The sequence below is a fragment of the Lepidochelys kempii genome, chromosome 3, assembly GCF_965140265.1.
Source record: "Lepidochelys kempii isolate rLepKem1 chromosome 3, rLepKem1.hap2, whole genome shotgun sequence".
Classification (NCBI taxonomy): Eukaryota; Metazoa; Chordata; order Testudines; family Cheloniidae; genus Lepidochelys; species Lepidochelys kempii.
The window spans coordinates 142,536,207-142,652,531 of NC_133258.1; the positions used below are offsets into that span (position 1 = coordinate 142,536,207).

Consider the following 116,325-nt stretch of genomic DNA (forward strand, 5'->3'; position numbering starts at 1 on the left):
AAAGAAAAGGAGGACTTGTGGCACCTTAGAGACTAATAAATTTATTAGAGTATAAGCTTTGGTGAGTTACATCCGATGAAGTGAGCTGTAGCTCACGAAAGCTTATGCTCAAATAAATTTGTTAGTCTTTCTTAGAGACTAACCAATTTATTTGAGCATAAGCTTTCGTGAGCTACAGCTCACTTCAAATAAATTGGTTAGTCTCTAAGGTGCCAAAAGTACTCCTTTTCTTTTTGCAAATACAGACTAACACGGCTGTTACTCTGAAATTAGTCTCTAAGGTGCCACAAGTCCTCCTTTTCTTTTTGTTCTAGTACAGATGCCTTCCCTAGGGCTTAGAGCCCTGTGGCATTGGGTACCCTGCAAACACCACAGCCCGGGCCCAAGGGATTTACCCCTGGATTAACTAGCAATGTGCAACGGATGGGGAGAGAGAGATACTGGGGTTTTGCTTTGTAATCTCACACACACACACTTTTCCCATCTGCCCCCAGACTAGCTGTTAAACATAGGCTGATTTCTCGAGAGTGTGGCAGAAGGGGGGCTTACAGTAAGCCTTGCAAGCACACATCCACCAGTGCATGCTGTAGGCTTCCATTTACAAACACTGTATTTTCACGTGTGAATGTGTCACTGAGCTCTGAATTTGGCCCTTCAGTCAGCACTTAGTAGATAGTTATGTTAAGACGCTATATCAATTCCTCTTATTCGTGCTGGGTACCTCAGAAGACGTTGAACCCTTCCATGACCTCCACTTCTCTGTCTCTCACCATAGTTTTAAATGAATATTAGCTTATCACTACATACAGTGTATTGAGAGGTTTATTTTGTAATAAATATCTTGAAGAATCATATATATAATTACCCCCTATGCTGGCACACTGCAGTTATAGCTGTATCCCAAAATTCCCAAACCACATTCCATAGCTAGGTCAGTACTAGGAGTACCAACTTCTGAACTAATTAACCTCTCAACAGAACCAACTATGGGGATAAAGTTTTACTCAATGGTGAGGAACAATTATCATGCTGCTGTACAAACAAGAAAAGTCAGGTCAGACAGCAATTCAAAACTGTCATAAACTTCCAGCCCATAACCAGTAAAGCAAAATTTAGGAGGTTGTTAGTAGTTCAAAAAAGGTTAGGGGGATCTAAAGACTGTAACTTCTCCCAAAAAGTTTTGAAATATCCAGTGCCATTTTTCTACTATTTAAATTAAAAGATTTCCACACCTATTTTAAAAAAAATGAAAATCAATAAAGAAACCTTCCTAGAAGTCTTCAGGACTTCTTTGTAAAAATAGTTTACCAGTGTGGCACATTAAATAAGCATGCACGAATGCCAGAGATCCAAATGCCCTTGTATATTTCCAAACATGCAAAAACACCCTCTAAAAGCCAGAATCAATAGAGTAAAACAAAGCAGGTTATTTCCCTTCCTTAGACATTAGAACATTGCACTCCTATATCCATCTCACCACTGGCTTTCCCAGGAACATTCAGTCCACAAAATCATATAATCCCTGCTGTGGATGTAAAATGGTTGTCACATTTAGACACCAATTTTTTTGGGGTGGGGTGGGTTTAAGAGCGGTAAACCACACTTTCCCTTCTCTATTCTCTTTTATTTCCTTTCTGAACTCAAGGATTGCTTTCTCTCTGTCTGCTTGTCTTTTTTTCTTCAGTCTTTCCATTTTAATAGTCAATCGCCTAAGTGCTATTCCTCATGCCTCTTCTCTTTCCTCTCCCGCCCCTTCTATACAGGCCCCTTCTCTCCTACAGTCTTTCCTTTTCCCACCTATTTGGCTTTGTCTAAACTAGGAAAAATGGGCAATTTTAGGTCAGGTTTAGCTAACGTGCTAGCTAAACCCAGCACAAGAACACTTTTAGCTCTATTTTAGCAGGTCAAAGCTCTTAAGCAGCTTAGCTTGTATTAAAGGCAGTGCAACTTGTCCGTGCTAAACTTTCCCTCAACTCTTTCCAAGTGAGCTTCTCACCTCTCTTTGCCTTTCTCTCCTCACCCTAGGAATGTTTCACAATCCATTTTCCCTCTTTCCTTACCAATGGGGTCTCTCCCTCCTTTGCTTTTCTTTCTAGGAATTTTTCACTTTCAATTGCAGGGTGTATTTTACCACCTTATGCTTCTCTTCAGGGGGTCTCTGCCTTTACAAAGATTCAAACCCTTAGCTCTCTAGATAGTGTAAGCCGGGGCAGGTAACTGGTTCCCCCCACTAGTGTTTCAGTGAAATAAGACCTGGGGCAGAACCAAAGAAGCACGCAGTTGTTCTTCAGAGGAAGCACAATAACACAGGCCCACACAGTGCTGGGAATACAGAGGCACAGGATCATCTTGCCCTGTGCTGAGCACTTGGCCCAGTCATCCAAGAAGGCTGTGAAGCAAGCCCTACTGTCTCCCTGTAGCAACAGCCTTGATGTAACCCACCATGAACACAAAGAAAAATACAAAGAAAGACTTGTCCAGCCAGATGGATATCTGTCTTTTTTTTTTTTTTTTTTTTTTACAACCACACTCTCTGGTTCTACTGCTTTTTCCTTTACTTCCTCATATTTTTCTCAATTTTCTCTTCTCTGACACAGCTCTTCTCACATATTACCCTGTTTTCTGTCACCTTTTCATCACTGCCTGCTCCCAGTCTCTCCCCTCCCCAGGGAGCAGCTCACCGCTGTGGCTGTTGTCTCAGCTCTCTCTCTCTCCTTTGCAGCTGTCCATTTCAAACTGCCATTCACAGTCTACAGGGAATCTGCTGTTTCTAATAGTCTTCTGCTGTTAAAAGAAAGTCACCCACCACACCCACTCATTGCTGTCTAAATCAGAATATAGTGGAAAAGACTATAATTTCATATGTACCTTAGTAGTACAGAGGGATGGGGGGTCATAGAGGATGATGCCTGCAACACTTCAGCCTACACATGATTGGCAAAATAAACCCCAAACAGCCTGACTAGCTAAAGGCTTATTATAATCTTGTCTTTTAAGCACGTAGAAGCCTGACTGCTGCCAGTTATTAGGCTTGTTAACACTCCTCTCAAGAAACTTACTGGTTTATTAAGGCGAATTGCCAAGCAGACACAGGATGTCCTAGAATAGAGACAGGTTTCAGAATAGCAGCCGTGTTAGCCTGTATTCGCAAAAAGAAAAGGAGTACTTGTGGCACCTTAGAGACTAACCAATTTATTTGAGCATAAGCTTTTGTGAGCTAAGGTGCCACAAGTACTCCTTTTCTTTTTTCTAGAGAAGAGAGAAAATCCCAGCAGGAAAGGGGATGCAAGACACCCGCATAAGCATCAGGATAAATGGATTCCTTAACTCCTTAGCCACCGTTGATTCAGGACTGCTGGAAACTTGATTCTTCTGTTTATGGGACCCTGGGTACATTTGAACCCCAGTTAAAGGAAGCCTTAATTCTGCAGTGAAGATTAGCAGAGGCTCTGCTGACTTCCTCTCTCATTTCTGTAACCTGTTACTGCAGCAATTGACTTATCACACTGTCCTGTTGTATAGGACAGGCATTTCAAAGTGACTTCAGATTGTGTGAAATGCTGTAACAGGAGAACACACACAAACAAAGGCTTGGCTGAAAATAACTTGTTATATAATTAAATGCAATGATCAGAACAAAGACATAAGTATATTCTAACAAGCATAGCAGAGACCTACAGGGTGCATGTGTTTCTACTTTAGCCCACTGGTTTCAATTGCTCCATAGATTGCTGACATTTTTCCTTCTGGGCTGAAACTTTGCAGGCTTGGGCTCTGCCTGAAAGGGATTACTTTTCACTCACCTATTTACAGAGGCTGAAGTGGGTTTTCCTCAAAACATACCTGGAAAAAAAAGCATTTGCCTATTTTAAAAAATCTTGTAAATAACAGCTCAACAGTTAAAATGGCTGCAGATAGAAAGATTTTTGTATTAAAAATAGCCCTCAGTTGAGTATCTTGGTGAACACTATTTCTGATTTGACTAACATCAATTTGAAAATCAGGTGCTGAAGATTATATGGATTTTCTTGCCATATTACCAGAACAAGTAGCTAACAGAAGCTGTGCTACATGTGCATGGGTGGCTAACTGTATATTGAAAACTACAATAATGCGGAGCACTAGTTGAGCCAGAGCACTGCAGGAACTGGAAGTTCCAGTTCTGAAATATCAAGGCTTATGTACCACCCCTACCAAGACTTACACACATGCTTAGCTTTACAAGCTGTATGTAGTCTCGTTGCAGTCAAAGTTAAGTGTAGAAGTGTGGGCTTACTTGCTTAACGGGTGGGCTGCGTGAAGCTTACAAGATTTCAACTGTGAATGTTTAAAGGATTGGTCAGATATGCAAGGTTACAATACGCAGTCGTCAGTGAGTGAATCTACAGTATTTTAGAGAATAGTAGATCATGTGTTGCAGGCCTTACAAAATCATGTCTTGTTTTTTGGATGACAACCTTAGTAAAGGGCAGTGATACATAAGAAACTTAAAGAAGTTTGGCAAAGGTTACAAATGTTGGTGTTTAAAACCAAAAGTTTCCAGACTCACTATTTATTTGGGGCATAAAACACACAAGCAAAGACAATGCATACCATAAAAGAGAAAACATGAACCATAGAGAATGTCTATATGCAAAATAGTTTGGAGCTAGACTCACTGACCCTTTAAAATATTTATTCCAGTTGTATTAACAGTCTTTAACTGTCTGAAATGGAAAGGAAAAATATAATGTAGGTTTAACCTTGAAAGTCAAAGATAGTCTGTTGAAGAAGCAGCATGTTTGTTTCAAACTATTGGTACTCTTCCTACTATTGGCATACAATGGTGAGAGCTGATATCACATATTAGAAGCAGTAGAAGAAACTCCATAGTTACAATTGAAGCTAGCTTTCCACATTAAACCAATTTTAAACTGCTCCTAACCTCTCTCCTAAGAAACTAGTCTCCTTATCATTTCAGATGCTCCATCTCTTAATTAAAACAAAATACAGGGGAGGTGTGTGAAGTATGTATCTATAACATATGCCTTCATTTTCTGTGTGCTGCATCTTTACATTTCTAAGAACTCTGGTTACTGTGTCTGGACTAGAGCGGGATGCATTTTTTTCAGCAAATAGTAAATTTACCCCCAAAATGCAGTTTTTCAGTGCAAAGTTATTCATAACTACAGGTAGAATTTGGCAAGTAGTTTTAGGCAAACAAAAAAACCACACACACAAAAACAAGTGTCAAAAGTAACCAGTCTGTCAACATTCAAAATGTTTCACTAGATTAACAGTCTATGCATCCGATAAAGTGGGCTGTAGCCCATGAAAGCTTATGCGCAAATAAATTTGTTAGTCTCTATGGTGCCACAAGTACTCCTGTTCTTTTTGCGAATACAGATTAACATGGCTGCTACTCTGAAACCATTTTTTTTCTGTGAGAAAACAAAATTCCACTTGGGCTCAAAGCAAAAAATTGTTTTGGTTCGGTCGCTGAACAATAACAAAACCCTCACAATTATTCACTCAGCTCTGGACTATTCTTAAAGTGGCCCTGGTAGAGTTGATGTTAAGTGCAATCAAAGTAGAGGGGTGTGATATGGCTTTTAAGAATTGCTTTCGGTAGGAAATCCTTTCTTTCCACTGTCACTTTAGAAGCAAAAAAAGATAATGGTCTTCAGGGAAGCAAATACTGCTAAGTCCAGGCCCATCTCATGTACTACAGACCTCAAAGCACCATGCATTGCCTCCAATTCTTCCAGTGTTACTGGAAAGGCATACTGTAGCTGGGGTGGTTCACCTGCTTTGTTTGCCATATTGGTCTTAGGTTGGTCTTAGGTTAATCAAGCATTCTGATAAGACGGATTGGTCAAGAGTCAACAGAGAGATGTCTTCAGGCTATGTAGATCTGGGCTGAAATGCTTCTTCAGAAGTACTGCTTTTTAAAAATTTTTGACCTATCCTCTGGTTTCCCGCTGTTAATGATTTTTCTAACTTGTAGCTCCTTTGATTTTTTTCCCCAATTTTAATTAGTGTAGGTTTCCTGGAGTGGCATCTGTTTTTCACACTTATTTGTAAAATCCCTCGATTAAGATTTACTATACATTTAAAAAACAAAACAAATACACATTTCATTTTTACTGTATTTTCCACTGAATGCAACCAATGAAGTGAGCTGTAGCTCAGAAGAGCTTATGCTCAAATAAATTGGTTAGTCTCTAAGGTGCCACAAGTCCTCCTTTTCTTTTTGTGAATACAGACTAACACGGCTGCTACTCTGAAACATGACATTTCATTTTAGAGCCCTGACAAAACTAGCGTTTCCTAAGAAAAAATGTTAACATTGTTTTGGCTTAATTATAGGTTGGTACTGTAAAACATAGCTAGACTTCTCACTGATCACAGTTGGAGGAGTTTAAAGAGAAATCCTTTAAGAAATTGGACTATACCATTACTTCCTACCCCAGCACCCGAACTCTATTTTGGACACTGCATTCACTTGATATGAATATTAAAATAGTAACTAACTACTTTTTCTAACCCAGGCTGTCTGAGGAAGTGCTGCATGACTATCAAGTGACACAAAATTAACAAATAAAGGCTTAAAGGAATGCAGTTTTTAAATAAAAAGAAATGGGGTCCTTGTGGCACCTTAGAGACTAACCAATTTATTTGAGCATAAGCTTTCGTGAGCTACAGCTCACTTCATCAGATGTCTGATGAAACTGTCTGAAACCAGTTTTTAAATACATATCCAAGATATCAATTCTAAAAAGCCTTTTAAAAAAAAACTTATAAATTGTTTCATTGCTCTTAGGCTCAAGTTCTTAATTGTTCTCTTGTATAAAGCCTCCCTGAAGAGACCTTCCTAACAGTCATTCTTCAACAACATTCCCTTGCAAAGAATAACTTTTTGTTTCTCTCAATCTAGCCTAGATGGAAGCACAGTTAGCAGGTGACATTGACATCAGCATTTATGAGTACAGCTGAATGATAGGAATTCTGATGGCAAGTGACAGCTGAACTGGAGACTAGCATAGATGCTCTGAGCTTGGAAATTCCAGGCTGACCTAGCATAGCAAGCTAAACTCTTTACCAAAAGCTATTTTGGAGAGTGAAGGGAGAAGACATGAAAGTCATTTTACTTTGAACTTGCACAGAACCACACCTCTTGGAGGAAATTTGTTCTGTCCAATCAAGACTGAGATGAGGTCTTGCTTCACATAATTTTCTGTTGGAAACTTGTACTGTGTATTGAGATCACTGTGGAATTGTTGGTCTTTAGAAGTTCAAACACTTTAGATACTGCCACCCACAGCTGAACTCCTTGAATGTCACAGTACCTGTGAATAGCAGCATGTCCTTTTGCTCTGTTACTCCACTTCTCTTTAAGAAGCAACAAACACACTAGTTTCCACTGCTGCCCTTTTGTTTTTGCAGCTCCCTGTATTCCAGTTGCTGTCTCCCCTACCCCCTTCATTTTCCCACCTGATTGCACTGGTGAGGGTCGGGGGGAGGGGGAGAACAAAAACAGAATAGCAGTTAAGATGAATGAGCTAATTTGGCTCCTGTTGTTATTTGTATTCAGTGTTTCAACCAAATTAACTCACCCATTGTGAAGAGTTCTGTGATGCTATCTAAAGGGGAAGATGACCATCTACACTAATATGGTCACCACTTTTACAGACTTGTGGTAAATCTTGTATAAAGTATGCCTTGGGAGGTATCATTGGAATAGTTGTAATCTGAGTATTATCTTTTTATGATGTGTCTATCAACATTGTGTGTGGAATTATGAAATTTTGCTATATGTGTGTAACTCAAACATGTTGTGGATCTGCAAAATGCCCACAGGTTAATTCTTCTGGATTAACAAAGGAGCTGTCACCAAGAGCTTCTGCATGTCATCCCCAAAGACACCTCAACCAGCACATACGCAGAAGGTGCAGGCAAAGATTTGCAAGTCATATAAAGGACTGATGACAAAGCACAGCAAGGATTTTGCCAGCAAAAAGGGTCAAGACATAAAAGGGGAGAACAAAGGACATTGGCCACTTCTTTCCTACCCCAGCTCTGGATGGGTGAATTATGACAGGAAATTTTGAACAAAAGGAGTGAGGTACCTAAGAACTAGTTGGGCAATTCAGAGAGACTTATAGAAAACTAGGAGATTTAACATGACTTTCAAATATACTTTGATCCAACTGTAACGTATTTTATTTGCTTTAAGCTTTTAGTAACGCATTGCTTTTTCTTAGTTAATAAATCTTTAGTTAACTGAAGGATTGGCTACAGCATTGTCTTTGGTGTCAGGTCCTGAGCATCCATTGACCTGGGTAAGTGACTGACCCCCCGCCATCATCACAGAAGTTCAGTTTGTCTGGGTGGTAATATAGGCTGGAGCGTCTAAGGGGACTGTCTGTGGCTCCATGTTAAGCTAGTATAGTGACCCAGGAGCACACATTTGTTGCTGGTTTGGTTAAATCTAATTATAGAATATACCACCAGTGTGGCGGTGTCTGCCCAGTTTATTGACAGTCTGAACCACGATTGACCCTCTCAACTGTGATCCATACCAAACCAATAAAAGTACTTCAACACAAACCCTAGCAAAGAAATAACACTCAAAATCAACTGTATAATAAAGGGAGACTTTACTGGGAGCTGGGAAGATACAATCTGGGAAAGGAAAGGGTTGGGGTTTAACTAATAAGTATCTACTAAACATTAACAAATCAGTCAGTTCCCTGCCTCCCAACCCCAGCTCCCTCCTGGGCACCTTTCTAAGCAGCTGGCATGCTGAGGTTGAGTCCGGGGAGGAGTACTGCAGTGCTGTGAACATTGGCCGGCTTCAGCAAAGAACTCTTACTGCATCTTCAGCCCTGGGCAGAATCCCTTCAGTGTGTCAGACCCCCCAGGGGACTTGCTCTTCCTTCAGGATAGTCCACCTGGCCTCACAGCCTCCCAAGACTACAACTCTGGGGCTCCAACACTCCTGCTTCATACAGAGATCTCTGTTCAGTGAATTCAACTGACATGGACTCCTGATAGAAACTCATACACGCTCCAGGGATTAGTGCACCTCAGTCAGTATTTGCAGGGACACTCAAACAGCATTGTCAAAAGAACAGGATTCATTAGTCAACTGGACCACAGCATAGAAGCCCTTATGTTAGTGTAGAGAATGGAGGTTAAACCATAGTCCAAGTCCATCTGGTTAGCCCAGAGCCAATCAAGGTGTAGCAAACTCCACGTTCAGGCTCTGTTTCTCTCTGACTTCCTTAAACAGTTTCCTGGTAAGACCCCGGTCTCCCTCCAGCAACCAATTCTTGTCCCCCCATCTTACATTTCCCAGTCCTTTGTTCTCAAGCTAGGGGACTTTGCTCAGCTTCCCTGCCAAGAAGCAGAGAAATACATCTTCCACCACCTCCTTGGTTGCTAGGTGTCAACTTCCTGGTGATGAGGTTTTCCATTGTCTTCTCAGATTCTCCATTGCAGTGTTTTTCAACCTGCGGGTTCTGACCCCCAGGGGGTGGTCAGAGTGGGGATGGGGGAAGGGTCAAAAGCAGGGCCAGCATTAGGGGATAGAAAGCAGGGCAATTGCCAGGGGCACCATGCCACAGGGGGCTGCGCAAAGCTAAAATACATGTTTTATCCTCACGCTCTGAGCTGGCCTGAAGCCCCAGGCTTGAAGAAAGAGGGCTGCAATTTTTTCCTAAGGGGTAGTTTTTTAAGTCCAAAGGGGATCACCAGAATAAAAAAGTTGAGAAACACTACTCCATTGATATGAGCTCAGCCCTGGCAGGTCCTTTTTAATGATCCAGTCAGCCTCAGACAGCTAGGCAATATTCATACCTAGGTCTCTTAGCCTGCCCTAGGAGCAAACTGTCCTTTTCTCCTCACCACTGGGTAGCATGTGAAATGTAGGGGAAACTGGGGCACATAAAGGATTCATAAAAATATTACAGAAGATTCCACATATCATCATAGTAGGCTCCCAAGTCCCAGTTTTGGCTCCTTTGCAATACACAGCACTCCCACCGAACCCTGTAAATCCCTAAACTCACTAGCTGAGTAAGTTTTCAGGGTAAAAGTTCCCACCTCTGGGCATGCACACTGCTTCCTCCCTCTAGGCATCCAGACATCCATCTCTGGCCTAAGCCCAAAACAATTCACAAACTGGGAAATATAGGCACTCAGCTGCCTAATTCCTGTGTAGGGCCCAATCTGGTAGAGGTGCTCAGAGATCACCTACCAGATCAGGTCCTGTTCAACCTCTGGCTGGTGGAAGAGGGAAAGAGAGGAGTGTGTGTGTGAGAGTGAGAGAGATCCACTGTGGATAAATATTTAAATAATCGCTGGGCCAGAGAGAGAATGACTCTGTAGTCCAGCAGTTAGGATATCCACAGAGGTGAAAGTAAGCTGGTATGCCACGGTGTGCCGTACCGGGGTGGATCAGCTTCCCCAGGCAGCTGGAGCCCCTGGCCCTTTAAATTGCTGCCAGAGCCCCGCTGCCAGAGCCCTGGGGTAGCAGCGGTGGGGCTGGGGTGGCGATTTAAAGGGCCTGCGGCGGTAGCAGCGTCTGAGCCCTGGGCCCTTTAAATCATCCCCGGAGCCCAGCCACCGCTTCCCCGGGCTCCGGCAGGCTCTGGAGATGATTTAAAGGGCCCAGGGCGGTAGTGGCGGCCGGAGCCCTGTCCCCGGAGCCCTGTCCCCGGAGCCCTGGGGAAGCGGCGGCGGGACTCTGAGGACGATTTAAAGGGCCCAGAGCTCTGGCTGCCGCTACTGCCCAGGGCCCTATAAATCGCTGCCAGAGCCCCTGGCTGCTGCTGTTACCCCGTGGAGGGGGAAGGGTGCACTTGCCAATACAGGGTGGGCCAGGGCTGGCTCTGACCTCCCCCAGCCCTACCCCTTCCGGGGGCCAGAGCCAGCCCCAGCCCAGCTCCGTACCAGTAAGTCCCTAGACTTACAAGGTTGGAAATCCTGGGTCCAATCTCCTTGCTCCAATCACTCATTTATTTACAGTGGAAAGCTTCAACTGAAGAGACTGAGAAGCCCCACATCAGGCTATCCCCTAGCTCAATGGTTAGAGCACCCTCCTGAGAAATAGGAATTGAATCTGGGTTTCCCACACCCCAGGAGACTGTCACTGCTTTAACGACTGGGCTGAGAATTACAAGGAACGACCTCTGGCAGTCCGTGTGTATGGAGTGAGGCAGGCACCTAACTCATTCCCACAAGAAACAGCTTAGGTGGCCAAGGCACCTCCAGGAGACAGGTTCTGTTTGCGCATCACTAAGCAGAGATAGGCGCCGAAGTCAGAGCTACAGGATGCTGCTTATCTCCATGAGAGGGACAGAGCTTAGCATACTCCCTCTGGTTGGCACTTTCCCTCAGCTAGTTTCTGAAACTTGTCAGCTAGTTTAAGTGGCTCCCCACCTAGCATGCTTGCTTTTATGTCTCACTTCTGAGGTGCCTCTCTCTCCTCATTCACTGTATGGTGAGTCTAGGCACCCAGCTTGACTTTGTGGGGTATGGCACTGTTCCTGTAATTTTTTAGGTGCTTAAAATTTAGTCATCATCACGCTCAGCATTGCAAGTCTGAGCATTGCAACACCTAAGTCCTTTTGTAGATCCCACACCGGCTCCTACCAGGCTCCCTGATCTGGAGTCCTGTGAAGGCCTCAGCTGGCAGATCTCCGGCTGCCACTGTGGATATGGGTCTCCCTAGTGCTGGAACTGCCTGATCCATGCAACTTTCCCACAACAGTTCAAAGACTCCCTTTGTGGGGCGGGGGAGTTAATCAGACTTCCCCCTGAGCTGTTCTGTCTGTCTGTCTCGGTTGCCAAGACCAAAAGACAAAAAACTGAAAGCTTGTCTTGGTCTGAGTCAAGCTGTCCCCTCCCACTCAGGGGGCAGCACAGTCCTAGTTCACCATTAGCCCAGGAAATGGTTTGTCCATTTCCCCCCATGCAGAAGCCTCCCTATTGGCTTCAGCAGGAGTTTCTCTCCATTTGATCCCAACCCCTGACTCCAAACATGCTGGGAAATGGTGTCAGAGAATTATCAATAACTGCCCAACCCGCCCCCCACCAAAAAAGTGTGTGTGTGTGTGTGTGAAGAAATCACACCACACACTTTTCACAGATAATTTGCATACTGAAACAAAGGCTAAGTTCTTCAGATGCATTACCCTCAGTGAAAAATTCCACACTAATTTCTATTACCCTAATCCTGGCATCTGGCAGGATAGCAACTGCTACTCCTAGAATAAAAGTAGTGCTTCATTTCTAACAAATTATCTCTAAAACAGTGATACTGCTTAGTACTAAACGTCAAAGTGGCACAATTAAATTGTAAGCAGTTGGGGAAGGAAAGGGGCGGGGCACGTAGAACACATTAATTGCCTTTTAAGCATCAGAGATTTTGAAGGAAACAAGAAGAGCTTTTAGTGATACACAAAGGAGGGTCATTTTTCACCTGAAGTTAGATCAAGAAAGGGGAAGGGAGTGGGTGTAGATTTTTAACATCACCTTTTTCATAAGTCAAAACACTCCAGTTAAAATCCTTTAAATCCCCCCCCCCTCCGTTTTTGAAGAAGAATTATATTGTCATTAATCAGGACACCTGACGGAAGTTTAGAACTAACAGTCTCATTCTGTAACCCCTTGCATGTCCAATCCCTCAGACAGAGACAAACACCTACAAGATCTCTATCAAGCATTCTTACAACTACAGTACCTGCGAAAGTGAAAAAACAGATTGACAGAGCCAGAAGAGTACTCAGAAGTCACCTACTACAGGACAGGCCCAACAAAGAAAATAACAGAACGCCACTAGCCGTCACCTTCAGCCCCCAACTAAAACCTCTCCAGCGCATCATCGAAGATTTACAACCTATCCTGAAAAATGATCCCTCACTCTCACAGATCTTAGGAGACAGACCAGTCCTCGCTTACAGACAGCCCCCATACCTGGAGCAAATAATCTCCAGCAACCACACAACAAAAACACTAACCCAGGAACCTATCCTTGCAACAAAGACCAATGCCAACTCTGTCCACATATTTATTCAAGTGACACCATCATAGGACCTAATCACATTAGCCACGCCATCAGGGGCTCGTTCACCTGCACATCTACCAATGTGATATATGCCATCCTGTGCCAGCAATGCCCCTCTACCATGTACATTGGCCAAACCAGACAGTCTCTACGCAGAAGAATAAATGGACACAAATCTGACATCAGGAATCATAACATCCAAAACCCAGTAGGAGAACACTTCAACCTCTCTGGCCACTCAGTAAAAGACTTAAGGGTGGCAATTTTGCAACAGAAAAGCTTCAAAAACAGACTCCAATGAGAAACTGCTGAGCTTGAATTAATATGCAAACTAGATACTATTAACTTGGGTTTGAATAGAGACTGGGAGTGGCTGGGTCATTACACATATTGAATCTATTTCCCCATGTTAAGTATCCTCACACCTTCTTGTCAACTGTCTAAATGGGCCATCTTGATCATCACTACAGAAGTTTTTTTCTCCTGCTGATAATAGTGCATCTTAATTAATTAGCCTCTTACAGTTTGTATGGCAACTTCCACCTTCTCTGTATGTATATATTATCTTCTTACTATATGTTCCATTCTATGCATCCGATGAAGTGGGCTGTAGCCCACAAAAGCTTATGCTCTAATAAATTTGTTAGTCTCTAAGGTGCTACAAGTACTCCTGTTCTTTTTGCGGATACAGACTAACACAGCTGCTCCTCTGAAACCAGACTTAACACTGCTTTTCTTCATAAGTCACTCTGCCCTCTACTGCTATTACACATGGACTACTGGAATCAAAAGTTTCCTTCCAATTTTTCATGGTTTCCAATATACTATGAGAGGCTGTGTTGACAAAACCATAATATTAGAGCCTGCAGCCAAATCTCCTCCCTTTGAATTCTTGGGCAATACAGGAGTTTTCTTCTTCACTCTCAATATCGTCCCTCTTCTGACCACTCCTCTGCCAGCACTTTAGAGCCATTGGCGATGCAACCCACACTTTTACATTTTCATTGAAACACTAACTCCCTACAATGGCATCTGCCTTAGGGAAAGATGAACACTTGAGGGGAAAGGATCACTCTTATATATGTGTGGAAGGAATATCTGTAAATATTTGTATTTTAGCAGACAAAAAGGGAATATAGCCTGAAATCATACAAATGAATCTACTGATCCTCTCACTTCCTTGCTGGAGATCTGTGCTCAGGTACTCCAGGAAAATTTCAAATATGGCGTCATAAACATACAGCTAAGGGTAGCATAAAATCCCTCCTTTACCTGTAAAGGGTTAATCAGTTCCATTAACTAGTTGGCACCTGACCAGGAGCAATGGGCAAAGAAGATACTTTCAAATGGGGGGGAGGGGGAGGGAATTTTTGTTTGTGCTTTGTTGCCTATTTAGCTTTTTAAGAGTTAGACACAATTAGATGACAAGAAGGGAATTATCTGTTGAGGCCTTGACAACTTACTAGAATATTCTCATTAAATTGGAAATATGGAAAAAGTGAAAAATGGGAATATTAGGGAATCAAAGAATCAAATAACATTGTGAACATAGAAAATTTCTATTGGTGCTCTTACTTAAGAATTGATGACAGTCAAATCAAATTCTACCATTTCTGTTACTATTAACCAAGCTTTTAACCTTACGATTGCTAAGGAGTTGCCAGTCTGGATTCCAATATCCTACAGCAATAGTCATTGCCACATTCACTCATTCTTGCAAGTTTTGAAAAAAACAGAGAATTGGTATTTTTCAAGTGTTGCATCCACACAATTCCGTAGTTTGCTTGGGTTACCTGCAAGCCAGTGGGCTATATCACCAGTCCATACACTAAAGAATGCTCTCCAGCCACAGGATTTCAGTCTCTTTTCTTCACAGCTTTGGTTTTATTACTTTGAACAAAATTGTTAAACACAAGTTCAATATCTCAATCACATCCTCTCCCCTGAGCAAAGGTCTTTTGCAGGAGCTTATCTATTCCCTGCAGCCATCCTGCTTTTTCCTATCCTGCTCCCTGTAGAGCTACATTTACATCAGAGTTAAAGTAAGCTTCTCTGGTCCTGACAGGAATACACTCCATAGTTGGAGGTGAGTGCTGAACCCTGACTCCCTTAAAGTGCCATCCCACTCTCTGACATTACCTAGTTGAAAAGGAAGAAGTTTAGAGCCTGTTAAGTAAAATGTTTTGCATGCAGGCATGATGATCAAAATGCTATATATTCTGTTATGTAGTATTACATAACATTAAGTATTTATTCTGAGACAGATACCAAGAAAACATTGGATGAAAAAGTTCAATGCAAAGAAAATATGAGTAACAAACTAATCCTCAAAGAGTTATAAAAATGTCTTTCGTAATTATAAGGGTTTTTTTTTCTGATAATGCATCTTTAATTAAGGAATTGATACATAATTCTTCAATGGAAGTCTGTTACTCTCCATATACCTTTCCCTCTCTGTGATTCTAGCAAATTATGATTGCTGTGTGTAATTAATTATTGGTGTTAGTAGCTTACTAAACACCAAAATCAGCAATCATGAAAGAAGACTGCTTTGGTTAAAAAACCTTCCTGGTTAAGAAGGGAGTGAAAGAAGTTACTATAAACGGATGAAAAAAGGAGAGACTGAGAGCAGTGAGCACAAATCAGCAGTTAGGAAATGCAGCCAATTGACAAAGAAATCCATGAAAACTCTACAGCCAGTAGTGCTGAGCATACTGAGAAGGAATACTTCAAATACACCAGGAACGCATGAAATTCTAGCAATACCATAGGTCCACTTCTAGACAACCATGGTAAAACTATCAATCATAATGCAGAAAAGGCAAATGTATTCAATAAATGTCTTCTGTATTTGGTAAGAAGCAGGATGATGTATTCATATATTACAAAAGCAGCAAAGAGTCCTGTGGCAACTTATAGACTAACAGACGGACTGGAGCGTAAGCTTTCGTGGGTGAATACCCACTTCGTCGGATGCATGTAGTGGAAATTTCCAGACGCAGGTATAAATATGCAAGCAAGGGTATGTCTACACTACGGAATAAGGTCGAATTTATAGAAGTCGGTTTTTTAGAAATCGGTTTTATATATTCGAGTGTGTGTGTCCCCACAGAAAATGCTCTAAGTGCATTAACTCGGCGGAGTGCTTCCACAGTACCGAGGCTAGAGTCGACTTCCGGAGCATTGCACTGTGGATAGCTATCCCACAATTCCCGCAGTCTCCACTGCCCTTTGGAATTTTGGGTTGAGATCCCAATACCTGATGGGGCTAAAACATTGTCGCGGGTGGTTCTGGGTACATATCGTCAGGCCCCCGTTCCCTCCCTCCCTCCGTGAAAGCAAGGGCAGACAATCGTTTCGCGCCTTTTTTCCTGAGTTACCTGTGCAGGCGCCATACCACGGCAAGCATGGAGCCCGCTCAGGTAACCGTCACCCTATGTCTCCTGGGTGCTGGCAGACGCGGTACGGCTTTGCTGCACAGTAGCAGCAACCCCTTGCCTTCTGGCAGCAGACGGTGCAGTACGACTGGTAGCCGTCCTCGTTGTGTCCGAGGTGCTCCTGGCCACGTCGGCTGGGAGCGCCTGGACAGACATGGGCGCAGGGACTAAATTTGGAGTGACTTGACCAGGTCATTCTCTTTAGTCCTGCAGTCAGTCCTATTGAACCATCTTATGGTGAGCAGGCAGGCAATACAGATTGCTAGCAGTCGTACTGTACCATCTTCTGCCGGGCAGGCAAGAGATGAGGATGGCTAGCAGTCGTACTGTACCATCTTCTGCCGGGCAGGCAAGAGATGAGGATGGCTAGAATCATAGAATATCAGGGTTGGAAGGGACCCCAGAAGGTCATCTAGTCCAACCCCCTGCTCAAAGCAGGACCAATTCCCAGTTAAATCATCCCAGCCAGGGCTTTGTCAAGCCTGACCTTAAAAACCTCTAAGGAAGGAGATTCTACCACCTCCCTAGGTAACGCATTCCAGTGTTTCACCACCCTCTTAGTGAAAAAGTTTTTCCTAATATCCAATCTAAACCTTCCCCACTGCAACTTGAGACCATTACTCCTCGTTCTGTCATCTGCTACCATTGAGAACAGTCTAGAGCCATCCTCTTTGGAACCCCCTTTCAGGTAGTTGAAAGCAGCTATCAAATCCCCCCTCATTCTTCTCTTCTGCAGGCTAAACAATCCCAGCTCCCTCAGCCTCTCCTCATAACTCATGTGTTCCAGTCCCCTAATCATTTTTGTTGCCCTTCGCTGGACTCTCTCCAATTTATCCACATCCTTCTTGAAGTGTGGGGCCCAAAACTGGACACAGTACTCCAGATGAGGCCTCACCAATATTGAATAGAGGGGAACGATCACATCCCTCGATCTGCTCGCTATGCCCCTACTTATACATCCCAAAATGCCATTGGCCTTCTTGGCAACAAGGGCACACTGCTGACTCATATCCAGCTTCTCGTCCACTGTCACCCCTAGGTCCTTTTCTGCAGAACTGCTGCCTAGCCATTCAGTCCCTAGTCTGTAGCTGTGCATTGGGTTCTTCCGTCCTAAGTGCAGGACCCTGCACTTATCCTTATTGAACCTCATCAGATTTCTCTTGGCCCAATCCTCCAATTTGTCTAGGTCTTTCTGTATCCTATCCCTCCCCTCCAGCGTATCCACCACTCCTCCCAGTTTAGTATCATCCGCAAATTTGCTGAGAGTGCAATCCACACCATCCTCCAGATCATTTATGAAGATATTGAACAAAACCGGCCCCAGGACCGACCCTTGGGGTACTCCACTTGATACCGGCTGCCAACTAGATATGGAGCCATTGATCACTACCCGTTGAGCCCGACAATCTAGCCAGCTTTCTATCCACCTTGTAGTGCATTCATCCAGCCCATACTTCCTTAACTTTCTGACAAGAATACTGTGGGAGACCGTGTCAAAAGCTTTGCTAAAGTCAAGAAACAATACATCCACTGCTTTCCCTTCATCCACAGAACCAGTAATCTCATCATAAAAGGCAATTAGATTAGTCAGGCATGACCTTCCCTTGGTGAATCCATGCTGGCTGTTCCTGATCACTTTCCTCTCATGCAAGTGCTTCAGGATTGATTCTTTGAGGACCTGCTCCATGATTTTTCCAGGGACTGAGGTGAGGCTGACTGGCCTGTAGTTCCCAGGATCCTCCTTCTTCCCTTTTTTAAAGATTGGCACTACATTAGCCTTTTTCCAGTCATCCGGGACTTCCCCGGTTCGCCAGAGTTTTCAAAGATAATGGCCAATGGCTCTGCAATCACAGCCGCCAATTCCTTCAGCACTCTTGGATGCAACTCGTCTGGCCCCATGGACTTGTGCACATCCAGCTTTTCTAAATAGTCCCTAACCACCTCTATCTCCACAGAGGGCTGGCCATCTCTTCCCCATTTTGTGATGCCCAGCGCAGCAGTCTGGGAGCTGACCTTGTTAGTGAAAACAGAGGCAAAAAAAGCATTGAGTACATTAGCTTTTTCCACATCCTCTGTCACTAGGTTGCCTCCCTCATTCAGTAAGGGGCCCACACATTCCTTGGCTTTCTTCTTGTTGCCAACATACCTGAAGAAACCCTTCTTGTTACTCTTGACATCTCTGGCTAGCTGCAGCTCCAGGTGCGATTTGGCACTCCTGATATCATTCCTACATGCCCGAGCAATATTTTTATACTCTTCCCTGGTCATATGTCCAAACTTCCACTTCTTGTAAGCTTCTTTTTTATGTTTAAGATCCGCTAGGATTTCACCATTAAGCCAAGCTGGTCGCCTGCCATATTTACTATTCTTTCGACTCATCGGGATGGTTTGTCCCTGTAACCTCAACAGGGATTCCTTGAAATACAGCCAGCTCTCCTGGACTCCTTTCCCCTTCAAGTTAGTCCCCCAGGGGATCCTGGCCATCCGTTCCCTGAGGGAGTCGAAGTCTGCTTTCCTGAAGTCCAGGGTCCGTATCCTGCTGCTTACCTTTCTTCCCTGCGTCAGGATCCTGAACTCAACCAACTCATGGTCACTGCCTCCCAGATTCCCATCCACTTTTGCTTCCCCCACTAATTCTTCCCGGTTTGTGAGCAGCAGGTCAAGAAAAGCGCCCCCCCTAGTTGGCTCCTCTAGCACTTGCGCCAGGAAATTGTCCCCTACGCTTTCCAAAAACTTCCTGGATTGTCTATGCACCGCTGTATTGTCGTACTGTACCATCTTCTGCCGAGCAGCCATGAGATGTGGATGGCATGCAGTCCTTCTGCACCGTCTGCTGCCAGCCAAAGATGTAAAAGATAGATGGAGTGGATCAAAACAAGAAATAGACCAGATTTGTTTTGTACTCATTTGCCTCCTCCCCTGTCTAGGGGACTCATTCCTTTAGGTCACACTTCAGTCACTCACAGAGAAGGTGCAGCGAGGTAAATCTAGCCATGTATGAATCAGAGGCCAGGCTAACCTCCTCGTTCTAATAAGAACAATAACTTAGGTGCACCATTTCTTATTGGAACCTTCCGTGAAGTCCTGCCTGAAATACTCCTTGATGTAAAGACACCCCCTTTGTTGATTTTAGCTCCCTGAAGCCAACCCTGTAAGCCGTGTCGTCAGTCGCCCCTCCCTCCATCAGAGCACCGGCAGACAATCGTTCCGCGCCTTTTTTCTGTGTGGACGCCATACCAAGGCAAGCATGGAGGCCGCTCAGCTCACTTTGGCAATTAGGAGCACATTAAACACCACACGCATTATCCAGCAGTATATGCAGCACCAGAACCGGGCAAAGCGATACCAGGCGAGGAGGCGACGTCAGCGCGGTCCCGTGAGTGATCAGGACATGGACACAGATTTCTCTGAAAGCATAGGCCCTGACAATGCATGCATCATGGTGCTAATGGGTCAGGTTCATGCTGTGGAACGCCGATTGTGGGCTCGGGAAACAAGCACAGACTGGTGGGACCGCATAGTGTTGCAGGTCTGGGACGATTCCCAGTGGCTGCGAAACTTTCGCATGCGTAAGGGCACTTTCATGGAACTTTGTGACTTGCTTTCCCCTGCCCTGAGGCGCATGAATACCAAGATGAGAGCAGCCCTCACAGTTGCGAAGCGAGTGGCGATAGCCCTGTGGAAGCTTGCAACGCCAGACAGCTACCGGTCAGTTGGGAATCAATTTGGAGTGGGCAAATCTACTGTTGGGGCTGCTGTGATGCAAGTAGCCCACGCAATCAAAGATCTGCTGATATCAAGGGTAGTGACCCTGGGAAATGTGCAGGTCATAGTGGATGGCTTTGCTGCAATGGGATTCCCTAACTGTGGTGGGGCCATAGACGGAACCCATATCCCTATCTTGGCACCGGAACACCAAGCCGCCGAGTACATAAACCGCAAGGGGTACTTTTCGATAGTGCTGCAAGCTCTGGTGGATCACAAGGGACGTTTCACCAACATCAACGTGGGATGGCCGGGAAAGGTACATGACGCTCGCATCTTCAGGAACTCTAATCTGTTTCAAAAGCTGCAGGAAGGGACTTTATTCCCAGACCAGAAAATAACTGTTGGGGATGTTGAAATGACTATATGTATCCTTGGGGACCCAGCCTACCCCTTAATGCCATGGCTCATGAAGCCGTACACAGGCAGCCTGGACAATAGTCAGGAGCTGTTCAACTACAGGCTGAGCAAGTGCAGAATGGTGGTAGAATGTGCATTTGGACATTTAAAGGCGCGCTGGCGCAGTTTACTGACTCGCTTAGACCTCAGCAAAACCAATATTCCCACTGTTATTACTGCTTGCTGTGTGCTCCACAATATCTGTAAGAGTAAGGGGGAGACGTTTATGGTGGGGTGGGAGGTTGAGGCAAATCGCCTGGTTGCTGGTTACGTGCAGCCAGACACCAGGGCGGTTAGAAGAGCACAGGAGGGCGCGGTACGCATCAGAGAAGCTTTGAAAACCAGTTTCATGACTGGCCAGGCTATGGTGTGAAAGTTCTGTTTGTTTCTCCTTGATGAAACCTCCCGCCCCTTGGTTCACACTACTTCCCTGTAAGCTAACCATCCGCCCCTCCTCCCTTCAATCACCGCTTGCAGAGGCAATAAAGTCATTGTTGCTTCACATTCATGCATTCTTTATTCATTCATCACACAAATAGGGGGATGACTACCAAGGTAGCCCAGGAGGGGTGGTGAAGGAGGGAAGGAAAATGCCACACAGCACTTTAAGCACAGCACTTTAAAAGTTTACAACTTTAAAATGTATTGAATGACAGCCTTCTTTTTTTTGGGTAATCCTCTGTGGTGGAGTGGCTGGTTGGCCGGAGGCCCCCCCACCGTGTTCTTGGGCGTCTGGGTGTGGAGGCTATGGAACTTGGGGAGGAGGGCGGTTGGTTACAGAGGGGCTGCAGTGGCAGTCTGTGCTCCAGCTGCCTTTGCTGCAGCTCAACCATACACTGGAGCATACTGGTTTGGTCCTCCAGCAGCCTCAGCATTGAATCCTGCCTCCTCTCATCACGCTGCCGCCACATTTGAGCTTCAGCCCTCTCTTCAGCCCGCCACTTACTCTCTTCAGCCCGCCACCTCTCCTCCTGGTCATTTTGTGCTTTCCTGCACTCTGACATTATTTGCCTCCACGCATTCGTCTGTGCTCTGTCAGTGTGGGAGGACAGCATGAGCTCGGAGAACATTTCATCGCGAGTGCGGTTTTTTTTCTTTCTAAGCTTCACTAGCCTCTGGGAAGGACAAGATCCTGTGATCATTGAAACACATGCAGCTGGTGGAGAAAAAAAAGGGACAGCGGTATTTAAAAAGACACATTTTATAAAACAATGGCTACACTCTTTCAGGGTAAACCTTGCTGTTAACATTACATACATAGCACATGTGCTTTTGTTACAAGGTCGCATTTTGCCTCCCCCCACCGCGTGGCTACCCCCTCAACCCTCCCCCCTCCCCGTGGCTAACAGCGGGGAACATTTCTGTTTAGCCACAGGCAAACAGCCCAGCAGGAATGGGCTCCTCTGAGTGTCCCCTGAAGAAAAGCACTCTATTTCAACCAGGTGACCATGAATTATATCTCACTCTCCTGAGGATAACACAGAGAGGTAAAGAACAGATGTTGTTTGAATGCCAGCAAACATACACTGCAATGCTTTGTTCTACAATGATTCCCCAGTACGTGTTACTGGCCTGGAGTGGTAAAGTGTCCTACCATGAAGGATGCAATAAGGCTGCCCTCCCCAGAAACCTTTTGCAAAGGCTTTGGGAGTACATCTAGGAGAACCGCGAATGCCAGGGCAAAGTAATCCTTTCACATGCTTGCTTTTAAACCATGTATAGTATTTTAAAAGGTACACTCACCAGAGGTCCCTTCTCCGCCTGCTGGGTCCAGGAGGCAGCCTTGGGTGGGTTCGGGGGGTACTGGCTCCAGGTCCAGGGTGAGAAACAGTTCCTGGCTGTTGGGAAAACCGGTTTCTCCGCTTGCTTGCTGTGAGCTATCTACAACCTCCTCCTCCTCATCATCTTCTTCGTCCCCAAAACCTGCTTCCGTATTGCCTCCATCTCCATTGAAGGAGTCAAACAACACGGCTGGGGTAGTGGTGGCTGAACCCCCTAAAATGGCATGCAGCTCATCATAGAAGCGGCATGTTTGGGGCTCTGACCCGGAGCGGCCGTTCGCCTCTCTGGTTTTCTGGTAGGCTTGCCTCAGCTCCTTCAGTTTCACGCGGCACTGCTTTGGGTCCCTGTTATGGCCTCTGTCCTTCATGCCCTGGGAGATTTTGAGAAAGGTTTTGGCATTTCGAAAACTGGAACAGAGTTCTGATAGCACAGATTCCTCTCCCCAAACAGCGATCAGATCCCGTACCTCCCGTTCAGTCCATGCTGGAGCTCTTTTGCGATTCTGGGACTCCATCATGGTCACCTCTGCTGATGAGCTCTGCATGGTCACCTGCAGCTTGCCACGCTGGCCAAACAGGAAATGAGATTCAAAAGTTCGCGGTTCTTTTCCTGTCTCCCTGGCCAGTGCATCTGAGGTGAGAGTGCTGTCCAGAGCGGTCACAATGGAGCACTCTGGGATAGCTCCTGGAGGCCAATACCGTCGAATTGTGTCCACAGTACCCCAAATTCGAGCCGGCAAGGCCGATTTAAGCGCTAATCCACTTGTCAGGGGTGGAGTAAGGAAATCGATTTTAAGAGCCCTTAAAGTCGAAATAAAGGGCTTCATCGTGTGGATGGGTGCAGGTTTACATTGATTTAATGCTGCTAAATTCGACCTAAAGTCCTAGTGTAGACCAGGGCCAAGAATCAGGCTAGGGATAATGCAGTTATTACAGTTATAATGAAATACTTTTTATGCCATCAGTAACTAGGGAAATGTTAAATAGCAACTATTAAAGTTACAAAAACTTGTAAAACGTGCAAAAATTTTAAGTGGGGGCATTGCTTGAGGAGGAAGGATGGGCATGTTATTAGAACAGTCTAAAGAGGGATGCCATATCATGTAGGAAAAGGCACCTGCCTCCAGCTGATGAGAGCATTGGTGGTTAGTGAAGCTGGCTTGTGGTGACCAGAGAACAGTAGAGATGCCCACTTAGTTGTCAAAAGAGCCTGTGGTATCACTCTGAGGTTTACAGAGGTGCAGCGCTATTTAAGTGGGGCTGGGACTTTCCTGGGGCTAGAATCTGAAGAACCAATGCATCCTCTGCTGAGGTAGAGCTTGGAACCACACAGAAGCGTGAATGGAAGTTGTCAGCTTCTGTGGCATCAAGTTGGGGGGCTAGAATGGATACAGCTCCTCTCCATGATTGGCACTATTTCATTGAGTTCAAGTGCCAGACTCCAGGGAACCACTCCTACCATGCCCATAGTAGGGGCCAGTGGCTGAGGATGCAAGCTGGAACAGCACCAAAGGCTGTGGAGCAAATGCACATAAGGATCATAGCTTTTGTCTCTAAGTGAAGTGAAGCTGCTGCTTAAAGAGAAGACACAGAATGATTCCTAGCTGGGATAAAGAAAGGAACAAATCTGCATAAAATTTAGAATGTTTCTAAAGGATTTCCTATACACCAAAGGAAAGCTGATCTAGAGATAGCCTGACACTGCTGCCGAACAGAAGTTAGAACTGGATGTGAAGCCCTCTAGCCAGTGGATGACAGGTTTGATCTTTCCTCTTCAAGCGCACAGAGGTAAAACTCACAACAGAAATAGGGAGCACGGATATGGAGTATAATGATGATGCATACTGTGAAACATAAGACAGTACTCAAGAGATCATTTGGCTACAGAAGATTAACTACTTCTGCTTATATTAAGAACATTTTTGAAAAAAGTCATATAGCTAGAAGTTGCTTACCTATTGCAGTTACCAGTAAAACACAAGCTTACTGTAAATGAAAAGAAAAAAGTATTGCGTGTTTACTTTGTGCATTTTGATAGCACTTTGTATAGTCAGTTTTCGTTTCCCCTCAAACATCAGCAAGGAAACAAAAATCTATATAGTTATTTTGAGTATTTATAAAATCTGAGGAGGATACTGTTTAAAGGATGCTCTATTATTAGACACTGGACTTTTATTTTAAATAAGTCAATTTCACATAATTCAAGCTGTGTCCCTTTTAAATTGGTAATGCTATTGATGTTCCAGAATTAAAAGAAAGCTGTTAGGTATATGGCAAACAATGCTTCATTCTTTTTTCCATTCACCTTTATTAATGGCAGGACAAGATCACTGCAAGACTTGGCTAGTGTAAGAACATTTGTAGATACTAAATGGATCATTCCCTTATTATTCCATAAAACGCATTATTAAGGAAGTTACCAATAAATAATGCTCTATCACCCACTGCTGTAGCATGAATGTATCAGCAGAATTGGATGATTTTGTTCAGATGATACGTTCCCCTATGGTACCTTGTGTCCACTTCTTGTCTAGTAAAAATCAAGGATCCTACAGGACTCTGAAGTGAGGTGTCTTTCTTAATACACATTACATCTCACTAAATAAAGTTCTAGCATCCAAGGATATTCACATGCTTTTGATGACTGCTTGTCTTCTACCATTGATGGAGCAGCGAATATTGAATTCTATACTACTAACACAGAATTTATGGCTTTAATAGTTTAGGATATCTTTAACAGGAAAGGAGCTACATAAAACCAAGTCTGATTTTTAGTAATTTCTTACCAGTAAGATCATTACATTTGTTTCATGTACTGAGGTGAAATATTTCACTGGAATTATTCAAGCTTTCACCTAGCTGTGAACTTTCAATACTTTATTCTGAAGGACACTTAACATGTAGTTTAAGACTAGTAAGAATAAAAATGTACTTTATTAAATAACTCAAGAAAAGATAAGGGAAATTGTGCAGTCTGAAAGACATTGGTGGTTCTGTATGATTTTTACAGCAAAGAATGAATCATGGCAAATTAGCATCTAAGTTTAGCAGCCAAACTGTCGTCCTCTTCCCATGGAATTAATTTCGGTCCTCAAACTGTGACTTGTTTTTTAAAAGATATGCTGCTAGGAATTCAATAGGATTTGGCGGTCTGTAGAGATAAAAAAAAATCAAGCGTAATTACTATTTGTCACATACATTTAAGTGAGCTGGAGAGCTCATCTTCACTGAAAACAGACTTACTTGTAAAAGCACTGGACAAATTAGAAATGTTCAGCTTTGTAGCATAACAATCACAAAGGGTCATGTTTCAGCAGCAACTAGAGAACTCCCTAGCCAGGAAGTTCCTCCATTTATTAAGATTCCCATTGCAACACTTCCTGGTCCCCGATAGCCCCTACACAATTGTCATTATTAGGCTACATCTACAATAAGCTCTAGGGATGTGATTCTTCTGCTCATGTGCACACTCATATTAGCTGTCACCAAACTAGTGAGTATAAATAGCAGTTCAGCCACAGTTTCAGCAGCAGAGGCAAGGCTAAGCTGTGCCAAGTAAATGCACACCAGTTTCAGGAGGATGTATACTTAGTACAGCTCAGCCATGCCTCTGCTGCTGCCACCCGTGCTACCGTAGCTACACTGCTATTTCTACTTGTACTAGCTTGATGAGAGTAAGTGCAAGTATGTGTACATGAACAGGAGAGTCACACACCTGGCTCAGTGTAGTCATAGCCTGAGAAGAAAACATTCTTCATAACTATAATTCAGATGCATATATAATTCTATGGAAATCAACATTTCTCATTTTATTTCTTTAGAGGCTTATGGTTCACAGTTAATCGGTAAGACAGACAACGCCTAAAATGTGTCCACAATTATATTAAGCAGCTACCAGGGGAAGATGCTGTGCACAGGTTCTGGAAGGGAAGGAGACTGCATACGAAGTAGGGAAGGAAGAGTGGATCTAAGGGGAAGGAGAGACAATGGAAGTGACACTGACTAGGCAAATGAAGTCAGTTTAGAAAGGCTGGCCTCTCTCCCCCTCTAACCCATATCCATCTTAAAGTGTCAAGTGAATTACCCAAGTTTACACACTGAATTTATTTAATGTAATTTCTAATGCATTTGCCTATTTCACCAACTCCTGCCAGGTAAGGTAAAGATTTAAAGTAGCCAGCTTCTTTGTCTGCTTTGTTCTTGTCTTGTTATTTGATTTACTTCAGATAGCAACTGTTTAGTGCCTCCATTAGAACAGTCTGCCTCAAAGATATCTTTGTTGCTTCTGCCAAATATTTTTTTCTAACCAACACTTGTGATAACAGTTGAAATTATTGGAAGAAAAAACACTAACATGCAAACTGCTTTACAATTAAGCCTCACCACAGCCTTGCTAGGTAAGATTTGTTTTTCTTCAGCCGCAGAAAAGTGTAGTGCATAAATCCTGGTAATCCAACTTGTCTCACCCCACATATCAGGTTATCACACTCATTCCAGGGAAGTGTCCAAAAGTTTTAACTGTGGTCTGGAATATATCAATTTAGGACTACATAGTACTCTCCATCCAAAGCAGAACCCCAAATAAATCAGTAGAAGATCTGCACACAGTTTATAAGCAGAATATTGTCTCTACACAGCAACTAAGTGGTTAGTTATTGATGTGGGTGGCTTCTAGTTTAAACTCAAATGTTCTTTTGGGGTTAAGATACCACTGGGAGAGGTCTGAAGGTTCTCATGATTTTAACTTAGTCCATTGTGGTCCTTCTAAGTTTTTGATAAGATTAGCCAAAGTTTGTTCCTTCGGCAACAAAGGGGTATTATTAGCATGTGCAGTATGACACTCAAGTGGTTCCAGTTATACCTAGATGACAGGAATCAACCGGAGAGGAAGGACAATTGAGTGTTTCTACTGAGGAACATCCTTTCCATGTTGTTCAAAGTATATATGAGGCCTCCTGGAAAAACAGTCTTTAAACAAAGGGAACAGTATCATTAGTATGCCGCTACAGCACAATCTCTCATTGTATGAACTCCCAAGAATAAGTGCCGAGGAAGAATTTATATGCTATTACCAGCTGGATTTTCTGGAACTACCTTGTTCAATAAAGTAAGAGACAGCATGAGGAGTACCTACTTACTGAGGGAGCAGGACTCATTCAAGAACCCTGAGCCAGGTTAAGAATGCTGGTGAAATGTCTGTCCAGGCTCTTGCCATGAGGAACCATGCAACAGATTTACTTAAAGAACAGATTTATTCAGACTGCATTCTTATTTACCCTGTGAAAACTTTGCACTAAAACGACATGTCCTTGTGACAATGAGATTACCGATATTCTCTTATACAGCTCACATTGCAAGCAGCTAGTTACAGAACACATCTTGGCTGCTCAAGAGAATGCTATTACATCCACCCCAAATGCCATACGTGAGCTTTTGATGGAGACAAACTGGTTTTGCAAGCCGGTAAGTGGGAAGGCCCTGGCCACATCTAAGCCTCCTTTATTTTGAGAAAAATGCTACATTAAGTTCTTTACCTCTCCTTTGCAAGTACAGCAAGTCCCTGTAGTAAGATAGGCACAACTGTCTGATCCAAGTAGGCACGTGTAGGTAACGACTGAAGATCCACCTTCTGCTTTGATGTTTTCTCTGCGTTAATCTTCTCATTTTCTACTATCCTCTGATGAATTCAAGGCATCATGTGAATAAAAGTATTGAAATTAGTACATAAAAAGTCTACTTAAAAGTAGACATTCAGCAAAAGCAATCAGATAAGGGTATTAGAAGATGGAGTGAAATTATCCTCAAATTTCACTCCATATTTTTAATTTGGTTGAGAATCTCAATTCTGTTTTCTTAAGTTAAATATAGAAAGCCTTATGTTAGATTCTAACAGCATGCTGCCATATAAGCTACATTAAGTTTCTTGAAACTGGAGGCAGCCCCTACACTACCATTTTCATCAGCTCTTTTATATTCATGGCTCTTCCCTGCCAACTGTTATAGATTAGAATGATTTTATTTATGTAAGCAGTCCTCATTAAGTTGCTCTTGTGAGCATTTGTAGTACCAGGCTTCAAAAAGTAGGACCAAATTCTGCAAGAAGGATTTGCAGGATAGGACACTTGAATTTACCAAGCGTTCCCCTGCCAGCAATGGTACTTGGAACAGACCATGGTACATGGTACTTGGTCCAACCATGCAAATCCCTGTGTGAAATCAGGCTCCAATACAGTAAGTTATTAATCTTTTTAATACGCTGAAATGCTTACGCACAAAATAGATACATTTCCTCCACTTTTTTGGCTCCACTATATTGTAACCTTTTGGTCAGAAAATATTAAATGAATTGTCTTATACTATTGTCAAATGGATTTTTACACACACAATATAATTTAACATAACGTCCTCCAAAATTGTCAGTTTTGCCACACATGGATATATTTTTAACATCAGCACTACAGAAAGTTAGTCTATAATTTATTCTAAATATGCAAAGAACATTTGGGGTAAGATCTAGAAATCATCATGGGTAGTTCAAAGAAGTCTGTCCATGGTAGTTGTAAATACAAAAAAACCAAAACCACAACCCTCACAGAACACACCCTGGCATCATAAAAGTAAGAAAAAACTAGGGCTGTTGATTAATCGTAGTTAACTCACGTGACTAATAACAAAAATTCATCACAATTAAAAAAATTAATTGCGATTAATTGCACTGTTAAACAATAAAATACCAATAGAAATTAAATTTTTGGATGTTTTTCTACATTTTCAAATATATCAATTTCAATTACAACACAGAATACAAAGTGTACAGTGCTCACTTGACAAAACGCAAAGAAGATACCAATGTGAAATTTCTAAATTTCTAAATAGCTACAGAACACAACCCATGATTTAACAATCTGAGAGAGATGAGGCATGGAGCATTTTTTCACAAGTCTTAAAAGAGCAATACTCTGATGTACAAACTACAGAACCCGAACCACCAAAAAAGAAAATCAATCTTCTGCTGGTGGCATCTGACTCACATGATGAAAATGAGCATGTGCCGGTCCGCACTGCTTTGGGTTGTTATTGAGCAGAACCCGTCACGAGCATAGATGCATGTCCTCTGGAATGGTGGTTGAAGCATCAAGGGACATATGAATCTTTAATGTATCTGGCATGTAAATATCTTGTGACGCCGGCTACAACAGTACCATGCAAATGCCTGTTCTCACTTCCAGGCGACATTGTAAACAAGAAGCAGGCAGCATTACCTTCTGTAAAGGTAAACAAACTTGTCTGTCTGAGTGATTGGCTGAACAAGAAGTAGGACCTAGTGGACTTGTAGGCTCTGAAGTTTTACAGTGTTTTGTTTTTGAATGCAGGGGTTTTTGGTACATAAGTCTACATTTGGAAGTTCAACTTTCATGATAAAGAGATTGCACTACAGTACTTGTATTAGGTGAATTAAAATACTATTTTTTGTTTTTTTGCTGTACAAATATTTGTAATCAAAAATATAAAGTGAGCACTGTACACCACTTTGTATTCTGTGTTATAACTGAAACCAATATATTTGAAAATGAGTAAACATCCAAAAATATTTAAATAAATGGTATTCTATTATTCTTTAACAGTGTGATTATTCGCGCAATTATTTTTAATCGCTTTACAGCTCTAGAAAAACATTATATACACAAAATGTGCAATGATTAGCGACCAATTTGGGTCATAGCATATCAAAATAGATACAGTGGAGATTGAAAAGAATACAAGGAAGTATGACCAAGATGGAGAATGGCAAGACAGGACTTTTGAACAGCAAGAAGTGGCTAAATGCTATTATTCACTAGCCTAGACTAGAAGAAAGTTAGAGGGACTTAATTGAAGGCACCTGTCTTATGATTACTCTTATTGTTATGCATATGTTTACTAGTCATTCCCCAAGCCTAACCTTTTCTCAACAAAAGAAAAAGTGTGTGTCAAAATAGCACTCTCAAATAATTAAGAGAGGGGGGAGAAAAAAAGTTGACTATTCTGGCACATTTCCAAGGCCTGAAAACATGGAAAGCGTCCCCCCCTCAAAAAAAAAAAGTTGCCAGGAAGGTGACATGCCAACATTCCCAGACAGGCATCACTCCTGTGTCTGACCACCTTCTCAATATTTCACCGAAGGGGGTCATGTGTAGTCTTGCTGAAAGCTAAAAACAAGCTGATTGACATGGTTATTGGGAGATGTTAATATGGGAAACAATTTTAGAGTTATGTAACATAGTATATTTTGTTCCAGAACTGCTGGAAGTGAAACTTGTCACTTGAGGCCAAGGAGTCTCAGAGCTGACAATCAACATCTGTGGAGGCAGCCCTGCGTTCACTCTCTCGACCAGATGCAGGAGTGAGTGTTTACAAAGAAACAAAATCCAAGAGAAATCTCTGTTTAGGTGACTCCCTAGGCTAAGAGATAACAGTCCATAACTGTGTAAGAGAAGGGGAAAGGGGATAAGATGTTATCCTTTACAGAGGCGACATTCTGCCAGTGTCTCATGAAAAGGTCTTTGGGCTGGACAAGCGCTGCAAGGTCTGCCCACTGGGTGAGAAATACCGTATTAGTGACAAATTACTTTCTTGTCTAAGTATATGCTATAGATTGCATTTTATGATTCTCTTTTCTCCTGTACCCTTACATTTCCAAATCTTTTATTTTGGAATCTTTATCTCAAGCTGTGTTAAAATAGTCTTCAATTTTGTTTTATTATCAACACATCTAAGCCCCTTGTACTGTAACTCCTTGCTTAACGTTGTAGTTATGTTCCTGAAAAATGCTACTTTAAGCAAATGATGTTAAGCAAATCCAATTTTCCCGTAAGAATTAATTGTAAATAAGGGGGGTCAGGTTCCAGGGAAATAAATTATATATATATGTATGTGTATATATATACCCACACAGTATAAGTTTTAAGCAAACAATTTAATATTGTAACCAACAATGATTGTGAAGCTTGGTTGAGGTGGTGGAGTCAGAGGCTGGAATATTTCCCAGGGAATGCCTTGCTGCTAAATGATGAACTAGCACTTGGCTGAGCCCTCAAGGGTTAACACATTGTTGTTAATGTAGTGTCACACTCTACAAGGCAGCACAAATGGAGGGAGGAGACACAACGGATGCATAGCAGTGGCTGCAAATATTTCCTGTGGAAACTGAACTTGATGATGAACCCACGCTATCCCTCTGGAGCAAACCACTCCTTCCACTTTCCAAAGTGCCAAGTGGTGCACGTGTGTGGAACAGAGACACACTGTGAGTGAGAGAGACACACATGCCGTGTGAGTGAGAGAGAGACGTGCATTACCCCTTTAAGTACACTGACCACACGCTGCCTTTTTAAGTAGATCAGCAAGTTGAGACAGCAGCTGCTGCCAGCAAGCTCCCTCCATCCTGAGCCCTGACGTGTCCCCACCTTGCTCTGTGGAGATGGGGTGCAGGAGCAGGGTGTAGGAGCAGGGGGACACCCTGACATCAGTATTCCTCTTTCCCCGCCCCTGCTCAGCAAGCAGGAGGCTCCCGGGAGCAGCTCTCAGGCAGAGGGCAGGAGCAGCACACAGTAGTGGAGGGCGGGATGTTCACCTAAACTGCCCAGCAATTGATAGCCTACTGGGGAGCTGCTGCACAGGGAACTTGGGGGAGCTGATAGGGGAGATGCCAACCCACCCTGGTTCCAAGCCCCCACCAGCTAGCTCCAAAGGGCTGCTCTTCCTGCAAGCAGTGGACAAAGCAGGCAGCTGCCAAGCAAAATTATAAGGGAGCATTGGGCAACTTTAAATGAACATGTTCTCTAATAGGTCCGCAACCTAACAATGTTAACTAGGATGACGTTAAGTGAGCAGTTACTGTATTAAGGAGAGTGTTGAACTGAGGTAAGGCTGGTAAATTGGCGTGCACTGCTTCCATGGAGGCAGTGGATCAGTGTACACCACAGAAGTCCAGAAGACAAGGTCCTGAGCACTCAAATATAACCATTGGGGGCATGTAAGTTTTCAGCATGCAGAGAGAAAAAGCCAGGCTTGTGAGGCCCGGAGCAGAGTGCTTGTGCTGCCAGAACTGGGAGGCATTTTCCCCTCACTTGGCAAAGACACTGCTCTCTCATGCTGTAAGGAGGTGGTAGCGATTCATACAAGAGGCTTTGGGTAACCTCAAGAAGTGTTCCATTGGTGTATTGTCAGAAGAACCTGTTGTAAGAGGTAGCAGAGGTAAGTTGTATATAGCACTTAAAAAAAAAACAAACCCAAAGGACAAAACCACCACACAAAGGGATCATTATTTCTGTGGGACTAGAAACAGAATGGTAGCAGCCCAACCAGCAATACGGATATACTATTAAAAGGTCAATTGTGCATGGTACCAGCATTTACTGAGTTATGCTAAGCACCCTTCATTACCCACTGTTTTCAAAAGCATTCAGTTCCTTGTATTTTGGGTCTGATTTCTGCAATCATTTTAGCTAAATTAAACCCATATTTCCCCCAAATCAGAAATACTACTTCAATTGCATTTGAGAACAATTAAATCTTAGTTACCTCTACATTTTCTGTAAGGCCATATTCAGCATGAGGATTTTCTGGAACCTGTAAAACAACATGCTAGTCAGCAAAACCAAAATGCACTTTATGCATCTGCTAACAGAAAAATCAGTGTAAAAAGTTTCTTACTATACCTGTGCCTGTCCCTCCATGATCTGTTCTGAGTCCATGATTTGAAACTTGAAAGTCACCAAATGTGCAACAATCTTGGGAAGTAACAAAAAAATCAGAACATTAAAATCAATAAAAAATAAGGTAGTTGACACTTAAAATACGGTTGACAATTTTGGTCACCATCATGCAAAGAGTTATCACCAAGGTAGGTTTGGGTCCTTTCCCTCCCCCTCAGCTCTGTCAACCATATTTTTCTTGTATAAAAAATCTGAAGTTTTGCAAAAGAACATGTGAAATAAACTCAGACAAAGTAACTTAAAAGAGAACTTTTAGACAAGGTTAGTTCAGTCATAATTACTTTGAAAAGAATTAGCAAATGTGTATACGTGGTCCAGAAACATCTAGAACTGACTGTACAAGTTAGTATTAAAGGAGACCAGCAAAAGTTTTTTTTAAAAAAAATAATAAAAAAACCAATCAGACTTGTTCCTTTTTTCAATCTCTATAACATTTAAAGGCCTGAGACATGTGTTTTTAAAAATCTGTATTTTGCTTGTTTTGTCTTTTCTACCCTATATGACTCTATAACAGTTGTTCTTTGATCGGGCCCCCTTTCTTTATGTCTGTAGTCATTTATGCCATCCCCTACCAAGTATATATACCATTACCTAACTCTGAAGGCAGAGTGGAGAGCAGCAGCTACTGGCTGGGCCACCAGCTCTCAAGGCAGCACTGCACCAGCAGCACAGAAGTAAGGGTAGCAATGTGAAATCACTTTTCACAACAGACTTACCACCCCATTGACACTCTTACTTTATGCTGCTGCTGCCACCACAAGTCTGAATGCCTAAGCCCCGCGTAAGGGATGGCAGAGAGGAGAGCTGAAGCTCAGGTGAAGCAGCTCCAGCTGTCACTTTTATCTCCACATCCTAGGTGTGCCTGACCCTTTTGCACAAGACCCAGCCAGCTGGGGCTGATAGCCAGAGCTCTTAAACGAAAACAAAAAACCCACACAGCTCTCACCTCCCTCGAGAGGCCCACCACACAGTCTGAGAATGGCTGCTCTATAGTAAATAAAGAAATAGTGAAACTGGCATCCTCAAAGAGTCAAGTGAAAGAAAGCCAATCAAGTGAGGGAGGAAGAAAGTGTTTCAATAATTATTAACACTCATTTACCTCCCGTAGATAATGAACATATCAGAGAAGGGATATCTATTATGTACTGGTATTACAATATCTCCTAGAGGACCCAAACAATCCCACTTCCTCCATTAAGGCGCTAGAGTACAGGAGGTGTATGTTCAGAGACGTCCAAGGGCTCCTCCAGCAAAGCTGGAGACGAGGGGATCGGAGCAGGAGTTGAGAGCTGGATTACGACGGCTTCTCCTTTTTAATCATTCTCAGAACAGGCGAAGGAGCATCGCTTCGGCATACAGGAGAGCTCCCATTTCAGGAGAAATAAATGCCACTGAGCGAACCCAAACCCACTCCCTGTCACAGCCGCCTCCGATACCAGCAGTCCGGGGCCAACATTACAGCACAGCTTAGAAGACCAGGAAAAAAAAAACCACAACTCTCTCCTGTCTTACGAAGTGACCTCCGTCAAGAGGCTACACGCCAGCCTGGGACAACCCCGCGTTCCGGCTCGGCTCCCCCCCCGCGCACCTGCTCTCGGCGCGGAGCAGCTGGTACCGTGGGAAGCCGCTAGAACGGCCCGGGCTGCGGCGGCTCCCGCAGCGAGGCTCCCTTTGAGACCGAGTGCCGGTGTCCGCGCCCCGAGGGCCACAGCCGAGGCTTCCCGCGCCAGGAGCGGGCAGGCGGCACCAGGCGTTGACCGGACCGGACCGGAGCAGCCCACCCTCGCGGCCCCGCCCGCTGTGCCCCCTCCAGCCGCACGCCCGGCAGCGAGGGACGCAGCGCTACCCGCACTCCTCGGCCGTGGAGCCGCGCTCACCTCTCGAGACAGCCGCTCAACGGAGAGGACGCGGCGACGAGCCTCACCGTAGGGAGAAAAAGGGAAGGATCGTTGCGAGGCTACAGAAGCCTCGCAACAGCCTCAGCCACTAACAACAGCACGCTTGGCGGGGATATCGTAAATTGTTTTGCCGTAAGTGAAGGAAGTGGTGCTGCGGCGACCACCCAACTGCGCCTGCGCGAAGGGAAGGCCCGCCCGCCCCAGGTAGGGCAATGGAAAAAGTTCAGGCTTGGGGGCCCCCCCCCAGCATCATCAGACACGTGATCGTCAGTGGCCCCGCCCATTGAAGTCTGCTGGCTTGTCCTGGCTGGAGCTGCCGGCCGCCTAGCCTCGTGACCTTGCGCTGCTGCTTCTGGAGTCTAGGGGCAGGGGCGCGGCTTAGCAGTGGAGTTAGTCCCACAGCGTGTAGTGTAGACGCATCTGCAGTCAGAAAAGGAGTACTTGTGGCACCTTAGAGACTAACCAATTTATTTGAGCATGAGCTTTCGTGAGCTACAGCTCACTTCATCAGATGCATATCGTGGAAACTGCAGCAGGCTTTATATATACACAGAGAATATGAACCAATACCTCCTCCCACCCCACTGTCCTGCTGGTAATAGCTTATCTAAAGTGATCATTGGGTGGGCCATTTCCAGCACAAATCCAGGTTTTCTCACCCTCCACCCCCCCTCCCCCCACAAATTCACTTTCCTGCTGGTGATAGCCCATCCAAAGTGACAACTCTACACAATGTGCATGATAATCAAGTTGGCCCATTTCCTGCACAAATGCATCCGATGAAGTGAGCTGTAGCTCACGAAAGCTCATGCTCAAATAAATTGGTTAGTCTCTAAGGTGCCACAAGTACTCCTTTTCTTTTTGCGAATACAGACTAACACGGCTGTTACTCTGAAACCTGACATCTGCAGTCAGTTTAACTGGTAATTGTAACCGAGGAGGGAGCCTGAGTTATAGCACGCATATAGTAAAGGTGTGGAATTCCCTATTAGTGCATTTCACTCAAGTCCAGTGGGCATGTAAAATGATGTCTTGTCTAACTTCCCACAGCACAAACTTACCCCAGGGCTTTAGCAGTTGGTTTCCCTTCCTTGGTTTGGTGCATCATCATTAATAAAAGGCAGTGCAATTGCAGGCAAATGTGACCCTCAATGACAATTGCAGAGAGTCACCGAAGGCAAAAAGTTGCACAGGTGGTTGTGGTTCTCAATTGTCTTGCCTAGAACCTTTATTATGGGTGGTGACAGCTGAGATGGAAAGAATTCAGCATCACTGTCAGTGCCCATAATGAGTTTACAGGGATGGTAATTAGGAAAAAAACACAGTTCAATATTTTTGAGTAAAACTGACAGAAATCTGTAATAGTCAAAGCACATAGAACTCCATGTTACCAATTACTCCATGTCTCTGGATTAAGTTTAGAAGTGTGAGCAACAAGAGTGATGTAGTGGTGGGAGTCTGCTATAGACCACCGGACCAGGGGGATGAGGTGGATGAGGCTTTCTTGTGGCAACTGGCAGAAGCTACTAGATCACACGCCCTGGTTCTCATGGGTGACTTTAATTTTCCTGGTATCTGCTGGGAGAGCAATACAGCGGTGCATAGACAATCCAGGAAGTTTTTGGAAAGCGTAGGGGACAATTTCCTGGTGCAAGTGCTAGAGGAGCCAACTAGGGGGGGAGCTTTTCTTGACCTGCTGCTCACAAACCGGGAAGAATTAGTGGGGGAAGCAGAAGTGGATGGGAATCTGGGAGGCAGTGACCATGAGTTGGTTGAGTTCAGGATCCTGACACAGGGAAGAAAGGTAAACAGCAGGATACGGACCCTGGACTTCAGGAAAGCAGACTTCGACTCCCTCAGGGAACGGATGGGTAGGATCCCCTGGGGGACTAATATGAAGGGGAGAGGAGTCCAGGAGAGCTGGCTGTATTTCAAGGAATCCCTTTTGAGGTTACAGGGACAAACCATCCCGGTGAGTCGAAAGAATAGTAAATATGGCAGGCGACCAGCTTGGCTTAACGGTGAAATCCTAGCGGATCTTAAACATAAAAAAGACGCTTACAAGAAGTGGAAGGTTGGACATATGACCAGGGAAGAGTATAAAAATATTGCTCGGGCATGTAGGAATGAAATCAGGAGGGCCAAATCGCACCTGGAGCTGCAGCTAGCAAGAGATGTCAAGAGTAACAAGAAGAGTTTCTTCAGGTATGGTGGCAACAAGAAGAAAGCCAAGGAAAGTGTGGGCCCCTTACTGAATGAGGGAGGCAACTTAGTGACAGAGGATGTGGAAAAAGCTGATGTACTCAATGCTTTTTTTGCCTCTGTCTTCACTAACAAGGTCAGCTCCCAGACTGCTGCGCTGGGCATCACAACATGGGGAGTAGATGGCCAGCCCTCTGTGGAGAAAGAGGTGGTTAGGGACTATTTAGACAAGCTGGACGTGCACAAGTCCATGGGGCCGGACGAGGTGCATCCGAGAGTGCTAAAGGAATTGGCGGCTGTGATTGCAGAGCCATTGGCCATTATCTTTGAAAACTCGTGGCGAACGGGGGAAGTCCCAGATGGCTGGAAAAAGGCTAATCTAGTGCCAATCTTTAAAAAAGGGAAGAAGGAGGATCCTGGGAACTACAGGCCAGTCAGCCTCACCTCAGTCCCCAGAAAAATCATGGAGCAGGTCCTCAAAAAATCAATCCTGAAGCACTTACATGAGAGGAAAGTAATCAGGAAAGGGTCAGCATGGATTCACCAAGGGAAGGTCATGCCTGACTAATCTAATCGCCTTCTATGATGAGATTACTGGTTCTGTGGATGAAGGGAAAGCAGTGGATGTATTGTTTCTTGACTTTAGCAAAGCTTTTGACACGGTCTCCCACAGTATTCTTGTCAGCAAGTTAAAGAAGTATGGGCTGGATGAATGCACTATAAGGTGGGTAGAAAGTTGGCTAGATTGTCGGGCTCAATGGGTAGTGATCAATGGCTCCATGTCTAGTTGGCAGCCGGTATCAAGTGGAGTGCCCCAAGGGTCAGTCCTGGGGCCGGTTTTGTTCAATATCTTCATAAATGATCTGGAGGATGGTGTGGATTGCACTGTCAGCAAATTTGCAGATGATACTAAACTAGGAGGAGTGGTAGATACGCTGGAGGGCAGGGATAGGATACAGAGGGACCTAGACAAATTGGAGGATTGGGTCAAAAGAAATCTGATGAGGTTCAATAAGGATAAGTGCAGGGTCCGGCACTTAGGACGAAAGAACCCAATGCACCGCTACAGACTAGGGACCGAATGGCTAGGCAGAAGTTCTGCGGAAAAGGACCTACGGGTGACAGTGGACGAGAAGCTGGATATGAGTCAGCAGTGTGTCCTTGTTGCCAAGAAGGCCAATGGCATTTTGGGATGTATAAGTAGGGGCATAGCGAGCAGATCGAGGGACGTGAGTGTTGGGTCATCCTTTAGGATAGGTTGTAGATCCTTAATAATGCGTTGGAGGGGTTTTAGTTGGGGGCTGAAGGTGACAGCTACTACAGGACAGGCCTAACAAAGAAAATAACAGAACGCCACTAGCCATCACCTTCAGCCCCCAACTAAAACCCCTCCAACGCATTATTAAGGATCTACAACCTATCCTAAAGGATGACCCAACACTCTCACAAATCTTGGGAGACAGGCCAGTCCTTGCCTACAGACAGCCCCGCAACCTGAAGCAAATACTCACCAACAACCACATACCACACAACAGAACCACTAACCCAAGAACTTATCCTTGCAACAAAGCCCGTTGCCAACTGTGCCCACATATCTATTCAGGGGACACCATCACAGGGCCTAATAACATCAGCCACACTATCAGAGGCTCGTTCACCTGCACATCCACTAATGTGATATATGCCATCTTGTGCCAGCAATGCCCCTCTGCCATTTACATTGGTCAAACTGGACAGTCTCTACGTAAAAGAATAAATGGACACAAATCAGATGTCAAGAATTATAACATTCATAAACCAGTCAGAGAACACTTCAATCTCTCTGGTCATGCAATCACAGACATGAAGGTCGCTATCTTAAAACAAAAAAAATTCAAATCCAGACTCCAGCGAGAAACTGCTGAATTGGAATTCATTTGCAAATTGGATACTATTAATTTAGGCTTAAATAGAGACTGGAAGTGGCTAAGTCATTATGCAAGGTAGCCTATTTCCCCTTGTTTTTTCCTATCCCCCCCCCCCCAGATGTTCTGGTTTAACTTGGATTTAAACTTGGAGAGTGGTCAGTTTGGATGAGCTATTACCAGCAGGAGAGTGAGTTTGTGTGTGTATGGGGGTGGGGGGATGAGAAAACCCGGATTTGTGCTGGAAATGGCCCACCTTGATTATCATGCACATTGTAGGGAGAGTGGTCACTATGGATGAGCTATTACCAGCAGGATAGTGAGTTTGTGTGTGTGGTTTTTGGGAGGGGGTTGAGGGGGTGAGAGAACCTGGATTTGTGCAGGAAATGGCCCAACTTGATTATCATGCACATTGTGTAGAGAGTTGTCACTTTGGATGGGCTATCACCAGCAGGAGAGTGAATTTGTGTGGGGGGGGTGGAGGGTGAGAAAACCTGGATTTGTGCTGGAAATGGCCCAACTTGATGATCACTTTAGATAAGCTATTACCAGCAGGACAGTGGGGTGGGAGGAGGTATTGTTTCATATTCTCTGTGTGTATATAAAGTCTGCTGCAGTTTCCACGGTATGCATCCAATGAAGTGAGCTGTAGCTCACGAAAGCTCATGCTCAAATAAATTGGTTAGTCTCTAAGGTGCCACAAGTACTCCTTTTCTTTTTGCGAATACAGACTAACACGGCTATTACTCTGAAATCTCAGGTTCGCCTCCCTTCCCATATCTATCACCGAGGGTTTGTGTTCCCAGATATTACTCAGACAGGATAAAGGTATAACAAGATTTATTAATGGGGTGGCAAGGACTTCCCAGGTAACAAGGTGAGACAGATAATAAAACAAGGCAGGCTGTACCAACAGGGATCTATATACGAGGATTAAAATGACAATGACACTACCATCTCTGGCAGCTTGATTTGATGGTGTCTTCTCCTCTTCAGGATGGATGCAGCACGACAGAATGGCCGGATCCCTCAGATGGAGACCAGGACCTTGAGGCGGAACCAGATGAATGTCTTCTTGGGTAAGATGGAAGTACTCAGGTAATTAAATCCCTCCCTCTCCCTTTACCTGTGTCGTCATGCATGGGGCAAGCGATCACTATAGGAGATGGATTAGGTTCGTGTAGGTAAGGATATTCCCTGCTTGAGATGACCCTTGTGGGGTGAATGGCCTAACCTATTAACCCTCAGCCGCTTGCTCTGTCTCTAACAGACAGCAACAAGACTGTCACTCAGGCGAGCAGCCCCAATCTAATCTGAGCACTGCCCTTATATAGACATAGGGTTGCTAGGCAGATTAGCCAATGACAGTAACCATTTTTTCCCACCTAAACATAAAAAAGTGCCAAATTCAGAGTGAGGAGGGGACAAGAAGGACTTACAAAACGGATGCTTAGTTGTCCTTTAGAGCAGTGCTACTCAAAGTGGTGGTCCGCGGACCAGTCCTGGTTCATGAGCCATTGGCTGCCGGTCTGCGGCACATTGGAAAAAAAAAATTGCCAGTCCCCCACATCAGATAGCTTGAGAAGCACTGCTTTAGAGGATCCAAGATGGCCTTAGGATTTTTACCTCTACACAGAGAGCTCATAATCTTCATGTCAGACAGGATGCAACATCTGGATGAAACAGATATATAGGATGGGAGTGGTTTGGAAGGATGTGGTAATAATAAAATAAATAGGATTTAGCAGGAAAGTAGAAGTCACAGTTTTCCCCTTGCCTAACCAATGCCAGCCAGGAATGATTTATACCCATCATTGCAGAGGTAGGTTTTAAGGATGGTTTAAAAGCACATCATGTGTTGGCTTTATGAATTTTGATGAGTTTCAACTATGCAGATAGACTCAGTATGGCAGAAAGCATGGAGTGCTTGAAGGGGAAGTGAGCAGTTGGGCGATCGAGACTGTGATCATTGAAAGAACAAATGCTAGAGTCAAAACTGTATGTTAGATATGCATGTCCCTGTATTATACAGAGGATGGATCTAAATGACCTTAAAGACCAAGACAAAGAGCTTATGTTGGATGTGGTGAAGAAGGGAAGCCCGTGGAGGAATGCAAAGAGGGGGATGATGTAGTCAGTGTGATAAGCCAGTAAGATGATCCTAATGGCAGTGTTTCAAATTTAGTTAAAAGGCGTCAGTGGTTGGTGTCAGGTTGAGGTGTGAGATCATGAGGGTCTGAACAACAGCCTTCTCAAGCATGAGAGAGAGGAGAGTCCAAATCTTAGAAATACGTAGGTTGAAGTGGCAAGAAAATAATCTGGATATATTTAACTTCATCAATTCACATTTGCAAGATAAGACTGTAATGTGCCAGTCTGATGTGTATTGGCTGCACCTTATGCTTGTGCTGAATCCCACTGAAGTCAACAAGCTACATGCAAGTGCAATGTCTAGCTGCACAGATCCAGCTGCAGGATGTAAGCCTAAACCATGGTGTATTTTTGGTGTTACTACAAAACATTTTTTTTACAACTTTTCTTCTCTTTTACTTACTTAATTAAGACTACAGAGCCAACACAATAGGATAACAAGGGCTGGCCTTTATTAAAAAGATTTTCAGGTAAAATGAAACATAGAGCAAATAAAGTCATGCAAAACAGGCCATTCAATAAAATGTGCATAACTCACATAACTAGCAAGACACTTAAGAAAAGAAAAAGATTTTACAATTGTGTAAACAAAACTAATTCACAATAAAAATAGCACAAATTGGTAAAATAATAGCTTCAGTGAAAGAGTGACTAATAATATACTCATTATATACTCATATATGATACACAATATATATATAATATACACAAAGAATCAGCCCCACCAGAACAGTTATTCAGACTTCATTATTCTCTCATAAAAAAACTTTAAAAATGTATTAAAAGATGCCCCTTACCATTAGATAAGGCATACATACATATAACCGCAATTAACTTGAAATATAGTCCCTTTTCACAAAATAACTTAAACGCAGTTTCAGGGGTTAGAATTATCCTGAGCTTTCCTGCCAGTTTTTGTAGTTTTACAGTCATATTTTTATATTTAAAATCATATGTACTCCTCTGTCCTTTATGAAGGACCCACACAATAAATTGACTTTACAAGGGAAGCAGTACAAGTGGCTATTTGCTTGTGCACAAAGTAAGCAAACTGAAAAAAAAGTTTCTTATTTTTGTTATAGCAATCTTTGGTGTTGCTTGTAACAATAGATGAAAGATTTGTGGACAGAAGTGATTTTAGCTTGGAACTGTCATTTTACTTAAACACTCTTTTATTATAAAATAAACAATAGGGATAAATACATTCATATGCTGAACTGATGTTTGGGGATGTTGTGGGAAAGTAATACATCATAGTATATAAATGACAACACTTGAACGTCAATAGTGCTTTTCATCTGAAGATCAGAGCACTTTACAAAAGTAGTATTGTATTGGGGAAACTGAGACACATATTGATTAAGGGACTTGCCTAAGACCACAGGAAGTCCAGTGGCAAAGCTGGGAACAGAACTCGGGAATACTGATTGGCAGACCTGTGCCCTATCTTCTAGATCATAATATCAAACAAATTGGAGAAAATTCAGAAAACAGTAATAAAAATGATAGAGGGACTACCTCAATAGGGAAGATATAATATAAATAAATATGGTTGCTAGGCTAAATGATAATGAAAGGCCAGTATGACAACTATCTAATATTTAAAGGGATGATGGAAGAATAATTTTGTAAGGTAATTGCGAATGGAGTATAATGAAAATTTTTCTAATGCTGACATCTAATAACAGGCCTCTAAGCTCACCTACATTCTGTAGGTGACACGAGCTAATGGAATGTGGCACTAGTGGAAAGTCTTAATCATCTGCAAGATAAACTACTTGGCTTGCATTGAAATTTCAAGTGAAGCACCATACTTATGGCCATGATGAGAAATCCCACTCTGCAATATTTGACTCATTTGCCCTTTCTGGGAAGGGGAGTAAAGATTTCTTACTACCTACCTTATGGTGTAGCAAAGAACCCAGCTGTCCCACTACCAGCAAGTTGTGGGGGATCAGTGGGAAGCATTTACCAAATTTAAAATATCTTATGAATAGTTTATGATATTTTATTCATTTTTAAATAACCGTGATTTTTGTTACTCCGCAAAACAGTAACATTTTTTAAAAAGAAGGAATGTATGGCCTAGGGGGTTGGTAACAGGAAGAAATGGCGAAAAATCTGAAAATGGTCCTGATTAATCCCCTACCCACACCCTCCTCACGTAGCTGCTTGTCATAAATATAAAGGGAAGGGTAAACCCCTTTAAAATCCCTCCTGGCCAGAGGAAAAATCCTCTCCCCTGTAAAGGATTAAGAAGCTAAAGGTAACCTCGCTGGCACCTGACCAAAATGACCAATGAGGAGACAAGATACTTTCAAAAGCTGGGAGGAGGGAGAGAAACAAAGGGTCTGTGTCTGTCTGTATGCTGCTTTTGCTGGGGACAGAACAGGAATAGAGTCTTAGAACTTTTAGTAAGTAATCTAGCTAGGTATGTGTTAGATTATGATTTCTTTAAATGGCTGAGAAAGGAACTGTGCTGAATAGAATGACTATTCCTTTCTGTGTGTCTTTTTTGTAACTTAAGGTTTTGCCTAGAGGGATTCTCTATGTTTTGAATCTAATTACCCTGTAAGATATCTACCATCCTGATTTTACAGAGGGGATTTTTTTACTTCTATTAAAAGTCTTCTTGTAAGAAAACTGAATGCTTTTTCATTGTTCTCAGATCCAAGGGTTTGGGTCTGTGGTCACCTATGCAAATTGGTGAGGATTTTTACCAAACCTTTTTTACCAAACCTTTCCCAGGAAGTGGGGTGCAAGGGTTGGGAGGATTTTGGGGGGAAAGATGTGTCCAAACAATGTTTCCCAGTAAACCCCGTTAGAGTTTGGTGATGGCAGTGGAGATCCAGGGACAAAGGATAAAATTAATTTGTACCTTGGGGAAGTTTTAACCTAAGCTGGTGAAAGTAAGCTTAGGAGGTTTTTATGCAGGTCCCCACATCTGTACCCTAGAGTTCAGAGTGGGGGAGGAACCTTGACACTGCTACATATCATACTGACTTTTTGTCTTTAAAGTTGACATGTAGGAATTAAATTGTGTAAGTATCTTCCAAGAGAAGTGTTAGAAGCTCCATTATTTAAGTCAATTAAAATTTGACTAGACAAAGCACTTGAGAATATACTCTAGAAGCGGAATCCTACAATGGCAGGAGGATGGACTAGATAACCTACTAGCTATTATACATTTCTAATGATGAGATTTTAAGAAAAAAAAGTAGTAATTCTATACAGCCTGCTAATCTAAATAATCAAAACATGATTTTAGTGTAATGTGATATGATTTATAGGTATTATATGTTGACTGCTTTATGGGTCACAAAAGAGTTCAATTAGCAAGGTTCCAACTGTTCCTATTTTTTTAACTAAATTATTCATCATGTTTCCACTTGGTTAATTTCAAATTATCTCAAGTCTATTACATTTCAGTAGCTTTGAAACATCCCTGTATTTTCTCCAAATAATTCTCAAACTGTAAGGAACTTAAGGCCTGATCCTGCAAATACTTACTGTTGAGTGGAGTACTTACTATTGTGAATTCCAAGAGAGTATCCACAGTAGTAAGCATTATGCTCTTTAGTAAGCGTTTGTAGAACTGGACCATGAGTGCCTGCTCTTGGTCGCACTGCATTAATATTGACATCATTTGGAGGTGACTTGCGCCTTTGGTGCATTTAAAAATGGGTATTAGTAAAAGCATCTCCGATATATAGATCGGGTACCAAGAAATGTGTTTTATCACCTGAAATGCGCAAAGCAGCACCTGAAGGAGATGCATAGAGGAGATTGTGTAAAGGATGAGTGAAGACTTATCCATTTCCTAAGTAATAAGGGAGAAAAGAGACTGAGTTGATATCCCATAATAAAATATGATGTAAACATGACTCCCACTGAATGGTTTTCTAAAACAGTTTGGCAGCTTGTTTGCAGGATAGTTAGTTGAACCCTAGATGTTTTAGAACAGTGTTCAAAACCCATGTTTAAGGCCTGTAAAACCTGTTTAGTCTTGTTGATAAACGGGGGCGGGGTGGAAGGAAACTGTTTTAAAGAATTACAAAAATAATTCATTAAGATGCCATGATAAGATCTTAAATGATCCTAACAAAGTCTTGCATGCTAAATGATGTCTTCGGGGATGGGGAGAACTCCTCATTTTCACTGCAAGGCCCAAACAGGCACCAGGAGAAGGCCAGGAGCTGAAATAGTTTGAATGTGGGAAATGGAATGTGTGATTAAAAATACCCTTCACCTCACCAGGGAGAGATTTTAAACACTACTGTAAAATTAACTGCATGCCAAAAGAGTCCCACTCACTCACAATGAGCAAGACTAAAGAGACTATTCCAGGAGCTTGATTTTTCTTGCCTTCACTCAATTGTCCTGGTTATAGGCACCAACTTCCTTTCTACCTGAGGGGTGCTCAGCCCCACTCAACCCCAGGCCTGCCCCTACTCCACTCCCATCCCCACTCCCAGGCCTTCCCTCAAGGCCCCACCCCTGCCCTGCCTCTTCCCACTCCCTCTCCCAAGCATGCCCCATCCCTGCTCTTCCCTCTCCCTCCCTCCCAGCGCCTCCTGCATGCCGCTGTTCTGCAGTGTGCAGGAGGTGCTGGGAGGGAAGGGGAGGAGTTGATCAGTGGGCCGCCACAGGGTGGGAGGCACTGTGGGGAGAGCTTGGCTGTCAGTGGGTGCTAAGCGGAGCACCTATGGGGTCGGCAGCTATGGTCCTGGTAGGTTATCCAGTAGAGCTGTAGCCACTGACTGACTCCTTCCCTACCTGACAATTAATTGTATAGTGTGTGGGGGGGAAGTTATGCTGTTCCATGTTCATCACTGGGAGGAAGGAACTATTGAAGTGCTCCACTGGGGAAAGTGCAGGACTACAGGATCTCTGGCAATTCTGTTCTGATACCATCTTTATTACCATAATAGTATCTGAGCACCTCAGATCTTATTGAGTCTCTTTCCCCTTAGCTTGTCTGGATCCTAGTATGGAGAAAGAACTAAAGGGAGCCTCTCTTCATGCTATTATGACGTTTTATATGAGGAACAGCTCAGCAAGAAGGGGACGTGTACGGGCCCAGGAGACAGAATGTGCCGGTTGGGAAGGAGGTGTCCAGACGAGAGAAAGGGAGACGACTGATAGGCATCAGTGGGGTGAAGGAAGTTAAGGACTTTTCTTTCAAAAAATACAACAGGAAACTAACTGCAAATAATAGGTTAATGCAAAATTAAATTTACTTCTTTTTAAAAAGAAAACTCTGAGAAAATACAAATATTAAGGTACATTTTGACAGCTGTGTTGCACACACATAATGCAGATGAACCTTGATTATCCACGCCTCTTTTTATCTGAAATGAGGTTGGATGTCTCAAAGCCTGTTGTTCACACAGAAAATTTCTTTGGTTATCTGAACACTCGCTTATCCAAATGTAGTCAATTTCTCCTTTTACACTTAGATAACCAACACTACTAAAAAAAAGGAGTACTTTTGGCACCTAGAGACTAACAAATTTATTTGAGCATAAGCTTTCATGAGCTACTGCTCACTTCATTGGATGCATCCGATGAAGTGAGCTGTAGCTCACAAAAGCTTTTGCTCAAATAAATTTGTTAGTCTCTAAGGTGCCAAAAGTACTCCTTTTTTTTTTTTTTGCGGATACAGACTAATACGGCTGCTACTCTGAAACAAGACTGTACTTAATTTCTAATGACTAGTTAAATTGTTTAAATGTATGCTTTAACAGACAATATATGCAATGTGAGCAAATTAATGTTATGGGAGTCTTAACCTTAACATTTCCATGTTTTAAATATATAACTTTTAATATTGGATTGATGTTATTTTATGAATTTGTTATAGCTCTTTAATGTTAAGAAGGTGAGGTTGCATAAAATTGACCCTTCCCTATTTTACCATCCTGCTACTACCCAATAGATTTTCTAGTGTTCTTCATTTCAAGATTTTTTCCCCTGTACTGTGTCCCAGATCTGTCCCAAAGCAGGTTGAGAGGGAATATGTTAGAATGTCATATGTAGTGTGGCCACTTGTCCTTCATTTGGTGCCTGTTTCACATTACATGTCAAATTAATCAATAAATATTATCTCGTATGCACCAAAAACCATGCAAAGGGATTGCACACTGTAATAAAATGTGTTACTTAGAGACGAGTGTGTGTCATAAATAAAGCCTTGGGGATGTGCCCTTAAAAATAAACTTTCTCCTATAATTTCCAACTTGCCCTTTATTCGAAACATAAAGGGTTTGTAGAGGGGCGTGAGAGAGGTTACCATAGCCAGGGACTCGCTCTTCTGGTTCAGGAACATCAGTCCTGCTGTGCATTCCCTGTTGCCAGGCGCCTTTTGTGCTGCCCCAGGTGTAGGCACCAGACCGTAAAACCCACTTTTTGCGGTACCCCGCTGACTGGGTGGGTTGCAGGGGGCACCCACTGAGGGCGGAGGAGGGGCTGCAGGGGCTCAGCCGGAGGCTCCAGCTGGAAGGCGCGAGGACCGCTGGCTGGGAGCGGCATGACCGACACCACCCAGCACGCGGCTCCTAGCGCCTGCTCGTCCGAGAGAGCAACGCAGCCCCCGCGTACTACAAGTCCCAGCAGGGCACAGGGAGGGGCACCTCTTATTTCCCGGCATGCAACACTCCACATCGAGACCGGCAACTGACCCGCCTTGCGACGCACCAGCTCCCGAAATGCAATGCGGAACGAAAAGACTAAATGTCCCAAAATGCAACGCGCCCGCAGCGGATTCCCTGAACGCTCGAAAAAAGCCACCAACAGGGACTACAGTACCCGGCATGCTATGCAACCAGTGCCTCGCGGCATGTTGGGATATGTAGTCTCCATGCCCAGCCGCTGCGCCAACCACACCTCCCATTGTCGCCTCGCTGCCTGCCTCTCACAGCTGCTTGTCAACAATAACCGTACGCTAGGGGCGGCGGCGGCTACGCGTCCCTGTATTCAGGAAGGGCTTGTGCGCACTTTCCGCACAGCCCTCATAGCCGGGGCTGGCTAAAAGGGGCGTAGCTGGCGCCATGGCCGGTTGTTGTCAGTCGCTGGCAGCGGGTTATGGCGACGGCGGTGAATGAATTCTCCGGGCGGCAGAGGGAAGAAGAAGGGCTCAGCCGCCTCCAGCTCCCCGCCCCAAGCCCCCAGGGCCTGCCCCTCCGCCCCGGCCGGGCCGGCTCCCCCCCTGCAGCAGCAGCAACAGCAGCAGGCGGCGGCGGGGGCGGCGGCGGCCGCGGCGTCTCCCCATAAGCGGAACCTCTATTACTTCTCCTACCCGCTCTTCGCCGCCTTCGCGCTGCTCCGCTTCGTCGCCTTCCAGGTCGGGCTGCTCTTCGCCTGGCTCTGCGAGCGCCTCTCCCGGGGCGCCCTCATGGCCGCCAAGGGCAGGGCCGGGGCCGGCGACGCGCCCGAGCCCGGCGGGGCGCCCGAGACGGTGCGAGCCTGCCACAAGCGAGCCTTCGAGTGCATCTCCGTGGCGCTGCGCATCGATGAAGAGGAGAGAGGTGAGGGCTTGCGGGGAGCCTGCGGTGGGGCGAGGATGGTGCCTGGAGTGGGGACGAGCCTCCGGGGGGGCGGGTGGTATCCTGGGGGAGGGAGGGAGCGAGGCCTGAGTGGATCCAGGGGGGTCTCTAGCGGTGAGTCCCTTGAATGAGGGGGCGTCTGTTCTTCCCCCATGTCCGGGTGTCATGCGCCCCCCGCATCCTTGGCTCCAGCTGCGTCCTGTCTGTGTGGCACATGAGCTGAACATCCCTGAGGCGTCTCTGCCGCGGGAAGGTGCTGCTGACAGATGGTGTGACAGCGGCTGAGGATACAGATAGAGACCAGAGAGGGGCGGCGTGGAGGGAAGATACCTGTGCAGAAATGGTTCAGTCGTGGAGAATGGCAAGTAAAATTTCTAGCCTGGTGGCAGAGATGTGCAGTAATTTGTGGCCAGCAAACTTCAGAAACCTGCTGAGCATTTCCCATGAGAGAAGGATGAGCTAGAAACAGGTAAAAAACCTATTAAAACAGCTAAAGCTTAGCGGTGAAATCTTGGCTCAGTGGTACCAGGATTTCAGGCTAGGTGCGTAGCAAGAGTAGAGAGCTATTGTAATTGTTTTTAAAAATCTAGATACTGTGCATTTAAATTAAGTGTTCTGTAGGAGATTGAACTTCATGTTAAGGAGGCATCAACGTGTAAAATAGCTTTAATATATAGAATTTTAGCCTTCACCCCACTTTCTGCCTCTTCCCTTTTGTTTTCAGCACCACAACAGTTGGCAGATGCAGTAGGTGATCTAGTTTCTAATATATGTGGCACAAGTAGGGTTTTTGTTGGCTTTTTTTTGGCCCCAAAAAAGTATTTGAAGTTCAGTCTTTAAATTGTTTGCTTTAATTTTAATTCATAGGTACAGATTTTTTGGGGGGAAATTTATGGGGTATTCATGTTCAGAACTAAACTGTCACATTATTCATGCCTACACAATTATATTATCAGGACCGGCAATGTATTTCAGGGTCTGGCAACATCTTTATAGCATACTGTTAGTTTGCAAATTGTATACATATTTAAGAAAATCTCTACTCAAGTTTGATATACAAGCTGCCAAATATCAGATAAATTTTTTATAATTTGTACCTTAGCAATTAAACATTGCATTTTCCTTTAAAATTGTTGCTGAGTCATATAATTATCTTACTTTTGCCCAGTAACTTATAGAACTCTGTGAAACAAGTAATTTAAAATCAAATACAAGGTTGAGGAAAACTATTGTTTTGTTTAGATTTAAAAACAAACAATACCTATGGCCAGTGTATTTGACTTAGACCATCTGTCTGTCTGCAGCAGTACAACCCTGCCAGTGTTCAAAGGGGAGTCCTCTAAGGCATGGGTACTGTACTGGGCTTTAAATTCCCCTGGAAACATCCAGCATGATTTTAAGATGTGAAGACTTAATGAAACTATGATTCTGCATAGCAGGAAGTAAAAATTGTTTCCCCCTTTAAAATCAAAATAGAGACTTTATACAGACTGCATGCTTGGTAGGTCATGAAAGGGACAGACTTACTTTGGTCTGGTGCAATAACTTGAGAAGGCAGTAGTGGGCTCGGAAAGAGACTGCATGCAGCCTTATTAATATAAAAAGATGTTTGTGTGACATAGGACTTGTGAGGGTTCAAAGAAAACTTAGAACTGAAGTTGGTTAAAAACGTTAATGGTAGTAAAGGTGGTGATTACAATGTACTTAAGGGTAGATAAATCTCCAGTTCAGTCAAGCACCTGTAATGGCTTATAATAACTAGTACTTGCTTTTTTCAGAACACTGTTATGGAATTATAGCCTTAACATTTAAGGCGAAAAAATATAAGAACTAACTTGTTTCTTAAGTTTGATTTTCCCCTTCCTCCAAACATCCCATCTCTGATGTCCCCTCTTTTAATTGGCATGTTGTATAGTTAGTTTGTCCTAAGCGGCATGGAACTACACAAGCAGCCACTCCGATTATGCTGGGAGAGAGAACCACTTACAGTTAAAGGTTTACTTTAGGTTTACTTTTAAATAACAGCACAAATGCTGGAGAAAATGTAGTAAGTGCCATCTTTCTCTGAGTCCCGTAACTTACAACCTGTGTAGACTAGAAACACTTCAGGAGACCAATACAAATACTTGTGGGATCAGTAGATCTTTCAGAACTTCCTGTAGACCAGTATGATCATAGCCTTTTTTTATTTCAATTTTAGATGCCTTTCCGAGTTTCTGGTGTCCAGGGAGTAATGGTAGTGCTTTTCTTTATAACTTTGCTCAATTTAGTATTGTGATTCTCAAACCTCTTTATCAAAGTCTTTGCAGTCCATTGAGCAGCATAAAGCCTTCAGGTCTTGCTCTTTTCATGAGGTTGCATTTTAAAATATTACTCCTGCACTTCTAAGATTTTATAGTTGTGTTATCGGTGCATGGTGAATAGTAGTTTAAAAAAACAAACTACAGCTAATATGAACAGATGACTTTCTAGGAGCAGATCTGTCAAATACAAAGGTGACACTGTTACATCCATTTTCCCAAAAAAGGAACCACACTTTAACATTTGGATCTATTAGTTACATGGAAGCATCCATTAATCTTATGGACATAAAGGGATTTACTTATTAACGTGTGCTGAATCTGTTTTTACTCTTTTTTGGGTGCATTTTGTACAACTTCGTATGTGAAGCGATTTTTGTTACGCATAGTTTGTGGGTCAGTTAAGATTTCTAGACACTGTCCTGTTAATTTGTGCCCATTTTATTTTGAAAAGATATACACTGAATTAACATTAAGTAGTTATAATGATACCTAGTTAAGTTTTTTCACTTCTAAACTTTTAGACACACTGTAATTGGCTTGTCTTGTAGCTTGCAACTACTGTGGCAATGGTTTGAAAAATCCATTTCCCCTTTAGGGAACTGTGTGGAGTCAGGGACAGGTGAGTCACTAAATTCTGTAGAATCTGGTTTTTATTTTTTATTATTTTTTTAAATAAAATGACTTTTTATAATTACAGGGATAGTCAGAATCTGGACCTATGTAGTGGTGTCTTAGTTGGCCAGCAGATAGTTCAGTTGTTTGTGTCAATGCCAAAACATTCCCAGACAGAAGCAGAGTGAAATTAACAAAATATCTGGGCAGTTTCACAACTTCTCTTCAGAATCTTGTGGTCAGTAGTGAAGCAGACACAGATCTTCTCAAGTTTCATTTGGGACAGTTATAACTAGTAGCAGAGACAGACACAGGAGCTATCTTGAGAAAAGGAGGCTAAAGGAGGGGTAAGGTAGTAGAGACCCCCATTGTTGGAGAAGCACAGCTGCCCTTAACAGTCAGGAAGCTGGAGATGGAGGGAGAGAGTGAGATTTCTGACTACTCAAAAGGAAGAAGATGGTGGGAAGGGAGATTTAAAATATGTACGCTAAGTAGCCAGAGCACGTGAAGTACAAAGCTTTCAACTGGGTCGTAGGGACAATACTTAGATGCTATATTGACTGTTGCCATACCAAATGCTAGATAACAGATGTGGGACAAAAGGTTCCAGTGCAAGACCCTCACTGTTGTTTCGAAATGAGCACTTGGAGAATATATGCTGCTTTGCTTACTTACATTTAAGGTTTCACAAAATCTTTCCTCCCTTTACCCTGACTTTTTTCTGGAGATAACAGTACAGTTTGTGACAGCAGATACAGGATAACAATACTTGAAACTAATACTTGATTGTTAAGCTTTTTAAATAAAACTTGTGCTATATAGGACATATTCCTAATTTGCATTATGTGGTTAAATAGGTCATGGAATGTCTCTTTGAATACAGAAAACATACAAGAGGAGAGAGTTAGAGAGTAGAGCTTTAAAACGAATCTGCATTTTTTGGTATTTCAGTAAATTTTACACCGACAGTATCAGGTAGCGTATGTTAAATCCAGGCATGTTTTTGGTAGCCGTCTAAGCTTCCCTAAATGGCAATGTTCAGTCACCGCAGTCCTCTCTTCTCCCCTCCTGCCCTGATGTTATCCCAATGATTAGTGCTTCTTGAAAAGGCTGACATTTGTGATATAGGTAGTGGTTTTATGGTATGACAGAGTAACCAAAGAGGTTGTTCGTTGCACTCATTTTTCTCTTGTCTTGAACCTGGGTTGTTAGGAAAGAGAGCCCGGTGTACAAATTTACTGTTTTTCATTGGTTCAAGAGATTTCTAAAAGGAGGGCTATGCAGAAAGTGGCTGCTTTGAAGCCAATTTTAAAAAATGCCATGCCCTGTAGGGTTCACTACAATATAATTTGGGACTCAAGTGTCTTTATACTTTGTCCATCACTTTAATATGTTGATTTTGTCACTTTTTTCTTTCTGAAAGTTTATACCTATTAATGGTAGTTACCCTATGAACATTATATGTAAATGGAAGATTAGGAAAGAGGGGTTTTCCAGTGCGATTGCTTTGTGACTTGACAGCATTCTGTGTCACAATCCCACTGTTGCTCCTGTGAATATGCGTGGCTAGTCCATTTTCTCCTTCTGGAGCTTTCAACTATTAGGAGGAAAAACGTACGAAAACAAGCAAAAGTGATTGAGACTAGTGCTAAAAAGGCAGGTTTAGCACCTAAAACAATTAACTCAGTCTTTGAAATTGACTAGATGTGACGTTGTCCCTTTAAAAATGTTTATACAACAGTACTTTGCTCAAATGTGTAGTTTTTCCCCGCATTTGTAATTAAACCCTGCACATTACCCATCTTGCATATCTTGTAGAAACATTCCTTTAATTATAATTTTCTACAGAAAGTAAGGGACCAATTTCCATTTTAAGCAGGACAAAAGGAACAAGCTGTTGAATGGTATAAGAAAGGAATTGAAGAACTGGAGAAAGGAATAGCTGTCTTAGTTATTGGTCAAGGTAAGCCAATTTTTTGTGTGTGTAAAGTTTATACCTTAGTGATGAATATCACTTCCTGGCGTTTTTCTCAGGAAAATGGGAGAGTTAAGCACCATATTTCATTCTTCAAGTAAGTGGTTGGTTTGAACAGTATAGTGGAAAAGCACATGCAGAATGTTTCCTAATGCAGCAGACATTCTCTCCAGTGTAGGTACACAGATAGGTAATTATCCCTATTTATTTTCTTCGTATAGGAAAAGCATATATTTAAAAACCAATTGCCACTTGGGTTTTAAGATTAACCTGCTGCTCAAATATTTCTGTTCTAGCTTTCTAATGCCTTAATGTTTTACACCATTGTATTTGCAAATCTTTCCTATGTTAATCTTTCTTGTTTTGCTTTATGAAATAAATATATTAAGATTGTTCAAAAGCCAAAGCAATTTTGGCTCATGAAAATGTCTATCTAAAACATAATACCAAAATGTTCTTAAAGTTAATAAATGGGCATTCCTGTAGCATAAATTCCAACTTGATCCATTTAAGTTGAGGTCTGCGGATTTGTGTTTTCATTGCTATAGAGTTTTACACTGTGAATATAAATCAACACAGTTTGCAGAGGGGTAGGTGGTATTATGTTTGAGAGACTTAAAAATACATTTTTCAGGTAAAGCCATACGACCAAGAAAAACTGCGTCAGTTTTCAGATATGGTGAATGAACATAAGAACAGCCCTAATGGGTCAGATCAATGGTCCATCTAGCTCAATATACTGTCTTTGACAGTGGCCAATGCCAGATACTTCAGAGGGAATGAACAGAACAGGATAATTTCAAGAGGTCCAATCCTGTCCTCTGGCAGTTAGAGGTTTAGGGACACCAGAGCATAGGGTTACATCCATAATCATCTTGGCTAATAGCCATTGAAGGATTTAAATTCATGGAGGATATCTAATTCTGTTTTGAACCCAGTTATACTTCACGATATCCCATGGCAACAGATTTCACAGGTTGACTGTGCATTGTGTGAAGAAGTACTTGCTTTTCTTTGTTTTAAACCTGTTGCCTTTTAATTTCATTGGTTGACCCTTAGTTCTTTTGTTGAAGTCATATAGGATAAATCGGCAGAAATATTTCTTCAGATTATATGCAATGTATCAAAGAGGTCATTAAGAGAGTTCCCATGCTTTTCTGCTCACTTAGTAATTTTTTAAAAACTTGCCCATTCTTGCAGCAACTATTTGAGAGAAACAACCTCAGAAGACATTTCCTGTACCTGCCCAGTAAAACAGATTTTAGTTAACAATACAGTACTCCCCTTCACTATCAGCCTCCGGCAGAGCTGTGTTCTCTTTAAGAAGTTAGAGAATCTTTTAAACTGTGAGAGCTCTATTTTAAGGAAGTGGCCATAGTAATGTTTGTAACTCCATTACTGAGGTTTTGAAATGTGAAGGGACACAGTTAATTCAGTTTAAATTTGTCAGTTTTGCCAAAGTGAATCACTTTAAATTATACCTGCCTCTTTGGTTACTCTTCTACCTTTTTTTGTTTCTTTACCTTTTTTCACTTTGTGTCCCTCATTGTTGCATACAACCTTCACAAACTAAAGGGCAGCACAGCTTGGTCTGTGGTGTCATAGACATGCACTGCAACACTCGAGTCTTCAGCTTTGTACGTGCGGCTTTGTGAAGCAAACAGAGCCAGTTTTGTATAGCGTTGTTTTCTTTAACTTAAGATCTTTGACTAACGTTTACATTTTATTTCCCTCTCCTCCCTTACCAGAGGGGAGAGGGAAAGGTTAGATGTCAGTTTTAGTGAAGGAATTATTTTAGCACTTGTAAACATTAACTTGACATATTCCTATATTGATTCTTTCTTCTCAAGGTGATCAGTGTGAACGAGCTCGACGTCTGCAGTCTAAAATGATGACAAATTTGGCTATGGCAAAGGATCGTTTGCAGCTTCTAGGTACCAGTTGCTATTCATAATTTGGGAAGTTGGCATACATAATGACAATGCATTAACTTAATATATTTCATTATTTAAAATGAAGAGCAAAAATCATTGTTTTGGTTTTTTTTTAAATTCATAGTAGTGTAGTGTGGTGTGGTGTTTCTCAGTCTTTTCAGGTTGGTGATCCTTATTTGAAGTTAAAAAAATTAATGAGCGCCTTACAATTACTATACAAATACCATATAATGCAACTAGTAGATTTGACTTCACAGCCTTAGAAGGTTTTTGATCATCCTGGAGTTACCTTGGACATTTTATTTGCTTTGCTTTAGAATTATAATTTCTCAACACCTTTCAACCCTCCAATTGCCTTTCATTACTTTCTGGGGATTGCAGCCCACTGGTTGAATAACACTGTCTTAACGTACTGGATTTCTGCTGGATGAAACTTATAGGTGTACTCTTTGTTCCGCAGGAAGCGCTCACTACAATTTAAACCAGTTCTGTATTATTAATATGGTCATTACATTAACAATCTGATTCCCGGTATGTACTATAACTGAAGTCATTCAGTCTTATAAATAAGATTAAACAATTTAAAAACTTTAACCTCTGACTTTCATTTGATCATCATCTTCTACTTTAATTGCTTAAGTTAAGACCATTTCATTTCAGGAGCAACATATGGTAAAGTCTGAGCTCTTATAAATGTTATGAAACTCATTGTGATGGATGTGAACACTCTACAAAAACAATAAAAATGACACCTGTGATTGGCAGTAAAATGTTGTTGTATAATCTTGACTGACTCATTTTGAATATATATATATATATATATATAAAAATCTCGTAGAGCATCCTTTAAATAGCATGTCCTGAAAGTGCTCTTAAATATTAAAAAATACTACTTTTTCTATTCTACTGGCAATTTGTTTTTCTGAGAGTTTTTGCAGTAGTGGAAGATGACCATTCTGGAAAGCAGCACCGCGAAATGTGTTTGAGCCTGACACCCTCCCACCTGATTCTCTGCCCAGGCCTCCTTACTTTCACCTTCAGCATAGGATGCTTGCCTCAAATTACAACCAGACTTCTTCTTGGAGCCTGAAGAAGAGTCAGAGGCATGAATGTCCCTCACTTCTCTTGGCTTCCATTGCTCTCTGGCTTGATGTAGTGATTATAGCAGGGAACAAAGTGACTGACTGTCTCTTTCCCTGTCCTCTCATTACCCCTGGTTCTGTGCAGGGATCTGGAGAGAGAATAAGTAGATTCCTTCCCCAGCTGCTATCTCCCTAGCCACTCCTGTTTCCTGTTGCTGCTTGGATCGGTGCACATTCTTGGCTCAAAACAGCAGCAGCTCATCAATATTAAATACTCTCTTGCAGAGGCTAGGGGAAAGCCCACACAGGAGCTGTCGCCTACAGTGATGTAGTTGAGCAGTGAAAACCGTGAAACTAAATGTATGCTGTGCATTCAGCTGTGTAAAGTAAACAAATATTTTAAAATTTGATTTCATTTATAGTCATCTTAGATGTAACAAGTAACAATAGGCTTCAAAAAAATCAAAATCAACTCTGTTTCTTCTTAGTTGACGGTATACGTTTTGTATGTGCAATGCCTGCTCCTGACATGTCCCAGTTAGGGTAGTTTGCATAGGTTAGCAAACTGAGTTGAATATTGGCCATGTGTGCCCTTAAACGTATTCCTGCAAAAGGAGATGTTAGAAGATGAAGGCTGCAAAAGTTAAGCACTCAAAAGTCAGGGAATGACATTGAGGGAGTACATGAAATCTTAAGTTTGCAACTTTATTTGTTTTATTGTAATCTTTAATTACACGTTCTTTGCCTCATTCTGGGTGCAGGCTGAAAGGTGAATGTGGCAGTGGTAAATAACAAATGAGGCAGGTGTCCTGTAAATTCTTATTTCAGTCTAGTTCAAATCTTTGAAGTGATATCCATGCAAATCTACTGAAGTTGTTGCTTTACTTTATTCTCTATAGGTTCTTATGCCTTCCCCATCGCTGTAGTTGAGCGCCTGCTCCAGAGTTATACCAGTGTAACTGAGGGAAAAATTTGGATGGGGAGCTGTCCCTTAGTGGTGAAGATCAGAATCATGCCTAAAATATTTTAAAATTAAAGATAGAATTAAAGTCTATATAAGTTAAAGACTTTTAATGTGAAGCAATTATATCATTGGGTGACATCAGTTATACTGTTTTTGTTACCCTTCACTTCTGTTTTAAATTTAAAATGTTGCACCCTTGCTTTGGTCACTTCTGTCATTCATCCTGCATACTTAATAAGGCAACATTAGTGTGGAAATATGTGATAATGTAATTCAAATGTATACTGTAATGCAGATGCACAAGGGGCCTTAAATAAGATTGCATGTGCAACTGTCATGAGGGCTTCACTTTATGATCTTAGGCCCCCATTCCTGCAATTAGATCAGTTCTGACAGACCCTTGAATCGATGAGGAGACCCATTAAAGACAGTGGAACTCTATGCTTGCTTGAGGGTCTGCCTGCAGAGATCCAGTTGCAAGATCTGGGACTATATGTTTTTTCCACAGTAGAATAGTAGTCTTTTAGAATTTCCCAAATTCTTAAAAATAAATAAATAAATAAAAAATAGTCCCTTCAAAATCACACCTACTTTTAAATCTTTTGTCTGACCCAGTGAGACAAAAGATGCTTTACTCTGTCTATGGTAGAGATAGACACAGATGAGAGCTACCTGGCTGAAACTCCATTCAGATGTGATGGAAGTGATGTTGGTAGTATAAGGAAAATAACCAGATAATGACACCGATTACATCTGTCCCTTTTAAGAGTGTGTCCAACATTTGTTGTTTGGGTTTATGTCTCTAGATACTGTTGCATCCCTATCTGCTGTTTAAACAATCATATTAGAAGCATTGACTGTTATAGCCTTTTTTCACATGTTTGGCCAGCAGGCTGAGACCATTTATTCTGGATGTGGGCTGTGCCACTGTGATCCATGCCTTTGTTTTGAGATTCGATTACTTTTGGGCACTCTATTTAAGAGGTGGCACCTTCAGTCTACTTGGAAACTGGAGCTAATGGAGAATGTCTCTTTTTAGCTGCGTTTATCACTGTAATGGCTGTCTAGGATATCTGGTTAGGCTAGATGCTGAGTTTACAGATTATTGTATTTTGGGTTGGGATACATGGCTGCAATTTACATGTGATAAGGAGTCAGGGAACTTTGTGTCTAGGAATGGCTAGCAATGCACAATTATTCAGGAGGAAAAGTAGACCTGAAGGCTTTGAAGATCTTCATAAACCTGGCATCCCAAATGATGATCCTAATTCAGTTGACAATCAGACCATTGTATTCTGTATAAGCAGAGGCACAGGAGAGATTTTTCTGTTTTGGGAAACTGTGTAGGTTTGGAATTGGGCAGTGTCACATAAGACATTGCTTGATGTCCCCTACCTTGCAGGAATGATAACATTGGAGACTGACTGCTTTGACTGCAAGAACTGTCTCTGAATTAGGAGGTGGTGGATCAGATCTTTCTCTAGGGGAAATGCTGTAGGATCCTACTCATCCCAGCTCTGACCAACAAGATATTGGTGGTGTGTGATATCAGGAAGACACCTGCACCGGCAAGGGGTGTTGTCTCCATTCACTGCAGAAAGATTGCTTGTCTTCCCACCAACACCCCCGTTAGCAGAGACCCTGGCCAAGTTCAGGCACAAAAGTTCAGTGATTTAGTCATTCCCTACTGTGTGAAACAAATGCTTCCCTGTTTTGTGATGGCATTGGCTACTTGCTTCTTCTGTACAGCTTTTTTATTTATGCTTAATATATTTGTTCATAGATAGGAAATGTACAAAAACAGAGCTTCAAGAATTACGAAACTGAAGAAATTGCATGGCTGATACATACATAGAGAGCAAATTTTACTTTCATAGGAGTCAGAGCTGTGTTACCAAAATGAGAAGAGATTAGAAGCCGTTTACTGTATCTGACAGGATGAGCAAAGAGTTTAATTAATAAACTTGATGTACAATGAAAGCTGGTCACAAGGAAAAAGTAAACTGCTGTTTTTGTTGAATTTTAAGAAGCTTTATCAGAATAATACATCGGAGAGAGATTCTTCTATCAAGTGCTTTTTAACTCCTTTGCTTGGGAGTGAACACTTAAATGGGAAGGGGAAATCTCCCAGGAAGAAAGCTATTAATTTCTGGGGGGTGGCAGGAGGGAGAAGAGTTCTCTCATTTATCTAGTGGAAACGTATGGTTTTTAAGGGATTCCATAACTATATTGACTCTAAAGGAAGAGAAGAACTGCAGTACAGTACTTGCACTGTTATTTCATGTACGTTAAGTGGCAGAGAATAGTATACTTTACTTTCACTTTCTCTAGTGCTGTGAATTTCTTTTCTGTTGTCATTTGGGAAATCTTTTTGTTAATAACTTTGTGTCAAATTCTGGAAGCTACAACAAAAAGCTTAGGATCAGGTCCTCTGTCTGCCTGGTAGAAGTCTAGGGATCAGCTGGTATAGACCAACTAATATTTGAGAGAGCTTGGCGTGAGGAGGCCCTAGGAGAAGAGGGATCTTAAACCATACCTTAAATATTAGCCCAAATGAAAGTGGCTACTTTCTGTTTGTACCCCCACCCACACACCCTCCCCAAAAAAGGGGGGGCTGTATCCTATTATGGGGTGTTAAATGAGGAATCTTAAACTATGTGTATATATTGTGTACACGCAGGTAATATATATACATGCACTTACTTTAAATTAGTGGATCCCCCTGCCAGTAATATGTCTTTTAAAAATGACTGCCCATGTCCATACAAAGGGAAAAGTTGTGTCTAAAGTTCTAATTGTGTGTTCTGACACATGGCTTTTTCCCAGTATAGACAGGCCTTAAGGCAAAATGGAACAAGTGGGTAGCAAACAACTGGAAGGAGTTGGGAAACAGTAATAATTGTTTATATAGGCGAAATAAGTTTAAAAATTAGCAGTCCCTTCTGGCACTACACCTAACTGTCGGTTGACAGTTTCTTTTAGGCATTGTGGTAGGGGTGGCTTGCTTTTATTTTTTAATTTATTTTTAAAGAGACATGAAGGTTAGTGGCTTTTCAGATTGGTTCAGGGAATGTATTGCATGTATAAAGATGGAGTCATATTACATTTTTCTATTTTATCTGGGTTTTAATAATTTGCTCATCACCATGGTAACTGAGCACAAATGTATTTCTGGGGAAAGCTAACATGGGTGATTGAGACTGGCTATATCAACAGAGTAGGAGAACTGGGAAAATAGATAAGTAGGGAGGGGCAAAGTTGTGAAGGGCCTTAACAGCAAGGATCAAAAGTTTGTATCTATTGCAGTGAAGAAAGGTGAACCATGGAATGACTTAGTGATGCATTATCAAGAATATATATATATATTTTTTTAACTTGTGGAGTTGAGGGAAGGCTCCTGTCAAAGTAATATATATTGACTTATTTGTTTTATTCACTTTTAATAGTTTAGTTATGTTGTGCCATCCTTTTTTGTGGCAAAGTTCCTTCCCCTTAATCTTAAATTATTTTCAGTAACATCTGAATGTGTTTCATGAAGTAACACTTTTGACTTGGTCAGAAACAAGGGTGTTTCACAGATTTTTTTTTTTTTTTTTTTTTTAAATTACATGCAACTGCCTAAGAAGCGAGAACTCTACAAACTTCAATTCCCGTTTTGAAATCCTGAAGTCACCTCCCTCATTTGGGTACTAAAAACTGTCAAACAAGTTTTGTTTATTACAGACACATTAAGTGTAAAATGTGGACTAGCTTACATACCTGTTTCGGTGAGCCACTTCTTATGTGAAAGAGTACTTTCAAATGGTCAACACAAGCTCCTAACGGAAGACTTCCAGGAACGGAATTTCCTACAAATCCCACTTTGTCAAATGGAGTCAAGATAATAAATCCTGTGCAGTGCCTTTGGCAAAAAATCCTGTAATGTTAGTGATTTTTTTTTTAATGGTTACTTTTAACTAATTCAAAAATTGACTGCCAGTTTAAAACTGCTTTCATAGATTTGTACTTCATAGACAGATTTTTTTTTAGGTTCACAAAGTCGTTAGCATAAATAGAAATATCCCTTTTATCTTTGACCCTTACATCAAGTATATGGAAGCTGACGTTGTCATTTCTATGTGATCAGCATACATTAATTTCATTGGTTCATTTTTTGTTTTTTATTTGTTTGTTTTGTCCTTTTCCCCCCTCTGTTTGTTGCATAGAGAAGCTGCAGGCAGTTTTGCAAATTCCCAAGCCGCAAATGGAGGTCTATAATGACAGTACTAACGTGGCATGCCGCAATGGACATCTCCAGTCAGGTGGGTTTGGTTTCACCAGCACTGAATTAATCAGGGGATGTCTGTCAGTTTCTGGTACGTTGCAAGGAAAATACCCTGAATTTCCTGGCCCCATATTAATTTGTTAAAATTTGTATGTTTCTGTTTTAAAGGTTTTGTAGAAATACATTCCATCCTCATAAAGCTCTTTGTTAATGCTGTTTGTTATATTGCAGTATTCGGTTCTCTCTCAAAACAGCTCTCCTTCTTTGTTGCTCCTTTTCAGGGTTTTCAAAAAGTTAGGATCCAAAAGGGTTTACCTTAATGTGCTTTGATCTAGCTCCCTTTCAAAGAGGAGTAGATCAAAGTGCATTAATGAACTGTTAATGCACGTCAGCAGGATCCAAGCAGACAGTTAGTCCACTGCAGGCTAGTGCAGGGTAGAGTCACAAACCAGCTTGCCATAAACTAAATGTTTGTGTAGACAAGCCCAAAAGACAGGATTCCAAAAACCCTTTTCTTGTTGCTATGTATTTAAAGGAGGTTACTGTGATCATACTTTAAAGTTTAAATGTTAGCTCTTGATTTCTGGCATTTCCTATTAGAAGTAATTTATTGTAGTCATAGTCGGCATAAGATGTTCTTGGAAAAAGCCTTTCTTTGATTTTTGTTTTTAATATAGGACCGTTAAAGCAACCTAATGTGAGTTCAGATCGATACCTAAGTGTCAGTTTGTGCTTTTTAATAGATTTTATATTTTCTGCTCTTAAAATAAAAAACCAAACAGCAACACTTGCCATTTTTAATTTTTAACTAAGTTTTCAGTTAGAGAAGGTTTTTTCCTTTTTTCTCCCAAGTGAAGGTACCAAGAATGCTAAATTGTCACAAAGTGTATTTCTAGTTCAAGTGCTAAACACATGAAGCAAAAAGTTTCCTGAATTTCATAAACTGTTAAGAATTAAAAGGATGTTTAAAGCCAACAATATGATGTAATCAGAACTATAAGCCCAATTTATTCATACACATGCAGTGCAGACTAATCATGTTAAGTAAAATAAGGTTAAACACCAATTGAATTAACAAAACTCAGCTACAGAACGCAGAACACAGCAATTTTAGAATAGTATGCAATCAGTCCTTAAAGTGACTGTCAACTTGAAATCTAGTCAGTTGAGTTTAAAAAAAGTAGCTTTCAGCAATTCACTTGCCTTTGAATGCTCAAATTATTATTCTTACTATATGGCCACCTTTTTTGTATCGATAGAATTTTCCCCTTTTGGCTTCATAAGATACAAAAGCAAACGAGGAAACAATTAAACTAATTACACATGTTCAGACATACAAAATAATTAAAACAAATATATTGTCTTCTGGAATTTTTCTTTTAGATTGGTTTTGTTTGGCATGATGATGGGTTTTTTAGAAGTCTGCCTTTTTATTTTAAGTTGACATTTAAGCAAAGCTTCATAACTAAATCAAGCTTAAGAACTGATAGTTTTATGGGGCCATTTCATACTTTGGTTGTCTGCATCCAGATGGCTCCAAGTTTTTAAATACATACACACAACCCAACCTTTGACAAAATATAGGCTGCTTTCTCTTTCAAGTGCTCCACTTCTGTGTGCTTTTTTGCTCAGTTCTTCACACTAGTTTTCTAATGTAGATAGCCCAGGAAAAGGTTTAACTAGGCAGTCTTTAATTTTGGCAAGAAACAATTCTAGCACTCACTTGCTTCTTTTCAAAGGTTCCCCACATAAGTAAAAGTTCTCTCCTGTCCTTCAAGGCAGGAGTCAAACAGAAGGAGTCTGCTTCTTCTGCAATAGGGTCATCTTATTTTAAAAACAAGTACATTTTTCTCTCATCATAGGTACTACCATAAATTGAAAGTTGTGGAGGACAGCGGAATTGCACTGGCTTTCCACGCTGGGCTTAAAGCCTCTATGAAGAAAAATAACAGTTCCACAGTCTAAAAACTCTTATTATAATAAGGCATTTTAATAGAAATGAAATGTTCATTCCATTCTTTGACTTTCAGAAACTGTTATCTAAGGTACTTACATGACCTCCATTGCTCTAGTATTATTGCCTCCCAACCTTCAATGTAGTTATCCTCTCAACATTCTTGTGAGGTATGGAAGTACCATATCTCCATTTTACAAATGGAAACTGAGCCACAGGGAATGTGACTTTCCTAAGGTGGCACATAGGAAGTCTGTGGTGGAACAGAAGCTTGAACCTAAGTCACCCCAGTCCCGGGATAGTACCCCCTAGCCATTGGATCTTCCTTTCTCTTATTTCTGTTTATATACATCTCTCTCACATTCACCAGCTACTCAAATAACTCGTACTGTGAACAACAAGGTTTAATTAAAATCAGTGGATATTTTTCCACCCAAGGCTACTGAAAATGGAGTATTTTGCTACAGATTTGAACTGGTAAACTATGTCCTTGCTGGGTACTTACACTTAAAGAAAAAACACTGTTAAGGGAAAAGCTACACTTCAAATTTTGGGATTAGTAGATTATTTGTACAGATTCACACTCCCCACTTCTTCAGAGTCTTTTGTAAAGAAATTCCTGAAGTAGTGAAGGGTAACTGAGTCACTCTCTCTTCTGTATTTCAGAACATTATATGAACAGTGGCAGAGGTAGATAACGGAATGCCTCTCCAGGTAACAAGACCTGGACTAACAGATTAGGGTAGGTAGGGTAAAGTAATGGATGCATTTTCTCTTCTCCCTCTCCTGTCTCCCCCCAAACTCCTGGCAGCAGCTAGGAGGCTGTAGGAAGGGACAAAGATAAAGTTACTTCTCCCTCTACAGCAAGAGGGAAGCTTCAAATTTATCAGACCTCTACTACCCACAGGCTGATCTGAAATACAGAATGCCCAAATAGGATATAGAATGAGACAGAGTGAGAGAGAGGTATCCAAACGTGCTGCTGCTTCCTGGTATCTGGGCTTTTCATTAGGTTGTTGCTTCTTGACCTTGCTGGAGGGGACACCACCCTTGTCTTTGTATCTATCTAGATGTCTGGTAAATTTTTCAAGTTCTGTTGGTAAGGATAAGGTGGTGCTTATAGTCTTGTCTTGCATTCTTTGTAAATCTCCTGTCTTTAGTTCTGCGTTAGTCAGTTAATCATCCTGCCAACATCCTTCTCGCACGTGCCCTTCCGTTACAACAAGAACATAAGTGTAATGTTAATTAAAAAGTGCTTTGACTTTAGAACATCTGGCTTTTTTTCAGTTGCCGCTGTTAGAGTGGGTCAAAGCCAAACACTTTCCAAGGCCCATTTTCTGTCTAAATAGCTGTCTGCATTTCTCATGGCTATTCTTTGGTGGGCCTGTATCATCAAGGTTTTTCTTTCAAAGCATTATTCTTCTGATTCAGTCTTTAAACTCTGTGGCAGAACCTGTTTCTGACCCTCACCTCCCAGGCCAAATACCCCCAATGTATATTCAGACGTCTCTATTTTTCATTTTGAAAATTTGGTCCCTTGGATTTTTATAAAACTATTTACTATTGTGATACTGATGTCTTGTCTCTTATTTGTGCAGCTAGTCCTTTATAGATGCATCTGTGGAGCTCTCTAGAATGTAGAAGTGAGTAGTCTTGTGACAAAACTTACTTCTGGAGAATAAGTTACTTAATGTACCTCCTGTTCTTGTTTTTAGACTAGATTCTAACAAACCTACCCAAATTGTTCCATTGTGATAGATGCACTTTGTAATAAAAAACGGAGGCAGTAGAGGTGACTTTGTAACTTCTAGCAAGGGCAGGCACAAGTCTAACAAGTCTTCGTAGTTTTATTTTAATATTAATCCTTACGTGATATATGCTTCAGTAGCAATTAATTGGAATATTGCAGTACTCCTAATGTACTTACTTTGCCCTTCTCCTGGGTCTCAAACTCTGCTGAAATTCACTTAAACATTGAGTACATCAAGAACAATTGGATAAAATACTGTACAGCTCTATGTTAGTACAGTGTTTGTGATACAATACCACAGTTTGGGTATTCAGCGTTTCGGTTTTAGCTTACGCTTGAAAAGGTTTGCCAGTATAGGTATACAGATAAGATATATTGGCAAGCCACCTACTGGAGAGGCACCTTTTACTGGTATAGCTTAAACTAGTTCCCCAAACTGAGTAAGCAATAAAAAAAAAAGACTTTTGGCAGGGGGCCAGTACAGGCAAAACTAGGGCTTTTGCTGGCATAGCTTCTTCAGTTGGGGAGAAATTCACACCAACATAGCTATGCTGGCAAAACTTTTACATCTAAACCAGGCCTTAGTAGATTTTTAACTGAAAGAGAAGTTCAGGGAATTAAGCAGTTCCTGCATTTGTCCTTTAATTTAAATGGATGTTACTGAAATATCTGAGCATGGATTTACTGAATGGGAATATTATGAGTGTGACTATTCAGTGAAAGCTCTTCCAAGAGAATAAGGAACTAATAATTATGAGTGATTTGATAGTCTTGTATTTGGTGCCCAGATACCAGTGTGATGGGTGGATCAAAACATAAATGTAAACAATTGTTAATTCCTTTTTTTAAAAATGGAAATAGATTGCACAGTCATGATTTTGTTTGCAATTCTAGTGCAACTGCTGACACGGATCTTAAATCTGACTAAAACTTTTTTCCTGTGGTTTGACATTAGTAAAAAACTTTTCAAGCATAAACATGCCTTTCAAGAACTATCTTTTAACCAACTTTCAAAAGCGCAAAAGTTGGTCGTGCTCTTTTTTGAAATGAGCGAATTACCTTTTTTAATAGGAAAGCTGAATAACGCATTTAAAGTGAACATTGGAACAGTCTTTTTAATCCAATACTACTTTTGTTCTCCAGTTTTTAGTATTGTCAAGCTTGGTAATTCAACTGCATGTTTCATTGGCAGAGTGTATAAAAAGCTTATATCGTATTCAGACTGCTTCCTCATACAGTGTAGTTTGGAATCTGGGACCTTTGTTCTTCATTGTGGTGAAAGCAACTGCTTCTTTGGCAATCCTTAGACCAAAATTTGGCTGTCTGCTTATTCAGGCTGGGGGTGGATGGGCTGCATGGATATATATTACAGACTGCAAAAGGCCTTTATACCCTGATTGTTACAACTTAAATTTTCAGTGTTAGGGCTGTATGAGGTACAAACAAGTAGTAAAAACACAGGATATACAGAAACAAAGCAGAGTGGAGACTTTATCATTGGCATAATTACTGAATTGGGTTAACCAGGCCAGTATATTACACAGGTGATTCAAATTCCAAATTGAAGCCAGGCTATCTGGTGTCTCATTCTTGAAATTTAGATATAAAAACTTTATACACCCATTCAACCTTGCCAAGGCATCTCTAGATGCTGAGACTTCTTTAAGTCTATCATCCTGAAAAGATGATGTGACACAGTATATCCATGTAGATTTTTGGGTTGCAAAGTATCACTTTTGACCACAGAGCAAAAATCAGCCTTACATTAGTTTCTTTTTAAAAACTGCTTGTGACTTTAGGAATATTCACAAGTATACAGCAAAATGTATCTGTTTAGAATGTGATATTTTATAGAGGTAAATACAAGAAACTGAAGTACTCTTCTGCAAAAGATACATATCCCAGTATTGCCAACCCCAAGAATCAAAAATTCATTGGAAATTGGCTTAAATCATGAGATCTAAACAAATTGCTTTTTTGTATACTCCTGAGTTTTTAGGCAGTCCCTTTCTCCCAAATTTGTGTTGAAATTTGTGATATGTTCACGCTTCGGGAATATCTACACTGCAGTGAGAGCCATGTCCGCAGCAGGTAGCTTTGATCAAGTCAGATTGAATAACAATAGTAGTGAAACTGGTGGCATGGGCTAGGCACTGAAGCAGATACCTGGCATCCTGGAACCTGTGCTGCTACAACTGCACGGCTCTTCTTATTCAAGCTGGCTAGCTACTTTAATGCTGGGTTGAAAATGTGCAATTAATAGGTGCAGAAGATTACTTTTGGACCTTTTAATGTCCTGGATGGTGGCATGAAAGTTACTGTATAAAAAATGTGAACCTGAGGAGCTTGTGGTTTTCTGGAGACAAAAGTAGATTGAGTGATAGTTCCAATTTTTATGCCCCATTCCCTCTGCCTGAATCCACCTCATCTGCCTTTGTTACATTTCTACTTAAAATTGTGACAATCTGATCTTTTGGTTGGGGAGAAGTTTTTCTTTTTGGAAAGACTGATCATTGGGTAAGGTGTTTGAGTGAAGAATTTGGAGGAAAATAGGCTTCGCTTTTAGAAGACTTCTAATGGTTATTTTTTAATGTACCTCAAATGAGTTATCTTAAACAACAAATCAGATTTGGTTTTTTTCCCTTACTGTAATATAGCATAGCATAGTATAGTGTTTTTTAGAATGTTGGGTAGCTAATTTTGGAGTAACGTGCTACAAATAATCAGTTCACGAATACTCAGACTTCAGTGCCAATTCAGGAGTTCATACTTTTTCAAGTTAAGGCTCTGAGTTTATAACTTTGTAACCATAGCCTACGGAGTTTGTGAACTTTTAAGCCAAAGAGTTTTGGCTCAAGAAACTTGCCAATTATGCAAGCATGTCCTCCCATAGTTCATGCATTTAGCAACTTAATTCTGGGTTAGACATTTTTTGGAAGCTTAACACATCTCCAGCTTACAAATGCCTGAACCAAATACCTCCAGTTCAAAAGACTTGGCTAACCACTATGGTAAAGACCCTAGGATTTTTCAGGGTCTTTGTTGAGGTTGAAAATGTACATGTTTAAACAAAACATTACAATGTTTAAAAGTTAAAAATAAACCAAATAAAAATATTTGAAAATTGGTAAACTTGTAGATGAAGTTCAGCAACCAACCTTTTCTTAACTCTTTTTTTTAATGTCTTATCCTCTCTACCTGTACAGAAAGCAGTCTTTCTTTAGTAATCCTGTGTCACGTAGCCTCATCTGCACTTCCATTGCAGGCTACAAAACCCAGTTTTGCCTTCCCTCACTGTATATACTGATGTGGAAACTAATGCTGTGCACTGACCATAAATCCAACCCTCCTCTAGTCCAGTTACGTGTTACAGAACCATAGATGCTGTATCTTGGCATCCAACATTCACCAATTCTGAGCCTGAGAACCTCATTCCCCCCGTACAATTTAAGTGTACAGACTAGCTACCCCAGTGTACGTACTTTATTGACCCCAGAGATACAAGCCATATAAACCTCTTAGCATCTCTGTATGTACTGGCCGCAGATGACTCTATCAGTGACAAAAACTGAGACCTTCTTACTTACCTATGGAGGAAAGCCAGAGCAAGGAAGTATCGGATGTACTGCATTATTTGTACTCACTAGTTTTTTAAGATGGACTGTATCACTGTTAGGAGTATGATAGGCATGGAGGCTGCCTTAAAGCTGTTCATTATATGAGAAAACTAAACTCTGAATTTCTTCACTCTTGGCCCTTCAGAGATTCCAACTTGTTTATGGTTTGGAAGTTTTTATAAATCTCAACTACCTTAATATTTTTAGCAGGAAATGAAAATGACATTCTAAATAATAGAATTAAACTACACTATATGTTCAGTGTGCTTAGTAAATTACTTTTAACTTCTTAAGCACAATGCTGTGGGTATTACTTTTCTTAGGGAGAGGGATGCTTTGGACTTGGCAATTTAAGACTAGGCAATTTTGGTTATTACAGCAATTTTGTACTCCTGATGTGTTTGAATCCTTATGATCAGTATCCTCCCTGTAATATTCCCTTGAGATAGTGGAAGAGGGATATTGTTTATCAAATATTTGCGGAAAACTTTTATTTTAGGACTAGCATAAATTTCAAAATAACCTTTTAAAATTAAGGGTTAAACTTCAAGCAAAAAGCAACAGTGTTTTTATGGCATCTTAAAGGATTAAGCTTTTATACTACTTACAAAAAAAAAGTGAAATGATCTCTGTCAGCAAGTTAGAATAACTTTGACTTCAGGTAGAATTTTTTAACTTTTTAACATGCTAAGTTTTATAACTGAGATTGTGATATGTATAAACAATTTCATTAACATCTTGCCTCGTTTAATATGCTGTCATGACAACATTGGCTTTCCTTTTTCGTTTGTAGAATGTGGAGCTGTTCCAAAAAAGAAGGATCCATTAACGCACACGAGTAACTCCCTTCCTCGTTCAAAGACTGTTGCAAAAACGGGATCCACAGGCCTTTCTGGTCATCATAGAACCCCTAGCTATAGTGGGATATCCACTTTCTCTGTATCTAGACAGGGAGCCAATCCTGCAACTTCAACACACAAGGTATGCTAGAGATGAAAACTCCACCAGTTGTTGGGCACTTACTACAAAACCATGCCAAGCTCTAGTTTTACTAAATGTAGCCTAACCTCACATTAGCAATATTGCAGTTTAGGATGAGAATACTAAATGCACATGTTCAGTTGCTTATGATACTTCAAAAACAAAATTTTTGGTCTGAAATTTTTTGGGCTTGGTCTCAGTTCCAAAACTAATTAAATAAAAAAAAACCCACAAAAAAATCCAAATCATACTTTATCTTTAAGCCAAGAATGTTTTTAATTGAATTAAAAGGGATTTCTTTGTACTCAAATGGTATCTTAAAACTTATTACCCACTAGAGCTAAAAGATACCTGGAAGTTTTATTCAAGAGCCCTAGACTCCTTCTTTTTTCTCCTTCCTGTTCCCCATAAACCATGCATGTACAAATATATCTTGTTTCTTAGCCCTGGTGATCATGCTTAAAGAAGGCCAATTACATAGACTGCACTTGAAGTACAGTAGTAAAAGGTCTATGCCAGTAAAACTAAATGAAACAATTAGAAAGGAAAACAAAGATTAGAGAACAGGAAGAAAAGGACAAGAGAGAGAAAACCGGATTAGAAATCTGATGGTGACTTTTGTGCTGGCATGCTGTGAGGGGAGAGGCAAGGGGAACCATTGCCAAAGCATTACGAGGGTCGGTCTTGACAGACTAGTAAAAGTTTGGGACTCTCCAAACTATTGGTTGTTTATGGTCTTCTTGAATACATGTTGGGAAGAATGTCCGTATTCTTACGGAAGGTGAATCCAAATAGAATATTTATTAATCCCTATTTTCTAAAAATTAGTATTTAACTTTAATTTTAGAAAAAATAACAGCTGCAAGTTCAGAAGCTCTACCGTAGTGGATACATTTGGCTGGCTCATGACACCTATGTCAAAATGTCTGGCACTTTTTAACATGCTAAGTTTTACAACTGAAATTGTGACACACAAACAATTTTATTACAGTATGCCTTTAAAAAAATGTTTCAGAAGTGTGAACTGATTTTGTGTCTTGTCTTAAGGCTACTTCAAAAAATAGCCGAACAAACAAGCCTTCTACTCCTACAACTGCTGCTCGAAAAAAGAAAGACTTGAAGATATTTAGAAATGTTGATAGTAATCTTGCTAATCTAATTCTGAATGAAGTTGTTGACAAGTAAGTCAAACACAAAAATTTATTTGTATTCAGAAGTCAAGTAACTCTCTTGGGATTGTATTTTGAATGAAAAACTAGTCACTTTTCTTCTTCGGGAAGGAATGAAAACCAGTTAGTAAATTCCCTGAGTTAGATAGAACTACTATCTTTTTTGAAATTTTATTTTCATGTTGACAGTGAGCTAACTAGTCTCAAGAATGAATAAGAGCTTACAGATAGCAAAATGTGCAGTAGAATGAATTAGCTTCAAATTGGTTCCTTAAAAATGGTTAAATGCATGAAAACAGTCAGCTGCAGTTAAAAAGAAAAAAAAATTATCCCATTGTTAGGCTAATTGATATTCCATTTCTTTGTTAGTGGGCCAGCTGTCAAATTTGACGATATCGCTGGGCAAGAGCTGGCTAAACAAGCACTGCAAGAAATTGTTATCCTTCCCTCCCTTAGACCTGAGGTAAGCAACTGAGTAATTTTTATCCTGTTGTCACTTACCTCCAGCATCTAAGAAATATGTTAGTGATGTCATTGTACAGACGCCAGTAATTTTATAAAACTGTATATACACATTTTGCAATACAGCAGTCATAATGAAATGCTACAATGAGGTGAAGAGTTAATGCAGTGGAATCTCTTACAGCACTTCCACAGATCTTCAGAGACTTTATGACTGTCTAGATGTGCTGTGAGGAGAGGTGAATGATAAACAGTACCCCTGTAGCCCTGTCTATGCTAGCTCTTTCACAGTTTATACCACCAGTGGTAGTGCAGTGGTATGAAATGTCCTGAAAATGCAAGAATGAAGGGTTGGTAATAATAAACACCAGCCTAGAAATAGTTGGAGTTTGAAAAAATGATGAGAAGTTAGCAAGGGAGCAGGCTATTTCAGAACTAATGCAATGTGGCAATAGCAAAGGGCTAACTGTGTACAGATGTGGTAAGTGAAGGAAAAAATGAGATCAGAGGTAAATTTAAGGTATGACATGAACTGATGAAGAGTGAGTGAAAATCTTAGATTGGTGGTACGGTAATACTGTATGTATGGGTAAACTGAAAGCTTTTTTTAACAGACTGTTTTATGTATATGAGTGACTTAGGAGGCTACATGGAGATGTAGTTATCAAGGAGTTAAACGATCAGTTCAGTATTGTATCAACTGGGGCAGATGCAGTCTGTATATTGGGAAAGATAGAAATTAGATTTGTTTAGTGTTTGAGCAGGCATGTATAGGTAAGGTTGGAGTCAAGGCTGGCATTGAGATAGACTTAAGTATACACCATTTGGTATATTTTAAGTTTTATAACTAATCTGTACACACTTTACGTGGAGTATGCTAGCAGTTCAGATTTTTAAATGACTGGTTCTAATAATCTCAGGTGCCTATCAGTGATGGTATCCAAGCTCCTATAAATATAAACTTAGATTAAAATCTGATCTAGTTTTTATGCTGGGATTTTTTGCATTTCACTCCGCTTGGATAACTAAAATAGACAGAAGTGTCACAGGACACTGTTACTGAAAAATTGCTTCCTTTCTCATTTTACCATATAATTATAAAATAAATCAATTGGACTATAAATATTGTACTTAGATTTCAGTGTATAGTGTATATAGAGCAGTGTCCGTATGAAATTTTAGTTTGCACTAACTTCTCTAGTGCTTTTTATGTAGCCTGTTGTAAAACTAGACAGATATCTAGATGAGTTGATGTACCCCTAGAAGACCTCTGGGTACCCCCAGGGGTATGCATACCCTTGGCTGAGAGCCACTGGTTTGACTTATTCTTGTAGCATCATGATACTACAATATTGGAGATATGAAAACTACCATGGAATGTTTAAATTCAAGCAAAATATTGTAAGCATTCATAAATGTAAAAGTAAACATTGTTTAAAAATGAATTTTGGACCTCAACTGCCTGACAGTATCTCTGCAAAGAAAGAGCAAAGGTGAAGGTGCATGAAGAGGAATCAGCTAGATACACAGTTGAGTGTTTTACTTGAAAAGTAGGATGACTGATATCTTGAAAGCATTTATGTGGAACAAAGTGTTCTGTTCAGGATGAATAAGAAAGTGTTAATGAAAGACTGAAAAGCACTGTACATCATTACAATTGGTGGTAGTTGCATCTGAACTGTGCAAAGAGTTATATCTTGCAGGACACAAAAGTGGTCTAGCTTCCAAGGCAGACTACACAGCCGTGACAGTCAAGCAGTGGCTAGATACACCAGTGCAGCATGGGGGCTTGGGGCATTCGAAGAGGATCAGGCCATCAACCGTATCAAATATTGCATTGAAGTTAGAGGATAAATAATATGAGGGAGTCATAGTTTGAGCTCAGGACTCCTTGATCTCCCTAAAGAGGACTTCATTGCTATGGATCAGGCAGAAGCCAGATAGAAACAAATCAAAGATGCTGCAAACAGTGAAATGGTTGAAGATACAAATGTTTTGCTCCACTGTTTTTCTCCATTGTTTTGCTGAGGGGTAAACTAGAAGTGGGGCTGTAGTTGACAATGGTTGCTGGGGAAGGGTTGGGAATGTTGGGGGCATGTTTGCCTGTTAGTGATGTTTATGAACAGAGTTGGGTCATTTTTGCGAAGTATAAAGTTGTGTAAGAGAAGTAACATTGGAAACTAAAATGAGGAGGCAAGATGAGATGAAATAAGTGGGTATGAGGTCCACTAATGAGATAAAATTTGCTCTGCAAAGATGGAATGCTGGTGATCAGTGTAGGGAGGAATAGCTGCAAGTTGTGCTCACTGGGGGGGGAATGGAAAGTTGGCTGATCTGGTACTGGAGGATGGGATGTAGTTTTTATAGCAGATGGATTAAATGGGTGAAAAATACTGGCATGAGTGGGAAGCAAAGCAAGAGGAAGGAGCTGAACAGTGATTGGGCGGAATGTGGAGAGAAGAGGCAAATAAGGGAGATGAGGCTGTAATGGTAGCTGGAGGGACATGCAGGAATAACAGAGTTAGGAAAGCTTGAATTCCATGTGTGAAAATGTTTTGTTGTAAGTGACACTGTCTAGTATACTGGCACAGGATTCAGAGTGGTCAAAGTTGAGGGGAAATAGAGGCTGCAGTGGGTAGGGGAGGTCAGTATATGAAGGTAATGGAAAAGGAGAACAGACCAAGTAAATTGTTGCTGATCTTTGAGGGAGGAATTCACACTAGTTAAGATCACACTTGATGCATTAGAATATAAATTAGGACTAGCATTTAAAAAAAAAAAAAATTGGCCCATGCATTTGGTAGATTGGTGCTACATGTTTCTGCAGATGAAATATACATAATTCAACCAAAATCACAGTTGGAAAGCAAATCAATGAATAGCTCAAATTAAAAATGCAAATGATTGGAATAATCACACTTGAAGGACAAAAGAACTGAATGTTCTTTATTGATAAACTGAAGACTGAGACCAGGCAGAGAAGAATGATGTGGACTAAAAATGGTTGGAAATTTCTTGTGAAACGGACTCCTTTTTAGAAAGGGATGGTAGATGGCAGATTAAGTAGAGGTAGAAAGCTTCTCACCCCTCTTTCCCCCCCCCCCCCCATTTTGATTGTATTCCTATTTGTGTCGAAGTGTTAGATGATGTAGCAAACTATAGCTTTGATGCTAGCATCATATAACTATGATGTAGCTTTTGGAATGCATATTGATAGGTTGCAACGGGTTAATTAAGGTATCCATTTTAAAGAATTTCTTGAACATTGTGACAGCAAAAAACCCTCAGAAGCTACAAACAGAAATCTAGGATGGAGGGGGATCAGTCCAAATGGTACAGATTTGTGGATAGCTGGCCTGGGAGCGTCCAGCAGTGGCCTATAGTATTCAAGGGTGAATGGGGTTGTGTACCCTGGCAGAGGTGAAAAGGTGGAATGTGTTCAGTGCTTTAATTTTTGTGACTATTTTGAGGGCATGGAGGGGAGAACTTCATAGGACTTCAAATGACTTGGACTTGGGGTTCAAAACTTTTCCCAACCTGTGTATGTTGTAGCTGCAGCTTCATCCTCTGTCTTCACTAGAGTTAACTTAGGCATTACCCCAATCCCCTCCCATTCACACACACACTAGCCTCTCACTTAAGTTTGGTACTTTTAAATCCAGGCTAGCAGGCCTGGCTGAGGGTAGAAACTAGAGCTCATGTGTTGTTTTTTACTCAGGATAGTAACTCTCCGGTTTTGCTGTGAGGATGCAGAATAAATCATCTGAGTACTGGTTGTTGTCCTGTTACTTACCCCTTAGTGCCCAGAAGGACAGACAAGTCCTCCTACAAGTATGTCACTGTGAAAGAGCAGTCTAGCTTACTGCAGCACAAACAATGATGGGCTTTGCTTCCAAAAGTCTTAGCATCATACTTGGGTAAGTATAGCACCAGTGAAGACACAGTAACTCCAGATAAGGCATTGCAGTTTAGCTGCTCAAACCTGGGCCAGGCTAACCTGAGTGCCAGTTTCCTGAGTTAACTCTGCACTGAAGACATACCTTTACTAGAAGAGCTGTAGGGAGAGGAGGGCTCAAGCCATTCCCTCTCTAGCAGCAGCCATTGGGCTAAAAAGCAGAACTGGGATAGTGGAAGGTTCCATATTCACTGAGGAGTCAGCCAGGCATTTACAGTTTTTGGCACTCTCCATTTGGCACTCACCCATATGTACGTGCTTGAAGTCTTTGTTCATTGTCTTTCAAAAGATAGGCTCCAATCTGAGGCCATTTTGTTACAAAGACAGCAATTTCAAGCAAACGATTGAGTTTCTAGAGCTGTCTTTGGAGGGTAAATTAGATCTTGTGAAGAAGAGAGTGAGAGTAAGGGTCTATGAAATAGGTTAGTTAATTGGTGGTTCTTAATGCTAGCAGGCCTTGGAATGGACTTTAGGATTTTCTTTGGCGTTTTATAAGAAATTGAACAGATTATCTGCAGTCATTCTAAAAGGTGAATTTTTAATGGCAGGAGCCGACAAGAACTCTTTGGCCATGTAGCTGCAGGTTCCCTAAACTTTCAGATGTCTCCATCAAACAATTTGTTCTGGTAGCAGTGAAAAATAGGGTTAAGGCCACAGTCGCCTTAGCTGTTAACAGAATATCTCTCCTTCCACTTTGTGTTCATATTGGAGCATCCTAATATTTTCTGTGCCTGCCAGTCCTGTCTTTCTGTGAGGCTTGACTGAGGTAATAGCCCCAGTAAGGAGTTTGTTAGACACTCCCGGCCTACGCCAATACCAGAGGCCTACGCCAATGCCAGAAATTCAGAGCAGCAGTGGTGTAGTGCTAGGTTTTTAGCAGTGAAGAGTGTCTCAAAAAAGGCCACTTCCATCTGCTGCTGTTCATTACTGGTGGACACTGGTGGACACTGCTGGCCAGTCTCAGCACTTGAATGAAGTACATTAGAACCTCAGAGTTACAAATACAAGAGTTACAAACTGAATGGTGGACTAAACACCTTGTTTGGAACCAGAAATACACAATCAGGCAGCAGCAGAGACAACAACAAAAAGCAAATACAGTACAGTACTGTCTTATAATTACTAAAAAAATTAAGGGGAGGTTTTAAAAAAAAAAAATTTGACAAGGTAAGGAAACTCTGCATTTGTTTCATTTAAATTAAGATGGTTGAAAGCAGTATTTTTCTTCCACATAGTAAAGTTTCAAAGCTGTATTAAGTCAATGTTCAGTTGTAAACTTTTGAAAGAACCACCATAACACTTTGTTCGGAGTTACGAACATTTCAGAGTTATAAACAGCTTCCATTCCCAAGGTGTTTGTAACTTTGAGATTCTACTGTACTGGAAACTAACCAATGGCTGCCTCCCTAACGAAGGAGAGCTATCACTGTGGCATGCGCTGGGATGTTACTCCAGCCCCAGCAGACTCCATTCTGCAATCTGGGTTGGGCATGAAGGAACAACCCTTATTGCGAAAATAAAATAATGATTGGACCCTATACTACTACTGCTGTGATGTGAGGCTCTCTCTAGTTTCTTTATTTCTGTAAATCTTTTCTCTGTTTGGTTTTTTTACATTTTGGAGTAGCAGAGCCTCACTTTCCCTTCCTTTAGTGGAGGATCTTGGCTACATTTTTTGGGGGGAGAACTTAAATAGTGGCTTCCCATGAGCTACAGTTTTGCTTTCCGCTCAAATGAAATGGGGAGGATGCACTGATTCGTATGTCTCCTTCAAAGTGCGAAATGCAGACCTCGTATTTCAAATATAGAACAGAATGATTTTTATTAAAACATTGGTGGTCATTATTTGTGTTTAAAGAAATAGTCCGTGTGTTTTTACTAGTTCTATATTTTGTTGACTTTAGAAGGGAAATGATTCATTTTGGTGACTTTCATGTTGGCAAGGTTTCAGATTCTTGCAAATATCTTTCAATTCTATGTCTAACGGACACTGAGGATGTTTCTGGCATGTTTCTGGCAGCATTTGTTCTTTGTCTGATTGTTATCTAAGGTTTTGTCTGCCCTTTCCCACAATGGGTAGTATCTCTCTTGTTTTGATTTATAATCTGTTTTAGATGACAAGATTATTCAGATCATATTTGATTTTTTTCCTGTCTTCTTATTTAAAAAATACATGCTGAAAATGGGAGTGAACTGGGTTTGATTTGCAAGTACAGGAACTGTAGACCCATCTACTGAACTAATTTTTAATAGGGGTGGCAGGTGAGAAAAGAGCTGTAATGGTTGTTAGCATTTTGTACCAATAGTGAGTTGTTCAGCACAGCTTGTTCAGGAGAGGAAGCTCAGTGTGCTTAAGGTTTTGTGTGTTTTCTGAATTAAATGGTTGTCTTCAAAGTAATGTTAAGAAATAATACCACTGACCCCCCCCCAACTTTCTTTTTTGTTATATTAAATAGTTTAAGTCCTTCTCTACCTCTCCTTTGCTTCTCCATGTTGCTGTTGCCCTGTCTACACTGAGAATCACCATCCCCACCCCACACACACACACTATTTGTAACATAGGTACAACTTTACCAGTGCTAGCAACAGAGGAAATGGTAAGCATTTTTGGCTGGCTGCTAGCATTTTTTTTATTTTGAGGAGACGGTTTAAATATGCTGGTAAAATACCTGCAGTTCATCTACACTAGCACTCCCACCAGAGGAAGAGCTGCTGATAGATCTATAGTGGGGGAATTTCCTGAAATTCAGTGTAAATGTAGCCTGAGGTAGTTTTTCATGTTTGTGACCAATGACTATTTCTGTTAGGATCTTTCTTAACCTTTTTTTCTTTGCTCTGTTTTCCAGTTTTTTCTAGTCTCCTATTCTTGGGTTGCCTGACCTCTTGCTTATCCCTCTGTTTCTTGAACTCTTTCCCATTTTGTCCTCCCCTCCACTTCCTTATTCTGTTGGGGCTTGTCTATAGCATAGCAAAGGGCTTCAGAGGGGTGTCATATGCAGAGCATTCTAACATGTTGTGCTCCAACTGCCCCATGTAGACCATGCTGGTGTGTTCTGAACAGTAACTAGTTTTCATTGATGTAAATGTAAACACAAACTAGGTACCTAGCAGGGTCTTCACAGGGCACTTAGAGCCAGAGGCGAAAGTAAGCCAGTACACCATACTGGACCGGCTTCCCCAGGTGGCAATTTAAAGGGCCTGGGGCTCCCTGCAGCAGCTGGAGCCCTGGGCCCTTTAAATTGCTGCTGGAGCCCCCAGGTGGCGGAGGTGGCCGGGATCCCTGGGGCTCCAGCGGCAATTTTAAAGGGCCTAGGGCTCTGCTGTGGTAGCAGTGGCTGGGAGCCCCTGGCCCTTTAAATCACCACCGGAGCCCCAACACCGCTACTCAGGGCTTCGGCAGCAGGGGTCGGACAGCGATTTAAAGGGCCTGGGGCTCTGGCCGCCGCTACTGCCGCGGGCCCCTTAAATCTTGGCCGGCTCCGGCAGCGGGGCTCTGGCGGCAATTTAAAGGGCCCGGAGCGGTAGCAGTGGCCAGATCCCCACAGTTGTGGCAGCACCTGGGTCCCCCGGGGCACCATCGGCAATTTAAAGGTCCTGGGGCTCCGCTGCGGCAGCAGCTGGGAGCCCCAGGCCCTTTAAATGGACCCTGAGCCCTGGGGCTCCCAGCTGCCTCTGCAGCTGGTAGCTCTGGCAGTGATTTAAAGGGCCCGGGGCCCCCAGCCTCCACTACCGCAGCTGGAGCCTGGGGCCCTTTAAATCTCAATTTAAAGGGCCTGGGGCTCTAAAGGTCCCGCCTCTTCCAGTTGAGGCCACACCCCTTCTGGTTGAGGCCCCTTCCCCTTCACAGAACTCTGGAGTACCGGTAAGTCCTTTAAGTTACTTTCACCACTGTTTAGAGCACAGCATGGTAACGCACTTTACAAATTATGCCCCTGTGGCGTGCTTTTCTGGCACTGTCTAGACAAGATTTTAGTCTTATCCTTTGCTTCTCCAATACCAGTCCCTTCTTTGTTTTCATCCATGACTTCATATACAAATTTCCTCTTTCTGTCCACTCACTTGCTTCACTCTAACCCATCTACACACAACCAAGACCTTGAAACTTTCTTTTTAAATGCTCATTTGAGAAACCAGCATCTCACCCTCCCTCTGGAGGTGTTAATATCCCAGTCAGTAGGCCCAACTTTACATCCCTGCCTCCCACTCTTGAACCATGTTGGGGAGGATGGCAGTACCTCATAGGCTATAGGCTACAGCTCCCCCAGCACCACAGAATCTCTAACTATGCCTGGCTTAAACTCAACCAGAGAATACTGGTTAACCGTGTTTAAAACTACTAATTTCTGCAAGCTTGAATATAGCACAAGAAATTCAAAGTATGTACTTTTCTCCTTAACCAGAGGCAAAGTAACTTAGTCAGTGTAAATTAGGGAAGTTGTTCTTAGTTTTAAGGGTCAATACAAATTTATAGGAATTTCAATAATCATTGAATCTCTAAATTGGTACTTTGTTTCACTGGAAGGATTTTAAATAGGACCCTAGCAAATTCAGGGTCATAGGATTTTAAAAAACTTAAATTTCACAGTTTCAGATACTTAAATCTGAAATTTCATGGTGTTGTAACCATGGGGGTCCCAACCCAAAAGGAGGTTGGGGTGGGTGAGGTTGCAGAGCTATTTTAGGGGGTCACGGTATTGCCACCCTTACTTCTAGACTGCTTACTGGTAGCAGCACTGCCTTCAGAGCTGGTTTCCCAGCCGGCAGCCATGGAGCTTCCTGCAGTCAGGGGAGGTTCCCAGGGGTGGGTGTGACCCGGCCCCAGGAGCAGCCTGTTCAGGGGAAGAGAAAGTCCTGTCCCTCCCCAACCTGCCCAAGACTAGCAGCTGGAGTCTGGTGCACGGTAGGAGCCCCTGGCCAAGGTGCCCCCAGCCTTGGCCTGCCCCCACCAGCTCCAGGCCCACCACTCAGGAGTTAAAGGGGCCTTGGCTCTGTGTGTGTGGGTGTGTTGGGGGGGTGACCATGGTATTGTGCCCTGCCCCCCCACCACCAGACCACAGCACTCTGGGTGGTTGCCCAGGTCGCCCACTCATAAGTCTGGCTCTGTCCCTCCCCCCCCCCCCCCCAATGACCCCACACACACACGCCCATACCATGCCACCCTCATTTCTGCGCTGCTTCTGACAGAGGAGCTGCTTTCAGAGCTGGGTGCCTGGCCAGTAACAGCTGTTCTCTGGCCACCCAGCTCTTAAGGCATTGCAGAAATAAGGGTGGCAATACCACAATCCCACTACCATAGCCAGATTCAGAGGTGAAAGTAAGCTTGTACGGTCCGGCTTCCCCAGGTTGGTGATTTAAAAGGCACAGGGCTCCCTGCTGCGGCCGGAGCCTTGGGCCCTTTAAAGCGCTGCCTGAGCCCTGCAGCCACTACCCCGGGACTCTGGTAGTGGGGCTCGGGCGGTGCCCTAAAGGGCCCAGAGCACCGCTGCAGTAGCAGTGGCTGGAGCCACGGGTCCTTTAAATTGCCCCTGAGCCCTGGGGCTCCCAGCTGCCTGTGCAGCTGGGAGCTCCAGGGGTGATTTAGAGGCACCAGGCGCCCAGCTGCAGCCAGAGCCCTGGGGCCTTTAAATCTTTAAAGGCCCTGCCTATTCTGGTTGAGGCTCTGCCCCAGCTCAGGACTCCGGCGTACCGGTAAATCCTTTTAAATTACTTTCACCCTGGACCAGATTTCAAGGGGGAGACCAGATTTCATGGTCCGTGTCTCATTTTTCAGGGCCATGATTTTGGTAGGGCCATAACTTTAAGGCTGCAACAGAACATAGTGCTTTCAGATTATTTTGGTGTTCAGACTTTCTAGATAACCTTACTGTGGGAGAGTCTTAAGAACTGGAACATGTTGTATGCAATATAGGTCCTGGTTGCATAATTGTACACTTTTGCCAATTCCTCCCTTTCATTTCTTTAAATTTCATATTTGCACTAAAACATTATTTTTGCTTCAGTTAGTTTTTAGCAATGCTGTGAATGTCTTTTCTGCTGTCACTATTTCTACATTTTTGTTTTTATATTTCCAAAGCACAATTGTACTTTGGCTTAACTTTTTCAATACCTTTTTGTAATTTTTGTGGTATTCACCATGAAGTCTCTACCTTTTAAGATAGGCTGTCTTTATGGTATCTTCAGGATTGTAGTGAGCCCTGAAATATTGTACTGAGTACAGTATGTTTCATCATGGAAAATGGAGCTCTAGTTTTAAGGAACTAAAAAGCTATATTCTAGAAAACTACTGATTTTTTTTTTTATAGAATCTCATGCTTAGTTGCAATATTTATAACCCTGCCAAAGCGTTTACTCTAATGCAGTATCTCTCTCAGTTATTTACAGGACTTAGAGCTCCTCCACGTGGATTATTGCTGTTTGGCCCACCAGGAAATGGGAAGACTATGCTGGTGAGAAAATTACTGTGTCTTATTTGGTGGAACTCTAGATATAAACTGTTCTCAGGAATTTTTGCTTTTCTTGTCTATGAAATTGAGAAATCCTCCACAGGGATCTCCTAAATTGTGCTGTTGTGATCCAGTGCTATTTAGTAACAGTTCTATATTTTTATTTAGTAGATGGCTTCTGTTTACAAGTAACTAATTTCTTTCTAAGCAATTCCTTTCACTGAAGAAAGTGAGAATTTGTGTACTGAATGACTTACCTCATTCAATGTAGGGGCTGAATGCAGTGAATGAGATTAGGAAATGTATTTGGTGGCTATTATTGTCTGACATAAACTGTATACTCTCTGCATATGCAATGTGGCTGAGCTAACAAATGTGGAACCTTTACTTCTGAATTTTCTGTTGTTTCACTGTAATTTAACACTGTTACACAAGTGAAAGGTTGATTTAAATGGCGACTACTTAGAAGCAATGCTGTCCTACTGGATTATACCTATTAAAACTTTCTACCATGAGATATCGCACATAATTATTTAATTTTATATAATCTGTTAAAAAAAAAACTCTACTCTGTTATAAACATAGAACATAATTTTAGTATAAAAATAAAATACATTTTAAAATAAAGATTAAAATATATAACTTTCATCTTAAGATCCTAAATTCACTTTTTAAAATGAATGCAGTAGGTAATATTTTTGTATGCATAAGAATGAGGCAGTCTGCTAAGCATAATATTCAATTGGCCACTGAACTAAATTTTAAAACTATATATAAAAATGAATTCTCAACCACTAACTCAATATTTGACTGATGCATTCCATGGAGTAAAACATACAGAGACTGGCTCTGTACTGATCAGGTGTAATACTCCAGTTTCCTGGTCATAAGTCTTCCTTTTATTCCAGTATGATTAGAATACAACTGATAGAAAGGGAGGAAAGTCCCCTCCCCCCCCACTCCTTCCCTTACTGTGAACTTCCACTGAGAAGTGGCTTTTCTCCCCTTCCCAGTTTTCCTCTGAAGATTGCCTCTCTTGCTACATAGGTGAGAGAAAAATAATAATATTAAACTAAATTAGTGAAACTAATCATCCAACTAATATTGCAAATGAGTTAAAAATTAAATATATTAAATATTGGCATCTAACTTGATTTAGCCTTTACACTTTTAACAAGTACAGTCATGACAATTGCACTCTTTTTTTAGTATATTTTCTAAGTACAGTGGATGTGAATTGCAATGGTGGATTAGACCACTTGTACAACTAGCACCTATCTAAAAGTGGTCCGTGTAGATGCTTCAGAGAAACGCAAACTCCATAGATGACAACTTTGCCTGACTGAAGTTTCTTCCTATTCTGTCGAGTAGAGTGACTTGTAGTTCATTCAGGACACAAGGGTTGATGCATGCTTGTAGTGCATCAGCTTGTGCATCTAGGCATTTCAGAAACTGTCAGAACAAAATTCTTTTAAGTCGGACTCAGTGGTGTATACCTTAGTGCAGTGGTCACCAACCGGTAGATTGCGATCAACTGGTCAATTGTGGAGCTTCTGATAGTCGATCTCAGTCTAGGGTTGCCAACCCTTCTACAGCCGAACCATGAGATTGGCCACTAACGGTGTGGCTGTGGAGCGGAGCTAAGGCAGGCTCCCTGCCTGCCCTGGCTCCACGCTGCTCCTGGTGGGGAGGGGCAAGGGGTCTCTGCGTGTTGCCCTTGCCTGCAGGCACTGTCCCCGCAGCTCCCTTTAGCTGCGGTTCTCCATTCCTGGCCAATGGGAGCTGTGGGGGCAGTGCCTGTAGATGAGGGCAGTGTGCAGAGACCCCTTACCCCGCTCCCTTTCTTCCCTCCCTCCCCCCCCCCCCCCCACACACACCTAGGAGCTGCTGTTGGACATGCCGACCGCTTCTGGGAGCAGTGTGGGACCAGGGCAGGCAGGGAGCCTGCCTTAGCCCTGCTGCCTGGAAGCCGCCTGAATTAAATGACACCCAGCTGGAGCCCGAACTCCTGCCCCAGCCCTGAACCCCAACCAGCACTCCATCCCTGATCCTCCCACATCCCAACCCCCTCCCAGAGCCTGCACCCCACACACCCTCCTGCACCTCAACCCCATGCCCCAGCCTCCTCACAGAGCCCACACCCTGCATCAAAATTTGCTGCCCAAGCCTTGAGCCCCTCCCGGAGCCAGCCCCCCACATCCCTTCCTGCACCCCAACCTCTTGCCCCAGTCCTGAGCCCTCTCCTACACCCAAACTACCTCATAGAGCCCAAACCCCCTCCTGCACACGAATCCCCTGCCCCATGATCAGCCTGGAGCCCCTCCCACACTCCTAACCCCTCTGCCCCAGCCCAGAGCTTCTGGGGTGATGGTGAGCAGTGCAGGGCCTCGGGTATGGGATGGGGCGGGGTAAGGGTGTTTGGGTTTGTGTGATTACTACATTTTCTTTGAGATAGATCTTGGGTTGCACTTAAATTGGAAAAGTGATCTTGTGCTTAAAAGGTTGGAGACCACTGCCTTAAAGTATATGCACTAGTTTGGTTTTAGTTACTGAATCATCTGGTTAAAGTTTTATGTTATAACTTCTTGAAGAAACTGGGCAAAGACCATCCTAATTCTCTAGGAGTAGTACCAGTTTGAGCAACTGATATCTGAATGACCTAAACTCTCAAGTTTCCCTCTAGTAGTAGTTATGCCTACTTAACTGACTTAGCAGAGATTCACAAATTGTTCATGAGGCATACTGATTTTTATATCTTATACAAGATCCAGATTTAGCTAAAGTTCTGTTACATCATATTCTATTTTTCTTCATACACTATACTTATTGTCTTGTTAAGTTTATTCTAAATCCTAAACTTGCCTACCGTTAATAAGAGATTCACTGTTTTTCAGGCCAAAGCAGTTGCTGCAGAATCAAATGCAACCTTCTTTAACATAAGTGCTGCAAGCCTAACTTCAAAATATGTAAGTAATAGTTGCTAATGGTTTTGGTTTCTTAATGCTAATACATTAGGCTCTTGACTATCTGACAGACTTGTAGGGCTAAAACATTGATATTTTTGATGACTATGAGGGGGATATCCTGTGCCATGGGAGGGTGCTGCCTCCATCCACTAGCCTCGTTAAGCCAAAATCCTCCACACGTCCGCACACTAGATGATGCATTATACTGAAAAGTGTATTTGATACTAACAAACACAAAATAGCAGTTTCAGAAATTGACTCTTCATTATTGAGCAAACTCCTGCACTCCTGTGGAAATATTTTTATTTAAGTATAAAAGCTGTGATTTTCAAGAGAGCCCAACTTGCTTTGAATTTCATTGTGATTTAGGCACTTAACTCCCTTATGCTCCTTTAATATTTCCAGCCAGAATCATTAGTGAAGTTTTCATATTTTTTTGTGTGGAAAAAGGTAGGGTGTTTCACCACTTAGTGCTGAACTAGTGGTTTGCTTATCCATGGTATGGGAATGGTTCATGCAAAGCTTGTGTTTGTGAACAGTTGCTTATTGACTTTTTTGTAATATTTGTTTTGAAAAATACTTGACCTGTTTAGGTAGGTGAGGGAGAGAAACTGGTGCGTGCTCTTTTTGCAGTAGCCAGAGAACTTCAGCCGTCTATAATTTTTATAGGTAAGACCTTTAATGTTTGATTAGTAAGATCTGTATATATATTTTTTGCAAAATAAAATCTTTTTAAACTAAAGTGCTCTCTATATTTGAGGCTCACTTGTCCCAGTAATAATGCAAGACATAACAAGATAGGGGATCTCTCTGCATCAGTGATTACTTGCTCCTTAATTGGTATTTCATTTGGGGAGCATGTTTCACTTGAGCGTGTTCCCCATTCTGCCCTAGTTGCAGTAATCTAGGAAAAGCTTAACTAACTAACAAAAGAATTGTCCTATGATAACCTTGCATGCAAAGATTCTATTTTAGTGCATTTTTATATATTACCTGCAGTACAGAGCTATGACAATATTTTGCATTTATTTTCTCATCCTATTTGAAAACTTGGGGTTTATTACCCACAGATGACAGAATGCATACAAAATTCCTGTCCTGTCAGATGATGTCAAATCAGTGATACTTTACTGATGCCACTGGGCCTTGCACTTTTAACACCTGTACAAATATTTTTTTAACTTTGCCAAAGTTTGTCTGCCTCCTGAAGAATAAAGATAAGACCTCTTATTGGAGCCCCACACTAGCAAAATAATAGTTGAATTAAAACCTTGATGTTTAGCTATCTCACTGGCTGAAACTTTAAAACTAAGACTTTTTTCTTTTTAGATGAAGTTGATAGCCTTTTATGCGAAAGAAGAGAAGGTGAACATGATGCTAGTAGGCGTCTAAAAACAGAATTTTTAATAGAATTTGATGGCGTAAGTATCAGTATTACAGTATTGTTGTTACTTAATACAATGATGGGGGGCCAATGAAAGCTGCTAATGTTATGCTAATGGGGTTAAGCTCCACCAGTTAAATATCCTCTCCTTTATTTCCTTGAACAGCAATAAAAATACTTCTACCTTTTTCCCAGTAAAGAACTGGAGCACCATGGAGAGTTCAGTCTTTGAGCAGGGAGGATGGTGATAGACACCTGGGGAGGAGCTGTGGGTGGACTCTAGTATTGCATGGCTGGGGAAGAGAAGATGGGTAAGTGGTGGGAGTAACGGCAGAGAAGCTATGAGGGAAGGAATTCATTTCTTGGGCAGGAGGAAGAACCCAGCACTACTGTTGTGGGTTGATGAGAGTTTAAGCCGTTGGAGGAGACATTCAGGTTCAACGTTCAGCCTACACCCCACTTATATAGCGTGCATCTCTAGAAATAGTCATGGTGAAAAAGGATTATATAACTATTGCCTTTTTGCTGTTCAGGGGTGTGTCTTTCCCTCCTAATGGAGTCTGAGCTTTTGGAAATGTGGGACTTGGAGGAAAAAGGAGGCTTCTGGCTAATCATTAATTTAGATTTTTGATATATGCAACTATGAAACTGTTATAAGGAGGCTTGTTTTCTGGGTATTATACATTATAGTAAATATTAATTTGGATTATGGAAAACTGCAAACAAACCAAGATTATAGCTTCTACTGAAAAATGCAGCACACATAAGGAATGTTGGTTTCATTCCTTACACTGAGACAAATTGTCATTGAGATGGAAAACCAATAAAAATTAGAATGCCATTGATATAAATAATGGCAAACCCTGCAGTGGAATGTGAGTTAAATTGTAATCCTCTGTCTCAACAACATAGCAGAAACAGCGTGGTTCAGAGACAGTGAAAATTATTAAAGGCATGGAAAAACTTCCATATAAATATGGCTGGAAAAGTTTTGGACACTTTTTAGTTTAGAGGTATGTAAGGTGATTAATGGTACGGAGAAGATAGAGTTCTCCCATTTATCCTTTTATAATACAAAAATAAGAAATATTAAACAAAATTAAAAGGTAGCAAATTTGAAACTTATAAAAGGAAGTACTCTTTCACATAATGTTCTTGTGGAATTCATTGCCATCAGATATTATTGAGGCCAAGAGCTTCACAGGATTCTAAAAGGGAACCAGACAGCCATATGGATAATTGAAACATCCCTAGTTAGGTAGATTTAAAAAAAAAAATATGGAAGGGATATGAACCTTCATGCTTCGTCATAAATCAACCTCATAACTGAGGGACTTAGGAGAAACTTTCTCTGTGGGTAGGCTATTGCATAATTATCTACTTTGAAATATTTGGCACTGGCCACTGTCAGTCAGGATACTAGATTAGATTGATCATTGGTCTGATCTATTATAGAAGTTCCTGAGTTTTAGACCTACATTTCAATTTTCCTCTCCTCTATACGTTTCAGTGTAGTTTCGCTGCTCTGAGTGGCAGTAAAATTTGACTTTGTTTAAAACAGTAAAGATAGTAAAGTAAGCCTGTTTACTTTTTAACTTACAGCACTCACAATATCAAAATTCTCCAAGACTATATGTTCTAATTGCCAGTCCTAGTTATGGCACTTATTTTGGACACCAGATGCTGCTATGGAAAACTGAGATGGAGTTTAAATATATCAGTTGTTTGTTTTTGTTTTGTTTTGTTTTTTTTAAACTGCAAACTAGGCAGAAAATTCTGTGGATAACATAAAGCCAACACACACACAAACATAAGCATTTAGTATCAACATCCAATCAGTGTACTTCAGTCTTTTTACAGTTTACTGCATTGTTTCTAAGTTTTCAATTTACGTTACTCTTGCTTTACAACATTATAGGTACAGTCTTCTGGAGAGGACAGAATACTTGTAATGGGGGCAACTAATAGGCCACAGGAGCTGGATGATGCTGTTCTCAGGTACCTAAATTATGCCCCTTTTAATATATATTCAAGGACACAGTTGCACTTAAATTAGTTTCTGTTATGAAATACAAGTTTCACAGTTAAGTATCTTGCACTTTTCAAATTGTATTGGACTGAAATTTGCTAGAGTTGTTGGTGGTAAATATTAACAAAATACTGAATGCTTATTTTAAAGAAGTGCCTCAGCATTCCCTTTTGAGTGAGTTGTGCCTTTAGTGCCATCAGCTTGGAATGGTCTTAAACCGGTACGCTTTCAGATCCTTTCATGTCACTCATCTGTTCCATTCTTTGGGCCTAAGGATAAACTGAGCAGAAAGTCTCTTCTATAGACCCTTCTTCATAGAAGCAGCACTGAATTTCTCTTTTGGACATTTGGAGGCATGGTATCCTCAATAGCTGTAGGACCTTGGAGGCCTCGTTTCAGATTCTTAAGAATCCTTTATAACAGTGGTTCTCAAACTTTTCTTTTCACGGACCACTTGAAAATTGTTGAGGGTCTTGGCGGACCACTTAATGATCTTTCCAAATGTTGTTTGTACCATTAGCTAACTATTGTAAAGCACTTTGGATAAAAGCACTATATTAAAAAAAAACAAACCCCAAAACCTTAATAATAAACATTTTTTTGTTCTACAAATAAAAGCACACAACTCATATTTTAATATCAGTAGTCTTATCTTTCTAATGCAATGGATGTGCCCTCTCTCCCCCACTGTGGCAGCCCCTGAACTGGGACTGGGAAGGAGGTGGGGGGGTCTCTCCCCTGCCGTAGAGCTGAGGCTGGGAAGGAGGGCCGTCTCTCCCCAGCAGCCACAGCCCTGGAGATGGGGAAAGTAATCTCTTTCTCTGGCCGCCACAGCCCTGCACATCCCAAATTCCCCCGCACCCCCACTTCTCACCCCATTGCCCCCTTCCACCTACCCCGTATTCCCCCCCCCAAGTCCACCACCTCACCTTACATGTGCATCTTCTCTAGGGTCCAGGCACCTAATTAGTGGAGCATGCCTGCGCGGCTCCACTAATTAGGTGGGTGGCCCTTCATGCTCTTGTGTGCTGCCGCCTAGGCACGCACCTTAGAGGGAACTATCCGTGGACCACCTGATTGGAGCTCGCAGACCACTGGTGGTCTGTGGACCACAGTTTGAGAACCTCTGCTTTGTAGCATGGCATCTCCCACTTACACCTCTCTCATGCTATGCTGAGAAATGCGGATTTGACTTCACTGGCTCCCTACAAATTACTCTGAAAATGAATTACATTCCTCAACATTTTCAAAGACTCCAAAGATTCTGCAATAGTGGACAATATGAGAATACGTTAAAAAGGATGTTCTATTCATTCTGTCACTGATGGTTGTAGGGATAGATGTTACCAGCTTGGGCTGGAGAGTCTGATCTGAAGTATTGCAAAGTCATTGGAATCCTTGTAGGGAGACGTTATCCATGAACATATTAAAAGCTACAAGCAAATCATTCCTTCTTCCCGTAAGAGTTTCATCAGGGCTAAGGTAGCACCAATGGCATGTTTGTACCTTTAAAATCTGCAGGGCTACTACCTGGAGTTTTATTCAGACCTTTATCACCCCACACTCAATTTGGCCCTCCGCCCACCTTCCTAAGCGGCTGTACTACTTGTTAGTCTCCTGCGAGTGGGAATATGCATATACCATACTGAAGGAGAGATTTTTTTCACTGGTGGTAAAATACAGTCGGCAAAATTCAATCTGGATAGTGCAAACCGCACCTTCCTGCACCAGAATAAGCTTCTAGATAAATAGAGTATTAAATAGTGTGGTGGGGTTCAGGCTATGTAAAGTTTCCATTATTTAGAAAATGGACATAACGCAAAAGTTACAAATCTCAAGTACAACTGTCTGCATATTACAACATCATGGAAGGTGTCTCAAAAACTCCCCTTATTCTCCAGGTGCCATCCTTATGGGAATAGCTTCCACAAGACCCAACTAGGCCTTGCTTTATTGCACCTACCCTTGTGAGGAGATAAATTATTTTAGTGCCAGGATTGTGTGTTTTTTTTTAACTTGATATAGTTATAATATTTATATACCTTTCTCTGATGCCAGACGTTCTTTTTGCTTCTTATCTAGCTACATCCTGGACTGCCTCAGTCAAGGGCAAGGATTTCAAATTTGCTATTCCCTATCTAAGTTTTCTTTAGTTAATTACCATAGATAGCAAAAAAAATTAGTGTTGGTGGCATGGGCATAAAATATGTATTTTTATTAAATGTCAGCTTTTACCAGCTAGTTCTTCTGAAGTATTAAAATGTTACTTTTTTTTCTTTTTTTTGCAGACGATTCACCAAACGCGTGTATGTATCTTTACCAAATGAAGAGGTAAGTGTATGGCTTGTGTGCATTTCTTTCTGAGAGTTCTTAAAATCCTGTTTTATAGGAAAAACAAGAAAATATATTATAGAACCTTTTTAATTTGCCCTAATGATTGGTAGATTTATTGCAAATTACTGAATTTTGTGACTTAGTGGTGTCCACTAATTCACTTTGGCTAGTATGGTAAGTTTATACCACTCCGGCGAATATTTGTTATTACATTTTGATGTACTTAGTAGAATCAAATCTGCTAGTAACTGCTCTCTCCTTCTGGGTAGCTTGCTGTTGTATAGGCAGTGTGCTGATTAAACAGACAAGGACATGTTTTGATATGCCTAGAATACTGCAACAGCCGGTATGTTTGGTTTGACATGAAATTATTTCATGCAAAAGTTTAAAAAATTGTGTGGCCTAATTTTAGCAGTTCTTCAACACTAAAACAAAAAAAAACCTATTAGCACGGTTTGCTATTTTAGCAGCAGCAGCAGAAGTGTGTCTGATCAAGATTGTAGTTTAGTTGTCGTGATTGTACAGTGCCTGGCTGGAACCAATGGGACCCTCAATTTCATGAATACTAAATCCATATGACCCCTTAAAAGAAAGTATTGACATGTACATCATAGTCAAAAGTACTACAAATATCATACATATAGGCTTCTGAATTCACAGAAACATGCCATATATTTTTGTTTTGTATCTTCTAATAGATAAGTTTTTGTATGTGAACTTACAACTGATAAATGCTTCTTTTCAGACAAGATTGATTTTACTAAAAAATCTTTTAAGCAAGCAAGGAAGTCCATTGACCCAAAAAGAGCTTGCACAGCTAGCTAGGTAAGTACTTGGATAGTTCTGCTAACAATATTGCTGGTCTGCTAACAATATTGCTGGTCCACAACATTCATATAAACTGCTCTGTTACATTTAGAACTAATGCTAGTTATCAGGGACATTGAAATTGTAACCTTGCCTGTACTTAAAATCCTAGAAATGTAGGACTAGAAGGGACATCAAGAGATCATAATCTAGTCCAGCCCTCTGCGCTGAGGCAAGACCAAGTATAGCTAGACCTAGACCATCCCTGACATGTTTGTCTAACCTGTTCTTAAAAACCTCCAATGATGAGGATTTCACAACTTCCCTTGGAAGCCTGTTCCCATGCTTATCTATCCTTCTATTTAGAAAGTTTTTCCTCATATCTAACGTAAATCTCCCTTGCCACATATTAAGCAGGTTATTTCTTGTTCTACCTTTGGTGAATGTGGAGAACAGTTGATCACCATCCTCTTTATAATAGCTCTAACATTTTTGCTGACTGTTCTGTTCTTCCCCTCAGTCTTTTCTCAAGACTGTATATGCCAGTTTTTTAACCTTGCCTCATAGGTCGGGTTTTCTAAAGTTTGATCATTTTTGTTGCACTTCTCTGGACACACTCTCCATTTGATCCACTTCTTTCTTAAAATGTGGCATCACTGGACACAGTATTCCAGATGAGGCCTCACCAGTGCTGAGTAGAGCAGGACGATCACCTCCCATGTATTCGATGCTCCTGTTAATACACCTCAGAATGATATGAGCCTTTTCCACCACTTCATCACATCGTTGTCTTGTATTCAGTTTGTTCCATTATAACCCGCAGATCCTTTTCAGCAGTACTATCACTTAGCCAGTCTTTCCCCATTTTGTAGTTGTGCATTTAATTTTTCTTCCTAAATGAAGTACTTTCCACTTGTCTCTATTGAATTTCATCTTGTTGATTTCAGACCAGCGCTCCAATTTATCAGTCCCCTTGAAGTCTAATCTGTCCCCCAAACTGCATACAACCCCTCCCATCTTGCTGTCATCTGCAAATTTTATAAGCGTATTTTTCACTCATCATCATCATTGAAAATATTAAATAGTAAGGACCCAGAACAGACCCCAAGTGAGACCCCACCAATATTTACCAATAAAAATTTAATCCTTCCAAGCCTACTTTGTCCCCATATCCTCTTTGTTCCCCTTTTTGAAGATAAGTACTACATTTGCCCTTCTCCACCCATTCTCCTGGAGTTCAGAGATAATAGCTGTTAGTTCCAAGACTGGTTCAGCTAGTTCTTTAAGTAGGATGAATTTCATCAGGTCTTGCTGATTTCAATACATCTAACTTATCTAAATATTCTGTAACCTTCCTTATTTTGGCCTGTGTTCCTTCCCCTTTGTTAACATTAACTGATATTAAACAACTGGTCACAATTTACCTTTTTAGTGAAGACTGATGCAAAATAGGTGTTTAACACTTCCGCTTTCTTGAACCTTGTCCATTATTAGCTCTTCTTCCCTGATAAATAGAGGACCTACACCTTTCTTCATCTTTCTTTTGTTCCCAATATATTCATAGAACCTTTTATGTCCCTTTCTAAGTGTAACGTATTGAGAATGAATTGCACACATTTTGGAAGTTATGAAAAACACTATTTCCCACCCCACCGCCACCCGGTCAGGCTGTTTAAGAGTACTGTTCAAACTGTTTTCTCGCCACCTAGATCTGCTGTTGAAACATGCTGATCAGCACTGTGCCTGGGGCAGGGAGACAGGAAACAAAGGCAAGCTCCTTCCCACCCAACCTCTAGGCGAGCCCCATCTTTCCCAGCTGACTAAAGAGAGCACCTGCTCTACATTTTTTGTGCATTTCAGGTTGAAAACAAATCTCATTGGTTTTTGTTTTGCTTTTTCCTGACTTGTGCATTTTTGGGGTTGGCAATACTGAAATTTTAAGCATAGAATAGCAAGGATCTCATAAGTGTAGAGCTTTTCCAATATTTTTTGCTGTTTTTGAGATTTTAAATTTTGCATTGAAAAATACCTAAAAGTTACTTGTGCTTTCCATTGTGAAAATTCTTATGGATCGCACAATATTACTACGTGCTCATCCTCTGGAGGTTAGGTACCCCATTATGAATGCTATTCAGGAGGTAGAGAAGGGAGAGGAAAATAAGAAATGTTCCTTAATGTAAGGGAAAAGACCGTCTCTCCTTCTGAGATACTAAAGAATCTACTTGGTAGATCATGGAGGAGGAAAACTGAGTGAGGTGCAGAGCATCAAGAATTTAAATAATGTAACTTGAGTCTGAGTCTTTCGTTTTTGTGTGTGCATGAGGGGTACATGCACATATGTTCAGCAGGTCTAGTATGCATCAGCCATTTTATAACTGCAACATCGCCTAAATTTGCAGCACAATGAAGTTGCATTTATTGTCATCTTAATTCACACTTGCAGAAAACTATCTTCAGCCGTGTCAGATGAACTAGTATCTAATTGAAGTAAAAAATGGGGTTGTAAGTTAAGTTCTGTGACTGTAGATTCTATGTGCAAACATACAAACATCACTAAGCACAACTTTTTGAAAAATTCTTTGTGCTATCCCATTCCCTACTATCGACTTTGTTCACTTGAGTGACTTGCCACATTTCCTTGGTTGGCAAGTGACTGGGATTTATCCTACACTTTAGTCCTTTATAATTCTACTAAACCTTCTTCAACCCACAAACAGAAATTGTAATTGGGTGCAGTGCCTCCAGAAAATTGGATGAACTAGCTCCTTTAACGGGCCATTATTGTGCCTTTTGACAATTTCTAATGGCTGCCTTTGAAAGGTGGGGCGGTACAGCAAAAAAGTGTTTCTATTTTTTACTGCTCCTCTTCAGTATATAATATTGATTTTCACATTGGAAATACCAGTTCTGGGTTCCCTCTCTTTCACTGATGACTTCGGCAACTTTTGAAGCACTTGAATGGTTAAATTGGAGAATGATGCTAAAGCCTGAAGTACAGCTCTTCCAGCCCTGACTGGAGACTGACTGGAGACTCTCCAGCAGAACTTGGAGTGGTAATTGGGTAATTGCTTATCCTCTCCAAAGGCCCCCATGTGCAGGGTCACAGAGGTATCCATATTCTCCCTCCTTCTCTCCAGCATCTCTGTAAGACCATTGGGAGAGATTGAGTTGCCATGGCCTCAGCTGCCAACAGCATTCCAATTACACGCATCTATAGATCTCCTTTTCAATTGATGCACCCACTGCCATTACTAAAATGTCAGAACACTGACAAGAAATCTGCTTTTGAATGAAGAGCAACTGGCTTAAGATGAACACAGGCAAGACTAAAATGATGCTGGTCAAAAAGGGAAAAAGCTTTTGAAAAGTTATCCTGAACATTGTCTCCCATTGTGCTTTGAAGGCATATGACCCCTATTCATCACAGTGGTGCAAAGCCTCAAGTTTGTTTGCCTGACTAAGCTTGGATGACAGGATAGCATTGCTACCTCTTTTCATCTCCATCTTATTAGGAAATGTTTCTTCCTCCCAGAAAAGGACCAGCACACAGTAATCCATGCATTTGTTACCTCCAGGCTGGATTATGGTAGCTCATTATGAATCTGATTGTGAAGACCGTCCATAGGCTCCAGCTGGTCCAGAATAGGACTGCCCACCTTCTTTGTGGCTTAGGCTGCTGTGAGCACATGAAGCCTCAACTGAAGTCCCTCCACTGTTTCCTGGTTAGCTTGTGATGCCAGTTTAAGGCTTTGGTCCTCATTTTCAAAGCAGTTATTGGATCAGTGTTGAGCTAAATTACAGACCAAATTCAATCCATAAACCACAGTGACAGCTGCACTTCTCTGGCAGAATTCAGGTTACAAAGCCTGTAAGTGCTTGTGATAAAGCATTATTGATGTAAAGGATTCAGCTGTGGAACAAACTTCCAGAGGACATCAGGTGACCCCAGAGTAAGATTGTTTTTAGGAAATGCTGCAAAACCTTCCTCTCAGAAAAAGCCTTATCACCCTAAGAATGAAGCACTCAATGCTGATGCCTTTCTACACATGACGCCCCTACCAACTGAAAAAGGAAATTAATAAAAATAAAACAAAAGCAAAAACCCTACCCAGTGTTTTTTCTCCCCAAAAGGAAGAATGTCGGACATGCCATGAAGCCTATTAGAAAGCATTCAGATACTACCATAATGGGCAGCAGTATAAAAAAAACATAAAATAGGCAGATAGTATTTGGTGATTTTGTCTGAAAATATAATTTTTCTATAATATACATATATACACACTTTCACTTATCTGGCTGCAGTATCAACAAAAGGTTGTAAGTTTTAAGGGAAAACTTCTTGCAATGTGTGAAGTGTCCCAACAACATGCCACAAAATAGGAACTGTGCATTTTTTAAAAAAAATGCAGAGATTCCTTTCAGTTCTCACCATGTTTTTCAAGCTTAGTCTGGGTGAGATTCCTGCAGCAGTCCCAAAAGTACAGTAGAACCTCAGCTATGAACACCTCGGGAATGGAGGTTGTTCATAACTCTGAAATATTTGTAACTCTGAACAAAATGTTATGGTGGTTCTTTCAAAAGTTTACAATTGAACATTGACTTAATACAGCTTTAAAACTTTACTATGCAGAAGAAAAATGCTGCTTTTAACAATCTTAATTTTAAATGAAACAAGCACAGAAACTGTTTTGTTGCCTTGTCAAATCTTTTTTTTAAAACCTCCCCTTAATTTTTTAGTAATTTACGTTTAACACAGTACTGTATTTTCGTGTGTTGTTTTGTGTTTTTGTGTCTCTCTGCTGCTGCCCGATTGTGTACTTACGGTTCCAAATGTGGTTGACCAGTCAGTTTGTAACTCTGGTGTTCGTAACTCCTGAGGTTCTACTGTAGACTGGATCACCAAAGAAACTGGTCATGGGCTAGAAGCACGGCATAAAATATTTGTCATTAGAATTTAGTCATTGTGATATGAAGAAGCCACAACAGCTATATCTGGACAGTCCTAGGCAAGTATTTGAGAGAAGAAAGTGCTGACAATCTAGTAGGTTGTTTAAAGAAAAAGTGTGTGTGTTAAAATGGCGTTCAGCAATAGATCCCAGTTGCTAGACTTTGATTGCTAAATGCTACTTACATTTAATACTGATATTAAACTTTAATGGATAAAGTATTTTCAGTTGAGAAATGTGTTTGAAGTAACATTTATATAATTTACTAATTATGGTGCGTAGTTTATCATTTAATCTGAGGGAAATACTATTTCAGTCTTTGGTAATATCCATGTATAAAGATGCAGATCATTGGAAGTTTTTCTATCCCTCCCCTCTCCCCCTTTACAAAGAATGACAGATGGATACTCAGGAAGTGACTTAACTGCATTAGCAAAGGATGCGGCACTGGGCCCTATTCGAGGTAAGTGGTGTGACTTTTTCTATAGTACCTCTTTTTTTTTTTTTTTAAAGCCTCTTCAGGAAATTAAAGATACTGTTGCTGTGTCTTCCTAATCATTTGTCCATCTCTCTCTCAAATCTCCAAAATTAATCAGAATAGATCCATGACATCCTGGGTCTTGTGTTGCTGTGCATGGTAAAGTGGAGACTGTCACGCATTGCTTTTTAGTGCGTTTCCAAGTGTCATGAAAAGAACCATTTGATATTAACAGGTGATGGAACCATTTCAGTTTGCCATGCTTCCACTCATGGAATGATGTGCTTCCCAAGTTAGTGTCAGTTCCGTCTTAACTAGACCATATCCCTTACAGGTGTCTGTATTAGAGAACATTCTTCACCTGCTTCTTAAATTGAATGTGAAAAAACTGTTCAAATCATATTGGTTGTTTGTAGTCTTCAGGAAGAGATGCCATGGGGGAATTTGTCTTGATTCAGGGATTGTCTGAATGTATGAAAATTGGCTTTTAGCTGTTAAGACCATTTGAGGTTGAATGATGGAATTACATGAGCCCAATCAAGTTGGGTTGTGGCTGCCTCAGTGTCCTGCCTTTGACATTCCTCTCTTTGAAATTTTTAGTTAAAACAACACTTTGTTGTTTAGCACTACTCACTCACTCTCAATGCAGGAGCCAAATTGGATGCTTGTGTCAGAAAGGCAGTCCTTCAGTCATTGTTCAACTACGCAGTCCTTCTAGGTATTGCTACTGTTAGCTAATCTTCTACATAGGGGATCAGCATAGTCAATTTTATGAAGAAGAGATGACTCCTTAACGGTAACTGGAGTTTCCAAATATATTGCTTCTGTGTGCCTCTGCCACGCTGTCCCACCCTCCTCTCCACTTTGGAGTCTTTCAGGCAGGCAAAAAAGAACTGAGGGCAACTGGAGGATGTAGTCCTTCTGTAACCTGACTTTACGTGGGTTGAGGTGCCACAGGTCCCCCAATAGTAAGCTGTTTTGAAGTGATTCATGGATTTGACGTACAGCGCACAAATTCTAGAGTGTGGATCTGTAAATATTCTGAACTCCAGTTGCTGACAAGTAGCTCTTCTTTCTGTCTACTTTCCCTTCAGTAGCTACTTTTAATGGGCTGTTATGAGTCGGGGTGAGGAGAAGGATAGCTCAGTGGTTTGAGCATTGGCCTGCTAAACCTAGGGTTGTGAGTTCAATCCTTGAGGGGGCCATTTAGGGATCTGGGCCAAAAACTGGGGATTGGTCCTGCTTTGAGCAGGAGGTTCCTCTAGATGACCTCCTGAGGTCCCTTCTCAACCCTGATAGTCTGATTCTGTGACTTTGGGAATCACAGGTGTACTACACTGCATGAAAATTGGGGAGCGGTATTGTATTAAAAGTGGCTGTCTCATAAGAGCCATCATAAGTTATATTCCTCCAGCAAGTTGGAAACATTATGTGCTTACACTTGCAACTGATTGCAGACAAAATGTACATTTTAGTGCACCAATGTAAAAGTCTTCATATTTAGAATGTACTTCTCTGAGAAGAGCCCATAAAAACTACACTGTGGGGTTGGATGTCTTTTCCCTCTCCACGTCCTCCTCCTCCTTTCTGGCTTCCATCTAAAACGTGAAGTGAAAAAAAATGTTCTTTCTAAATGCCAGCCCTACAAACTACAACTCTTCTCATACCCTACTGGTAGTAAAACTTCTGCAGGGCAAACGAATGCTCTCAGTTATACTGTGCTGTGCAACCTATTGTCAGTGGGGTCATTATTTAAATACACCTATAGAATCATTGCTTTTAAACTTGTGCAAACTCATTTAACCGACTTGAACTTAATAAATCTGATTGCACAAAGAGGTAATCCTTTCACATGCTCAGCTGTGTTGGCTGTGTAAGACTAAGAGTAGTGAAAAGCAACACAAATTTTACTCACTTAAAGCAAGCAGATATCACTTGGAAGATACAAGGAGCAGGCATGTTGAGTTGCAAGGTGCCATTTTTAATCACTTTTCAGAGTAGAATTGAACGTACAATGTTTTGATGTTTTTCTTGTGAAACTCATTGCTCTTATTTTTTTTTATTTAACAGAACTAAAACCAGAACAGGTAAAGAATATGTCTGCCAGTGAGGTAAGCTGCTATAACATGACTTCCTTTCTGGGTGGAACATATACAGATGTTGTTGTTTGTTTTTTTTTCTTTTAAAGAAACAACCAGGAGTCCGGTGGCACCTTAAAGACTAACAGATTTATTTGAAGGTGCCACCAGACTCCTGGTTGTTTTTGTGGATACAGACTAACATGGCTACCCTTCTGATACATGTTTCTAAATTATTGTAAAAATATTGTTGCCTAATTTTTTAACATTTTTCCTTGATTGAGTTAAGTGAAAAGGTCTCTTTAAAAATATTGGTAGCATGGAACGTGAGGCTTCCCCCAGACGCACACTGAAAAGCTACAATGACTGTGATAACTTTATGTATGCAGTATTGGTCCCAGCATATTAGAGAGACAAGGTTTGATTGGACCAACTTCTGTGGGTGAGAGAGACAAACTTTTAAGCTTATGCATAGCAGCTACTTCAGATCTGGAAAACTAACTTTATCAGTTATTTCTAACAAAATTCTATTTGCCAATACGAAATGCTGAATTGTAGTGATTTTTTTTTTAAGAAGCTATTTTGAAATATCAATACGAATGTGTGTGTTTTTGGCAGGTGTGGTAAAAAAATTCATAAGATCTATGCTGAGAATAAGTGTAAGAACAGTAATTGAGGTAGTGTCAAATTCTGTGCTAACTTATACCCCAGAACTTTGGTAGGACTGGATGGGATGTACACAAGTGTGGGCACACTTTGGCCCATATTAGCGATAAGGGTGGGAAGACTAAGACTTTTTTCAGAAAATACTTAGTGCAGTAGATTACCACTCTATGTAGCTTGTGCATCTGGAGAGAATGCAGGTGAGATTTGACTTGGGTCAAACTTCATAGACTCTACAGTGCCCACCAGCAGATGGTGGTATACTGAAACTTAACTTTGGGTTTAAATCATTCATAGTAGCTGAAAAGAATCCTGTCATTTTATTTTATAAACAGGTTAGTTTTCCCAACAAAAGATGCAAACTGTAGTCTGAACTGTAAGCTCTTTAGGGCAGGAACACACACGCGCACGCACACACACACACACACACACACACTCTCCGCTCTCTGTCCCTCTCCCCCTCCCCCCTGTGTTTGTAGTGCCTAGCACAATGGGGTCCTGGTCCACAACTACAATAATACAAATAATAAAACCTGTTGATTTAGTGGGGGTTCATAGCACACAGATACAGAATTACTGGTGCACCTGATTAGTGTGTTTATCATGAGGAAGTGTGCATATATGGACCACTTGATATGATATTCACAAAATTAGTGCATCTCAGTATTCTTAAGTTACATAGGATTTCCATGTCCATCACAGGGAGGTACTGCCAAACCAGCAGCTTAAGTGATATGTCATAACCTAGTAACTATACTGATGTTTAGAAAAACCTTCATACTGAATCTCAAAAAAGTACATTCAAAAAAATGCTGAACAAATCAAAGCGCGTAGTCTGGAACTTCCTCCTGAAAAATGTGGAGCAAAGGCAGAGCGACAAAGGGGAAGACTTTGAACACCAACCTCCAAGTGGCAGAGGAGTTAGATAGGCTGAGGAATCTGCAAGCTCTTCTGCCCCAGTATTAACCAATTTATTTGAGCATAAGCTAGCTCACGAAAGCTTATGCTCAAATAAATTGGTTAGTCTCTAAGGTGCCACAAGTACTCCTTTTCTTTTTGCGAATACAGACTAACACGGCTGTTACTCTGAAACCTGCCCCAGTATGTGCATGCCCCATACATATTGCAGGAGAGGAGCAGGGAGAAGTTTTATTTCGTGGCTGCTTATTTGTTCAGAGATGCAGCCTGTGATGGGTTCGGTCACAGAGACTCCCCTTGAGACTGTCACTCAGTGAGCTGAGATACCACTGAGAACAACCCTCCTGCCAGAACAGGTGCCTCTCCACTCCTGTCTTGCTGAGTTAGACACTCCAGTCAGCTCCAGCATAGACCCAGAGGTTGTGCCACACCTCTCTGCAGTTCACTGAAACTGAGATTCACTCAGCCCTCAATTAACAATTGTTCTCAATTAACAGGGACTTTCCCAATGTCCATTGTTCAGCCTTTCTGGGAGCCTGAACCCCAAATAAATCCATTTTACTCTGTGTATAAAGCTTATGCAGGGTAAATTCATAAATTGTACGCCCTCTCTAACACTGATAGAGAGATGCACAACTGTTTTCTCCCCCAGGTATTAATCACTTACTCTGGGTTTATTAATGAACAAAAGTGATTTTATTAGGTATAAAAAGTAGGATTTAAGTGGTTTCAAGTAATAACAGACAGAACAAAGTAAGTCACCAAGCAAAATAAAGCAAAAACACGCAAGTCTAAGCCTAATTCATTAAGAAACTGATTACAGGTAATATCTCACCCTCAGAGATGTTTCAATACACTTATTTTACAGACTAGACTCCTTCCTAGTTTGGGCCCAGTCCTTTCCCCTGGTACAGTCCTTGTTAGTTCTGGCAGACATCTCAGGTGGTAAGCAGGGGTTTTCTCATGATTGGCAGCCCCTTTTGTCCTGCTCCGCCCCTTTTTATAGCTTTGGCACAAGGTGGGAATCTTTTGTCTGTGCTTGTCCCCACCCCGTCTCATCAGTGGAAAAGTACAAGGATTAAGAGGTATTCCAGTATCATGTGACATGGTCAGATGTCACTGTAAGACCCCTAAAAAGAAAAGGAGTACTAGTGGCACCTTAGAGACTAACAAATGTATTTGAGCATGTCCGATAAAGTGAGCGGTAGCTCACGAAAGCTTATGCTGAAATAAATTGGTTGGTCTCTAAGGTGCCACTAGTACTCCTTTTCTTTTTGTGAATACAGACTAACAGGGCTGTTACTCTGAAACCTATAAGACCCCTAGTCTCCATTCTTCCTGGGCTGGCCCACAGGTACACAGGAAGGCTTGCAGGTAAATAAACCATTTACAACCAATTGTCCTAGTCAATGGGAGCCATCAAGATTCTAAACCATTAATGGCCCACACTTTGCATAATTACAATAGGACCTCAGTTATACTTCATATTTCTAGCTTCAGATACAAGAATGATGCATGCATACAAATAGGAGGAATATATTGAGTAGGTTATAACCTTTGTTATACCTTGCAAGAGACCTTTTGCATAAAGCATATTCCACTTACATCATATTCACACTCATAAGCACATTTCCATAAAACACATGGAGTGCAACATCCCACAGCCTTGTTGTCCAAACTTTTGTAAAGAGATGAAGCCCATGTAAGAGATGTGGGTCACCCTGAGACATAGGGGACTCCCACAATCGTGTTGTATTTGTAAGGTGATCTCTGCCCATGTCTCTAAAGACTTACCTCTGACAGGGTAAGCAGAAGAAGCAATCATAGGGGGCCCATATAGATGTGATGCATTTGTATGTACTCTACTTATTAATAGTACTCAGCCAGCCATTCTTGGATCGTGGATTTGTTCTACACCAAGCTGAATGCCTTGTCATAGGATTTGACTGTATATTTAATGTAACCCTTCTGCCCGTCAGAGTTGGCAGCAACAAGGGCCGGGTTCAATATCTAGGGGTTCCATTCCAATAACACAATGCAAACCGGCTCGAGCCCCCACCCAGTGACCTGGGACAAATATATACCACCCCCGCTGGGCGCCTCCAAGAGGCAATACTTCCCCTCTCGCAAGCACATAGTCTGAGTGTAGCAAAAGTCTTTTAATAACAGAGAGAAACAATGTGGCATTATGTTGGGGAAACACCACCAACAGGATTCATAACACAACCCATGAGCAAAAACAACCCCACCCCAGGCAAATTGGGGCATGCCCTTTTCCCTTTGGTTCTTGAGTCCAGCAACCCCAAATCACCCAAAGTCCCAAAAGTCCAATGCCCCAAAAGTCTCTGTCCCTGGTCAGGGCAGCCCCAGAGTTCGAAAGTTTATCGGCGGAGCTTTACCTCCCAACCTGGGTGGAAATGGGACAGGGGTAAGAGGCACCTTTGTGATCTGAAGCTGACCGCCCCATAGCTCCATAGCGGCGCTCCGCTCCGCCAGCCGCCCCACAAAACTCCTTCGCGCAGCTGCACTCCGCCAGCCGCCCCACGAACTCCTTCGCTCAGCTGCGCTCCGCTCCGCCAGCCGCCCCACAAACTCCTTCGCTCAGCTGCGCTCCGCTCCGCCAGCCGCCCCACAAACTCCTTCGCTCAGCTCCATGGCCCACAAGCAGCTCCTGCCATCCACACACTGCTCCGCGTCGAACTGCTTCACCAGCCGTCCCGCAAACTGCTCCACAATATATCTTCAGGCTCCCCCACTACTTAACACAACACTCAGTGATTTCAGCTCTTAGGTGAATTCAGCTTATAGTAGGGGAGCCCCAGTGCTGGTACACTGTCAGCCCAAAGTGAGCTCAGCAGCCTATAACTAGACTTCTAATGAAATCAAAATTAGCTCTGATATTCCACAGTGGAGAGAGGAGGAAGTGCAATCAGCATGTAAGGCCCTCACCAAGGGGCCCATGCCACCAAGTATTAATACTTGTCCCCAGCCTCTCTCCATTCACACAGTTTTGGAACCCATGACCCTTGCCTAGCGAGTGCTACTTAGATGATGGTGAATCCCTCCATCATAACAAAAGGCCACATACAGTTCCAAGCACAGTTCCCATAATCAGGGTAATAACAATTTATTCTTCCTGCCCCAATAACAGAGACACTGGGGATCCCACAGCAGCCAAAGTGACCATTTGGGCAGCTATGGTCTCATTCTAGGCATGGTGGGTGTGCCTATGCAAATGAGATCAGCCCCTGAAGTTCTTTTCCACAACTTGCCACACCTCACCACCAGATGTCAGGGTGGAGCTCATCCTGACACTGCTTACATTAAAAAAAGAAATCTGCTGCAGCCCCTCTCCCCATGGTATTTCTCTTTGTCTCTTGTCACTGTGACACATGTGGCTGCACCAGCAAACACTAGGCCCAAAGAAATGTGGAGCTTTTGAGATTGTAATGTGTGTATTCATGTAGGGTTTGTCTGTGCTGCCCCGAAGGCCTACTGTGGGTGTGAATAGTGGTATGACCAAAGCGCTGCACTGTAACTTTCCCAAGTGGATGCTGCAGATGCAAACTAAACTCAGCCCTTTTTGAAGAGGAGTATGCTAATATGAACTAGGAGCCTTTTAGTTTGTGTAATCTAAACTGCCCTGCAGTTTAGAACAAAGTCTTAGTGATTTGTTTACTAGGCTCACAGACTTGGACAGCTTTTCAGTCTCCCAAGCTGTGAAAGATGTAGAAACTGTTTTGTTTGTTTGGCAATCTGGAAATTTGCCTACACTATTTTACCCTTCCTTTAATAAACTTCTGCCTCCCAGTTCTTAGCACATAATTCTTTATAGCCTGACTGTTCTTTTGACTCCTTAGAGCAGGGTTTCCCAAACTTGATTTGTGGCTTGTACAGGGTAAGCCCCTGGCGGGCCATGAGACGTTTTGTTTACCTGAGCGTCCACAGGTACACCTGCTCACAGCTCCCAGTGGCTGCAGTTCGCTGTACCTGGCCAATGGGAGCTGCGGGAAGCAGCCACTGGGAGCTGCGAGCGGCCGTACCTCTGGACACTCAAGTAAACAAAGCATCTCTCGGCCCACCAGGGGCTTACTCTGAACAAGTAATTGGGGATTGGCCCTGCTTTGAGCAGGGGGTTGGACTAGATGACCTCCTGAGGTCCCTTCCAATCCTGATATTCTATGATTCTATGATTCTATGATTAAGCCGCGAACCAAGGTTGGGAACCCCTGCCTTAGAGCAATGTTCTGAAGTTATGTCCTAATATAATTTTGTAGAGTAAGTCCCCTCTGTGGACTGGGGACATTACACAACAAAACCCCCACTGAATTATATGACATTTTAATCCTGTTACCTGTGGAAAAAACACCATGAACTACTCTGATTGGACCAAGGCCCCTCACATGCATTGGCTAGCACCACCTAGTGGAATAGAAAATAATATTTCACTTTGGCCATTCTAGATCACAAGAGACTTAAAACAGATTTTTGTATAGTGTATTACCTCTGTGGTGAGCTGGAGCCAGTTCACACCAGTTCGGGCGAACCGGTTGTTAAATTTTGAAGCAGTTTTAGAACTGGTTGTTAACCCGCTTCCCTGCAGGGGGTGCTGAGGCTTTGATGGCCTCTGGCCACCGGGGGCACTGCGGTGCAGGAGCCATGTGAACTGCTGCCTGGCCCTGGGCATGAGTCCTGTTGCTGCTACTGCTCCCCTGGCCCTAGGGCTCCCGCTGCTGCCTGGTGGGTCCCTGGCTGCTCTGCTGGGCCTGGGCTGCATCCTGCTGCTTGGGCTGCTCCGAGCCGCCCTCCCTGTGAGCACCCACCACCCTGCCCACAGCCAGCCCGTCTCCAGCCACCCCTGCACCCCCTCCCTGCCGCATGCACCCCCTCCCTGCCGCATGCACCCCCTCCCTGCCGCGCCTGCAGCCAGCCCCCTGGCCTGCCTGCAGCCAGCCCCCTGGCCTGCCTGCAGCCAGCCACCCCCGCACCTCCTGGCCTCTAGCCAGCTCCCCACGCCCCTGTCTGCAGCTGGCCCCACGTCCACTGGTGCCCAGCAGTTCCCAGGACAGTAACCCTGCACACCTGCTTCAATGAGGGGGGCAGGGAGCAGCTGGGACCCACACATGTGCACACCCTAGGGTGACCAGACAGCAAGTGTGAAAAATCAGGACAGGGTGGGGGATAATAGGAGCCTATATAAGAAAAAGACCTCAAAATCTGGACTGTCCCTATAAAATCAGGACACTTGGACACCCTAGCACACCCCAGGGAGTGGCGGGGACCCACACGTGTGAAACGGAGCTCATTTCTAGTTCAGGCCCATCTTTTTAAAAAAGAACTTTAGGCAGGGTTAACATACATCCATATTTTCCCTGGCATGTCCGGCTTTTTGGTTCTTAAATCGCCGTCCAGGAGGAATTTTTAAAATTCCTCCCGGGAAAATAGGGACATATGGTAAACATGTTGGTACAAAAAATACATACTGGGGTATAGCCCTTAAATCAGAACTTTTTATAGGGAACCAGTTGTTAAGATTTTGGCAGCTCATCGCTGTATTACCTGTGTTTCTCACTGTAATCTAACTCTATCTTGGTTACACAAACCCAATATTTAGCACTCATTTATATTGTATTGCTCTGAAAGTCAAGTCCAAAGTCTTCATTTATTGAGTAAGCACATGACACATGAACACATTCATGGTCTTAAAATGCCTTTCATTTTTTGTCTAGATGAGGAATATCAGATTGTCAGATTTCACCGAGTCTTTGAAGAAGATAAAGCGCAGTTTGAGCCCTCAAACCCTGGATGCATATATTCGCTGGAACAAGGACTTTGGTGATACTACAGTTTGAAGAACTGCTGTGTAAAAGTGAGGAGACAGTGCTGCCTGCAATGAGCAATTGATACAGACCGGGAATGCAGCCAGAGTTTACAGGACTTCACAGATCTTTAAATATCTGCACTGGCAACTTGAGATTGATTGATTGAAAAAGAAAAATTATACAATGTGAAAAGTTGATTAAGGCCTCCGTGCCTTTTTAGTCAGGATTTACTCACAGGGCATGTAAGTTAAAGCACAATAAGACCTGGGGTAAGACTTCTAGCAATCTAATCATGGTATGAACATTAATCTGTGTATTTTGTTGGCGATATAAGGTCCAATTGTATTGACTGTTGAAAGATTTATACCCTTGCTTGTTTTTTTAAATTTGTCTCATGACATTTACTTTTCCTGCTCTCTTCCTGGTAACTACTAACTTCTAACTGGAACTTCGTAAATTTTTGTTTCAGTTTTTAATATTTTTATCCATATTGTGCCAAATAAACCATTTCCCTCTGCAACAGGAAGAACAGCATTGGGAATTAGCATTATTTAAAAAAAAAAAAAAGTATCCAAATGGAAAGCAGCTGGTCTGCTACTACCTTGTCTTTTGTCTGGTTATAGTGTGGCCATACAGTTCACAGAACAGTTTTTTAAAAAAGACCTTTGGTAGCAGAACAGCAAAAATCCTATCAAACCAGTTGAAATTAACAATTATTACATTATAGAATTGCTATACTAAGCCATTTTTGCCAGCAGTATTTTTCTTTAATTCATTTGTAAAGCTTCCACTGTAGAATGTTGGTTTATTCTTATGGTGTGTTAACTTCTACTTGAAACCCAACTGATTTTGGAGAGAATAAATGATTCTGTCAAATTGTGAAGTTTTAGAACTAGTGTTTCTACTCTGTATTCATTTCTGTTTACAATAACTAAACTTTTAGTTAAGTTTCCATTCTGGTCCTTGCTTTTTTTAATCTACAGAGCAGAGCATTAAAATAAGTGGCTAGATATTTAATACATAGCACACACTGACATTTTTATACCTTTCATGTGCTTTGGTTTGTATACTAAAATCTAAAATAAACTCAACTGATCTTTTTTAAAAAGTAAAATACATTCTTTAAAATAAACACCTGAATTTTTATTAAATAAATGACCTACTGTAGTAAATAGAAACACTTAAATCATGGTCTTTAACTACTGTAGTAAAGGGAAATGCATATTTGGCCTGTACTGCATATGGGCAACATTTTTGTTTACAAACACTACTGTGGAGCTAAACTATGCTTAAAACATCATGAGAAAACGTCTGTAGGAAGGCATCCTGTGACAGCTTTGAAAAACATATTTTTTTCTTCAGTAATTAAAAACAAAGAAAACCACCCCACACTTGTGAAGATTTTGCTACAATAATAGTGCATGGATTTTTACTGTCAGTAATTGTTTAAGAAATCTGTTTATACAGCTTGTTTGTAGTTTTTCTTCGGAAATTGGAAACTTGAGTTTTCTATTAAGATTGTCATTAAAATACTTTTCTTACTGCTTCAGGAATGGAGCAGTCAAAACACTGAGGACAGTTGATCTTATAGTTTTAGCTATAAAAGGAACTAGCTGATGTAGAACTCGGGTGCTTACAATTCTACAACAGAGCCCTCTTTTATCCATTGCACAATATTGGGAAGTATATAACAGCAGAAACTGTCAGCTGTTCAGAGACGTAAACACGATTGTTCTATTCATGTTTGAAGAACTGCAGAGATGGCTTAATATTACAAAAATCAAATAAGGCAATAGGAGGTGATAAGAAATAGAGGCACTGTTACACTGAAATGCCTTTTAAAGAGTATAACCAGTTTGATTAGAAAACTTCAAGAGTGCAAAGTTTCTCAACTATGTGGTGTCATACATAATTAAGGTATGTGAGTTCTGGTCCCCTGATCCACCTCTCAGGACTGCTTGGAAAGGTAGCCACTGCCAGTAGCATTATAGGATTTCAATGCCTCCGCTTTCTAAAGAGACTTTTTTAACCACTTTGGGCCTTAGAATTTTGAAGCACTTGCTTTGCACTGCTGGGTAATTCAGTCATAGGTTTCATCACTAAAATTGGATAGTACTTCTTGGTTAATACCTCTTGGTTAACTAGTCAGACCTCTTAAGACCCCTCATTTCTCTTTCCATGAAATTGTGTAATCTTGTCTCAAGCACCTTATGGTGCAATAATTACTACTTTAGGTAAATAGTTTTTATTGTAGATATCTTTATAGTCTTTTTTCTGCTAACCAATCTAAATTTTTCTTAGTCCATTCCTTCATGTTTTATTAGTAGTGTCAAATTTAAATAAGTGCTCATTAGCAGTATAATGTTCCACCTGAAGTGTAAGGATCACCGGTTAATGGAAAACACCTGGATGATGAAGCATTATTAGGTAGGATCATAGAGAAACTTTAAACATGCATATGCATCAGAGGGGAAGAGGATTAGTTCCTTAATCTCTGCTGTACAGCCAGACAGGTCACTGACCCCTTTTACACCTTTTCTGAAGCAATTAGGCACTGCATTTTCTCAGAGCACAGAACTGGAAGAGACCAGGCAAAAAGTGCAGCCCGGTACTGTAGCACATTCTTGCGGACTTCTCTCACTACAGGTATGCCTTGTGAGCAGACTGGAGTCCTGGGAATGGGTCTGAATAGGAGAATGGGTCTGCCTTATCTTCAAGTCAGCCATTCCTTCTTGCTTGCCCAGTGGCTCCATCCAGGTTCTGCGCACAGAGTTTGAGTTTAAAAAACTGGCTTCTGTCACTCCAGGTCAAGATACTACAGAAAGCCAGTCATTTTTTGATGACTAGTGGGAGGAATCCTTTTTTTAATTTAGTCCTTCACCTAACAGAGGACCTCAGATATAGTGGAGTGTTTCAGATTTTGGTCCTCCACGTGAGTAAAAAGTTGAGTGATGGCAAGAGGCCACTTTTCATAACCCAGAGTTACAAAAACCAAAGGTGCAGACAAAAAAATATAATCGTTTGCAGCAAATTTACCTGATGACTCAAACTGGAGTGAGGTTACTTGTATTTTTGCTCTGAGAGACTTGTATTCAAGAGTGTCCTTTTGTGAATGTTTGGATTCTGAAATGTTATAAACGTTGCTATGGAGTATTAAGCTATGTCCTTTTATTGATAAAGGAAAAATGTATAAAAGCATGGTGAGCAGTCACATAGCTTTAGTTTCACAGTGTTGGTTGCCCTACAATAAAATGTTGCAGTTTGTCTTGTTTTTACCGTTTCTCTGTCAGTTTTGTTACATAAAATGTCCAAAACGAAGAGCCTCTGATAAATCCAAAGCTTATTAAATAGCTATGGCGTTTAAGATTTTCTGATGTAATACCAGATCACTTGGGGGGCAGGGGGGAAGCTGAGGGGGAACGTGTATATACCTCATATATTTAGTTTCTGTGGGACATGACTCATTTAAAAAGCTAATGTAAACCTAAGTGCTATTTCCTAATTAAATAATGTGCTGAAATTGAATGTGTGATTACCTCAAAATCATGCTAAATTACAAATAAAAAAGTGGAAACTGTGATTTGAGTGACTGTTTAATCCCAGTGGGCTGAGCCAACAGCTCTGAAAATGCAAGGAAAACATGGCTCAGCGCTGCTAAAGCTGCTCAGCTGACTCCTGCTTAGATAAAATTCTCTCTCCATATTTTTTGAGTGACCAGACTTACAAAAACGAAGATAGTGAAAGTTGGGGAAATTGGTTATTTTGTGAAGCTAGGAGAATGTGTGATCTAGGGCTTAGAGCAGAAGCCTGGGAATTTAACTTCATGACACTTCCTTCCAGTGACTTCATAGTGTCTGACCTTGGGCAAGTCATTCTGACATTGTAATATTGGGGGAGGAGGTCTTCTCCATTCATGCTTTTTTAAACTCACCTCATCTATGGAATCTGGCCAACAGCTCCATGTCACTTTTTTTATATTTATCATAACAGCTAATTGTCTGTCAGTAGCTTTGAGTGATCAATCTTATGTTATTCCCTGTCTTTCCCTGCACCTCCCACCCTCCCTCAGTGTTTACGCTGGCTCTTCCTGACATCAAGTGTGCGTTTAGGCTTTAAGGTCTTCAGGGTTATTATTATTATTATTTTTATACTGAGACACCTTTCTGGCCACTGATAGAATTTTATTCTAAATGGTCCACTAATTGGGGTCCTAAGCTGTTGAGTATCACCTATCAAGGAAATATTTTAAAATAAATATGGGCTATGAGGGTTATATGTTAGGCATCAGCTATGGATTTATGAATTAATCCAAAGCCATGCCCAAACAAGTCCTTAGACGTTCTGGCTTTGGTTCAGAAGATATAGTTTACATCAGAACATCATTTTAAAAGTGGGTTTGATTCTTTTTTGGGATCAGGTTAGTTTGTGCTGTTTCTCCCATGAGCAGTACTGAGAACTCAGTGCAGAGTGCCAAGTTTGCAGTAGCTGAAGAGCCAAATACCCACGCAAGGGGGAGATTTGGAGTGTGAAGGTGGTCTGTGATAGTCAAGTTTGCATGGATTTTGCCTTTTGGAGAAGGAACAACAACAAAAAAACCTGGCACCACCAGCTGTTTCTAAATCGCTGCTAAACATCTACCATGCTCTGTAATAAAACTTTCATCTGTGCCATATACTGGCAGAGCATGGGAGCCCTGCTTGCTTTCTCTGCCCAGGGAATTACCAGATAAAAATATTTTTGTTCGTTCTCCACATTAAAATTATTCATTAAAACAAAGTGATGCCGTGAGCTGTTGTGTACATTGTGTGCACAGTTAACCTACCTTAAGACACAGTAAATGCAGCAAGACCTATTTCACACAAGTTCACTTGATAAGATAATTTATGGTAATGCTCCAAAATAAAGCATAGTGTGTGGGACTGGGATATTTTGGGCGACTTGCCCTTGTTTAAAATGGTGAATATACATTTGAGTGAGGTTAGCCTGCTATTGTGCTCTGAGTTAACAATCCACCCCACCCCCCCTTCTCAGTCTCATTTCCATTGGTACGTCTTGGTAAAGTGTCCTATAGCATATGCTTGGACTGCTAAAACCTCAGCCATGGAATCTTGTAGCTCTGTATTAGATAGGAGACAATGAGATCATTGGACTGAAATAGTTTTAAAATAACCCAAAGACTTGGCCAAGCATCATGGAAACAGGAGCATCACCACCGGCCATCTCCTGCCTTGTGTTATCCCAGTCAGCTTGGTTGTTTGATAGGAGAAATGAAGAACGAATAAGTCAAGCTAATGCAGTGATCCAGAAACAGTAGCAAAATGTTTTTCAAGAGGACTGAAGTGTAAGGAATATTCATCTTTGTCAATCAACAACCTGGATTAGAAAGACATTTTGGCTAGCTTTATTGCATAATTGTCCATTACTGGGACTTTATACCTTCCTCTAAAACACTTGCATCTGGCCATGGTTGGAGACAAAATAGTGGATGAAGTGGACCACAGATCTGCTTGGGGGTATCAATTCCTATGTTTCCAGGCTAGGGAGCGTAGGGCATGTCTTATGCAGGGTAGGAGGGAGAGCTTGAATAAATTTAACCAGTACTATAAATTGCAAATGCCCAGGAACAGCACAGTGTAATTTCTAACATTTGCCTCATTGGGGTCTGTGAAGACTAGAGCTCTAATATCATGATCTTATCTAAAGTGATGAAGAATTCCCTAGGACAGGAATCTTTTGCTCCTACAAGGATGGTCTGAGCCAGCAGGTATAGACACATTATGGAGAAATTGTTAAAAGTATGATGATAGGAAAACAGTTCTCAAGTTTGCTAGAAAACACAAGCATGACATTTTATATGTTCACTAATATCATTATGCGTATCTCCATGTGCTTTAAAAACTTGTCAATTTTTACCTCTAGTAGAGAGGCAAATAACTCCATTTCACTGATGAGTAAGGTCAAAACCCAATCTGAGTAGAGACTGCTGGCAGCAGAATCAGTGCAGTTCTGGTGCAGAAAGGGGGTTTGCATGGGGAGATTTGTGCATGCACACACATGGAATTTTGTTATGGAAAAGGACCCTATTTTGCATGAGATGGGGTTCAGGTCCAGATCAAACAATTATGTGCACAGATAGTCTTGTCTTATTCCTCTCCCTGTTTGTGGGTAGTGGGAAGGGTCTACAGTTGTTAGCCTGGTGTAGGCTGTGAAAAACAGTTTTGAAGCTACTCCATGGCTCAGAAGAGCTTCCTTCCCTCAGCTCCTGCTTAGTTAGTCTGGCTAGGAGCTGGAATTTAGCTGAAGTGAGTTGTTCAAGGTGTCATAAAAGGGCTGTGGTGGAGCTAAGACTAGAATCAAGGGCTGGGATTTTCAGAAGTTTCCAAGTGATTTATGAGCACAAGTCTTATTGACTTTCAGTGGGGCTTGTGCTCCTGGTAGTGGCACTGCCCCCAAAGAATTTATTCTAGAAATATTTCCTGTGAACATATTGCACCCTTTGTTGTGCTCATAAACTATTCTATTGCTCTTTCAAGAACAGTGCAAGGGAACCTCCCCTCCTCATCTTCCTGACCCTTCCCCACACAGTCTGGGGGCACTAGCCCATATGTGCTGCCTCCCTTTCCCTGGCCATGCGCCCTGGGGGGAAAACTGCAGAGAGGAGACAGCCAGGTAGGAACAGAAACAACCAAAGAAAGGACATTTGGATATTCAAAGAATTTTCTACAGTTTTGATGCGGCTTCCTCAGCCCTTTCCTGACTGGTTGGTTGCTCCAAATCCTCTCCCTCACACATCTATTTAGATTGTAAGCTCATTAGGGCAGGGGCCATTTACTCTGTGTCTGTACAGTGCCTAGCACAACGGGGCCCCATTCTTGGGCACCTCTGTAATAAACATGGCAGATGCTTTTGAAAATCTCAAAGCTGGTCTCTGCTAGTTATGTGTCTTAGCTACAACATCTTCCTTCTGCCACCAATATTTTTTTGTATTTCCAGATCTCATCCCGGCCATCTGTATGAGGCACCAAGTTTTCCCAAATGTCTTGCTTGTCATAGAATCATAGAATATCAGGGTTGGAAGGGACCTCAGGAGGTCATCTAGTCCAACCCCCTGGTCAAAGTAGGACCCAATCCCCAATTTTTGCCCCAGATCCCTAAATGGCCCCCTCAAGGATTGAACTCACAACCTGGGTTTAGCAGGCTCAAACCACTGACCTACCTCCCCCTGTCCTTGGGAGTTTGTTAGTAATCATCAGTGAGCTGAAATTAATTCTTATACATGAGGAAGCCAATACTTACCTTCTGCAGATCCTTAAAATGCCATGAGGCACGTCAAGATTAACAGCCTCAGTTTTGCAGGAGAGTAACACCCTGGATATGAAACAAAACTCAACTAAATGATGAGCAGAAACCACAATCAGCATAGACATGGATAACTCATCTGTGCTGTTTATCCTTTCTTCTTCCTTCCTTTCTGACTTGCACTGTTGACTGGAGAAGGGAGACGCAGCTAGAGCCAGCGGCTGAACTGCCTTCCCTAAAATGCTGTACAGTTCTTTTCCTGTTTAGATAAGCATAAAGGAGAGTTCAATGGAAAAAAATACTTCTATGGTGTGCTACACCCATCTCCTAGATCAGAGGTTCTCAAACTGTGGTCTGCGGACCACCAGTGGTCCACGAGCTCCATTCAGGTGGTCCGCGGATAGTTCCCTCTACAGTGCATGCTTGGGCGGCCATCCACCTAATTACTGGAGCCGTGCAGGTGTTGCTCCACTAATTAGGTGCCTGGACCCTGGAGAAGATGCACATGTAAGGTGAGGTGGAGGCCTTGGGGGGAATAGGAGGTAGGTGGGAGGGGGCAATGGGGTGAGAAGAGAGGGTGGGGGGGGGAATTTGGGACATCCAGAGCTGTGGCAGCCAAAGAAAGAGGCCACTTTTCCCAGCTCCAGGGCTGTGGCTGCTAGGGAGAGACGACCCTCCTTCCCAGCCTCAGCTCAGGGACTGCTGCGGTGGGGGAAGAGAGGGAGAGAACCCCAACCTTCCCAGCCCCAGCTCGGGGACTGCTGAGGCAGGGGAGAGAGGGAGAGACCCCCCTACTTCCCAGCCCCAGCCCAGGGGCTGCTGCAGAAGGGCAGAAAGGGCACATCCATCGCATTAAAAAGGTAAGACTACTGATATTAAAATATGAGTGGTGTGCTTTTATTTGTAGAATTTTTATTTTTAAGGTTTTTTAATATAGCACTTTTATCTGAAGTGCTTTACAATAGTTAGCTAATGGTACAAACAACATTCAGAAAGATCATTAAGTGATCCACTGAGACCCTCAGCAATGTTCAAGTGGTCCATGAAGAAAAGTTTGAGAACCACTGCCCTAGAGCTTAAGTAAACATCTGCGATGATGTCTCTGCCCATCTAATTATTAGTCACTTAAGATCTAGAAGGACTTGGGTCTGGCACAAAATAAAGATATTTTTTCCGTTAAAATCACCTGTCTGAGGTAACATAAGAATGGCCATACAGGGTCAGACCAATGGTCCATCTAGCTTAGTATCCTGTCTTCCAACAGCAGCCGATGCCAGAGGCTTCAGAAGGAATGAACAGAACAGGGCAATTATTCCAGCCTTTGGCAGTTAGAGGCTTAGAACACCCAGATCAGGGGGTTACATCCCTGACCATCCTGTACTCCATGAATTTATCTAATTATTTTTTGAACCCAGTTATAGTTTTAGCCTTCACAACATTCCTGGCAATGAGTTTCACAGGTTGACTGTCTGTTGTGTGAAATAGTCCTTCCTTTTGTTTGTTTTAAACCTAAATTGGTTAGTCTCTAAGGTGCCACAAGTCCTCCTTTTCTTCCTGGTTCTTGTGTTATGGGAAGGAGTAAATCACACTTCCTTATTCACTTTCTCCACACCATTAATGGTTTTATAGACCTCTAATACATCTTTTCATAATCATCTCTTTTCCAAACTGAAAAGTTCCAGTCTTTTTAATCTCTCCTCATACGGAAGCTATTCTATACCCCTAATCATTTTTGTTGTCCTTCTCTGTACTTTTTCCAATTCTAATCTATCCTTTTGAGATAGGGCAACCAAAATTGCAAGCGGTATTCAAGGTGTGGCCATATCATGGATGTATATAGTGGCATATTTTTTTGTGTTATCTATCCCTTTCCTAATGGTTCCTAACAATGTTAGCTTTTTTGACTGCTGGTGCACATTGAGCAACTGTTTTCAGATAACTAACCACAATGACTCCAAGATTTCTTTTTTTGAGTGGTAACAGCTAATTTAGACCCCACGGATTTGTGTGCATAGTTAGGATTATGTTTTCTCACCTTTACATCGGGGCAATGGATTCTTCCTAAAAGTGGGAGGCCCCCCAAGCCTCACCTCTTCCATAGTCCTGCCCCTCCTCTTCCCCCAAGCCCATTTTGTCACCCAGACTTGTGTGAACCCTTTGTAAACTCTTCACACTCTTATTTGTACTTAATTATCTTGAATAATTTTGTAGCTGTCTGCAAATTTTGCCACCTCATTATTTACCCTT

The 116,325-nt window shown here is 41.8% G+C and overlaps 3 protein-coding genes across 12 annotated transcripts; 1 reads left to right on the forward strand and 2 right to left on the reverse strand.

Moving 5' to 3' along the window:
- Positions 1-20,749: 20,749 nt before the first annotated feature.
- LOC140909313 (uncharacterized) lies at positions 20,750-25,271 on the reverse strand. The gene is made up of 2 exons (XM_073338325.1): positions 22,396-25,271; positions 20,750-21,808 (listed from the first exon to the last, which is right to left on the reverse strand). The coding sequence occupies exons 1-2, from the start codon at positions 23,258-23,260 to the stop codon at positions 21,288-21,290; spliced, it is 1,386 nt and encodes a 461-aa protein (XP_073194426.1). The 5' UTR covers positions 23,261-25,271; the 3' UTR covers positions 20,750-21,287.
- A 77-nt stretch (positions 25,272-25,348) lies between these two features.
- DPY30 (dpy-30 histone methyltransferase complex regulatory subunit) lies at positions 25,349-48,851 on the reverse strand. Of its 6 annotated transcripts, none has more exons than XM_073338331.1 (5): positions 48,643-48,851; positions 33,134-33,205; positions 32,997-33,059; positions 27,968-28,110; positions 25,349-25,584 (listed from the first exon to the last, which is right to left on the reverse strand). In XM_073338331.1, the coding sequence occupies exons 2-5, from the start codon at positions 33,167-33,169 to the stop codon at positions 25,512-25,514; spliced, it is 315 nt and encodes a 104-aa protein (XP_073194432.1). In that variant the 5' UTR covers positions 33,170-33,205; positions 48,643-48,851; the 3' UTR covers positions 25,349-25,511. The 6 variants fall into 6 exon arrangements, with proteins under 6 accessions (XP_073194432.1, XP_073194431.1, XP_073194427.1 ...); XM_073338330.1 differs by having other exon boundaries at positions 32,997-33,044; positions 48,643-48,724; XM_073338326.1 differs by lacking the exon at positions 48,643-48,851 and adding an exon at positions 35,068-35,240.
- On the forward strand, positions 48,210-110,050 carry SPAST (spastin). 5 transcript variants are annotated; one of them, XM_073338319.1, is made up of 17 exons: positions 48,212-48,871; positions 53,681-53,767; positions 55,630-55,713; positions 61,965-62,060; positions 70,138-70,325; positions 71,373-71,506; positions 71,864-71,957; positions 82,283-82,357; positions 85,249-85,320; positions 85,914-85,989; positions 86,650-86,741; positions 88,623-88,702; positions 91,022-91,064; positions 91,813-91,892; positions 97,213-97,283; positions 99,369-99,409; positions 106,687-110,050. In XM_073338319.1, exons 1-17 carry the CDS (start codon positions 48,445-48,447, stop codon positions 106,807-106,809), a joined length of 1,863 nt encoding a protein of 620 aa, XP_073194420.1. In that variant the 5' UTR covers positions 48,212-48,444; the 3' UTR covers positions 106,810-110,050. The 5 variants fall into 5 exon arrangements, with proteins under 5 accessions (XP_073194425.1, XP_073194420.1, XP_073194421.1 ...); XM_073338320.1 differs by having other exon boundaries at positions 53,684-53,767; XM_073338321.1 differs by lacking the exon at positions 61,965-62,060.
- Positions 110,051-116,325: the final 6,275 nt, after the last annotated feature.

What these genes read in the sequence shown, in the direction of transcription:
- LOC140909313 (XM_073338325.1), bottom strand. Translation starts at nt 23,260, where the DNA reads ATGAAGCCCTTTATTTCGACTTTAAGGGCTCTTAAAATCGATTTCCTT. An exon ending in AGGCGGAGAAGGGACCTCTG is followed by an intron (nt 21,809 to 22,395) that starts GTGAGTGTACCT and finishes TTTCTCCACCAG; the next exon opens with CTGCATGTGTTTCAATGATC.
- DPY30 (XM_073338331.1), bottom strand. Translation starts at nt 33,169, where the DNA reads ATGGACTCAGAACAGATCATGGAGGGACAGGCACAG. An exon ending in TCATGGAGGGACAGGCACAG is followed by an intron (nt 33,060 to 33,133) that starts GTATAGTAAGAA and finishes TTTGCTGACTAG; the next exon opens with CATGTTGTTTTACAGGTTCC. An exon ending in GCTGTACTTGCAAAGGAGAG is followed by an intron (nt 25,585 to 27,967) that starts GTAAAGAACTTA and finishes TTATCTCTACAG; the next exon opens with ACCGCCAAATCCTATTGAAT.
- SPAST (XM_073338319.1), top strand. Translation starts at nt 48,445, where the DNA reads ATGAATTCTCCGGGCGGCAGAGGGAAGAAGAAGGGCTCAGCCGCCTCC. An exon ending in CATCGATGAAGAGGAGAGAG is followed by an intron (nt 48,872 to 53,680) that starts GTGAGGGCTTGC and finishes TTCCATTTTAAG; the next exon opens with CAGGACAAAAGGAACAAGCT. An exon ending in GCCGTCTATAATTTTTATAG is followed by an intron (nt 85,990 to 86,649) that starts GTAAGACCTTTA and finishes TTTTCTTTTTAG; the next exon opens with ATGAAGTTGATAGCCTTTTA.